Source organism: Sprattus sprattus (genome assembly GCF_963457725.1).
Source record: "Sprattus sprattus genome assembly, chromosome: 2".
NCBI lineage: Eukaryota > Metazoa > Chordata > Actinopteri > Clupeiformes > Clupeidae > Sprattus > Sprattus sprattus.
This window is the reverse complement of record NC_137921.1, coordinates 24,310,582-24,450,230: the sequence shown is the minus strand read 5'-3', so window position 1 is coordinate 24,450,230 and position 139,649 is coordinate 24,310,582. Positions and strand designations below refer to the sequence as shown.

The following is a 139,649-nucleotide window of genomic DNA, read 5'->3' as shown; positions in this document are numbered from 1 at the left end:
GACATCCACACATTTGCTAAACTGTTCACCTTAATCTATAACTCCTATGGGCTCTCATGATATTGTATGGCAGTTTTTGAAAGGAATGTTACTTGTTCTTGTTTTGATTTCATATTGCAAATTGTGAGCAGCACATGGGGTTGTAATACACCTGCTGTTTCTGCCGTCCTGCATTTAATAAATGGACAGATTGCCAAACCATCTTGAGCTTACAGAATGCAGGCACAAATGTAACTGTGACAGCTATTTTTGCTATCTCACTATCTCACCTAAAAATCACCACTGTGGGTTGAACGTAATATATAGGAGTCTAATTTCAGTATATCTGTTTTATTTCCAGGGCCTAAACAGGACTTCAGCCAAAGTAGAGATAATACATTGTGACAGAATGACGTTGGCAGGTAGGCAACAGACTCAAATGAATGTTCCCTTTTAACAGATTTGTTCCGCTCGATCAGCTGGTAGATGTGCCTCAGGGCGTGTTCCTGCTTTTGACCATGTTTGCTTGGCACTGTACCGACGATGCGCTCTCAGGGCCTGCCTTAGTCTCTGCATTGTTTCCCACAGCCTACAGAGACAAGGTGAAGGAACTCCCTCTGGTGTCACTTCTGTGTTCCTGTTTAAACTCACAAGTGATCGACAAGCCACAGTACAAGGCCGAGGGTAAGGGGAAACCTACACCCAGACACAAAGACATGTATGAAAATGAGTGAGATGAATTCTACCGTTTATCCCAAGAGTTTCAGAGTAGCTCATAAAACTGGACTTCACTTGGCTTTTCAGGCTCACGATTATTTCGGTATATGCTTTGAACAAAAAAGTTAATTATGTTTTTTTAATTTGTATTTAATGACTTCATTAGTTTTCTGTCAATCCCTATTACACTCAAGTTAAACAAAAATACAGGCATTCTCAGAGTATGGGGATTTAGGAAGGTGGTTATGGAGATTCCAAACCACAAGGCTTGGCTGGAGAGTGCCAAAGGCTGGTGTTGTTTAGACAGCTGTGTGAGTGTGTGTGTGTGTGTGTGTGTGTGTGTGTGTGTGTGTGTGTGTACGTGTGTGTGTGTGTACGTGTGTGTGTGTGTGTGTGTGTGTGTGTGTGTGTGTGTGTGTGTGTGTGTGTGTGTCTCCGCCTGGTTTGGCACAGATGCAGTGGACCTGAACTGGTGTGTGATCAAAGAGGTGGAAGTGATCGAGCTGAACAAGCGTGCGTCCGGCCAGGCCTTCGAGGTCATCCTTAAGCCGCCCTCGTTCGATGGCGTGCCGGAGTTCAAATCCTCCATGCCCCAGCACAAGGACCCCTCCCTGGAAGAGATCCAGAAGAAGCTGGAGGCGGCTGAGGAGAGGAGGAAGGTGAGGAGACTGACAGATAGAGACAAAGACAAAAGCTTGTCTGAATTGAATCTTTCGGCCCCTGACAAGAAAAGTTGCAATGCAGGAAATGAAACAAAAGAGACAATGCAGTACAAAAGGTTACAGTGGGGGAATCCGTTTATCCGATAGAGACACCAAGCAGATTTTACGAGCAAGTCTTACAATTGCAGATTGTAGAAGAAGCCATCATTTAAACTCACCAATACACAACAAAAGTGGATAAGCACACGCAGACGCCATGTCCTTGCTTACCCCCTCTCTTTTTCTTGACATGCATCTCTTTCTCCAGCCCTTGTCTCGTTTCTCTCTCTCTCTCCAGCCCACACCCTTTTCACCGTTTTCACTCTATGGTGTTTGTCGCCCTCTAGTGTCAAGAAGCGGAGCTACTGAAGCACCTAGCAGAGAAGCGCGAACACGAGCGTGAGGTCATCCAGAAGGCGTTCGAGGAGAACAACAACTTTATCAAGATGGCCAAAGAGAAGCTTGAGCAGAAGATGGAGACCAACAAGGAGAACCGCGAGGCCCTGCTGGCGGCCATGTTAGAGAGGCTGCAGGAGAAGGTGATGCCTGATATTTGTTTCACCAAAACATAGATAAGATCAATTGGAAATAATGAAAAGACATGTATGACCCACATCAAATAGAGCCTTTTTTAGGAGTTCTGATGTGATTAGGAACACATTATACTACGCTGTAAAGCTGTTTTTCTAGGTAACAAAATCCATTAAAAACTCAAAGTGTAAACCAAGGGTTTCATACCTGTCCACAAACATTGACTAATAACTCACGCATGAAGTGTGGAACTAACACTAAACTGCCTGTATAACGGCAGCCCAGGACAAAAGTGTTCGTTGACTGTTTATAGCACAGCGCTGATGTCCCGCTCTGCTTCATTAATGTTTCATGAGGGGGGGGGGGGGGGGGGGTATACCTCCCCTGACAGTGTTGTGGCTGCTTATATATGCACAAATCTAAAGCAATTTGTGTGTGTGTGTGTGTGTGTGTGTGTGTGTGTGTGTGTGTGTGGGTGTGTTTGTGTGTGTGTGTGTTTGTGCATATGTTTGTGTATGCGTGTTGGTGGTGCTTGTATTTATATGTGTATGTGTGTGTGTGTGTGTGTGTGTGTGTGTGTCAACCTCAGGACAAGCATGCAGAGGAGGTGCGGAAGAACAAGGAGATGAAGGAGGAGGCATGCCGGTAGACACACTGAACAACACCAAAAGACTGCTGTCACTGGTCAAGGAAGAGGAAAAAACAAATGGAGGGAGGAGTGGAGAATAACCAACAACAACACAACACAACACAAGAAAGCTCAAACAGCAACAACCACAGGCGGGGAGGTGATGACGTGAGGAAACTCAATTCTTCAACATCGACATTCATGAACTATGCCAACCTTGTCTAGAAAAACAGCAAACAAAAAAGAATATCTGTAAAAATGTATGTTAAGAGAAGCCAACATTTGTAACTGGGTGGCAGTCCCATTGTGCACCAGGGTTGGGTGGAGTGAGAGAGGGAGAGAGAGAGAGTGAGAGAGAGAGTGAGAGGGAGGGAGAGAGGGAGTGAGGGATGGGGAGCATGTGTCAGGTCTCTCTGAAGGACAACAGAAAAGAGGAAAGAAAAATAGACGAATAGTTATTTGCATTCCTCACGGCAAATTTGCCAACTTGCTCTAAATATGTGTTCAGAGTACATTTGCCCGTTTGCAACCAGTTTCACTATGCATGAAAACACACACAAACACATGTTTCTTCACCATCCATACACACACACACACACACACACACACACACACACACACACACACACACACACACACACGCACACCCCCACTTACACCCTTGTTTGTTTGTGTGTTTACCACTTACTATCTCACAACCATACACACGCATGGGAAGTCTCACAATCTGCTTGTTAATTATGTACATAAACAGCATTTCATGACAATGAAGAGTTGGTCCGGACTTAGTTACAATTTTTTTCTGGCTTAAGCAAACACTGCATGTGATGCACATGAACTACTGCTGTGTCCGTGTCTGTATTAAAATAGGAATTTAGCATACTATAATTAACGCTTCACAACATCATTTGGTAACAAACTGCATATTTCAAGGCTCAGTCAATTTGCTGTACTGTAGAATTCAAGCACAATACACTTTTTGTTTTTTCACTGCACCTAATATGCCAAGCACAATTTTGAGGCACATCTTCACAATGCCATACTCCCATTATCTGCTTGTAGTGAAACATGGACAGTAGATGAGCAAAGAGACAGTGGTTTCTTCCATTCGTGAGGGACCAGTTGAAGACAGAGAGACTTGGAATATTGGGGCAGGGTGTTTGATGGTCAGCAGGAGCATTGGGACACGTGTTTGTGTATTTTGCTTGAGTGTGTGTCTGATGTACTTTCAGGTTTTGCATATATGTGATGATTTAATTTTCTCTGTGAAAGAAGAAAAACATACAAGTCCCAGTGTGCACAGGGAGCCGATAGCCTTCTGAATACCTCTGGGTTGTGTTGGATACGCTGTGTATGTGAACCACTTGTGGCACCTGTGTGGGGCAACTTTCAAGTCTGTATGGCATCTACACAGTTGTGCTTGCTTGTTATGGTGCTTCAGGCCTAAAGTGCACAGAGTTGTGAACTATGAAAATGAAAAAAAAATGTTGCTATCACCTAGCTGCTCAGCTGAGGGGGAGCTGGTGGGTAATTGATGCTTAACGTACGCTAAGTGTAGTCATGCTTATGGTGTTCAGTGTGGGCCAAAAGAAAATTTCATGGAATGTTTTTTTTTCTTTCCCCATGCTGCCCTTCCATATGATGTGTATGCCATGTTTTGAGCTGCAGAGGTCAAGCAATGCATAAAGAAATATGGGACTTCTATTTGCTATCCATGTCTTTGATGTCCTGATGGCTAAAATTGTCTTTTTTCGGCATGGTCAGTTAAAGCTTCTCTTGACAGAAATAAACAAACAACGTTGCCTCTTGTCATGCATTGACTTTCCTGACATACATGTGATACAGTTGAAATGAAAGAGTAGGGTTATGTTTTAAAAAGAGAGAGATTATAAGATATCAAAAAGTGTGCTGATTTCATCCGACCTCCCACTCCCCGTTTGTTTTGAAAAGTGGAGCTGTGTAATGGTTCTATGTGTGATGCTGATTAACCCTAGCATACTGTCAAACTTTAACAAGCTTTATTGGCATGACTTACAGCATTGCCAAGGCCTTGCAATCGACTTATGATAGAAGAAATATATATATATATAATATATTTAAATAAAACTAATACTGTCTTATACACTATTGAAATGTACAGAAGACTTGTTTGAGGTCATTTGCCAGTGTATTTATTGGAAATTGATCAATCAATCATACATGCATCATGCAAGGCTAGAACAAAAAGCAATGCTGGTATATCATAAGGAATACTTGTCGGTTGCGTCTAGAATATACAAAATTACAAATAACGGGGGAGGGGGGCTGCCAAAGAGAAGGTTTAACATTTTCAAGAGTGAAGAGTAAAAATATACATAGTCCAATAAATCATACAGTTTCAAAACCTCTCAATCCCACTCAGAAAAGACCCTTTAATCCTAAAGCCACTGTATGATTCAAATTAGTTGGCCGCTTTTCTTAACTTTGAGTTTGAAATAAATATTGGCAGTGACACACTAAGCCTGAAGCTTACTGAAACAGTGAAGTACAGTTAAGTCACCGTGTAACATAAAGAATACATATCTTAAATATCTTACACAATATTTACAAACTAATGCAAAACACTCAACAATATTTTCAATTTCTCTAACAGCTTGGCGCCCAATATTTTTTTATGCCCAGTCCTGTGTAATAAGAGGGTTCTTTTTTTGGAGGAAGCCGAAAACGCAACGCAACTCAACTTCACTGCTGAATACCACTTCTTGATGTGTTGGCATTTCCCCCATGACCAGTTTCACTTAATCGTGTCTGACAACATTGGGCCGTATGCAGGTACAGCCCACGGTGATGACCTGAAAGCTGAGTTGGTAGAAGATTTCTCTCTTTCTCTTCCGTTGACCTCTGACCTTGCCATGGACCATCTTCAGAACCATCACCTCATGCTGGATAGGTGCTGACTCCAGGCTCAGGTCCTCCTCGCCGTCAGGCCCGACACAGCCTTTCTTTAGACACTGGGCCTCACTGATGAATTTGGGGACCCGACTGGAGTCCCTAGATATACTAGAGTGAGAGAAAAGGATGAAGGATGAGGAATGGAAAGAAGAGCAAGCGAGAAAAAGCAGAGGAAAAAAGGAAGAGAAAGGGGGGGTGGGGGTAGCAATTTCATATACATTGACACCAAGACTGCAGTGACAATTACACACACACACACACACACACACACACTTTTTCATTTTCATACATGCACATACATATTGTACATTTCCGACCAATTTAGACCAATACTAGCTATGACTCTTAACACCCATTTGTTATTCCAGTTTGTCGGTAAAAGACAGCGGAGTGTACTGGTGGACTGTACTAAAATTGATAATGTATGTTTTATGTTGTGAAAACGAATAATAAAGATCTGTAATTTAAATTGTATAAGACACAGACACCACTCACGTGATTTTCCATGGTGAAAGAGACTTGTTATGTATCGCTGAGATTTGAACAGGTAGTTTGGGAAGAGCACTGTTGAAGAGCAGCAACTTCTTATTCACTGAATACTTTGGATTCTGGCCCTTTTTACCCCCTTTCCCCGAGCAGACGCCATTCACCTCCAGCAACAGAAGAGCCAAAGCCAACACCACTGCAAGTTTAAGGATCTACGGGGGAGGAAATAAACAGGCAGAAACATGAGTAACTCCCACCAACAGAAAGGCAAAGTCTATCACACTCCAGTCGCTGACGCTACTCAGGACAGGCAAAGAAGAGCTTTTGGGTCTCACATCCGCGACAACAACTAACTGTGCTACCCTGTCAGTTGCTTTTAGCATCTATTTACAAAAAAAAAAAAAAACTCTATAAACTTGGTTTAATTTACCTGGTATCTGCTGCCAGCTTTTCATACAAATCCCTCATTCACAAAACAGAAAGATAAACAACAAACTATCAGAAATAAGTATTGTGTAGATCTCTTGCCTGTGAGGCCTGGGAATCCTGTGTTTTAGTCATGTTTCCACTCTGGTCTGAGAAAGACCCTCTGATGCTGCTGCTCGCTGTAGTTGCTGAGGATGGTGTCTGACTCTGTCTGAGTTATATACAGACAGCCGATACAGCCTACTTCCTGTGCATCTCTGCATCCTGTACAACAATGCTGATGAAAAGGTGATGCAGCACTACGTATATACACATGAATCAAATATTAACAGTGAATGCCATGCATTCACTAAATTAATGCCTGGCTGCCTGAACTTCTCATTGCATATCTTAGTGGGCCGATAAAAAACAATGCAGTTACTGTGTGCAGAAAATGCCTATAATGGAATGTGATTTATTGGCACACTGACATTCTCTCACTATATTCTGACTTATAATATTTTCTATTTCTTATATTTGTTGGTGTATAATGTTGTTACTGCTTTACCATAACATGGGAAATTGAGGATATTATACTATTACAGTTATTAATATCAATCAATTTGAATAATTCAGTATGATACTATATAATACTGAATACTATTTTGTGAATTCTAAATTAGAACATAAAACTTCACATTCTGTAGCAGCACCATGCTACGGCCAAGCTCAACTTTGTATTTATTGTAATCATTATTTGGGAATATATTGTGTCCTTTTTATATGATCACGATATGCAGTCAAATCATGTATAAAAGCAGTTAAATCATGGCCACAAGCTTCATATTCTGTTATATAACAACTGTCCTCCTTTTTCCCCAGCACAACTTATTCTAATAATGAGAGGCAGGGATGGTATTACTTAATTAATTTCAGCAATAAACACCTTCTTATACCTAGATCTAAATAACCTGACCCAGAAGGCCCTATCGAAAGACTGCTATTGTCACTGTGGACAGAAACCCAATCTGATGGTCGATGGTGCATGAAATCTGTAGTGGCTATGCATGAAGATTTTGTAAGTGTGATTAACTTCGCATTTCCAATAACACCGGAAGACCCCCCCCCCCCCCCTCCCCCCCCCCCCCCCCCCCCCACCTTGAGATCATTTCAGGCTGTTGACCCACAAACCCACAAATGTCAGTTCTCGGTTGTGTGGGATGTCACAGATTTGCTTCAATGATAACTCTGAGGCTAGCATCGGTACTTCTAGTTTAGCAAGTAGGCAATGACGATGCTTCCTAAGAGGCTAGCACCGATACTTCTAGTTTAGCAAGTTGTCAATGACGATGCTTCCTAAGAGGCTAGCACTGATACTTCTAGTTTAGCAAGTAGGCAATGACGATGCTTCTTAAGAGTGTGCCATGAGTCATATAACACCTGTGGCTTGTAGTGAGGTGTGTGAGCAACCAGAGAGGTGCTTCCCAAGAGTCAACTTTGTTGTGGTTTAATGATAAGACACCACAGACTAACAGGATGGCTTGCCTGGAACCCAGACCAGATAGGTCCTTGCTGAGGAGTGGAAGCAGGGTTTACAGCAGAAGATCTCCTCTTTGGGGAAGGGTTTAAAGTGAAATTAAAAAAATGTACAGAACGAGCAGCTGTACTAGAATGAATCTGATGTGACTTTTAGTTGTACACACTAATGATTCTATGGAAAAAATTGGTGGCTGGTAAAATTGCCATACCTTTACATCATCCTGTGATTTTGTCCCGTAAAGAGACACTCTTTGTAATATATTTACTGACTTATACTATTGAAATATCTTGTTCTATGGCCATAGATCATGTGGCATGATGATGCAGGAGTGATGTATGTGTGATTGCCTGTACTGCTCTGGGCCTCGTTTCCCGAACGCGCACTTAGCCTAAAAAGCACTTGAAATCGCTCGTAAGAGGATTCCTACGTTGCAGACGGGTTTCCCAACGCCACACTTAGCTTAAGTGTATCTTTCATTGAGAGGAATTCTACGTGTGGTCAGGACCAGTAGTAACTTCACACTTAGCGATTTAATCCACCAGGGGCGTCGTTCGACTGTCGTTCGGAAGAAACGGGAATTAAAAAAACAAAACATGGCTACTTGAAGCGAGGAATATTTTACATGAATAAAGCTATCTACACAACTTTTTATATGTTTATAATGACTCGGTTTGATCGGAAATGTGCTACGCGACCAATGCAGAGTATTTAGGTCTTGACTGAAGCTTTCAAACAGTAGTTTGATGGCACATTTAGCGCTTATGCCACCACTCCATTGGCTTATATGGTAGCTTCTAGCTAGATGGTTTTATATATTGTAGAAGAAATCCAAACGATGTTTCTGTGTTTAGCACATCATGAGAATGTCATTGTTTCACCTGCATATTCCCATCAAAATAGAAATAAAGAATATTGAGTATTTGAAAATAAAGATTAGGCTATACAAAACTAGTGCAGTGCCCGTAGGAATTATGCATTCTGTAGTGTTAGCAGACGTAGGGCTGTTGGGTAGTGTAATGGCAAGACATATTTGCACTCCACATAGGTACAGGTTACACTGAAGTATTATTGTGATGCATGTTTCCTTTTCATTAAGAAATGTGTTAATGGTAGCCTTTTTGGAGAGTTACCAACAAATACAGTTTGAGATTATGTAGTGGATGCAGTTGAATATACTGTAGATGTCAACGTTGCTGTCTAAACTATTAACTAAATGTCATAAAGAAAGACATTATTTAAAATGAAGTTATGGTTGAAATAGGATCACTTCTTTATTGTAAGGGTAAGTGTAGGGTAAGAATGGTCATGCAGTTGGACTCAAATGTAGGTTAATTTTATTGAATGTATGTAGCCTACTGTACTGTATGACTTCGATGATGCTAGCTTTGACAGCCCACTCTCAGACAGATCGTAATAAATGTCCTTACAGTAGCCCCTTATACATGCGTCAATGTAAAGCGGTTACATTGCGCCTACCACGATAGAAACTCGCGAGCGTGTTACAATTGCCTCATGTATAAGGGGTCTAGATGTAAACCGTTAGTTTTTCCGCCGATCGTCTGAGCCTTTCGAGAGAGGTGGTTTACCACGTTAATTCGTCTTACAAAAGGGCGTGTCAAATCAGGCCGATGTGTCATGGGGGAGGCCGTGCGTGACTGGGGGGAGACGGTGACAGGAGGCTAGAAAGTTCACTCCATCATCTCTTTGAAATTCCTTATTCCATGAGTGGTAGGCTACAATGACTGGCTGTTTTAAAATATAACTAATAGCCTAACGAAACAAAATAACCCAGGAAGTTTCATCTTCGACGTTAAGGCTTCTTCCAATACTGACAGCTGACTCATAGCTTGCAGGTTTGCGGGAGACGCGACATTTGAGGGATGTCACTTAATTTAAACCTTTTTTGCTTCCGTTAGTGTGTGTGTGTGTGTGTGTGTGTGTGTGATAGAGAGGACTCAGTAAAACATCAGAAAACACCGTGTCTCGTAAGCCTTAAACTATCAATCACCCCCACAATGAAATATGCCATTACAGTCGCGACAAACTTCTTGGCATTGTGGTGCGCCCAAAACGCAAGCTATAAACGTAGCCATCCTAATGTAACCAAAATATACCTCTGCTGATATGCCTAACCTTCGTTCTATTTAGAATTTGTCTTAGCACTATGCAGGAATAAAATAGCATCTACAGTGTCAGGATTCAGGCGCTCTCGCCTGGCTTCTATAACGCGCCCTGCTGCACTGAAGGAGCGCTCACTCGCAGCACCTGTTGCTGGAACGCATATAATTCGTTTTGCAAGGTGCTGTAGTCGTGGGAACGACTGGCCTGGTTTCTCCCAAAAGGAAAGTAGATTTTCCTCTGCTGATCCCGCGTCTGTATGGAAGTTTGTAGAGAGATTGCCGGGGAGTAAAATGCTCCCTTTCCGTTACGTCTGCTGCTGGCTAGTAATACAGACAGCCGGAAAGGTTAATAAACGGAATGAAATAGCTACACATTACACACGCTATGTTTTAATAAAAGCCACGTTACTCACATACTGGTTAACACTGTTTGTTACAGCACATAAATGTTTGTCGCTACATCCAAACTGCGTCACCGTTGTCCCTCCCTGTGCTCCAGCCGCACCATTTTGCTTGCAATGTGAATCATTTAATTGAAATATGCTTATTGGCATTTGTTGCACCTTAATCATTTTCTACAAACATGATATGCTATGTATGGTGTAGTAGACTGAGACTCTATTCACTACTGCACAAAAACTAGACACGTTTGAAAAACTAGACGTTTGCAATGAAGTAGGTTAACTTTCGCCAATATCTCCGTAAGGGAGATGGGTTATGTGCTCAAATTTCCTGGGATCAAAGAAGACGTTAGTATTCATGTGCAAACTAAAAATCACGTCTCAGGATTGCTGCGCATGCAAGTTATTTCGGGTGTCTCAACTGTAACTAATACCACTGTCATATAATTATGAGTCCAGTAAAAGACGGAGCAAACACAGTTTTCTACCGTTGTTGAAACACATCCACGCGTAGACTCGTTTTCTTTCCATCCGAGAGTGGTTATTCAAAGAAAATATTAAGCACTATATGCTGATAGAAAGAAGGGAACTTTAAGCCACTACACTGCCTGTGCCCGATGCGGATCCACGTTGATGTTGTTAGTAAACAAACCAGGTGGGAGCACATCTCCGTGGTCTTTGCGCATGCCCGAGGCAATGTAACCGCTTTACATTTTGCACATGTATACAGGTAACGACAAGAGCCGTTTCCCTTGAAAATCTTCACACCTACACGCGAATACGATACGATAAACTGATCTGATCTCAGTGGCACATGTATAAGGCCCTAATGGGAACACAGTTTAAATAGGCTACTCTGCTGGAGATGGCGTTACTATCCCCGCCCCGAATTCAGTGCACATTGCACGTTCGATGCACGCATAGGCTAGCTAATTTCACAGCAATTAACGTAAACAGGTTAACCTGACGTAAACAGCTCCTAAGAGCTACTTAAGAACTCGTGCACGTTGCGCTCGTGCACCTGACTTTAAGTTGATGGTTGGGAAACGCACTTACATAGAAAGTGTTACTAACGCCCGACTCACATTGTTGCGTTGGAAGCCGTTGATGCGTCAGGGTTAACGCATCCCCATTCACTTTGCATGGGGTGACGTCACCCTTTGCCGAACTGAATTGTGGCTCCGTTTGGTTCGCGTGCGTTGCGTTTCATGCTTTGCTCGCGACAAGAGTTGAAGAAGGTTCAACTTTTCGACAGGCAATGCATGCGTCAGCCAATCATATTGCCGTTCATGCATAACTGACAGCACAGGCACTAGCCAACAATAATGACTGGATGCAGCCTGCGGGACGGGGCGGGGACATCCACATCCATATCCATGTGCTACGTTCCATGTGTTCTGCGCATGTGCCGAACTTCTCGCAGGGCTTGTTTTGAGTGTATTTCAGTCAGAGAGCAGCGGTTCCCATGCTAGATCGGTTATGGCAAGCTTGTTTCTGGGAAATATGTGTATGTGAATAAAGGTTATCCATACGACTTTTTATATATCCAATCCACTTGGTTTGTTGTTTATTGTTCAGGTCAACCAGAATATTGTAGGCCTTATTTTAGGCTCTCTACCGGTTAGCTAACATAAAATCCAGTGGAGGACGTAGATAGTAACTAGCATAGCTATCAACGATAAATAATTGATTATTGTTAACTTTGCACATGAGCAATTCTAGCGATCTCAGTCACTACGCGGAGTTTGAGTATTCAACGATGACTTTCTTGATGACTGTATTGGCAGCACATCTGGGCGATTATAACACTGGCAGAACAGCGAGCGCAAAGCTGGACTTGGTAGTCTCTGATATGTGGTGTCCTGATGTAACTGGCCGATCGATATGAATTAGATGAAATAACTAAAATAAACGATTCAGAGCATTGTTGAGTGAATGTCTTTCCTGTTATGTAAAGCACATTGAGTTGCACAATTGCCTTGCCTTACTTTGCAAACTGCACATTTTATCTTATTATACGGTATTCATTCACTTATTCTTTATACAACTACCATTCAGAACTACATTTCAATAAGACAATCATTGACAGCCAACAAAATAAGTCTTACTCTTAAGGTTGAGATAGGGTGTGTAAATCACAACAGGGAGGATTTTATGAAAAGTTAAATATTTGACACCACAATCAGATCTTTGCCTCAGTGCTTACCGTCTTTTCTGTGATTTTCTCCAGATTGTGGTTTAGCCTATTGTTACTGGATTGTGTGTGTGTGTGTGTGTGTGTGTGTGTGTGTGTGTGTGTGTGTGTGTGTGTGTGTGTGTAAAAGGGTCAAATCAATAAGACTGTGCTGTACATTAACAAAACCACAAGAACTTTTAATAATTGTCCTAAGGGGATAAAAAAAAAAAAAACATAAAGGGGTCTTTATCCTCTTGGTAACCCTCTGGGTTATCATCTGTGTCATCGATGCCCTTTAAATTATTCAGTGCTTTCTCCTTGTCCTCCTCTGACATGTCCCTGTATTTTGGCAGATTAATAGTCCCCCTGAACAGTGACAGGTTGCCCTCCAGCCACTGCACAGCAGCTTCCATGTGTGCAACAATCTTTGGGGTCTGGGTTAGGACGGGAAATGTATTTAAAAAAAGAGTTTAGTAGATTTCACATTATCCCAGGGAACTCCCATATCCCACCATACCCTGACAGGTTACCTTACCTGCACACATGGTCGTTTGCAAGGAGGGGGGGACTCCTCCATCAGGGCCTCCACCCCCAGGCCCACAATCAGGCCCTCCAGCAAGCCCCACTGGCCCACCATCAGGCCCACCATCAGGCCCCCCAGCAAGCCCCACAGGCCCCCCAGCAGGCCCCCCAGCAGGCCCACCATCAGGCCCACCATCAGGCCCACCAACAGGCCCCCCAGCAAGCCCCACAGGCCCCCCAGCAGGCCCCCCAGCAGGCCCACCATCAGGCCCACCATCAGGCCCACCAACAGGCCCACCAACAGGCCCCCCAGCAAGCCCCACAGGCCCACCATCAGGCCCCCCAGCAAGCCCCACAGGCCCCCCAGCAGGCCCAACATCAGGCCCACCATCAGGCCCCCCAGCAGGCCCACCATCAGGCCCACCATCAGGCCCACCAGCAGGCCCACCATCAGGCCCACCATCAGGCCCACCAGCAGGCCCACCATCAGGCCCATCATCAGGCCCACCAGCAGGCCCACCATCAGGCCCACCATCAGGCCCACCAGCAGGCCCACCATCAGGCCCACCATCAGGCCCCCCAGCAAGCCCCACAGGCCCACCATCAGGCCCCCCATCAAAGGCGCAAGACAGCAGACACTACCTGCTCTCTGTGTGGCCTGCACCTGAAGAAGCGCAATCTGCGGGTGCACATGCAGCGCAAACACATGCCTGTCAGGGAGGATATTACCGCCACTCACTATCTCCCTGCACAGTGCATTGATGGTAAAAATGGTGTCTTCGCTGTGGCTAAATCATTCTGCACCCCGTGCCTGCCAGTCCATGTCCGCAAAAGGACTTGGGGGGCACAGCAGGGGTGCAGTTGTGAGGTTGATATCTGCCGACTCAACTCTGAGTGTGCTGACCGTTCAAACCTGATGGCCTTTGAATGCTACCACCTCAGGTCCCTGGCATACTGCCCTCCAGGACACGGTACAGCCACTTTGAGTGAAGGCAGCCTTGATGTCATGGTTCAGCAGAGGTGGTTTGGCATGGACAAAAAGAGGCTCTGTACTGCAAGGCAGGCAGAGGCAGCAGAGGCAGGAGTCCCACTGTCATGTATAGTAACTGTGTGTGGCCCTAGTCAGAAGAGGTTCGTGTCTGTGTATGAACCTCATATTTCATATTACAGCCGACTGGGTAGAGTCATGGTCACATATGACTGTAAACACTTAAGCTGGCACTGTCCGTGCGCAAAGGCACGAATGTCCTGTGTGCACAAATTTATAGCTAAATGGCACCTCTTCTCCACTGAACCCTCCCTGTTCAAAAAAACCCGGAGCACGGAGGAAAGCATATCCACCTCATGCCTTGATTCAGTGGACGAAGAAGAAGCTGGCAGCCTGGATGGTTGTTTGTACCCTCCAGAGGGGAAAGCTTTAAAACGTCTGCTGGAATACTTGCTGGAAAGGAAAAGAATTCCCAGCGAGGTTCCTTCAGATGTCCTGAAGGCCGGGGGCTTCCCACAAACACTTCTGCCAGGAGAGGCAGTTTGTGAGGAATGCAGAATACCTCTCAGTGAGCCAGTGCGCATCACATCTAAAGCAAAAATTCTCACCATCACCGATGTGTTTGAGGGTAAATATACACACACACAATCCAGTAACAATAGGCTAAACCACAATCTGGAGAAAATCACAGAAAAGACGGTAAGCACTGAGGCAAAGATCTGATTGTGGTGTCAAATATTTAACTTTTCATAAAATCCTCCCTGTTGTGATTTACACACCCTATCTCAACCTTAAGAGTAAGACTTATTTTGTTGGCTGTCAATGATTGTCTTATTGAAATGTAGTTCTGAATGGTAGTTGTATAAAGAATAAGTGAATGAATACCGTATAATAAGATAAAATGTGCAGTTTGCAAAGTAAGGCAAGGCAATTGTGCAACTCAATGTGCTTTACATAACAGGAAAGACATTCACTCAACAATGCTCTGAATCGTTTATTTTAGTTATTTCATCTAATTCATATCGATCGGCCAGTTACATCAGGACACCACATATCAGAGACTACCAAGTCCAGCTTTGCGCTCGCTGTTCTGCCAGTGTTATAATCGCCCAGATGTGCTGCCAATACAGTCATCAAGAAAGTCATCGTTGAATACTCAAACTCCGCGTAGTGACTGAGATCGCAAGAATTGATCATGTGCAAAGTTAACAATAATCAACTATTTATCGTTGATAGCTATGCTAGTTACTATCTACGTCCTCCACTGGATTTTATGTTAGCTAACCGGAGCCTAAAATAAGGCCTACAGTATTCTGGTTGACCTGAACAATAAACAACAAACCAAGTGGATTGGATATATAAAAAGTCGTATGGATAACCTTTATTCACATACACATATTTCCCACAAACAAGCTTGCCGTAACCGATCTAGCATGGGAACCGCTGCTCTCTGACTCAAAAGCGCTGCGAGAAGTCCGGCACATGCGCAGAACTGCGAGAAGTTCAGCACATGCGCATAACACATGGAACGTAGCACATGGATATGGATGTGGATGTCCCCGCCCCGTCCCGCAGGCTGCATCCAGAGCCCCCTCCTAGCCAATCATATCCCGTATATGCTCACGTCTACAGAGCGGCAAACTCAAAAAAAAAAAACATGGCTGCCAAACTCCGTAGATGGTCGTATTTGTACCTTCAAGTTGGTTGTTTGACTTTTTTTTGGTAAGATTTTTTAAAAGTTACCGAGAAATAGACACTGTACAATGTAAAAACCCCTTTATTGTAACTGAGAAATACGTATCATAGGATTTGCGAGGTGTCTGAGCACACTGTCTAATGATGGGTTAGGGTTAGCATGCTACTACTCACAGGGTAAAAGCTTACTAATGACGTGATTGGTTTGTTGACCTGTCAATCTCACTATAACGTCTCCGTTATCAACAGAACCCCATGCGCCAAACTCCTCCTCCACCGTCCGTTGCATCAACGCAACAATGTGAGTCGGGCGTTAGTGTACGATGTCGCGAAAATCCACGTAGGCCGTTAAGATACGTCGTTATCGGGAAACGAGGCCCTGTTGTGTTTGTTATTTGATGGGTTTGTAGTGTAGAATGTTTGTGCTTGTAAATTTGGTTTTAGTGTTCTAGTTTCAAACGTTTCTTGTTTCCTCTGTGTTAATGTTGATGTTTGGCGTTAATGTAGAGAAACGTTGGTACACTTGTTCGTTGGTAGGCTACTAGTAACTAGTAAACTTGATTTTTCATGTGATATTTCTTTTGCTTGTCTGCTAAAAAAGATATGATCAATTATATCTAAGTAGTTCATAATGTCCACAATTAGATCATAAACACAAAGGTTACTTTTCTTCTGCCTAACCAATTTATTCAAGTTACCATTCAACAAAAACATCTAATTTCAGTTCTTATTTTTATCCTGAGCCTGGAAAACAACTGTTACAATGGATAATTGGTAATTCACACAAACACACAAAAAACACCTCTTCTAAAGATACCTAGTAACTTTATATCCTTTATCTTAGAAGTATTCAAATTATTGGCAGTGAGATCAAATTTTACAAATATACACATGTGTTTTAATTTGTCTTCACAAATATTATATGCATATGACGATTTTGAAGTATGACTGTCTAATTTGTAATCTTGGCCAAACACCATTTGAGACAATGCGATTTTACTGCGTGGGTACAGCTGGTTATATGTTTGTCTAGATACCACAATAACATTAAAAGCCACCAAGTCTTAAAATGTGTCATTTGTTAGAGCGTTGTTTAAAGATAATGACATAAATTACGTGTCTTAACCATGCAAAACGATTTAGGCAGATTAGCTTCAGACTGGAGAGGCGCACAGGTTGTAAAATGTCCTCGACTACGTGAGATCCCTAAACTATTTAGTATGTATCAGTTGCGATGCATAGGCGTACTGTATGCTCGAAGGCTTCCGATGTAATGCTCATATTGTGGACGTTATTCAATGTCTATGCCCCTGCTTGAACAAAAACGGGGTCAAAGACATGCTGATGCGATTTCCTGTACGATGACAGCAAATCTGAAACCACCTCAATGGAAAGGTTAAAAATCCCTCCAAGTCTGAATCACCAAGCCATCACCACTTATGGGCAATCCCTGTGCATTTGGCATTAAGGTTTTGCTTTTAGGTAGAAAGAGAAATATGAGAAGAATTGTTCAGAAAGGTCAGGGTCTTTGGTACCATATAAACAACTGTTAAGCGGTTAAGGGGTTGTGATAACTTTCAAATTGAGATGCAACACTGGGAATTTACTGTTGCTATATTCCAGAGTTTAAGAAGATGTTTCTCAACACTGAGAAGACTTGCAAAATTACACCAGTTGACCTGGTCGGCTCGGCTGCAGTCGACCTTCGCTGGTTGAGGACTGTGCGCCATTTCGAGATACGCTTTTTGCCAAACGCCTACTCGAGATATGACTAGTGAAAAACTCAACACGGCTAAAACTGCTACGGTTTGCTGCTGTACACCAAGCAACGCGAAGCTTTGCATTCAAGAACACGCTGATGGTTATCAACTACTGTGCACTCTCCTTTGAAAACAGTCATAGTTACGAACATCGAGGAACATCCTCCCACGTTGACCTACTCGGTGCCTTAAGTCTACCTCCGCAGACCAACGCCAAATAAGATGGGGTTCAAAAATCGTTGCTTTTCACAAACCAGTTCCCGCGTATGCCTGATGCGCGTGAGAAGCTGTTGAGACTCAAGTAGCTATTTCTGCAGACCGCCAGCAGTTGGGCCTACCAAGCCAGAAGTTGTCTGCAATGTGCGCGCCTGATTTGAAGTCAAGGTCGTACTAGCGGTTAAAGTGATCTTCAAATCCCGAAGCCATGTTAAAAACCTATCAAGAATCATTATGAGCAGAGATTACTATAACCTAATGTAAAATAGCTGTTCAGAATAAACAAGTCACATTCCACAAAGAAAAGACATCTGCCTTCCACATCAAGAAAAGAAGACACCTCACCCTTAGTGAATACAACATATTATTTATTTGTCCTTCCAGCAAAACAGCCAATTGCTGCTCTCTTTTTAAAAAGGACTTTAAGAATGAAATCAAAAATAAAGTATTTACAAGACAACCATCCTTCCTTGAAAGAAATCATGTAAAAACAGACCAGAATCCTACATGATGCAGCCTTGCTGTTTCCCTGTAGCAGATTTCTAATCAGAACATGAGTTGTGGAATGGAAACATACCATATGGATTCATGATGCCTAATCTGAGCTCAATTCAGATGCTGTTTAACCTAAAATAGAAACCACCAGAGCAAGTCATAACAGCTATAAAAGGTCTTCAAACATAAAATACAGGTTAAAAAGTTTAAAAAGTAAAACTGAAGAGTCAAATGTGGCAGCTTTTCTTTCGGCATAGGTTAAACTGTGACAAACTCAGATTAGACCAAATGAGGCCTGCGGAGCTAAAGAGAGCTCTTTCCTCTCCACAATCGTCTTCGCCTCCTCCTCCTCTCGTAGGTCTTAGATGAGGAAGATAATGTCATCAGTGACCATGACCTGGTTGTCATCCTGCATGCGGGAGAGGCTGGCGCGCACCTCACCGGGGGTGAATGGCCCTGCAGGGCTCTTAGCAATGCCCTCCAGCATGGAATTCATGCCAACCGACTGGGCGTGGCCCACACGGAACACCTCCAGCAGAGCCGCCTTAAACGCCTTCAGCCTGGAGACACACATCACATAAATATTGATCTGAATGTATTACATTACCAAAGCTTTATCTGCCACTTGCAGTAGTTATGCCAACACTTGCCAGTGACAAATAGTGTCATCCTGAATTTAGAATCCATCGTCTTACCTGTCCGGTGAGACCTCAGTCTGGCCGTTCTCTGGTGGCGTCTCCATTGGCTCCTCGGCTGGCCTGGGAGCAGGGGAGTGGACTACCAGAGATAAACATGAGAAAATAGGCATTTAGAATGACTTTATATTCAAGACATCATACCATATCTCACGTATATCTCTTTTTACAGCTATTCACTCTGCTCATGGATCCAGTTTCTACTCTAAGAATACTGAAATACATTTAATTATTTATCATATTATAGATGTTGGTTTGCTTATTTCAAGAAGTCACCTATAACGCTATACAAAGACCAGTCTGCCTTGTTCTACAGGCATGGCTGGTAAAGGAATTGAGGAGCGGTAGCTGAGGCTTGGAGAAGTGCGCTGCTGTGTCACGTACTTTGTGGAACTTGTCCCTCTGTGGTGAAGTCATAGGGGTCATAAGGCTCACTGCCCTGAGAGGGCCTGCGCTCCTCAGAACGACGACCCCTGGTGGCCAATGGAGGAAGGAGAACAGCAAGACATGAGCGCACACATTCACACAGGAAAATAAAGTAGCATGAGTAATCACACACACACACACACACACACACAAACACAATGGATGACAGGCCTTACCTCTTGTGTGGTGGCCGTGGCGTATCCTCCACATCTTCATCCTCCTCCTCATCCTCAGTACCAGTGTCATGTCCCTCGGCCCTTGAACGCTTCTTCTCCTTCTCCAGGACCTGAAGACAAGAACAGGTCATTCAACCTTCACATGCCAACAAATACGAAATAGGGAGAGAACAAAGAGATTCACAAACAAGCCCTCAAGTCCTCCATAGGCCAACAGAGAGGGGTGATGAGGCTGCCCACCTTCTTGAAGTAGGCGAACTGGACCAGCTCCACGGCCACTTCTGTGTCCTCCAGCTCCACAAGTTTGCTCATGCGGCACTTGGCGTGAGCCGTTGACAGACGGATCAGAGTCTCCAGCGATCGGGCCGTCACTGGGGACGTCTGAGAGAGGGGACAAGAGGACAGTTACACTCGGTCTCTAGGCATGTACAGTATGTCAGGATAAAAAAAAAACATCTATTCATTCACACATACCATAGATCTGAGCCCAAAGAGTACCATAAAGAAAGTTTCTATTCATAGATCTGTACAAGTGCATTATATTTTAGATGCACATGTGAGGCTGTGTGTGTGTGTGTATGTGTGTGTGTCCAGATGGCATCTGCTTACCCTGGCGATGTCTGAGCCCATCTGCTCTTGGCTGCGGAGCCTGGAATACTCCTCCGCGATGTGACTGGCTGCCTCAGTGGTCAGCACTGGGGTGATCGCCTTGGCAACGTGAATGTACTTCTTCATGAACTCCTTGCTCACTATCCTGTCCCTGGGCCAACACAAAGGAGAACAGTACGTTTGTAGTCAACTTGGTTAGAATGTGACCAGCTCACAAACACACTCTTATAGAGGAGCAAAGCTTTTCTATGCTCAGTGGAAATATATATTTTTTATGTATGTATGAATACTAAACAGAAATATCTTTGCGTTGGGATAGCCTAGGGCTAAGCCAAACATCTGTGTGTATTTGCCGGTGTATGAGTTTTTCGAGACAGCAAGCCGGTGTGCTCAAATGAGTTATACTACATATGCAAAAATAAAGATGTTTTTGGAGAAAGAGTTTTGTGACACATATCGCTTACCTGCGTCTCTTGCCGTGCAGCAGGTTGTTGTGCTTCTCGTAGATCTGCATTTCCTCCTGCTCCTCCTGAGCTATGTCTGGGTCCTCCGTGGCCAGCACGTCCACAGAGCCACCGAATGGCATCACTGCAACATGCACAACAACAAAGTCATGCAACATACAGATGTATGTATACACTTACGGTATATCCATATGAAGGTAAACAAACATGCACAATACACTGACAACTAATCATACACATAAATGTGGCACGTGCATTCCCTCCCTATCAGCAGTCACACAGCAATGCTATCAGGAAAGATGTCACACTCAAACACACACAAACACACACACAAATCCCATTGTAGCACAGAGTCCGACGTACCGCCTCCGTCCTGTTCTTTGGGGTCTCGGTAGCGGTGCATGCGCAGCACATGCTCGGAGATAACACGGTCCTGCTCCGCGTCCATCGTGTCCAGCATGATGAAGAGCAGGTCGAATCGGGAGAGCAGAGAGTCCTGCAGACCAATGTTCTCCATAGGAGTCTTATACTGATCATACTGCAAGAGGGCACCAATAGAGAAAAGATGTTAACCGCAACACAAAACTTGCTTTTGACTGTGGTAAGTGTATTACCCTGACATGCACTTATAGCCGGCAAAGCCATGGGTAGTGGTAAATGCTTGGATCTAGATCTGGCAAGGGTTGTTCATAGACTTATGTGGGCAAAGAGGGTCTTCTATGGTTTTGAGATTACCAATCTAGATGAAGTGCAGGAGGCGATGAGTGTCGCTTACCCTGCCGTAGACGGGGTTGGCAGCTGCCAGCACGCTACAGCGGGCATTCAGCCTAGCGTGAATGCCAGCCTTAGCGATCGTGACTCGACCCTGCTCCATGACCTCATGGATGGCCGTTCGATCCATGTCGGACATCTTGTCAAACTCGTCGATGCAGACCACTCCCCTGTCCGCCAGCACCATGGCGCCCGCTTCTAGGACACGCTCACCTGAGGGAGGAAGAGGAGAGGAACCCAGGGAACTCAGATCACTTCACCTCTCCTTTCATTCTACACTGCCATGACAGACCACATATCCCTAGAGGCTGCAGGTACTATAACCAAATAAAACTGTACCTAAAACTGTACCTGAACTGAGTTTGGTAATCACCTAAGTATGTAAATGAAGTGAGTGTAAGTAAAGTACATGCTAAGTAAATGTAAGTATAGCTTCGGTGAATTCAAATATAGCATGTGTCAAGATGGCCATTAGTGAGACGTATAGTTCACTAAAGCAGAAAAAGTAGCTCTGCTGCTTGTGCAGAGCTGTGAGTCTGTGGTCTCAGCATCACAATCCTGTAATCTAACGATTATTCAACGGACTGCACCCATGTCTCTCCAAAACGTTTCATCTGACAACCAAGCCACTGATTATGGGGGGCAGTACCCGTTTCCTGGTCGGTGGTGACGGCTGCGGTGAGCCCCACGCCGGATGAGCCTCGGCCCGTGGTGGGGATGGCCCGCGGTGCGGTGTGCAGAACGTAACGCAGCAGCTGGGACTTGGCCACTGACGGGTCACCTTGAGAGACCAGAGAGAAGCAGAGAGGGAAAGATTAGGAAGGTCACTACAAACACAAACAGGCCAAAGAAGTAGAAGCCAACTGAAGTTGGGTCTCAACCGTGGCAATAAATTATTTAATTTCTGCAAAGAGTGTTCCACGCAAATAGAATCGTCGAAAATTAAATGGATACTGAGCAAATCCCAAACATGTAAATCCTTATCTTGCTGGACATACCGATGAGCAGGACATTGATGTCTCCGCGAAGACGTGAGCCGTTTTCCAGAACCTTCTCCACCCCACCCAACAGCATGCACAAGATGGCTTTCTTGATGAAGTCGTGGCCATGGATACTGGGAGCCAACGAACGAGCCAGTTGATCAAACACATTCTGCAGAAAGGACAGTGTGCAGAAAAAAGAGTAAAGGGAGGAGAACAGACAAAAACAGAGACAGAAAGTATTGAATTAGTAAAAAATTCAATACATTTCTTTAATACAGTTAGTAACTTCTTAGACCTCTTTGATCTCACTCAGTCAGTTATGGGCAATCATTCGGCTCACAATTTCACTCTGAAAAGAACAGACTCGTATTGTTGTAAGTGACAGTAAACACTGCTGCTCTTCACCTTAGAGCGGGACTTGCTGAAGGACTTGATCTTCAACACGTCATCGGCGGAGAAGTATGGCACGGCCTCTTTGCTTAGCTGCTTCACCTGGCTCGCAATCATGATGGTCCTGATTCAAGAAGAGAAAAAAAGTCACTCAAGTTAAGACACATTGTGCCAAAATGTCTACACAGATCCTTCACATGACCAAATGAAACGCTGAATGCCAGCATAACAAAAAAAAAATCCCTTTCTTGTTTATTTTTTCCTACAGCCTCTGAAGGATATGCATTGAGAATTATGAAATGAACAGTACCTTATCAGGTTGGAAAGCTAGAAGAGAATGCTTTTGCTTACCTGAAGGTACCGGAGGTGAAGCCACCGTGCTTGCCAGGCAGGCAGCGGTAGGTACCGATGATCTGCACTCGGTCCCCGGGCTTCACCATGTCCACCAGGTCGTTGTCCAGGATGATGTCCACAGAGCGGGGCAGCTGGCCGGCTGGAGCCTTCTCTGGCATCTCCTGCACTGTGACTGTCTGATGGTCCTTATAGATGGACAGACCAAACTCTGTTTCCAGAGGGTTGTTCTCCTCGTCCTGTGGATGGGTGGAAGCGGTGGGAGGAAGGCAGGGTTAGGGCTGTGTATGGGAGGGTAGGGATCAAGGTACTGGATGAGGATAGTCAGACAGTCAAAACACATAGCATAAAGAAACAGACAGAGAATCTGATTAAGAGATGGCTTGAGAAAGATAGCAAAGAGAACATGCACACGTCTGATTGTATTTGGAACTTGTAAGGCAAGCTAATGTTTTGGCTTCTTGTGTCAGAGCCTACAGTGCTGGTTTAAGGCAAAATGCCTCTTTAATAGACACCTTATTACAATGCATACCTTAGTAGGGTAGATGGCACTTGAGGGAAAAGCATCTAGTGAAGTCATGTCGGTGTATTTGCGCTCTATCGTTTTCTTGGTCGTGGGGCAGTAGTGCACGCTGCGGACCACCTTGGGGCGCACCAGGGAACCTACAGAGACGGAAAGCAGACAACTCTTGGATCAAAAAGAACCAAAGAAATTACACATTTTCCATTCTGTACAACATTTGACGTACTTCACTACTTTGGTTGGGTACAGGGGCATTGAAGTACACCTTGTATTAAACACCTGGATCTGACGGTTAGGGTACCACTCCTATTACAATGTCGCAACCGCTTAATAGTATTTGTGCCTTGAGGCCTAGAACTTTTAGGGCTACATGGTGAGCAAGCGGTGGAACACGGGACTCACATTTGGTGAGGATGCCCTCCACACACACCATGCTGCCCAGCAGGCGGGAGGTGAGGGTGCGAGGAGTCACGTGCTTGCTGCCAAAACTGCCCTCGAGGCCCACAAAGAACTCCTCATGCTGTTTGGCGTAGGTGGCATCCACAGACGCCACCAGGTCCTTCAGCGCACGCTGGAAGGCAAGGAGCTCCTCGAAGGCGTTGTTCATCAGCCTGCAAAGGATCAGAACATTAGCGAAGTCCCTTGTGTGCAAAACTCAATTCCTTCTGAGTAATCAGTCTTTTAAGATTATAATTCTTTCACGGTTTGTGCTTGCCAACTAGAAAGAACTGAACTGGACTTTTTTACTGTGCTATAAATCCCATGAACCTTTTGTCATCGATGTAAACTGAATATGTCTATTATCAATTAGAAAATGGACAGAGTTTAAAAGCATAGTCGTGAATTCAACATTTTAAAGTATTGCCCATGCATTCATTGACCAACCTCTAATACAATTCAGCATAGGAAGTAGTGACGCCCATCTCAAACAAGAAAAGCCGCCTCACTCACCTGGCAGCACGCGCCTCGTTACGCCGCCGGAGGTCGTTGATGTTCACGATAAGGCGAAACTTGTTTTCGCTGATCATGTCCCGCACCTTGCTCTGGTAGATGCCCTGATCTTGCTAGATTAATTGACGTTAAGAAAATACATTAAACTAGCCAATATCAACGTTCAGTCACATGCGAACATCAAACTGAACTGGCCTAAAATAACTAACGTCAGTTGTTTATGAAGTAACGTGAAACGGCATTTAGTTATTTCGACATAATCATGCTCCAACCGCTGTTATTAACACGCTATAAGTAGTCAAGTAACATTATAGACACAACAACGTTACTTAGAATAAACATAACGACAAATAGCAACTTCACTAACGACTTTACACAGGCTACCGTTAACCCATTGTTCTGTTCTAGCTAACTTGTGCTAGTTGGCTAATACTGCCTGCTGCACAGTCGCCACAATACAAATTCACACAAAAGTTATGGTTTGCTGGATAAGTCATGATAAAATAAGCAGATTGTTATAACGAAACGTGTCTGGTTAGCACAGCTTGTGTATTTTGGTTAGTTTAGCACGCTGGTTCAAACCAATCCATGAATGATAGTGTACTAGTTTACTTGGACAATACTCCTTCTGAACAGCAACATCAAATAATGAATACTTACATCATCATCAAGAAAATCGAGATAGTCCCTTTGAGCTTCCCTCATCGCTTGGTCGTCGACTACTTCAGCAGCCATTTTGTTAAAGTTAATGAAAAATGTGGTTGTTTAAAAGCAAAATAGATCCTGTTGTCCCTGAATCTACTCCGAAAGCATTTCTTTCTAAAATGTGCTAAACTTTTCGCGCCACACAGCACCCACGTGGTTGGTATATGTCGTTTAATTGGTTAGTACGCTGAATGCAATTAGCATATTCGGCGCGTTCTTTTTTGTGACCAATAGAAAATCACAGCATAGAAGTTCCCCCGCCTCTTTTCAATAATTCCCGCGAAAATGCATGCGCTGAAGCGAAGGTAAAGGGCTGCTCTGCAATAAATGTTAGCACACTCTTGGAAGAAAGTATGCAGAGCCCGTGTGATAAATTCTATGGTATGATAGCTTGAGTGTTTTGTTTTTTTTAACTTCTGCTAGGGAATACCATAGACATGTATAGAACCCTATACCCTAACCCTATACATGTGAATACTACGAATGTTTAGATACTATAGCATTTATATTAGGCCGAAGACAAACAGGCTAACAAACCGGAAGTGTTCAGGCTGTGACTGGCTTTGCTGTAGTATTTCAGTATTCCACACAACCACTGTGGTTCTGAACCAGCCGGAACAGATACATTATGTTATGGTATATTATGAAAGTGAAGTGAAAGTCCTCTCTATGGCAGAGGTGGTGTAGACACACACACACTCTGAAATTAGCCTCTGCATTTAACCCATCCAGGGAGGTGACACACACACACCCAGTGGACCTGAGCTGCCAACTCTCCCGTTTTTCCCGGGTTTCTCCCGTTTTCTGATCCATCTCCCGCCGCCCTCCCGTTTTGTCCTATCACCCCGTAATCTCCCGTATTTCACGAGTTACAAATGTATTTTATTAATAATCAAATCAAAATGTGTGTCAATGTTCTAAAGTTGCCAGATCATGTATGAAACGCAAGCATGAGAGGCATAGCAAGCGTCAGCCAATCAAATTGCCTTTAACGCAAAGACAACACAGGCTCTAGCCAATCAGATCACGTTTATGGTCACGTCTCAAAAAGCTAAAAGAAAGCTGGCGGATCAAACTCCGTAGATGGTCGAATTTGTACCTAAAAGTAGTTTGTTTTACTTATATTTTTATAAAGTTACCGAGAAATAAACACTGTACAATGTAAAAACCCATTATTGTAACTGAAAAATACGTCTCAGAGGATTTGCGAGGTGTCTGGGTTTGCTATCACTCACTTTGAATGGGGATCCGTCAACCTTTACACAATAGCCTACCATTTTCAACCAATTTGTCAATCTTGCAAACCTAGATTCTATTGCGCAGTTGATCTTTCTGCGCAGGCCATTGCTTTTAAGTCACCTAACTGAGCGAAGATGTTTATAAGAATTAAGTACATTGTAGTTATCCTACTAATAAGATGTTTGCATAATAATAAATACAAAAAAAAAATTTGTTAATAAATACAGTTATTGTGTATTTATTTATATACTGAAGACTACAGCATATATAATAAATAAGTTGTCTATATACACTTATATGCACAACATCCCATAAAACCAACATTTGCCCCCCGGCCCTGCCCCTCCCGCCGCCGTCGCCGAAATCTCCCGGATTTTGCAACTCAAATGTTGGCAGGTATGCAGTGGACACTAACCCGGAGCAGTGGGCTGCCATTGGATAAAGACAGTTGTAAATGTTGTATTAGATGCCTTTTATAATCTTTATTCCCGGGGAGCAGTGATCGGGGTTAGGTGCCCTGCTCAAGGGCACTTCAGCCGTGGATGTGGGCATGGGAGAGCAGTGTCTACCACTTCCCCCGCCCACATTTTTCCTACTGGTCGGGGATCGAACCGGCCACGGTTTCCGGCCTGAAACCCTAACCAGTAGGCCACGGCTGCCCGTATCCCGTTATCCTTTCTTACCACACCTAAGGTATTGCAGGGATCTCTTTATTCAAATCATCTGCGAGATTTGTAATGTTGTGTTTCAGGTTGGTCAGATGTCTTTAGCAATTATAAAAGGCATCTAATACAACATTTACAACTGTCTTTATTCAATTTATATTACAGCCACGAGCAACAGTTTGCTTGCCAGCACATACTTCAAGTGTCCTGCTTGTTGTGGAATGTTGAATATTCGGTTGGCATACATGCAAATGAGATGAAGATCAGAATAATTTGTAATTAAGGGTACTCACGAGCTGAAATGAAAGTAATTAGAACTTTAAAATGGGGCTTATGTGGATGACAGGACATTACAGTATAGCTGTTTAAATGGTCATTTGTATCAGAGCCAACTGGAAAATGTTGTTATGTAGCAGGCATGCCATTCAGCCTACTCCAGAACCTGAAGTCTCATAGGGGGGCTGATTACTGTGAAGTAAAACAAATGATGTTCATAAAAGGCTCCATTGCTCTGTGTTTCTGCAGGAGGCACAGCTGCATCACATCTATGTAATTTCTCATTCTTACCTTCTCCTTCTTTTCACAAGGCCTAGATAAATCACCGCAGGCAGAATAAGCAAAATGAAGAAGACAGCAAGTCTAAAGATGTCCTCTATAATGGTAGTTAGTGATACACAGGGAAGAGGTATAGCCTACCCTCTTCCACAAAACACACTTTATTTAAATGATCCATAGTACACAGCAGATATAAAATGAAACAGAAATACAACAAATCAGAGACAGCTAAGGTTTTTACTTTTCTTTAATTATTAGCAGCCAGTCACGAAACATGTTATTACATTGTTGCTACAAATATCCTTTACATGAAACAATCATTTAGATTGTTCTGAGATATCAAGGATGGGTAGAGCAAAGATGTTTTTTAAATCACTGGTGCCAGAACTTGCAAGGTAAGCCACGTGGCATGTTGAGTTTCTCTGTTTGGTAATAGGAGCCGCTTAAACAACAAGGGTTTTATGCCAAAATGGATTTGTTTTATTAGCTGTTTGATGAGAATATTTGTAATAGTACACTTTACTTTTTATGGGAAAGGGTTTCCATCTCTCTATCTTATATCTATCTTCTATTTATCTTTTATCTATCTATCTTATATGTATCTATCCTATATGTATCTATCATATCTTTCTATCTTATATCTATCTGTTTTATATCTATCAATCTTATATCTATCTATCTTATCTATCTTTATATCTTATATCTATCTTATGGCCAGCAGTGTTTTCATTGTGGACGGATAAACAGTAGACAGTGCATGTCTGGTGTTCGTGTTATAATACAACCAAATTGAGGTAATTTCTTATTGGACTTAGAAGTGTTCTGTTGTTTTACCCTTTACCTTTATCTTCAGTTGAAAGTAAGGAGCATATGTTGCCAAAAGCCTTGCAACGGCCTATAGTGGGTTAACATTCATGTTTTTATTTGCAGGAAAAAAGCTAATGCAGAAAAAAGGCAAGTGAGAAGATTGTTGATACATTGAGGTTTTTATGCAGTTTTTGACAATAAGAAGGACTGGACATGCAAACAAATGAATACAAAATGAGCAAAAATGTAGAAGCAGTAGATGAAGTACACAGTAATGTTGTGAGACACCGAAACAATACATTGTAAGTCCAGAAGCATATCAATTGTAACAAAATACTACTTAGTGGTCCTTTAAATACAACAATCTGCATAATAAAGACTGGTGAAAATGTGTTGAAGAAAAACATAATCATAGGAAGTCACAAAACAAACACTACAAGTGTGGTGTGGTCAGGGCCGCTGACAGGTTTGGCTGGGCCCGGGACAAAATGCTCTCAATGCCCCCCCCCCCCCCCCCCCCAAAAAAAATCTAAAAATCTAAGTTTTTTTTTTTTGTTCCCAAAATTTTCAAACGCCGAAACACAACCACAGAATTCCCTTGTGCAGCTCCCAAACACATGACGTCGGGATAACAAGCCCATTTATTACGGATAAACCAAAAGGATTATTTACAACTTTAATTGGATAGGCTATGGATATGGACTGAGTGAAGTTATGGCTTTCAGAATCATACCACAATAAAACTCACGCTATTGTATTCACTTAGAGCTCATTAACTGCACATTTCATCGACCATTTTTCACTTGACCAAGGGGAATCATGTCAAGGGTACTTTTATTTATCGCCAGGCCCGCTGAACTAGAATGTTTGGGGAACAAGGCGGAGCCCATTCATCTGGCGAGTTTCAAGTTAACGGCAATCAGAAACTAAGTTACAGGCTACCCCAAAACGTCACGTTTATAACCCATTCGTTACATCCAACTCTATCTAAATGGCAATTTCACATGTTGCCATGCCACTGGCTTATTTTAAACCATGAGCCGCGTTACACTGGCTGTAATTCAGCTGACGGGATGATTCTCAAATCAATTCAGCCTGATTGGAGTGTGCAGCGCGTGCCTGCCTGAAACATTTGATTTGGACATGGGCCTATTTGCGGGGTAATGTGCATATTCTAAGATTCAATTATATATAGGCGTATGAAACACAGTGTGATAAAACCGTTGTGGTTATCAAATTATTCAATGCCCCCTGTCTGTCTGATATTGATCTCCGTGTGACTTGCTCATGTGGTGCTGCGCTTATATGTTTGACACGCCGCCTGTGCCTGTGTTACTTGACAACGGGACTAAGTTTGCCTGTCTTACCTGGCTCTGCTGCACAGCTGCCTTTACTGGTACCTGCAGCATCACCTGAGTCTTTTCTGAAATATTTATAAAGAGATCCCCTCAGGCTTTCGGCTTCTTCCTCTCTTTTTCGCCTTTCTTTCTTTTTCAGGGCTCCTGACTTGTGCATGTTGAATCGACTCGCTCACTGACCACTAATGGAATGATGTCGTCTTGTTTCTTCTCCAAAGACCAAACCATTTTGGCATAGGGGTGATAGGGGGTTATTGGCCGTTTTTTCAAGGGCAATGAAGGCAAACAATCTAGGAGTCATTAATTGAATGCAAATAAAGCACTTTTCTTCTCTAAATCAACACATTTTGAAGTATACATACAATAATTAATCCCAACTTCATGGGGGTCCAGTTATGGGCCCCCCCCCATTGCAGGGCCAGTCCAGGGCCCGGGACAACGTACCCGTTTGTCCCCCCTGTCGGCGGGCCTGGGTGTGGTATCCTACTTACTGTGTAGGACAGAGAGATAAACTGCTCCACCACCCGGTCCACAATCATAAAGCCCACCATCCTCAGTGGTGACATTAGAAATGTGCAGCGAACAGCCAATGTCTGGACTTATTTTCCCAGCTCTCTCTGTGTTGTCAGTTCTGACCTTCCCATAAGTCATCACATCAAATAGATTCCTCACTTGTGGGCTGCTGTAGGTCCATATAATTGAGGAGCAGTCTAGAAAATACATATCAGAACATGACAGGCTCACGTTCCTTCCTGTAGCGGTGTAAAAATGGAGGTCAGAGAACCCCCTCACACCTAAGAGAACAGAAGAGTTTATTTTAATGTTACAGAAACCTTTAATAAAGCCCATAAGTCCATATTTTATTGAATTTCATGCATTATTTATTCATTTTCTATTTTAAAAATGCCATGAGGTTGATGTCAACTGTTCATTTTTTTCACTTTAGTATTGCATTCAGCTCGGCATTTAAAAAGGTATGTCTTCTTTCTGTTGTTAGCATCTCTTACCAGTGAGGAAGGTAGCGGTGATGAAGAAAACCTGTGATATGAATTTTTCTTCATCCATAGCCATGACAATGTTTCTGCCGATTAAACAAACACAACATCCTTAAACTCTTTTGAACACCCAACTCCCCATACCCGTTCATTTAATGAGAACTTCCTCTTTGGGCTATACTCACCTAAAAAATGATGTAGATTTGTAGAGCATATGAACAAAGATAATTTTATTGGCAGTTCTCAAACAAAGAATAGCCTACATTTACAACACTATGAAAGAAAGTACAAATCCTGCAGGCACTACCTGTAGAGAGGTTTCCTTGGCTGCAGTGGTGGTGATGGTGTGATTATATACTTTTGCTGTGCAGCAAGGTGATAGAAATAAGTCAGTGTTCCTCTTCCTAATAACATATTGTTTCTTCCTCTTTTGAGAAAAAAGTTGAAGAAGTGGAAACGAAACAAAAATCACAAAAATAAAAATACAAACAGCAATGAAAGTAAAGTAAAGAAGTCTTAAGTGCAGCGCTGTAGATGATAAATTGCTATGGAATCCTGGATTCATGGCCCTGATGTTGCTTTATGCTTGATCTTCTCAAGAAGAACGCTTCTGTGACACATACACACTGTAGAGAGAGACAGACATTGCTAGAGCATCACATAACACAACTTGAATTTAAGTCAAACTGAAAATTGTTTCTAACTAGCTTTTCCTGTTCAGTCCTTTCAGATAGGGAAGTGCTCAGTGCCAACAGTTTGTCTTGAGGCTGCTGTCTTGCTCCTTCCTTATATCAGGAGATGAAGACGTTTTAAGACTTAAGAATATATAGTTGAATACACATCATTTCTGCTAAAGCTTTTGGAACTAATAATTTCTCTCTAAAATTATTGATATGCAGGTGCAGGGATGCCATTGTTTTTCTAAAGTTCTGGAGGATATGCCATTCTTTCACTGGATGTAAAGGTCAAGTAGACGCTCAGATCAAGCCCAAAGCAGAGACTGTGTCTGAACTCTGGCTGTTTTTAGCATATTGTTAATGTTAGCAGAGACGGTGCAGGAATATACTGTATATGAGAGACAGCCTACGTAAAGATAAGATGACTACAATAAGTATAGTCACATGAAGCTCACTTCTTTGAGCTAAAGTCATTTTCTGCTTTCCAGAATTGGTCACTCATTCTCCAGATCATGATGTGAAGTGAAGTGAACCTTCATACAGAACATGTATCTAGATCCCTAATGTTGGACTGTGCTTTCTGTCTTTCTGCTTCTTATTCTGATCATACTGCTGATCAGACAGAGAGCTATGTCAGACAATTTCAGCTCAATACAAAATACTCAGCTTCTAAGTGAAGTCATACACTCTACCAGGTCTTCAAACGTTATCTTTCTTAGAACTTGTGGTTTCTGCTGCTCTGATGGAGGAAGTGCTATGAATATTAGTTTTAACAGTCTGACCGTGGTGATAAACTGAAACTGGGCGACAACACTAATTATTTCCCATAAGTGTGATCAGTAATCAGCTAAACCATGGACACATTGTTTTGTTGTTTGCATATGGTAATCTATCAATAGAGCCCAGTAATAAGAAAATAATTGAACATGTATTATTTTAATATTTTACTGTGTAACAGAGTAAGAAGTATCAAAACTTAGTCGCAATCACAATACATTTTATATGGATGGCATGATCGTATATAACCTGGCCTTAGGTTCACAAGTATATTACGATATTTGTATGTTTATATGTGCATTTAGACCTGTATGAGGTAAATATTCCATCAGCTACTGTTACAAAAGTTAAATTTGAGGCAAAAGAATGGAGTTTTATGGTGGGCATTTGTTTGTGAGGAAGGTGTAATGTGCAGGCTTTGCCATGTTTGTGAGGAAGGTCTAATGTGCAGGCTTTTCCATGTTGGTCTAATGTGCCATGTTGGTCTAATGTGCAGGCTTTGCCATGTTGGTCTATAATGTGCAGGCTTTGCCATGTTGGTCTAATGTTCCATGTTGGTCTAATGTGCAGGCTTTGCCATGTTGGTCTGATGTGCAGGCTTTGGCATGTTGGTCGAATGCGCAGGCTTTGGTATGTTTCTTTGGTTGTATTGTTGTGCTCAGGGTGTTTTTTAAATCACATTCTTGTTGTTTCATGTGGTCATTTAAGGGTTCATCTATATTTGACTATATAAAACAGCAAGCCCAAGGGGTGTGTTTTTTCACTGCTGTTGTATGTTCTCTTGTTTTAGTTTTGTAACAACAGAGACATTTGAGTATGAAGCCTGAAGACTTTGTGTCTTTGCTAAGTAATAGCAAAGATTTGATAAATAATATATGTTTTTATTTATTACTGCAATAATTGATATTCTTTCAGCTTTTTTAACACCACACCAATGCTTACAACACTTTCTGCTCATGACCAGCACTGCCCTTTAGCGTATTTCATTCTTCACTGAAGAGACGGTGGATTGGTAAAGCATGTAACATAGCCCAAACAACCAAATTTCATGTTTTGTTTTTTGTTATATGTTTTGTTTTGCCTCTAGGCGCTACCCTGGTACTCGGCATACTAGTTAACCAGGGTACTGTTCTAGCTCGCTAAGCGGTTTAGCGAGCTAGATTCAAGGCTAAAAAAAAGGACGCCCCTTTATCGAGTTCGGCGAAGCAACTTCTGCTAAATTACCATAGTAACATATCGCTTAGCACTAACCTGCTCCAGGGCAGGCTAACCAAAGTTTAGCTGGCTAAACTTGCCACACCCACGCCAAAAGGAGGGATCCCATTGACAAGGAGTCATATTATAGTTTGATTAGCGTAGGAAGAGTTCTTTGCGATCGCCAAGAAGCTCAGTTTTTCCATCATGATGAGTTCTTGTATGAGCGCTACCGAACCACCCGACAAGGAATAATTCATTTTGAAGACCTTCTTGAGTCATTTATTGCATACACCACCGTCGAACATTGAATGTCTTCACTTTCTTGCGAGTGGTAGCCTTCATTTTTGTAATGTCGGCGATGCGCAGAACAAAGCACTCATAATTATATGACAGTGGTAGCCTATTAGTACAGTTGAGACATTGGTACAGTTGATAAACCCGAAATAACTTTCATGCGCAGCCTGAGACGTGATTTTTAGTTTGCACATGAATACTAACAATTTCTTTGATCCCAGGAAATTTTAGCACATAACCCATCTCCATTACGGAGATACTGGCGAAAGTTGTTTAAGATCTTGATTTTATGTCCCTTCTACAATCACGATGTTATTACAGTAACCATACGTCATCCACAAATGCAACTTACATTATTGCAAACGTATAGTTTTGCAAACGTGTCTAGTTTTTGTGCAGTAGTGAATAAAGTCTACCTCAGTCTACTTCACAGCATATCATTTTTGTAGAGAAGGTGGATGCATGATAAGAAGAGAGAAATAATACACACAATATATTTTCATTGCTTCAATTTATTGAATTTCTTATTAATACATTTACATTTAGTCATTTCGCAGACAGTTTTATTCAAAGCTATTTACAAGGAGATGTAAAACTACAATTACTAGGGAGGCGAAAGGGTTCGAACAAGCAATCTGTTGCATGCAATCCATGAGCTCTAACCGCTGCACCAGAGAGCGGCAGTGTTGAATTTTGACATGATTATGGTCTTGAATTCTTCATAACGTGTTCATGGTCATATCCTGCCTTAGCGGAGAAAAAAATTAGTCTTTTTCTTTGAGTTTAGACTATTGTATCGGGGGAAAAAATCATGGTTTTGGTGATCGACCTTTCGTGCCTTTTGAAGCAGGACGTGCACGCGCAATTTTTAGCTTGGGACAACTTAACTCGACGATTAAGTATTTTAGCGCACGTCTCCAGACCCGCTTGGCCTGTTCTCATTTAGCGAGCTATATTATCTCATGTCGCGAGCTAAATTAATTATCTTAGCTTCAGTTGTACGCCAAACAGGGCCCAAGCGGTAGACAGAATGGAAACATTTTACAACCTTAGGCCACAGTCGCGCAACCCTATGTGTTGCCGGTATTTTGGTCTCATTTTCTGACGTAGTAGGCTACTGCTGCTGGGAGGGAGGATATAGGATAGCCTACTACACCAGTTATGGTGGCCCAATGCACAGATTGAAAGCCTTGACAATCTGTGTACTCTTCTAGAGATGGTATTGGTTCAACTACTAGTACATTGAAGAACAGTTAGTTTTGCTGCAGTGGCTTTGAAGAGAATTACTTGGAACATTACCAGAAAAGGCACCAAGTCATAAATTGAGCTCATTATCAGAAAGCTCAAGTTCAAGATACATGCTCAACACTGAGAAAATGTATTAAAAAATTTACAAAACAAAAGAAATGCTCAGAGAACAGAGATGAGTCGGCTAAATCCTCCAGTCAACCATCTCAAATTCGTCAAAAATATTCTGTGCATTATCCTTGTAATGCATTGTAATTCATATTAAAGGTGTCTGAAATAACCAATCTGACAATTATTAGCAATTGTTATGTTCACCATCACACAGTAATCGCTATGAATTGACCATTATGTATACATGTTGAGTCACTGAAATAACTAATCTGACAATTATTAGCAATTGTTATGTTCACCATCACTCAATAATCGCTGAATTGACCATTTTGTAAACATGTTGAGTCACTAAATATAGGCTGTACCAGTTTAGTTTCTCTGTTACATCAGAGCAGGTAAATGTAACACTTAGCCTATGCTAATAGTACATCCCAACAAAGCTGTGATAATGTTTTTGTTCAGTAAAACACAGTACAGAGGGTGTTTATTTTTGTTTTAAACCTTTGACTTTCACTATAACACTCTGTCTTTTGCCAGCATTTGGTGCTTTGGCCTGCTTTGACTTGCTCCTCAGACTTGACTTATCATCTCAGACATGCCTCTCAAATGGACCGCCCACCCAGATCTACATTGTCAAGACTGTCCCTGAATTCAGCATATTAGGTCATCAGAGTCATAGACTGCATGCTGTAAAGTTTGCTGGGAGCTGATTGTTGTGAACATGGCTGGCAACATTAAGAAGTTTTACGACCTTTCTGGGAAACTGTTGTCAGGGGAACCCTTCAAATTTTCCTCTCTCAAAGGGAAAGTTGTTCTCATTGAGAACGTGGCGTCTCTTTGAGGGACAACTATCAGGGACTACACTCAGATGAATGACCTCCACTCACGGTACGCCGCTGAGGGTCTTATTGTTCTGGGGGTTCCCTGCAATCAGTTTGGGCATCAGGTGCGTAGAACTCTCACCTTCAGTTAAATAAGTAATTAGTTAAATCTTTATGCGTAGGTATGAATGTAACTTGTATTGGAGTATTTGTTTCTTCTCTATTTTTCTATCAGTAAAATAAACTACAATTTTTTCTGCAATAGTTAAGTATATTAACATGTACAGTAAAAAATGCGTAGTTTTATATTTATTGTTATTATTATGTTAAAGTGTTAATGTGGTTAAATGCCTTATCTCTCCAAAACCAGGAGAATGGCAACAATGACGAGATCCTGAATTGTCTGAAGTACGTCCGGCCAGGCAAAGGCTTCGAGCCCAAAATCACCCTCCTGGAGAAGACTGATGTCAACGGCCAGGACGCCCACCCTCTATTCACTTTCCTGAGGGAGAGGCACCCAGTCCCTCTTGACGACCCCACCCCCCTCATGACAGACCCAAAGTACATCCTCTGGAGTCCCGTCTCCCGCACTGACGTGTCTTGGAACTTTGAGAAGTTCCTGGTCGGCCGTGACGGAGAGCCCTTCCGGCGCTACAGCCGCAGGTTCCTCACCAAAGACCTCGAGGCAGACATCAAGGAGCTCCTCAGCAGGGCCAGTTAATCCACACCCTGTCATAAGGCTCACCGCCCGCCAACGGGTGGGTGGTGAGTGGCAGATAGTGAGCCCAGCCCCCTGGAGGAGGTGATAGGGCTGGATCGCTTGTGTATCCCTGATTAACCTCCCTCCCCACCACACCCAGCAGTCTATCTTTCCTTGACATATCTGCCTGTCTGAGCTGCCAACAGAATGCCTGTGCAGTATTATATCTAACCTCCACAGAAATGGGTACTGACATAGAGGGGGCATGTTTACTGAATGATGGCACTCCTCGAAATCATTGTGAGAGGTGTGCTGGATGTGATTGAATTGTAATGGCCTCCTTTCTGCCACAGCGGCTTGTTTATGTGGAGTTGGTTGCATTTTTTGTTGTTGCACTACACTTTTCATTTTCCAATAAATGTGAGTGCTTCGTATTATTTTATGTAAAAATGTATATTTCTGGAAATCTTTATTAGCAAATTTATGAGAGCACAAGTAGTCAGTAATTTGTAAACTGAAGTCTGGATGTCCAATCTCATTGGTTACTTGTGTTTAAATTCTCAGTACCTAAATAACTATTAAGAATAATATTGAGAATATTTATTCAGGTGCTCATCAAGAATGTTTTTATGAATATTGGAGTAATTTCGCTGAATGTACCGTACCTCATGACTATAAATCTACTAGATCTAAACTAGATCTCATAACCCCAAACCTAAAGCCCTCAGACTCCAAACCTAAAGAGTTTAAGGGTGTGCTTTTCCAGAGCTCTTCTCCGGGTGATGACGTGGGAAGGAACAGTTAGCACCAAAGTAGAGGAGAAAAACATCAAAAAGTCATGTTGCAAAAATCATTTTTAATTACATCATATAATACAAAAACCAGAAACCTTCCATGTTTCTCACATGAAAGTGTCGCCAGAACAGCTAAAAGTTGACTGGAATTTTAAAATTCATTGACCCATATCACTTGCTGAAACATAAATGTCTCATATGGTTTATAATCATAGAACAGGAGCATTAGTCGCGTAACTCCAGAGTCTGTTCTCTTCTACGTGTGCAAAACCACTATGAGACTTGGTCATGACCAACCACACCACTAATTCCAGGATAGCTCTGAATTGTCTCAACGGCCACCACATAGTAGAATTACATCAATGACATTTTGTACTCCTGATGCTTGTTCGAGTGGAATGGAGGCAGAAGATACACCCAGTGTGATGGACCATCGCGACTGTGTTGAAATGCACAGATTATGCCTTTTACAAAGACATTACCATGTGTGAGAAACCCCAGCGATTAATCAAAAATACAGTTTGTAGTAAACAAATGTAAAATGAAACACAGGACAGTAACAGGCCATATTGTACACTACAGATAGAATCATCATTGCTGTGAACATTACTGTTTTGAAGTTCACATGTTAATAAAATCCTTTTGGCTGAGGAGAAGAAAAGAGAAAAGACACAATGCTGATCCCCCACAAAATCTAGCTGACATTTGATTCACAACCAGTTCAGTCCCTCATGTTTACCTCTGTGTGGACGGATTCAGACTAACCACAACATTGGTAGAAACTTTGAACAACTATACTCAGCAGAACCAGGTGGAGACCTACAAGCACCTCAACCCCCAACCTCCTCTTCACATTACACACACAGACTTACACACATACTTACACACACATACACACACAAACACTCATCATTACCATCTCGATAGTAATATGTATATACGTATTATCAGACACCATATAGCCAACCTAACATGTTAAATGTCCTCAAATACACTCATGGTTTTTGTCAGCCTTCTGTAAGTTGGTGAAATTTGACAATCCACACACCATGTAATTCTGACTAGAACCAAAAACTTGTTGACACACTAAGGGACCTCAAGGCAGCTTTGCAAAATGCTGTACACTGGCGATATTTTTATGGCACTGACGATAGTCCAAGCTTATATCCCTCAGGTATCTGGACAGTCAATAGAAAAGTTTTTCCCCCCCAGGCAATCAAAGTCAAACAAGACCTTACTCAGGAAAGTAAAATGAAATAGTCCAAAAAAGTGTTTACATTAGCTGTGAGTTTGTATGTGTGCATGTGTGTGAGTTCAGCATTAGCATCAGTCAAGAAGTCCAAACTCCATCCCTCTCTCTATGTCTCTCTCTTTCTCTCTCTCTTCCCCCCATCTCTGTTTCAAGGAGAGTACAGCACAAGAGGGCATATGAGGGAAATAGTCTATGTGTTTGTCCCAAAGTAATTTTCATGATGTTTTGTCTTTCTGGATGCAGTTGCTGTCAGCGGCCAGTGAGGGGTACTGCTGTTGCTGATGGTGATTATCGTGGTGGTGGTGGTTGTGTTGGTGGTGGTGGTCCTGGCGGCTGCTCATCCCATGCTGCCGAGGTTGCGTCTGCCTGCCTGAAGTCTGTTGCTCCTTCATCCTCAGGTGTCGAGGTTTAACCGGCAGCGCCAGGGCTATTAGTACACAGGCAATGTGGACGGAAAAGTACCAGGACCTGTGGACGCCGAGACAGAAGCACAGTGAGAGAAAGCGAGGGTGACACAGAGGATGTGCTGAGAAGTGAGGAACAGTTGTGTGCCAGAGGTTAGGGAAGGGGAAGCCGTGAAGGAGGACAAGGATAGCTGCTTTAAGACTCGGCTGCAAAAAGCAACAAAAAAAGCGTCCAGGTTTGCATGTTTGTAGGCTCTCGCCCCTTTGTTAGGTGACCTGTAGTTTGTGCCATGTTTGACTTTGACTTGTAGATGTCAAATGTATGTGTGTTACTTTAAGACAGTGAGGTGATTGTGGCTGTGGTCTCTCACCTGTCGTCAAGTGAAAGGTGAATTGCCTTGGTGTGTGTGTGGTGAGTGTGTATTTTACTGTCACCTGACAGGTAGTGTGTTTGAGTGTGTGTCCCTCACCTGTAAAACTTGAGGGAAGGCCCCACTGACAGCAGAATGAAGGGCACCACTGTGTAGCAGATGGCGATCTGAGTCCCTGCCCATGTGATGATGTCATACACCAGCTTGTCTGAAGGTGTACTCAAGAAGTGAGGCCGTATGTTGTGCCTTACCTGTGAAAGAGCAAACATCAGGAGGACTTCTGATATCATTCTGATCATTGGTCATTACTGATATTACTTCTAAGAGGTACATTTTATGACATTTATAACTTTATACGCCATATATGACATTATATGACATGTTTGACATATGACAAATGTAACAATTAATTATGCCAATGAAACACATAGCATGTGCGTGTGTGTGTTGTGCTTTTATGGACTTACTGCCCGGGCTGCAAGTGTGACCACTATGCCGGTGAGGAAGGTGAGGTAGTATCCTGGATAGGCTCCGTGCCACATGGCTGACAGCAGGAAAGTGGCGGCGGTGGGATTGTAGGGACAGCGCTCATAACACACCCTAAAAACAGCACAAGAGTCTGGTGATCACTCCCTTATGTCCCCTCTCTCTCTCTCTCTCTCTCTCTCTCTCTCTCTCTCTCTCGCTCTCAAAACACACCTTAAACAGCACAACAGTCTGGTGATCTCTCCCTTATGCTCTTACTCTCTCACTCTCTCTTTTAAAATACACCCTAAAACCAGCACAACAGTCTGGTGATCTGTCCCTTATGCCCTCTCTCTCTCTCAAAACACACCCTTAAAACAGCACAATAGTCCGGTGATCTCTCTCTGTCTCTCCTGCCCTTTCTTTCTCTCTCTCTCTCGTACTTTCTCTCTCTCTCTCTATCTCTCTCATAACACCCCCTAAAACAGCACTGGTCAGGTGATCTCTCCCTTATGCTCTTTCTCTCTCTCTTTCTCTTCATCTCAAATCATCTCCCCACACACACACTTACTCTCTCTCAAAAATGGAAATCAAACACAAACGCATGCTCAACAGCTGAGTTACAGTAATAGGCCTAAATTGCCTGCACAGTTGCTGAGTTGCGATGTGTTCACCCCACCCCTAGATGGCACAAGGTTCCACAGAGGAATCCAGACCACCCATGGCATTTCTACTGAGGCGTATCTGCATATTATTTGGGTCACGCTCGCTATAAAGTAAGCATGGACTCTTGGTAATTACACTTGTTATGTTATTTTCAACAGTTATATTCACAGACATGTCAATATGCAGCGTCGTCTTCACCACTACCTTACCTTTTAAGCCAGTGTGCTGTCTGGATGTTCCAGTTGTCCAAGAACATTTTGAAACTTGTGGCAAGCTGAAGAAAAAAGTTAATAGGATTTTGAAAGCCACACTTCACTGAAATTATATTATTAACATGTTCAGGTTTGCTTTTACAGTTTCACATTCACTACATGCATTATCTTTGTCCGTGTGGTTTTGTAATTGTAATCCTATGGCCTGACCAGCTACAATTAAACTGAAACTACACTTCAAAATACTGCAATTGATCTGTGTAACAGTATAAATCTCATCAAATAAATGAATTCAGCATGATTTAAACAATATAATAGTTGTGTAATGATGTGCTGTTCATGTGAAGAGACTGACTGACCTCAATGTTGGGTATCCTCAGGTTGGAGATGAGGTCCCAGCGGGCCGAGCCGTCACTTCTGTAGCCATTGAAGCCGAAGCCAGCAGCATTGTTGATGGCATCAGCTGGACAAAAAAATGTAACAGGGACGTCAACAGTAAAGCATGCCTTTTTTCTCAGACATGTCTTCGGTAATACATTTGTCTGGCACAGGGTCTGTCAAAGTCAAAGTCAAAGTGTGTTTATTGTTGCATGTACCAAATTGCTTCGGCACAGCAAAATTCTTACGACTTGGCCAGCATCATTCATCTACGTAGTAGACGTCATACATATAACATATACCAAAAAATAACATAAAACTCTATAACACTATGACAATAAAACATATAAAATGTAACATTAACATACAACAATTTAAAGAACAACATATAGTAAATGAAGTAAATGCCTCATCTTTGCTGTAATACTTTTAGTGCGAAGTGCCAGCTTTGAGGTTTATTTTGAGGAGAAGTTTAGAATAGTTTCAGCTGCAAAGCTGTTCCGGCTCAACGTCTTTTTCCGTTTGCCTGACCTTTCCCTTTTTATTGAGTTTATAAACAGAGAGAATTCTAGCTCTTCAAGGCAGCTTTGTCCTAAGAAAGCATGGTATGATTGAATGTGTAACATGCTCTCTATACAAATACTATAAGAACTGCTATCATATTGCTGTGACTGATCTTGATGCTTGTCAGTGGCAGTACCCTTTTTCTCCAGGTAAGACCAGCAAAGCATTATTCCATTTCACAGGTATTGTCATTATATATGCATATATGAGAAAAAGAGGGATAAAGACAGGAAGGAGGAGTGACACGGAGAGAGTGAGACAGGCAAAGTGTCAGAGAAGAGAGACAGAAAGAGAGGGAGAGAGACAGAGAGAGAGACGCACCCAGAGTCCACACAAAGTAGTACTTGGGCCGGGTGGTCAGCATGGACAGGTAGAGGTAGACCACCTGCGCGTAGAAGGGCGTGTTGGCAATAAAGTGGTCGTCGATGTTTCGCTCCACGGGGAACACTTTACACACGGACAGGAAGACCAGCAGGGAGATGCAGCTTGTGGCCAGCTTACGAGCCACCACCATCTGCAGATGCAGAGGGCAGAGGGTGCAAGGTATGACAGGGCTGGAGGAATAAACTGACGTTTGCCCTTGGAGTGACAAAAGTGTGTTTGACACTTGTAGAAATGTTACATGCAGGAGGGCATTGTTTGTCGATCTACTGTGAGCACTAAGCACTAAAAAAAACAAAGCCCCCCCACATACACAGACAGACATACTTAAATGTGCATTAATTTTTTATAGCAGGTTCGTTAAATCCGCCTTACATTTGGTGAAGGGTCTGCCTGCCTGCTTTTCTCGTGGTTTGTTTTTCGGCTGCCTGCCAGCTCTCGGTGTCGGTAGGGTGTGCCCTCAATGAAGGCGATGTAGTCATTGTAGGAGCAGGTGGGGCCAGCCAGGATCCCCATGAAGTTACAGCTGTAGCTGAAGTACTCCAGCAGGCTGGGCATTCTCCTGCAGAGAGGCAGAAAGCAACACACACACTCCTTCAGTAGTAAGCTAATGGGGACCAACTGAGCCCAGGCGATCGGGAATGTTCTGGGAATGTTCTGGGAACAATGCCTAAGCACCCAGTGAAAGTTTGGGATGGAACATTTCCAGATGGAACATTGGGCTGCACTTTCCCAGAAGTGTTACAGATTTAGATGACAGCATTCTGATATCACTACAATAAAGTACATTGCTCTGATTAGGACTGAATGTTTCTATTGTACACAAAAGAAAATACAAACATAATGGTATAGCTCTGTGTTCGGATAATACATCCTGATCAGGCAAGCATCTTCATAAAACACCACAAGTGTTAGAACAGCTTTAAGAAATTAGACATTCGGAACACTAAGGAACATTCTGAAACCTATTAGAATACATCATGACAATGCCCACACAACCCAATTTAATTTACTCTGACAGCACACTAGTGACAACTTCTTTTATCTCTACCTGATAGCCAGCACTTTCTGACTTGGGGTGAGCTGCTCCTCTTTGCGTGCCATCCCTATGGACAGATAAGGAAGAGAAGACAGACAGGGGAAGGTGTCATTCAGGCTTCCAAAAAATTCAAAGACTATTCTTCACACTACGGTCTCGGGAAGCGGGTGGAGATGCATGAAAGACTCTGTATTTATGACACCGAAAAACAGAAGGAGGCAGGTGGTGTTAATGTGTCTGTGGTGCCCAAGGCTTTTCGAGGTTTTTACTAAAACCCAATCCAGCAGTCTATTTGTATATCATAACTAGGGCTGGGCAACGATTACAAATTTGAATCGCGATTAATCGCATGATTTCCCTGATTAATCAGTACCAAATGTCCCTGTTAGAGTGAGAAACCAGAAAACACTTTCAGTGCAGTTTGTCAATTCCTAGAACTTGACACTGTTATTTTAAATGTACTGCCATATGAACTAAAGTGCCATTGCATTTGTTGTGCAAACACTTAACATCAGCATTTGTATGTAGCCTAGTAGCAGTTACTACTACATAATTATTACTTGTTTAAACTAGACATGTAATAATTCAAATGATTTTATTATATTAGCAATATTTCTATTTTAAAAGTATACATATATCTCATGTTGCCATTCTGTATGCTGAGTATAATGATTTAACATAAATTACATAAATAGGCTACCTTGTGCATGTGTGTATTCATTGCACCTATCTGTTCTGTTTAATGTTATTTTCATATGAAAAACCATGGCTATAATTATAATTGTTCATAAGTTAGCAGTGTCATAACTACATTTCTGACGAGTATAACAAACCAAACCGCTTAAAAATCGGTTGAAAATTGAGCAAGTGATCAGAAGTGCACCACTACCAACACAATGTTATGTGAGCGAGCTGACTGTGGCAAGATGGCCGCCAAGTGCGGACGTTCAACTCCATAGATATCTATAATAAAGGCTAGATATCCTGCCTGCGTTTCTGGCCGACGGAGTCGAATGTCCGCACATTTCGGCCATTTTGAGGACAGTATAGCTCACTCCCCCTTAACATTGTGTTGGTAGTGGTACTTTTTAAATAACCAGAACTTGCTCAATTTTCAACCGATTTTCAAACGGGTTGGTTTGTAATAAACGTAAGATATTTCTTATGGCACTACATACTTACATACTTATGAAGAATTATAAACATGGGTTTTCATATGAAAATAACATTGACAGGTCTCTGACAGGTGACAGGTCTCGTTTCAAGGGAGTGTTCAAGAGCAGATTGCACAAAATTCTGGCATCTTCATTGGCAATAAAGTCAGCAATTTCCTGTCGAAATCATAATGTAAGATGTTTAACAAACCAACCCGATTAGAAATCATGTGCAACTTCAGTTTTATTATGTGCAACTTAAGTTATATTGAAAAGAAAGAACAATTACTCGCCAATTGATGTAAAATGACTGATACACAATAGCCGTGATACACAATTAAGCTGCACATTTCAACATGTTCAAGCATCCAGAATTATTACCAAGGTAATGACGATTGTAAATCAAGTCATTTGTAAATCCGTCAAAATTTCCGCGAGATAAGAGTGTAAACGATTGTGAAGATCACTGACGTTACCTAACGTACCACTGATCCCTACCGGAAGCTATACTGTCCTCAAAATGGCCTCCTGTGCGGACATTCAAGAGTCCGCCATAATCCATCTAGCCTTTATCTAAGATATCTATGTTCAACTCCGTTGGCCGGCAACGTGACAACTCAGCGACGAGATATATATATATATCTATGGTTTATCCGTTTCCGGTTTTGCGGCAGACTTTTACAAAATAAAAGCCTTTGAGCAAAATAAGAAAACCTGCGTTAACGCGCGATAAAATAATTGTCAGAGTTAAATAATTGATTAATTAATGCAAGATTAACGCGTTAACTTGCCCAGCCCTAATCATAGCCTAAGTAAGAAAGACAGCATTATGTTTTTTAACAAGGTTAGAGAGCTTAACTGTGGGAAATATTGCTCCCATATATTTAGGGTGGTTGTTCTGGCACTAAACATAATAACTAAAATTCTCAGTGCAAAACTCTCATTTGGCATAAAAACTTCAGTTTTTTATTAAAGGCACCCAGTGCAACTTTCGAGGCTTACAAATAAACATTCAATTTCTAGTCTTTTTTACATGTAGTAAGTTTCAATAACTCCATACCATTACATATCGATATACAGCCGCGGAAAAAATTAAGAGACCACTTTGAAAAAAGTATCAGTTTTTCTTTTTTTACTATTTATTGGTATGTGTTTGAGTAAAATTAACACTTTTGTTTCATTCTATAAGCTACTGACAACATTTCTACTGAATTTAAAAAAAAAATACTGTCATTTAGAGCATTTTTTGCAGAAAAATGACAATTGGTCAAAATAAAAAAAAAGATGCGGTTTTTCCAGATATTAATTTCTGATCTCTTCCTAAGTTATAGCATTAGTGTTGTGTAGTTTAAGAATCTATATGAACTTGTTTTCTTTGCATTATTCGAGATCTGAAAACATTCCATTTATTTTGCTATTTTGACCAATTGTCATTTTCTGCAAATAAATGCTCTAAATGACAATATTTACAGTGCATGAAATGCCCTGTATTGTTATTCCTAGGCTTCTTCTTCTTCTTCTTCTTCTTCTTCTTCTTCTTCTTCTTCTTGTTACCTTTTTCTGCAATTAATTCAGCCCGAACCGCTTAACGTAGAAACTTCATTCAAACTTTGTCGCGTAGGTCTTGTAAAGGACACTTATGCTATGTATTTTTCACTTTTCTAAACTTTATACTTTTTAAGATATTAAATAAAAACGAATCAAATTTTTCCCATTGACTTACATTGGGCCATTATGACATCATAATAGGGTCTTTAAACTGGCTTGCACCTGTGCTTCACTGACACCTGCGCCAAATCCAAGGGACCTCTTCTCTGTCCCTCTCAATTTAACTGTAACTAGGAACATTAAGACACCTTCCATTCTCCACTTTTTTTTCTCTCCATCTCTCCATCTTTCTCTCTATCCCTCTCAGTCTACTTTCTCTCACACTCAATCTCTCTTCTTCACTCCATTTTTATCTCCTTTTTTCAATATTTTCACTCTCTTTTTCTCTTTATCCAGAGCCACTCTTGTTCACTCTTCTTTCCTTCTTCCACTCTTCTTTCCTTTCTTCTTCCACTCTTCTTTCATTCTTTCACTTTTCTTTCCTTTCTTCACTCTCCTTTCTTCTTTCCTTCTTTCACTCTTCTTTCCTTTCTTCTTTCCTTCTTTCACGCTTCTTTCTTTTCTTCTTTCCTTCTTCAACTATTCTTTCCTTCTTTCACTCTTCTTTCCTTTCTTCACTCTTCTTCCCTTTCTTCACTCTTCTTTCTTTTCTTCTTTCCTTCTTCCACTCTTCTTTCCATCTTCCACTCTTCTTTCCTTCTTTCACTCTTCTTTCCTTTCTTCTTTCCTTCTTTCACTCTTCTTTCTTTTCTTCTTCCTTTCTTAACTTTTGCATTTCATGCACTGGTATTTCCTTCAGGAAATGCATTTTCTAGTTTTATTTGAAATTTGCTAGAAATGTTGTCAGTAATTTATAGAATAAAACTAAAATGTTAACTTTACTTTTACTCATACCAATAAATAGTAAAACCAGAGAAACTGATAATTTTTAAGTGGTCTCTTAATTTTTTCCGTGGCTGTATATACATTCAAGGACAAAAGATGAGACGTCGTTGTGTGGTGAGAACTGATAGAAAATCGTAAACAACAACAATCGCCGCCATTTTCTTTCTTTATTGGTGCCACCAATAAATAAAGGAGGATTCCAGTCAATGGAAAAATGGCCTCTCCCCACCGGCGATTGTTGTTGTTTACGATTTTCTATCAGTTCTCACCACACAACGACGTCTCATCTTTGCTCCTTGAATGTCGATATCTAATAAAATGGAGTTATTGAAACTTACTACGTGTAAAAATGACTAGAAATTGAATGTTTATTTTTCGAGTCTCAAGCCTCGAAAGCTGCACTGGGTGCCTTTAAGCTTTCACTATACAGGTAGTGCAACCTGGACAGTGACACAGCCATAAACCAAAGACATTCATGAACCCTCAGCCAAGGTGACAAATCTGAAGGGACGATAGGGCACAAAAAGATGTCCTCTATGGATATTCACATCCAACCACTGCATGATACAGCCTTTCATTCCACACCCTTAAAGAGCACGTCTAATTATATGTGCATCCTTGAATGTGTGTGAATGTGCTTATGTGTGTGCATGCATGTCTCCCTGTGTGTCTGTGAGTGTCTGTGAGTGAGTATGCTGAAAGAGTTTACTACTTTTGAATTCATGAATGTGTGTATCAAAGCACTGTATCCAAGTCTATATCTTATGTAATGCAAGTTGGCATGTTGTGCATTTGTGTTTTTTCGTGCATGTGTGTATGGATGTGTGTGTGTGGGGTGGGGCTTGCGTGTGTCTGTGTGTCTGTGTGTGTGTGTGTGTGTGTGTGTAAGTGTGCTTGTGTGTGCGTCTGTGTGTGTTCGGTGTGTTTGTGTGTGTGTGTGTGTGTGTGTGTGTGTGTGTGTGTGTGAATGGGTTGGAAGGGATAAATGAGTGAAATAATTCCTTAATGTTTATGGAGGCCATTATGCTGATAGTGAGATTAGGATCGTAATCATCTCACGTTTCACTTAATGCTCTTGGAGAAGGGCTGTCAAGCTAAGAAGGCACCGGATGCCTAAAAGAGCCCGGGTGACGTAATGTTGACTCTTGAGTGACAGTTTCTATGCCAATGTTAGCATTACGTAACCCGGTCACCGCGTACCCCGCATCTATATTGCTAATAGCAATTCCTCCTTTTGTGCGACAATATTAAGCGACTAAAAAGTAGCTGATGGCTTTCGAACAACTCTTGAGACTCTCTGACTGATAGCCAAAAAGTGTCGGGGTACAAAGTGTCCGTTTAGGCACAATATTAAGCGACTAAAAAGTTTTAGCTACACCTGCCTGATGGTATTCTATAAGTTAGCAATGTCCGCTAGCATATCAAAGCTAGCAATCCCCCGTTGTTCTTTAGTAAAATGTTGTGCAAAACAATGCCCTGTTTTGTTCAAATGTAATTGTGGGTGCCGTCAGATATGTCTAAAAATCACAACACATTAAGGAGTGTCTTAATTTAAGCACAACAACAGATGAATAGCTTCAAGCTAACAAGACACTAGCACGAGCTAGCTAGCTGATGGAATGTGCTTACTTTGATACATACATTTGATTTATATAAACTAGCGAATCAACAACTTTCCTACCAAAGTCAAACATCAAGTACATGGTTGTTTTGGTTGGTTTATTGTAGGTCAAATACAAGCAAGCCGGTCTCAGGTAGCGAAGTTCAATGCAATATGCTCTGAAGTAAATCGCGTTATGAGCGATAAAGACCCGGGTGACGTATTGGCGTTGGCATAGCAACTGTCACTCAAGAGTCGTTCGAAAGTCAACATTACATCACCCGGGCTCTTTTAGGCATCCGGTGCCTTTTTTAGCTTGACAGGGCCATGCCAGACCGGCAGTGTTATAATGACCCACACCCAAACAACCAACAAACACAGTCAAACAGCACAACACACTGCTAGGATTACTAGCCTGACTAGTTTGTGATTTGATTCTTGCTACAGGGAAGTAAGTACTGCAATGATATGAAGTTATCTTAGCTAATGCAGATAACAATTGAAAGTCATTTCCAATTCGGATGTTCAGACTGTTGCCAGTAAATTACCAGTTAATCATTATACGAAATCACTTGAATTGTGTGGTTTTGGCCTCGCTGTTCAGTGGATTGGCTTGGACATCTCAACAGCTTTTGACAGGCTAACAAGCATGGTATCGAAATGATAATTAGCCACTTAAAAGCCCAATAACTTAACTTCTGGTAAAACGATAGCTTCAGAGTTGCATGCATACTTGGCGTGAGAGTTGGTGAGCTTGACCAAACCAGTTGTGAGATGTATTGAAGTGAATGTATTTTTCTTTTTCATGCTAGCATGAGACAGGCCATTTAAGCATGTCTCATGCCAAAAGCATTAGAGTTGGCAACCTTGGTCATTTGTTTCATTGCTATCTTGTTAGCTAGTCAGATTGCATGGCGGCTGCACGGAAGCGGAGTATATCCCTAGAGGAAGGGAAGAAGTGAGATTCTTTGAAAGATCAGCCTTAAGGAACCTCAATTAAGCAGCCAACCGAGGACAACACTCCTCCACTCAATCTGACAAGTATGGATGTGATTCCAGCTTACCATCATGGATCTCAAATGCCAGACTTGTGATCTTCTGGGTGATGACCATCATGGGTCTGAGATAGAGAGCAAGAAGGCAGGTAAAGGGATAAGCAGGTAAGAATGTTGGTTTATAATAACAAGGGTATGATAACAGGCAGACACAACCAACATGCCCATTCAGTTATCCCCATATTACAAGCACAAGCATATGAACACACAATGCTCTCCCCTACTGACACACACACACAAGTGCAAAAAAGTCCTACCCTGTGAAGTCTGCCGAGTACATCCCATAATCAAAGACGTAAACACGTGTGATCTGGCAGAAGCTGAGGTAGCCCAGGGCAACCACCAAACAGTATCTGAGAACACAGAGTTTAGGTATTGTTAGTGTGGTTTCATTCACCTGTCATCCAAAACAGACACAAACTCCAAAAATGAGGTTGAGAACCCAAACAGCATGTAAGTTAGAAACATTCCTGTTCATAGGTAACAGGTATCTGTTAATAGCAGTAGCAGTAGCAACACAATTCATTATCGTTGACATTTATCAGATGACTTTAATTTAAATCCACTTCCATCGAAAGCATTTAGATACTCTTAATAAGAATATACTGCCCCACAACTGAATCCATGACTTATCTGGCATTGCTGAAACAAGGTTCTGAATGTGACACTGATTTAGGATAAAAGATCATCTATCTACGTTTATGCTTCATCCAATGTGGTTTATCTGACCACAGCTAGTCCACACTATCGCTTCCCCTCGTGAGAGGTAATTAGCATACACACACTGATCTCCACCACAATAAGTCACATATCCCATTCACTAGGGTCACATATCCCATTCACTAGGGCCTAAGCCACACATCCCATTCACTAGGGCCACATATCCCATTTACTTGGGCCACATATCCCATTCACTAGGGCCACATATTCAATTTACTTGGGCCACATATCCCATTCAATAGGGCCACATATTCAATTCACTAGGGCCACATATTCCATTCATTAGGGCCACATATCCCATTCACTAGGGCCTAAGCCACATATTCCATTCACAAGGGCCACATATCCCATTCACTAGGGCCTAAGCCACATATCCCATTTCCTTGGGCCACATATCCCATTCACTAGGACCACATATTCCTTTCACTAGGGCCACATATCCCATTAACTTGGGCCACATATCACATTCACTAGGGCCACATATCCCATTTACTAGGGCCTAAGTCACATATCCCATTCACTAGGGCCTAAGCTGCCACCCCTGGGTAAACCCTATACACAAGATGCAGAGCCCTCAAAGTGGACGACCAGAGGTGTATGGTGATAGGCCACACTAAGAGCCATTACTGGGCTTTACACTCATCCCTCGCTATAGCATCCACACCGCTTCATGAGGTTAGTGATTGAATTGACACGCTTGGATAGAAGCTTGCGGGAACTGTTGTGGGTATTTGGGTTTTGAATCTTCCATGCAGTCAGCAGTGAACACACCGACTGTTGAATTCAGGCATTTTGTGGCTGACGTCAACCGCCGTGAGCTCCTGAATAATTTGTTGGTCGGGTCTTGTGAGGAAACTCCGGAGATTTAGCTTCTTCAGATCTTCTGATGTGTATTTGACTTCCAGTCTACTTAATCAGTATTTAATCCATCAACACATCCTCAAGGATTGTCACCACATCAATATTAATAACGTGGTGACCTTTGTCTGTACATTTGCGTCTGAAGTCACGCTATGGTTTTACTTTGCCAATCATGTATTTAATCACATACGTCTGGGCTCGCATATGGAAACTGTCTAATGCTGTCTTGGTATAAACCCTTAGTTTCTCATATTTTGGGTGTCTGCATACATTTAGCTGACCCTGTGCATAATTCTACTGGTTTACAGAGCTCTGTTGTCCCTGCGTGGGATGACTCTCCTTGACTTCAGCGGTGTGACTGTAAATTAGAGAACAGACAGGAGATGTTGACCTTGAGTGAGAGTGAGAGACAGACAGAGATGGAGAGCGTGTCCCTATGAAGAAAAAGCAACCAGTGGGATTTACAAACTTATGAAAGCAATTTACAACATTAGTCAAAATAGAAAAGCCTGGATGTACCTCGAAAAGCACTAATTACCAGCAAACTAGCATCATGTCTCTTTGAATTACCTGGCATTTTAAGTATTTATTTTGTGCTTATATTTCCATTTTCAGCTGAAAAAGGCACTGATGTACTACATACACTAACACAAGTAAGTTTTTAGGTTAATCCCAAACGTCTCCTACAACACCATATATTTCTATATCTACTTCCAGAGATAGTAATATTTTGACCTAATTCAGGAAAACTCTTCACAGGCCATAAATACTGAAATTGATTTCACAAGCTAGAATATATTTTCATTCCGGTATCTACCCATCATGCTACAATACCATTATGATAGGCCTATGGATACATGTCCTTTGAAGAGGACAGGAAATAAAAACTCATTTGACAATACATTTGAATTTGGTTAACAGGGGAGGGGGGGTTATTTACAGTCCCCATCATAATGATCCCAGAACAGTCTAATTTACTGTTCAAGACCCTGTGAGCACTAATTGCAAGCCAAAGTCACAGTCAGGCAGAAACTTCATACTGGGTTAACATCAGTCAGCAGCCTCAACAAAGGTCCCACTCGGGTCTAACTCTAGCCAGACATGGGTCCAGTTGCACCCGTGGAAGACCAGACACAAGTAGTGCTTTGAAGCCAAACTGCATCTTACATCCTCCGCTGCTGTGCTTTTACACCTAATTTTAAAATCAGTCTCGGTGACAAGGCTAGGTTGCAATCTACGGAAGGGTAACGCATTCACTTGAAAAAAAAATGTTTTGCTCTGTATTTCTGAATTAACTAACTATATTATCTTGTAAATTCAGAAAAACAGAAATTCAGAAAAACTACTCTGCCCTCAACTACTTGAGAGGTCGATGGAATCAAACATGTTCCGGCTGTTTAGTTTCATTCAGTTTTATTCTTTTTTTGGATCTAAGACATTAGGAGATATTCATGTCTTTAAGTAATATAGATGGGATTGTAATCAGTTTGTCGGCTTCACAAAGGCACATCAGGGCCCTGCGGTTGTTCAGACCGAAAGTTCATTCTGATCTGCTGGACATTCAAAAACACTTAACAGGAAACGGCTTAATGTTGCAAAGCAGCGATCAATGACCTACACATTTCTTTAGACATCCCTAACAATTACACCTGTCAACAAATTTAAAACAAAATCCTCTGATATGGAAAATATCTTATTGATCGTTTTCATTTGATGCTTGTTAGGCGTAACTTATTCCAAAAAAATGATCAGTGATCAAAAAACATCTCTTCTTAGAAAAAGAAAACTGAAATACAAGGGATTGTTAGGTTAATATTAATCTCTGTCCTCTTCCTTACTCAATTCCAGATGTCAATTTCTGAGAGCGGACAGCGCATTCAATGGTACCTATGCCAACGGTGGGTTATAGAATACAAATCTCTACACCACTACAGCATGACAGCACATACTTATTTATTTGACCAGATTGCAAAGCATTTGTCAATTTCATGCAAATATACAACCGTAGGCCTTTGTTGATCAAAATGTGGGGCTGCTGATATAAGGCCCAGGTTGTCAATTACTGTAAAAAAAAATACTGTTCCTGCAGTTCCTGTTCCTTCTGTAGTTCAAGTTTCTGTTTCTGTGACAGTCATGTTCTACAGTTTCTTTACAGTTATTGAGTTAAACAGACACAGGTCTGTGTCTGTTGGGATCCTTTCCATGTAGTCAGAAACTTTGACAATATGAGCCTGTTTGTGGCAGAAAAAAGTGGTTTACTTTGCATGCCCCAGGGGGTTGTTGTATAGCTGTTTTGTCGATGAAGTTATAGCGTTCTAACTCAATAGGCTACTGGACCAATTCCGATCGTTAATTGTCCTTGTTTGGACCCCAAATTATCTCAAATTTGCCCCTACGCATCTTGAGACATAGTTGTTTTATTAACTTTGGCTAATTGTATGTGCCTGTGTCACACGCACAGCATGTAGCCCCTCACACTGGCAAATTCATTTCTTTCCCACCATTTAATTAGAAAATGTTAAATTCAATGCAAAGCTGTGTCGGCAAACGCCATACCATGAAATATACCTCTTTTATAACACGGGTAGATGAAATCAACCATTCTGAGAGTGAGTTCCGGGGTGTGCCTTAATCAGCGATATAGTAACTGTACGACCTGTTTTCATCTACCTGAGCGTTCCATATCAGTGCGCACTCAAAAAAAAACCTGAACCAAGATGGCGGCGTGTTGTGGGGAATGCGATACACAATGTTTGGTGACTAGAACTTTTTGGTGCTGAAAGGCAGCTTACTGCTTATAATTTAATTTTACTTAATATTTATAAAGTCGCTGGCAACCGTGTTATAAAAGCAATAAGGAACTCGAATCAGTACGGTATCGTCAATAATGTACTTGTTCGAGGGTTTGCCTAACAACACCCTCGAACAAGTACATTATTGACGATACCGTACTGCCTCTCGAACCTTATTGCTTAAATATACACTCAAATACACTCATTGTTCTGTCCTCTAAGTTCATCAGATGGCCTAAGATACTGCAGCATTCAGGTGAAAGCTTGAACAGGAGCCACATAGTATAGAGTATGAATCGGCATCAAGGCTTGTGTTAGTCTAAGTCTTAAAAACGTAGGATGTAGTAGTAGTTTGCAATGGATTTCCTAGTTTCTACAAATGTTAGGAAGTCGGGGTCTTGATGTTACAACCAGTAACCCTGTTTTGTCTGTCCAGTTATGACATGATTTAGTCTACTGACTTTGCATGAGAATCATTGGGATTGTGAATATGTGTATGTGCATGCATGTATGTGTGTATGTGTGTTTGCACATGTGTTCAGTGAGGACTGAGTTGTCAATGCTTAGGATGCCAACACACCTGACACTTCTAAAACTGTCCACAGAATTTTACAAAAGACATTGATATGCAATAATGTTAATGGTCAAATAACTCCGTGGCAGTTGTGGGAGAGCAATCTTGGGTCACACTTTATTTGCTATATTTTGCTTTATTTACTTTAGACTATGTACAATGCTTAAACTATAAACAAATTATCTGTTGAAAAAAACCTACAATTTATCCATAAGGTAAGGGTAAGGGGTTGGGTGATGATGATGCTTAGCGAACAATTAGAAAGGCTGAACAAACCACCTGTAAAGTGTCTGTAGGCGGACTATCCAAATAAAGTGTAACCCAATCTTGTAATAGTGACAAAGTACCTTAAGTAATGCCAAAAAGCAAAACTTCAGCCTGAAGTTGTTCACACAACCCCTGGGGGCCTCAAAACTGGTCTGCGGGGCCTCTAGTGTTTCTCATCAAGGGTGCATCCATGGAGGGCGAGAGGGGAGAGGCCATACTGCATCACCCTCCTTGCCCCATGCTATGATAATTACTGCAGCTTTGGTTTCCATCTTCCATCAGCATCTCTGTCTGTTACTTTCTCACCCTGTCTACCTCCATTCTTCTCCCTTTTTCTTATTCATCTCTACTCTCTCTCACTCTCTTATTACAGTTGGGCTGATTATCTCCTCTGGACAACAGACAGACAAAGAGGCTCCACTTCTGAGTGAGTAACACCACCTGGCTCAGACAGAAGAGCACTCTGACTCCCAAAGCAGGTTAACTGGTGCGACACTTTGCCCTCTGTCTATCTCCCTACCTGTTTCACTCTTAATTTAACACATTTTTAAAGTCAGATATCAAAACCAAGTCTTTATCAAATCTCTTGTTAAATGAAACTTATTACAGTTTTTCACTGTTGCTAAAACCCGTTTTTCAAAACAGTAACGTCTTTCTCAAAACTGCACACAGAAAATTGAAAACCTCACACACAAAATGCTAAACCTGACACTCCCTTTGCAAGATGACTCTTTGCTATCAAATCTCTTAACTGTTCACAAAATGGAACTCGTGTTTTCATTTGGTACACACAGCCATATTTTCAAAACACACACACATACATTCATTTAGTACACACAACTAAGCATTAGCTGCACACTACCAAGCATTTACAGCACACAGAAGTGCAAAATTGAAAACACAATCATCGAAACACACCATATGAATGACAATGACTCATTGAGCCCTTTCTCCTTTTGTAAAATGTATCAGTGTAGGCCTACATTTTTCATAGTCAAACATAAAACAGCAATACCGTTGTTCTCACAAACCATATTTACAATTTTAGTCTCCTGTTCCACCAGATTGTATTGACATAAAATTGTATACAAAATGCTTATAGTTTTTCTCAATTGCTTACACACATTTTTTGAATGCATGCCTCGTTCTCAAAACTCTACACACAAATTGCAAAGCAACTAACTGAAAATGCAAAACCCTTTATATCTCCTGGAAAATGCTACTTTGCTTTCAAAAAATATTGAAAGTGTGTTTTCTTCCTCCACAGTGTGGTTCTCTTTCAGTCCTGCAAAATACAAATACTGTGAGCACACTACGTATATTATATTGATATGCAGTATTACAGTACACAAGGCAAACAGATTTCGTACTTGTTCTCCATCCTGAAGGTTCTAATGAAAAACCATGAAAACATGGTCTACCACAGCGGCCCAAATCTCATTAGAGATGACCATTCTCCTTCTTCTTTCTCCTGATCCTCCTCCTTCTTCACCTTGTCCTCATTCTGTTCCTCCTCCTTGTCCTCCTCTTCCTTCTCTCTGTCCTCCTACTCTTCAACCTCCTACTCCTCCTCCTTCTTGTCCTCCTCTTCTTCCTCCTCTCACTCTTACCCCTCTCCTTCTCTGGTTGTGGATCTTTTCAAAGTCTTCAATAGTTTATCCAACAAAACAGAGGCTCAAGACACTTTAATGGTGCAGTCCTCACTGCAAATTGGTCAAAAGACCTGAAAGTTTAGAGATTTGACTATTTGTGGTTTGCAGGTTGATACTTTGAGATTTTACTTGAAAATTGTGTGCAACAACAGAACTTTGTGTACACTGTTTTGACAACAACGTGACGTGTAATTGACATCAGTGTGTTCACAAGGAAAATCGGACTCTAATGTAGATAAGGGAATCTTAAGTATTTCCCACTTGGGGCGAGCGATTGATACATGACGTGAAGGTTGTGCAGATTGTGCCGAATTTTCGCTTTATACTTTTTAACAATAGTGAAAAACTGTAAGCACACACTTATAACTTGTTAAAAATAACTATTTGCATCAACAGTTCACTTTTCACCACATCACATTTCCACCAGAGGATTCAGAATTCAGTATGTATTTGTGAATGGATATAACTGGTGGTGAACAGAAAGCAGGAACTGGCTCTGCTTTTGCAAGGCTCACTTGTGTATGCGCTCCACTCCAGCGAGGATCATGATGCCATAGGTGATCCCACTCTGAACCAAGAAGTGCAAGGCATACCTGGAGATGTAGAAAGAAGCAAAACATAAAAATAAATAGAAAGGCAGAAAGACATACACATAGACAGACAAACAGGAAGAGAGACAGATATCAGTGTTCCTTTTAGAAACACAAACTGTGGTACCCCAAACTGCTCTTGGGGTTCCACTAGGTGTAAAGTTAGTGAAACGTCTTAGCAGGCCTATACTGGGCAGGCTGTAGGACCCTTGGGAGGTGCTCTGGGGACTATAGAGGCTGAGCCATACAGTGATTGCAAGCTCAGGTGCAAATTGTTAGACTAGTTTGGCACCTGAGCAGCAGCTCATTTGTTAGAATAGTTTAGAGTGAGAGTGAAGCAGGACTGCGAGAGGGGAAAGGTGCCAGTAATGCTTGGTGGAAGCCATTGGGTTTACCTGTTTTCAGTTATGTTTGAGTTCCTAAGTTTAATCCTTAATAAAGAACCTGCATTGCCTTTTCTTGTCCTTCCGAACGCTGGGAGTTCACAAAACACACACACACACACACACACACACACACACACACACACACACACACACAAACTAATGAACGACACACATGAAACACTTTGAGGACCATGACACAAACAACCCAAGGATGAAATTAAAAATATGCAAAAGCACATGTGTATGCACGCACCCACACACACACACACACACACGCATATACGCACAAGCACACACAAACACACACACACACACAGACAAACTAATGAACGACACACATGAAACACTTTGAGGACCATGACACAAACAACCCAAGGATGAAATTCAAAATATGCAAAAGCACATGTGTATGCACGCACCCACACACGCACATACACACACCCACACGCATATACGCACAAGATGCCAATTAAATGATGACCATATTTAAGTATGCACAAACACACCCACACACAGGACACAGGAGTCTTGACAAAAGGAAATGTGAGGGCGTAGATATAATTATCCATGAAGGGTACAAACCCTGCCTGTGGGCAGACATGTTGCTCAGAAGCCTCCTCACAATCACATAAGTTTAGCAGTGTTGGTCAGGAAACTGACCCTTGATAAAGAGTGAGGAACAGCAGCCAACTCTTTCTCTTCATGGAAATTCTGGGCCTAATGCTAGCAGCTCAGATGGAAGTGTATTATTGTCAGTTCCAAACATTAACATATGTGCTAGTGAAACAAAACAATGTCCTCAAGAGCGGCTTTATCTACATGTTTTATCAGTGTTTTTATTTTTTTCATGCACTTTAGGAAATGGTAGACTCGTCTCCCAGTCCCCTTGCATAAACACAGGCATTGTTCCAGCTGAACACGGTCCAGGAGAGAAACAGGTAGAGGTGTCTGGAGAGTGGACAGTCAGTGGATCAGGGCCTCTTCTGCCCCTCAGTCAACAGCGATTAGGGAGGGAGGCTGGTGATATTTGTCATTAGGTCAGTTTATGATCTTATCTGTCTGGGATTGGAGCCAGGAGGAAGTACTGGCTTCTCCTCAGAGCGATATGACAGCGAAGACAGAGTGATTGAACACGTTCAGCAGCTCCGTCTCCACTCTTTTAACTGGTAGACCATGGACTGCTGGAGAGGTGAGCACTGCTGTATCCAACTGAACAAAACTGTGTGTTTGCGAAATAAACGTGCATGCGTGCAATTAACAAAGACATTTACAATCACACTACAGTAAATACATACATTCCCCAAACACACACACTGCAATGGCCACATCCAATTAGCTGCAAACTTAAGATTGCCATCGCTAATTAATCGATTGCCATAATTTAGACCTGGACCCATTAGCAAGCCAAGCCTTATGAGTACAGTTGCTCCATTGATTCCAACTTGAGAAGACTAGCGAGCAGATCACCCTGCAATGCATCTATCACTTCATAAATATCGGCATGTCCTCACTGCTGTCATAAACAAACGCTGTGTTACACTCCGCAGACCTGTTCGACGGTTGCCGTGGCGTGCCATTAATTCCACTCTTGAGCAGCTGACGGCACTGCTGACTAGCTCTCTTCGCTCTGGCAACAAACTGCGTGTCCTGGGGCCATAAATGTTATGGGGTGGTGGGTACATCATTTTCTGGGTGAGAGCTATTTCCGGGTATGAACTGTGAATTAAAATGTGGGACTAATGTATAGATTTTATTTTTAAAGAGGAAGGCTTAGCTTTGTACAGCTATTAATTATATAACTGGCATTACAGGAACTGCAGGTTTAGTTTTTTTTTTTTTTTTTAGAGTAATGCACCTAAACAGTACTAAATATCCTCAAACCCAGAACAACTTACTGCAGGCTACTGTAAAGTCTTGGAAGGCTGTTACTGAACGTCCATCAATAACACTGCACCACTACTTGTGAAAATGCCAGATTTAGTAAAAATGCTTTAAGTTCACCATGTAATAATGAAAAGCACACTGAGGGCATCATTTACTAACAGGATTGCGCCCATTTCAGGCATAATGTCTGAGGGTAAAGACATAAAACCGTATTTCCAAAGGCGGCGCACTTGAGTAAAAGCGCAGATTACCGCTGCCAGGAGAGTATAAGGGAAAGTGGGTGTTCGCGGGAAGAGATGGGCATGACATATTAGCTGCTAAATGAAAACTATTTGTGCGCGAGAAATTTGAAAAATGCCAACATCAGAAATGTAATTTTTTTAAATGTTTATATTTGATATATCATTTGATACAGGCATATACAAAATGTTCCCACCAGCTAGCTGTTCAGCCATGTCTTACCCCGAATCGGTGCTCATTGTATGGTTTAAACCAGACCTGGGCAAAGTGCAGCCCCAGGGCCCTTTGTGGCCCCTTGGCTGTCCCTGACCGGCCCGCGGCGGTCAATGGTAAATTAGGAATCAAACATTAAACGATAAAAAATGATATTATTATTAATTTGTATACTTATACTATTTCATTGCAAGCTTGCTCTTGTGTGTTTGTGTGTGCCATGTATATTGGTCGTCTAAGCACACCTTTAATACTGCAAAAACTTTTCATGCTGAATTGAATTCAGCCTATTGGTCCGGCCCTCCACAACAGTCCCAGTCCCACTATCTCATGTTGATTGTATCAATCATGACAGTTGTTGTTTACAAACAGCTCAAATGACAGAGAGCCAAAACAGGATTGTTCACAAGAGACAATGATACTACTGGACTGCATATTAATATCAGGGGCCTTATCGACCTGCTTGCCTCCTCCTGGCTGTGGTTTCCCCTAACTGTGTGTGTCTGTGTGTGTGGGGGGGTATATATGCAAATGTATGTATTTTTGGGAATGTGTGTATACAAGAGAGACCGTGTCTTTGTGTCTTCGTGTGTGTGTATGTGTGTGTGTGTGTGTGTGTGTGTGTGTGTATATGTGTGTGATGTGTGTGTGTGTGTGTGTGTGTGTGTGTGTGTGTGTGTGTGTGTGAGTGTGTGTGAGTGTGTCTGTCTGTGTGTGTATTGCTGTGAATGTGTGTGTGTGTGTGTGTGTGTGTGTGTGTGTGTGTGTGAGTGTGTCTGTCTGTGTGTGTATTGCTGTGAATGTGTGTGTGTGTGTGTGTGTGTGTGTGTGTGTGTGTGTGTGTGTGTGTGTGTGTGTGTGTGTGTGTGTGTGTGTGTGTGTGTGTGTGTGTGTGTGTGTGTGTGTGTGTGTGTGTGTGCGCGCGAGTGCTTACCAGCCAAAGCAGAAAAGAGCGAAGTACAGTCCCAGCAGAGTGGCCACCACATGCCGGACGAAGGGGCTGGTCTTTCTCGGGTGCAGGTAGAGACGGAACCAGAAGGCTGTGAGCAGGGCACACAGCTGACACACCACAAAGTTCACCTGAAGAGCGAGGAAAATTAGAGTAAGGGGGACTGTGAGGGTAATAGTTAGAGAGATTAAAAGGAGAGAGTTAAAAAGAGGATAAGGAAATACACAGTGAAGGAGTGGGAAAGACAGAGGAACTGTACAAGACAGGAGACAGAGAATGAGAGATAGTACATTTAAATTTCATCATGTGTTCACATGATGGTATTGGGCTTTTGTTATTGATATTTGTCTGCTTAGATTACTTTTTGTTTCCTTTACAAGACATACTTTGATAGATGTACATTATACGTATTTTCATGACCTGCACTTTTGTAATACAGTATAGTGGCATGGCCATAGTAATACAGCTTAATTGAACTGAATCAATCTTAATTTAATTGAAATTGGTGAATTAAAGGATGGGACTACGACAGAGAGAGAGTAACTGAAACCATAAATGTACAAGCGAGGTGCTTAGGAATACGAACACTATCATAAAAGGAACTTCATAAATGAAGTGCAAAAACACTTCAAACATCAACATTTTCATCACCATCAAAAATAATGACCAAATGTGTTACATCTGCTGCTCACATTCGTTTCAGTAGACGGGTAACTTTGTGAAAAAAGACAAGGACAGAGATGTTGTCAAACATATCAAGGCTATGAATATACAGCCGCGGAAAAAATTAAGAGACCACTTCAAAATTATCAGTTTCTCTGGTTTTACTATTTATTGGTATGTGTTAAAGTAAAATGTACATTTTTGTTTTATTCTATAACCTACTGGCAACATTCCTACCAAATTTCAAATAAAAATATTGTCATTTAGATCATTTATTTGCAGAAAAATGACAATTGGTCAAAATAGCAAAAAAGATGCAGTGTCTTCAGATCTCGAATAATGCAAAGAAAACAAGCTCATATTCATTTTTAAACTACACAATACTAATGCTTTAACTTAGGAAGAGTTCAGAAATCAATATTTGGTGGAATAACCTTGATTTAAAATCACAACTTTCATGTGTCTTGGCATGCTCTCCACCAATCTTTCACATTACCGTCGGGTGACTTTATGCTACTCCTGGCGCAAGAATTCAAGCAGCTCGGCTTCTTTTCATGGCTTGTGACCATCCATCTTCCTCTTGATCACATTTCAGAGTTTTTTTAATGGGATTCAGGTCTCGAAATTGGGCTGGCAATGACAGGGTCCTGATCTGGTGATACTCCATCCACACCTTTACTGGCCTGGCTGTGTGGCATGGAGCATTGCCCTGCTGGAAAAAACACTTCTCAGAGTTGGGGAACATTGTCAGAGCAAAAGGAAGCAAGTTTTTCTTCTGGGACAACGTTGTACTTTGCCTGGCTGAGGTTTGTAAAAGACCATAAGGATTGAACCAAAGCCGACTGGAGGGTCTCCTAGTTCGTCTTCTTTGATGAGTCCAATTTTCAGCTTTGCCCAACACATGGTCGTCTGATGGTTAGACTGAGACCTGGAGAGGCCTACAAGCCACAGAGTCTTGCACCTACTGTGAAATTGGACTCATCAGAGAAGACGAACTTAGGGACCTCCAGTCAGCTTTGGTTCAATCCTTATGGTCTTTTACAAACCTCAGCCAGGCAAAGTACAACGTTGTCCCGGCAGAAAAACTTGCTTCCTTTTGCTCTGACAATGTTCCCCAACTCTGAGAAGTGTTTTTTCCAGCAGGGCAATGCTCCATGCCACACAGCCAGGCCAGTAAAGGTGTGGATGGAGTACCACCAGATCAGGACCCTGTCATTGCCAGCCCAATTTCGAGACCTGAATCCCATTAAAAAAACTCTGAAATGTGATCAAGAGGAAGATGGATGGTCACAAGCCATGAAAAGAAGCCGAGCTGCTTGAATTCTTGCGCCAGGAGTAGCATAAAGTCACCCGACGGCAATGTGAAAGACTGGTGGAGAGCATGCCAAGACACATGAAAGTTGTGATTTTAAATCAAGGTTATTCCACCAAATATTGATTTCTGAACTCTTCCTAAGTTAAAGCATTAGTATTGTGTAGTTTAAAAATGAATATGAGCTTGTTTTCTTTGCATTATTCGAGATCTGAAGACACTGCATCTTTTTTGCTATTTTGACCAATTGTCATTTTTCTGCAAATAAATGATCTAAATGACAATATTTTTATTTGAAATTTGGTAGGAATGTTGCCAGTAGGTTATAGAATAAAACAGAAATGTACATTTTACTTTAACACATACCAATAAATAGTAAAACCAGAGAAACTGATAATTTTGAAGTGGTCTCTTAATTTTTTCCGCGGCTGTATATCGCCAAAACATAATTCATGACAAAAATATAATTTAGAGGTTCTAGTAGGAGGCATATTACAAGCCCTCCTAGAAAAGACAGTCCAGTCTAAATGCCAAGGCAGTGGGAAGAATTTCTAGGTAGTGCGTAGTGTGATAGAATGCATCCTTTCCATTCAAGCAAGCCCACCTGGCAAAACCGAAAAGGAAAGATAATACCTTCTTGCTCCTGTTGAGGTAAATAATGTTCTAAAGAAATTGAACACTGAAAATCTTCAATTGAAATAATTGAATGTAGTGCTTGGCTATTATAAATTATCTGGACAGACACGCAATACCTGGATAGAGTGACGTCACACCTGCCTCACAGATAGCCTGGAATAATCACACAGACACACACACACACACACACAGACAGACACACAAACACACACACGCACAGGAAGAAATGATTCTGCACTTTCTTCTTCCCCAGACAGGGATAAAGCATGGCAGGAAGAGAGCCAGGGCTGTGACAGTGACTGTGACTCACTGCCTGCATCTGTCTGCTCCTGCCCCTGCTCCAGCCCCGCACGCCCTGTGACCTACATACAGGAACCCCTCCCCTGCAGTGCGGCCTCCTGCACACCGCCATATCACCATTTGGACCTCAGGAGGCAGCATTAGACCAAAAGGAGTGGTATGGAACTATACAGCATTACCCATAACCCCATGCTATCTGATATCTAATCAAAGAGGGAAGAGATCTTAGGGTTCATGGGGTGAAGAGCTGTTACACCGTACCTCCGAAAGCAACACTGCCAGTATATGGAGGAGCTGCAAATTACATGGGTGCAAAGCTCTAGTTTACATGCTGATGATAGGAAGCAAGGGAAAATGACATCAGCATGCATTTTCCTCTGTTCAAGATCAACTGAATGATATTGGTGTTATTGGAGGTCGGTTCAATGGTGATATCATGAAAGTCTCTGAGATTTAGCTCCATAAATGTACCTGAATAGTGCGTCAAGCCAACTGATTTAATTCATTACTTTCAATTTCCCAGTTTAAGAATACTGTGACTGGCAGATAGTAGTCGGACCATCTCTGCTTTTGCACACATGGATGCTATCTAACGGCTATGGACAGTAGAGCGAGTGTGTTCAGTAGTTGTCAGTGTTTTTCATGTCTTAAATGACAGACGCTTACACCCAGTGTCTCTCATTGTTGAATAGACGAGGGGTGGGACTTCTGTCCATTGAGTATGACCAGCAAATGACAACCGTCGTGACTGAGAAGACTATGAGTGTGGTCTTTTCATGGACCAGTCCAACAGAAAGAAAAGCGGGATTGCAAGAAAAATAGCCCTGAGCAGCATAGTAAAGGCTGGCAGGGGTGTGATGTAAGGGAGGCCCTGAGGCTAAGATCAGTACAGTGTTGCTGTTGTCAGAAGAAGAACTTGCTGACCCTTCCAACCAAAAGGGCACCAACCCATTCAGTTCAAGACAACAGAATACAAAGGTTTAACACTCACCATCTCTACCTGATGTATTGGCTCTTCTCAACCTCAGAGTTTCTCCACACCACTTAATCTCACTGACAAGTGTAGCAAAACTGCTGAGGTATGTTCTTTCAGTGAACAGAGGGTTTTGGCATGAAATTTGTATTTGTGGTCAAAGCCTCCCAAGGTTGAAATGATTTCTCACATTGGCTTGTAGAAGTCATGCAGTTGTCTTACATGTGCTGGTCAGTGCTCCGGTGATACAACATTTGGGAGAAATATGTCCAGAGTTTCTCCAAGGGACTTTATGGATTTGGTTTTAGGCTTATGGTCATATGGGCTCATAGGCATGTTTCAGCATATAGACCCTCTCCTGGCATTGACTTAACCCTAAAATCCCATCTTTGTTCATAAAAATGACATAGTTATAATTTTTGTTGTTGGAGAAAAAAAAACCTTCATAGCGTTTTAAACGGCTTGGATATAGCTCTAGACCTTTGCCTCATTTTGTATTCGCGGATCTATGAATATGCAAACTAACCCCACCTCTATATATCTGCCTTCAGCTGGGCTACGTTATCAAACAGCTAATAATGTGTTGCTAATGTTAGACAAAAATCTGTTAAGCTAGATTGAAATGATGAAAATGAAATGATGGAGATGGAGAAATGTTTTGAACATACTCAGAAAATGTAGCCATGGTGTTGACTGCTTATTTTGTTCATGGTATATCATGTATGATATATAAAAAAAAAAACATATGGACATGTAAACCAGGTTAAAAAGCTTGATTTTCTTCTTTATTAGACTACAGTAGATGAATTACCAACTAACTCCCTGACTTCTAGTACATTTCATAGGATGCTGTATACTGAGAGATACTCAAAGCCCACCAGCCGACTCTACTGATGAGGAAAAACTCTTAAGAACATCTGTCTGTGGCAATGCTATAAATAACAACTAAGAAATGTATGGGGTTCATTCATCTAAACCTGGTGCCCAATAGCTGAAGGTTTGTGTGAAGTGAAGTTTGTGGAGCGGTGTGTCAGCATGCCCTAGTTATTCCACACACACACCACTGTACCGATTTACTGGTCCTCTGAAAGTGAAATCAGTAACACACTGAACTGAAGAGGAAGAAGTCTTTATAAACACGTCATATAAACTAACACTTTTATAGCATGCATCTCCATTACTGAGATTAATTCCTCTGAAAATATCAAAAAAATTAGTGCTATTGAGAGCGAGATCAAAATCAAAGATTTGTGCATGCATAATCCATTGCAGATTACAAAGTATAACTGACAAGAAAAACACCCCCCAACACACCCCATCTCGACCCCTCCCAGCATTCAGTTCAACAGACATGACGTCAAGCCAACATCCAACTCCCCAGATACTCATTTCCATGTGTTGGTGCATTCCTACTAGTACAGCCATAATCAATCCCAACTGGCTCCAGTGCATAGTTGATAGTTGATGCAAGGGTAGTTGATAAGGGTGCTTCATTCTGCCTCGTCAGCACCCATGTTGCCTTGATTAATCTGTTTTCCATTAATTTGTAATGTATTTATTCATCGACTGAGTTGAATTCGGTAACATCTCAAACATAAAACATTAACATTTTACTTTATTTCATGCTTCCCGTCATCTAACCGTGGGGGCTAGCAGCCGTGGCCTAAAGGTAAGAGACGCGACCTTGTGACTGTTAGGTCACCGATTTGATCCCTTGAACTGGCAGAGAAAAAGGAGGACGGTGGGAATAAATGACCAGCGATTACCCTCCCACAACATCCATGGCTGAAGTGTCCCTGAGTAAGGCACCCAACCCTCAACTGCTCCCCAGATGCTGCAGCTGAAGTGGCTGCCCACTGCTCCAGATGTGTGTGTGTACACTACTCATAGGGTGTGTGTGCTAATTGCTCACTGCTCCTAGTGTATGTATGTGTTCACTGCTCCAGATGTGTGTGTGTGTGCTCACTACTCATAGGGTGTGTGTGCTAATTGCTCACTGCTCCTAGTGTATGTATGTGTTCACTGCTCCAGATGTGTGTGTGTGTGCTCACTACTCATAGGGTGTGTGTGCTAATTGCTCACTGCTCCTAGTGTATGTATGTGTTCACTGCTCCAGATGTGTGTGTGTGTGCTCACTACTCATAGGGTGTGTGTGCTAATTGCTCACTGCTCCTCCTGGAGGTGTCGTGGGCCTAATTCCACAAAACGCAACGTATTGGCACGATGGTCATAGTGCACCCTGTTGGTATAATACTTAGGCTAGGTTGTTGGGTATGAGTACTTGCATGTGACAATGAGATGTTTGACCACTGTGGGAAGTCCCCAACCAAAGACATGAGGAATTTAACATATTTTATGGCAGAAATGTCTATTTAAGGAATCTAAACAAATGAAACTCCATCAATTCTAAGGAGACCTCTCATGTTTTCAGCTCATAGAATTCTTTGTTTTTCAATGTTTGGAGAAGACCCTTACTCCTTACAAGAGTAGAGTGGAGCTCTTTAAAAAAGTCTTTCTATCAAAGAGCTGGGTAGGGAGTGCTTTCCCCCTCTCTCTCGCTCTCACTCTCTCGCGCCCTTTCTCACTCTCCTGCATGCAATGTGTCACTCTGCCGAACCCCAGGGAGGTTAGGATGGAAACAAACAGACAAGACGTAAAGTGCTACAGTTTTAAAAAGCCAAGGCCTGTCTGCCGCCTCTTTTACTCACACTAATTTTAATTTAACACAGACTTACAACACGCTGCAGTGCAAATCAACCGGCACTGTTTATTTTACCTGAAAGCACTTTGTAGACTTCCATTCTCAACAATGGCTATGGTCTTTCCTAACCTGCTTGCACAGATTACACTGTAGCTAAAATGGCCCCAGCATGATGAGTATAAAATGCATCTTTGTGACCTCATATACCCTACACAGTACATACACAACTTTGTGGTGAACACCAGCCTGGCTTTACTTATCGAGGGCCGATCAGGTAACATCATCGGTAAGAGACGGGTACGTTTGGTCTTTCTTTCCCATTAACCTAAAGACTTCTGGGAAGGGTACATGCACTTCATCCGTCTGCTCCCCACCCCCTAAAGCCAAGCATTTCCCCACTGTAATTTTAGACAGGAGGGGGAGATGCTGGGTGGGGCTTAGAGGGTGGAGAGCTGGCCAGCACAACTGCTGCATGGAGGGCCTTAAGCATGCCTGAGGAAACACAGGGCTGCGGCTCATTGCTGCTCCATCCTGACCCAAACCACTATGTCAAGTTACGCCAGATCAAATCAATACAACCAGAAACGACAAACAGGCCAAACTGGCCGCAATGTGTTCCTGTGCATAGTTAATTTACCGTCAGTCATTTTCACTTTCTCAGGCCCAGTTCAACACTAATGTTGTTCAGGAGATTAAAGTTCTTTTGCAGCTAGAGTGAGAAGGAGATGGAGTGAGAGATAGAGAGAGAGAATAAACATTAGATAGATATTTAAAGATGGACAGAGAAAGCGAGAGAGAGAGAGAGAGAGAGAGAGAGAGAGAGCCTCAGACATGTTCATCACACAAGGATTGAATCTTCAGGTGCTTTTTATGTAACCGGTCCATCTGCTGTCATTCCACTGTGCCTTAAACTAGAGCAGCATATCACAAGGCTTTACTGGGTTCATCAAATGCTGGCCAGTGTAAGGAAGCACAGAAACAACTCATTCTTGGACACAGTATTCTGATCATTCAGTGTTCATCCAGCAATTCACTGCTACAGAAAAGACAAGAACACAACAAGAAAATTGCAGAAAAGACCCCCCCAAAAAGGAGAAATGATGTTACCATGATATGTTGGTGCTTTAATGTTGCCTAATGATTCCTACACACGCCATTTCGATTATCCCTCAAGGATTCCTGCACATGTCTGACTGGAATATGTTAGAATCTATTGACAGCCAAGTAAGCGAAATGATGGACACAGTGTGATGGACCTCCTGATGAGGCTCCAGTCGGAGGAATGAAAGACATCCAGGCTTGACTGCTGGGCACATATATATACACACACACACACACACACACACACACACACACACAATGCACATCATCTGCAGTAGGTGCTTTTGAGGGGGGTCCACCATTCTAACACAACTCCTCTTCATCTCCTCAGCAATCTCATTTCAGCTCCAGATCCCAGTAAATGTATCCTTTTCACAGTGGTAACATGATTAGGAATACAAAAAAGTGAATCTCTTTGCACAATGACATTTTTGCAGCAATGCTTAGTGGGGGTGTTAGGAAGAACTTACAAAATACACACAGTGGTTATGGTTTACAAATAGTGGGATTTTATGAGAGACTGTATCACATTATATACCAACAGTCATTTCATTTTGAAAAAAGGTTATTGTTTAGAGTCTGAAAACACATTCAGAATTGGAATAGTTAAACTAAACTACGTAATAGCATTTATTATTATCCTATCATTTATTATTAGTAGCCTCTTGTGGCTACTAAATTATTTGCTAGAAGGGGACAAGCTGCCTTTTGATGCTTCCCTGATGCTTCCCTATCTAGCTGTGTTGGGTGACATAGAGCTACTGAAGGCTGCTTGTAAAAATGGTAACGCCTTAAAATGGGACCAGACTTTTGACTTCTTACCATGAAGATTTATTTCTGTCCTTCAGTAATGTGATTAAAACTGTAGGTCAGTCACTGACACATGAATATAATCTCATCCCAGATGATATGTAGGCTATACCTTCATTAGACTGCAGGAAGCCAGCCTCTGATTGCCAACAGGAGGGAAGACTGACTGCTGGGATGGGACCTTCACCACAGTGAGTATAGAGCTGAGACTACGTCATGTCAGACAGGACAACTCCTGGGACGTATTAAGATATCTTAATGGTTATGACAAGCGCAGAATGTAAGCCCATGGCTGGACCTGCTTTAAGATACTGCTGCAATGATAAGGAAACGAAGTGTGCTCCTGCTGCACATAGCAGACAAGAAATACATACTGTGATGCATACTTTTAGTCAGAATGAGCATCAGGCGTATCATATGGACTGGTACACATCCATGATGGCTAAAATCATATAGGAACCATAGGCTAGTGCATAACGTAAGACCATGAAAATGGTTAAGGAAAAGGGTGGAGAATATAGACTTGATAGAGGGAGAGAAAGAGTGACAGACAACCAGAATGAGAGCATTAAATTAATGCACATGAAATCAATATTTTCCCCAATGTATGGGATTTCACTGGCGATGCCTCAGTACCCCTTAGCGTTTGTCCGAAGTGCTTGTGAAGCTCTGTGCAGGAGCCTGGGCCAAGTCTCTGGGTCAGGAGCTGCAGTTTAGCAGGATTTGGTGAGGTGACAATTTGGCTAACCCCCAGCTTCTGGGTTTTCCAAGTCATGACTAAATACCTAGCCCTGGCCTGGCCTTTGTGCAGGCTGCTGACAGCCATATGTTAGTAGAACAGTGAAGGCTGTAGCAAACCTACTTAAATAACCTCTCTCACACATACACACACACACGCACGTACGTAAATACACACCCTTTCCCTACCTCTACCCATAACGCTCTTCTTTAATTCATAACCCGTCCATGTTTCCCTTGGCAGTTTTGTGTGTCGTCCTCAAGCCTGCTGTGACTACAGTCTTTTGGCGAACCTGAGCTCTGATCTCTCCACAGTGCCGTCACGCGCTGCGTCTGCTGCTGCCATGACCAGACACCAGGCTGGATGGACGCCAACCGCAAACGCCAGCTGCCTGTGCCCAAAATACGGTGGGTAACTACATCTCAGACCGTGATGGGCGACAGATAGATGTGATTTTCCGCCTGAGTGAACAAGCGGGAGTTTATTTTCTGGAGCAGAGCAAGGGGAAGTAGAGAGGTATGTGTGTGAGTGTGTGTGTGTGTGGTGAGGTTATGTACAGTATGCATGGTGAACTAAAAATGTCTGAAGGAAGAAGGCAGTTTGAGCTGAAATGCAGTCAGGGGCACCGCAGGTAGCTGGCATAGGTGGAACATAAAACAGCTGGTGGGCAAGACACTAGGTAGTTTGTAAAGGAGCACAGACTGACGGTGAGTCTTAAATATAGATGTCCACAAACAAATAATACACATATAGGGTTTAAGTGTGGAATTTGATGTTCATTTCCCCATTGTGGAAAGACACACCGACAGTATTAATACTGGACATTATGTTTCAAATAATAATAATATAGAGCTACAGATGATTACCACCCAAAAGTCCCTTAACTAAAAAAGCAAATCTTGAAATGAGGGCTGTTTACTGTATGTAATTCCAGATCATTTAAAAACACAAAAACACATACTGCTTTGAGGTCAAATCGATAGGGCCAGTGATATATACACACACACACACAAACACACACACACACACACACACACACACACACACACACACACATACTTCATTATGAGAGGAAGTTGTTAAAGCATTTTGGCCTCTGTATCAGAGGCAATGCTTGAGTAGCCTTGTTGCTAAGAGACTGTCCGTCATGTTAAACAGCAGCCAGGCTTTCAGAGAGGATTGAAGGGGGCGAGTTCAGCCCACCCATTAGTCCCCCCGTCAGCCCAAACACCTTCTCCCGAATAAATTACCTTTCTTTTGGTAGGCCTTGTCTGTCTATCTCCTCCAGCATCCACTTGTGTTGTTTCACTGTCATTCATCAAGACACCAGAGACAAGGACCTTGTATAGCAGCATACTGTAGAACTGATCCTACTGTACACTCTACTGTAAATCTGTCAAACTGACTGTCAATGAGATTTCCACAGCACATTTTTTGCATGTTATCCTGAACTACACAAGCAAAATATGGGATACCATGTAGTCTGGTAGTAGTACTAATATAGTCTTTAACCATCCCCTCCCAAGAAAAGTCTTTTTTTGTAGGTTTTTGAGTTATGAGGTTACCTCTAAAAGGTAAAAGTTGAAAGTTGATAGTTGATCTGCTCTCCATCTCTTCTGTAATGCTTTATTGACTCAGGGACTGGGGATTTTTGTTTTTGTTTCAAAATATTGCTCCAGCACTCCATCTTCCATGCTGGGAACAATAGCTATAGGCTTCATAAGCAACGTACTACTGGAGAAAACATAAAGCGAACCATCAACTGAAAAAAGTTTGGAATTGTATCACTCTTTTGACAGCGCAGATGGGAAAAGAAGAAAGACAGGAAAAGGCCCTTCAATTTATGGGGCTCCTGTTCTCTGTAAGACACTCTGCTGGCACAAGAACTTCTCTTGGCTTCGGGGACAAGCGGAATCTATCAGTTGCACTGCAGAGTCACCGGGTTCACGGCTGGCTCTGATCCTCCAGGGACTGTATGGTAGTGGCACTTCCTGCCTATATGGCACCCATTGTGCATGGCTGTCAATTCAGCCATTACGGCTCTCCACTGTAGGAGTCCTCCCACTTACATGTCTGCTGATTTGAACAGCAAAGGAAGTGGCTTGAATGCATACAATTTTGAGTGCTGGTGTTCTCGGGTATTAAAACCAGTGACCATACACAATAGATGAACCTTCTGTAACAGCTTGGAAGAATCAATCACATCTATCCACCATGTGGCAACTGCAGGTCAAGGAAGGGTGGTTGATAGAGATTATTTCCAAACACTGTTAATGACTTAAGAATGTAATAATCAAGTGCCTTGTATTAATATATTCCTTGTATGAATCATGTGCTTATGAAAGCAGGAGCATGGCTTTTCTCTTTGTGTGTGTAACTAGAATATTAGGTGCCACTAAGTCTGCATTATGAACACGAGCATGTTTAGACCAGAGGAGATAAGAAGGGAACTGTGCTTCTTCCGACCTTGTGAAAAACTGCCATCCTTGCAAGACAGGGAGCCTCGGACGTGAGAAATCCACCACGTGGTTATCCCTGCTGAGAGCTAAACTTCTGTCTATATAAACCTTGTGCGAAGGGTTTATCATGGCCTTCACTTTCAGCCGTTTGCTGGGAGGGGAGCCTGATTGCAATTGTATGTGTTTGTTTGTCTAATAAATATACTTTCATGCAGCTCCGGAGTCCTGAGGTAACTAGGGTGAATTTTCACCTATCAGTGGTAGTCCAGTCGGACAATCAAAAGAGACTCACACAGATATCTTTTCAGCCTTCAAGCCAATAACTCCATTTTAAGTTTGTTGTTGTTGCATTGGAACAATTTGGGGATATTTCTACCCATGTAAGTTCCAGAACCTAATGACTACCAACACATTGAGCTTGCCTGCACATTCACTTTTCATCTATAATATGGAGCTCAGTGAAAATGCTCTCAGCCAATAAATCTTGAGGTCCAAATGAAACATCTGGTAGCGTTGGGAGGACTTGTTTGACGTATAAGCAGACTTATGGAGTGGCCATCTCAGGGGATGATTAAATTGCTCGCAGACACTAAGTGCTCTCTACCAGCAATACATTACACACTTAATTATTTATCCTGGGAGAGAGAGTGAGAGGGGACAAACAGAGACTGAGCTTGTGCCTTGCACTCACAAAGCCACACCACTGCAGAACTGTCTAGAGGTTCTGCAGAGGAGTAAACCAAGACTGATTCTGTATCCATGAGCATACAATTTCAGTGGGATTATATGATGTTTCAGTCCCTAAAAGTCTAAATCTGAGGGTGGGTGAATTGATTTAGTGTTTATTATCATGAAATCAGTTGGAAATACTTCTCAGTAATTTCTATCCAAGAAGGTTTAAAACCATTTCATCTCTCCAACTTTAGGGCCTAAAGGGACTTTAGAGCATTTAGCCTGATCATAAACCATTGAGGCTAAAACTCTGCCATGATCTTAATACACTAGATTATAATCAGCACAGTCCAATACTGAAAAATGTTGCTCTGTGAAATATGCCACAGTTTCATTTTATAAAGAGGCAGCCTCCTTCCTCCTATCTTTTTGTTGTCTCTAATTACAAACACTGAAAAACGTCTCAACAAATAAAACACCAATCAACTAAATGAGGTTTGGGTAGTTGCACAGGTGGATAGGTGCATTCGATTTTCTCTTTTAAATTAGAACAATGGACCAATCAATGGGGGCAATGGGGGTGTTCTGTGAGGCTAATCAGTGGATTTGTATGGATTACACAGACCTTCCAGGCCCCTATTTAAATGTTTGCAAACCGAACCTGATCTGAGTGCATCTGAGGTTTTCACAGCAGATGCAAAAGAGAAGGGAAAGCTCCCTTCTCTTTATCACCAGCACTGATCTAGAAGTCCTCTATATATAGTGCAGGCTGTAATGAAAAAGGCACACATTGGGTCAATCCCTCTCTTCGGGGTATACTCTCTATACAACAGGGGAAACAAACCCCACAGGGGGCCAGTTAAAATAATTTGCATCTTCTCGCGAAAGACTCCGGCCAGCAAAACGGCAGCTGTTCCACATTACTTCACAACAACAAGGAATGAACTAGCAAAATTAACTCTCCACAATGAACTCGGTATAGCCTTCATGGTAATGAGAGAAAGAAAAACATTCATTAGAAACTGTAATTAGAACTGGTAAACTGAAATGGCAGGATTGTTTAGAGCGTTGGACTGAAAACTGGTCGTGAAACTGGTCATTTACAATGAAAACTGGGAGAACTAATTTTTGTTTTACCTGTCAAGTAAATAAAACCACATCGCTCATACCCGACACACAGACTTGAGCTTGTTGTAATCACTGTCTGCAGGTCCACCCTTGGGAGCAACACAGTAAGTGATTACTCCTACTGCGCTGGGACTGGCAGGGCACCGGCAGCCCTTCCCCTACCCTCCCCGTCCCCCTGTGGCTCTTTCTATTCCAGCAGCAGGACCCATCTGCTTCCAGCACGCCATAGGCAGCACAGGCGGGCTAGCACAGCAGATCACAGCAAAACCGCTGCAACATTTCTCACTGTTACTTTAATCTTTAAGATTGGATTCGGAAGAATTTAGATTAAGCAATTCTTTAGGTATTATTACAATAATATTAACCTGCTTTTAATCTCTTTTTTCAATGTTTAGATATGACCACATAAACTGAGGTGACTGATTATTCTTGTTCTGACCATTATCGAAAAATGAAACATGTAGGTTTTCAGCTATTTTCAGCTATTATGTTAAAGAAAGAAACCAAAAATGAAGCAGAATGCATAGCAACACTTTTAACTGAGATAGTGTTGTAATTAGTGTCAGTCATGGTGTTTCTATAGTGGGTAGAGGGATAATCTCCCAACATTCTGGCTTTTGATCTCTATCCCCGGTCTTCTTTGCCCACCAATCTGTTCTTATGACCAAAACAAACTAGGCAATAATGAGCTGAGCATGAGCAGACACTTAATGTAGCAATGACACAAAAGAATGCTCAGTGAGCACTGAACAGATTCCAGGTCAGCACAGTCAGCGCAGTAACTGTAGAAACGCATCTGTTTCACAGACAGGTCAGGGCAAACATTCACAGACAAATTAAACTGATGAACACACAGCTTATGGGTCAAATAAGTCATTAGTCTTACACAGACAAGCAACGGGTCATATGTTAGCGAATGCATCAGTTCAAGATAAATATGGACATGTCTGTAGTCATATAGTAATCTAGGTTGCAAGGTACATTTTGCTCATCTGACCCTCAATTTCTACAATACTGGCTTGTCTTTTACTAACTGTTACTCTGGATACATCACCATGCCAGCAGTATGACTTCCACAGGCTTGATGATCGTGATGGTGATAAATAAAAAAGGTCCAAGGTCAGAAAACAAAACAATCAAATGGAAAACTGTCCATGCAGGAATGTATATCCTACCAGTACTGCAGCAATCCTTCTGTCTTGGTTAAGAGTTTTGGTTTACTTAAGCCTGGTTTACACGGAGTCAAGTTTGTCTGCGTCCGAGCTGAAAATAATACAGATAGCACCCTATCATTCAGATGAACACTCTCTATCCGCACCCGGTATCTGCAACGATTCGAATCTGGGGTAGAAAGTGAGTAGATTTGAATCGGTACGGGGGCTGGTGTTCGTGTGCACGGATTCACGCAACCTGATGACGTCATTGTTCCACCTGATCACATCGCGATCTCCAACCAATATGTAATACATTTGTTGTCTCTCTACATCTCACTCATGGTGTGTCTCGAACTCTCTCTCAATAATCCAGCCTACTGATTTGTGTTAGCCTCCTATCTTTATCTTATTCTTTTTATTCAGACGTTACATAACTTTCATGACCACAAATATAAATTGGCCAGCGATTTAATTAGCTTTTTTGTTCATAAATTAATGTAGAATGGTCGGAGCAAAGCCTCATGGGAAATGGGATGAAGGCAATGCGGTTAGGCTAAACGTTGCTAATTGTAGCTTGTCTACTGGCTGTTCTCAATCGGATGGGTTCGTGTCTACGCAAATCTCTCGTTACCAGGCTCCGTCCTTACCAGCGTTTCCGTTGTCCGGTAATTGCCGGCCTTTGTCCGGAAAAAAATTGAAGAGTCCGAAAATATTAGAGCTCACCGGTCAAATTGTCTGATTGGAATTTCTTAAAAATCCCGTCTCGCAAACACAATCTGAATTTGACAACAATCCTAATATTAAGGCCTATAAAGCAATTGTGCACTGCCCTTATTATGTTTTAAAGAAACAGGCTAATCTGCCGTTAGAAAGTTATTAAACAACACGCATAGGCTGCATTTTAAATAAAGCGCAAACCGTCGGGTACAAAGGAGCGAACTGAGTGAGAAGGATCAAACATGGCCAAGCAGACTAGCCTTAAAAGCTTTTTTCATAGGCCAAACGCAACTGATGAGGGTAAACCGTCTGACGAGGATGAACCTGTAATACCTGCAGTGTTGCGTCTGAACACATTTCATTATACTGTCTATGCCCGTGCGTGAGCGCGCCGAAGTTGCGTAGGAGCCGAGAGCGGTATTGCAGACAGATAGAGGTTTTGAAAAATTATAGCTCAGAGCATATTGAAAAAACGAACTGAACAAGTTATTTTTTTGGAGCAGTGAACTTAGTTCAAAATTTTGAATTATGAACTATGAACTGGACTAGTTTATGTAGAAAGTGAACTTTCCAAACACTAAATACCTGAAGCCCTAGATGTTCGAACAGCTTCACCAGAGAAAAAGCCGAAATGTCGGGCGTTTATGTCGTTATGGAGTGACAAGTTCCGAGGTAATTGATAGTCACAGTAAATAATTCTGTTAGCACTGCGAAAAGGCAGGACGACGCAACAGATTCACAAGAGGGTTTAATCATTTTAGAATCTCTGCTCTCATTGAACATAGTCAGAGCAATGACCATGTTGCTGCGCTCAATTTAACGCCACAGCAGGTTGCGATTAAAGGCCACTTATTGACGCGCATCAGACATTAATGTTTTTTTCCATTGTATAATTAGGCAAATAAACATGTTGCATTCTAAACTACCCGATTATGTTATTATTTAAGCTACACATGCCGTCAGTTTTCTTCAATAGGCTAATTTAGAAGCCGAAATAGATATTTGGCCGGCTTATCATTAAAATGTCCGGCAAATGAAAACTCTGCCGGTCATTTTGACCGGCAACATTTTTCTCTAGCAGAACCTCTGGTCCTTACGCAATTAAAAGATTTGATTTGTGTGAAAAATGAACCCGATTCAGTGAATCTAGGCTCCGTGTAAACTTGGATATAGTTTCATGGTTTTTGGTGTTAGTGTACTTCCTTGGCTGCCATGTGATTTTGTTTACTTAGAGTTACTTACTTACCCATGTGCTGTTTTGTGTACATTGCCATGTGCTTCTGTTCCTTGAGTCACTCTCACGACCCCTCACCAGATTCAGTTTATCTCGTTTATTAGCCTGGTTATTGTCTGCTTTGACTTCACCTGCCCCTTGTTGTATTTAACTAATTACATCCTTATCCTGCTTTTTCTGTTAGTACCTGTGTGTTTGCTTTTTGTTATAAAAATTGTCCTTTTGTTATATTCACTTGCTTCATGTCGTGCACTTGGGTCCAGCTCTACTCCTGCAGCGTTGCACCTACACAGACAAGTGTCGGTAGTCCTACAAAAGACTTCATTACCCACAATTCCCTTATCACCTAAAGTCTTATCTGCAAGAGAAAGCATTGGCTGCAAACAAGGTGTTAAAATCGTGACGTACTTTTGCCTATAAACTGCGTTGAAATGATATATTCTATCTCTCTTTGCGCTCTTTCTACTCTGGCGTTGGCCAGCTCACATCTCTCTACCTCCTGGCGTCGGCCAAGGATCGTCTCCGTCCTTCTACCATCAACTGGTGAAGGCCTACTCTTTTGTTCTCAACAAAGATAATCTCTCGTTAGCCAAACACTGCCCGCTAACTGAGACCAAGTAAGATTAGCAAAGCAGCTAACAATAAGACCTGCTAACTATCTCTGCAACGGGAACAACGAAGCACAAGAGACCTCGCGTTTCTGCAAACATTCCGAGCGATCAAATCCTCCGATCTAAACTGCAGTGTAATACCGACGATATCACAGTAAGGACAACTTTCTCCATCTCCGGACAGCATCATCTCTTCTCTGCCTCCTCAGCGTCGGATACGCCAGCACAACACTTTTCCAAAGGACTGGTAAAAACATCGACTGGGCAGCTAGCTATCATTTAGCTATTCACAACCTGGCTTAGCATAGGACTGTTTACATATGCCATTGTTCATGTATTGTATCTGTTTTGTTTACCGAACATAACTGTTATACACTTTCATTGTTAATTGGTAGTTGGCTTCGCCACACCATCCAAGGGAAATCGTTAGGATAGCTTATCAGACACACGAGTCTTGCATGCATTACTAACCATCTCTTTATTCTAACATGGCATCTTAAATCACATACGATTACAAATACATTGGCCTTCATATAGCCACACACGCGAAGCACAATCTCGAATTTCGCGGTGCATAGGCTCGTCCCTTACATACCACACTTGTATGTTCACGAACGTGCATACACATGCACGCGGAACTACGGTAGTCAGGACAAAGGGACACACGCACATACTTTCAGGCGCGCTCCTAAAAGCGCAACACCGAGTTTACAAGCTCGCTCACACACACACTCCCTCCCTCTCCCTTACACATACATATACTTCTTTAATTAATTAGTTAGGTACATTTAGCTAGATTACATATTGTGTGTTATTTCTTTATCATTGTGTAATAAATACTTTGATTTATATACGCTGGTTTATTTAATGTTACACAAGAATGGACGTTGTCAACCTCTTCTATTCAGAACTCCAATGACCTTCAACCATACTATTAATAAGGTAACTTTGTTTGTAGTTATTAATTTAATTATTAATCAGAGTTCCAAATTGATAGTATAATATATTTTATGAGACTGATATATTTAATGAGACTGATTTGTGGATTATCAACTTAATTGATCTGCCTTTGTGTTGAATGGTTGATCCCTGTCCAATCGGGTGAGATTACCAACATATTGTTGCTGTTGCAAGGACAGCACCAGTGTGTCTTGGTGGCCCTCGTGAAGTCAATATCACAATTCATACACAATTGCACCCACATTCACCCGGCGCCTGCTCACTGGGTAAGATACCTACCTAATCTGGTACTCCCAAATGAGAATGGTACCCATTTTACCTACATAATATGGCGCCCCTGCGTGAGGATAGTACTGTTGGCAATCATTCATTATTCGTGTAATATTAATGGCCGCTTAATTTCAGGCCAAATTCAGAATTTGATATTCTAGTGTTAGACCAGTCTAAAATTCGTAACACTCACCGCCACTAGTCTGTCATAGGACTAAGCACTAGCTGTACTTACAAATAAGTGCAAAGCTTTATATATCAAATTGAGCTTAAAAGCTATTTGATATTTAAATAGTGAATTATCACTTTTTCCAACCTTGGAAATCTTAGAACTTGCTATTGCTGCTAGCCATTCAGGTTAAACCTACTCTGTAGGAATTGTGAATTTCTGTCCAGCATTTGAATACCACATATTCAATGCAACATTGTCAAGCTGTCAGCTGTAACTGTGCTTAATCAAACTGTTTCCCTTATTTTTAATTAATTCACAGCGTGCCACCGGCCCTGTGAAAGAGAGCTTGTACCTGACTGTTACTGCCACGCATTCCAGCCAGTGATCGGAATAGAGACTGAGAGAGAGCAACAGCGAGCTACCGGCCCTGTGAAACACTTGTGTACCTAGCTGTTACCACCACGTGTTCCAGCTTGAATTTAGGTAACTGTGACTGACCCTGACTGTAATTGCCCTGCAAACAGTTAGTGTGCCCAAACTTTTATGCCCACTAGACCCACTAGATGGTGCTGTAGCTACACCTCACTCACAGGAAGCTACTCCTCATAGCGTAGGTAACTATACTTCTAGGTTAGGCTAGTGTACTGCCCAAGTTACACTGCAAGGTGTCTGCCATTGCAACACCATAGCCAAGCGCCTAAGTAATTTCATAACCTACCCTATTTTACATTACTTTAGCTTACCCCTCTAGCTAAACATAACAATGGATAACCCCTGTGTAGATCAGTTTATCTCTTCCGTAGCACAAAGCCTAAAACCCGGTTACCCTGAACTCATTAACAGTTTGAGTTTCAGTGAATGCAGGAAGGAGATAGACTCTCTACTAAACAACAGGTATGATGTGCAGACTGCATCCAAAGACCCATTGTTAATATGCTTGCTACTGAACTTTCACAGGCAAACCAGCCTTGCCTTTCAGAGCAATGCAGCATTAGAAGCGCAGAATGCTAGTCTCCTCCAAGAGGTACAGACAGCTAACAAGAAAGCTATGCGCTACCTAGGAGACCTACACTCAGCAGAGTTAGAACTCTGTTCACACAAGGAGGAGCTACTGAAGGTTAGGACAGAACACCCTGCCCCACCACAGTCGTTCAGCCGATGTGAGTCTGGTTACTCTGATTCACAATCCTCCCTTGGTGAAAGGTCTACCCCTCCTTCATTCAGATGGGAACACTTCCCAACTGACCATCAGTCCTTGGGAATGAAGTCAGCTCCTCAACCTCCACTGAGAGACAGAGTTAACAGCCTGACTTCCCATTTGCCCCTAACAGATACAGAAGAAACAGGTAGTTTATTCCCCAGTAGATATACTGCCCATCCTTCTTCTCAGCCTCTGTTAAATAACACTTTCTTCCGTGCCCTTCCCTCCGAAGGCAGGACTAGGTCATGTCCAGACTGTTCAGCCTCCTCTCCATACATCCACGAGAGTGAGAACCGCTGTCCAGCATCTGCCTCTCACCCAGAGAGAAGCGCGTTAGAATGTGATAGACATGTCCGTTCCCATGCTAGATTAGTCTCGCCTTCTTCAGAAAAGACCTTACAGACTCCCCGTCTAGAAGTGCTTGAGCTTATAGCTAAGGACATTAAAATGTTTGACCCAGACCACCGTGATCAACACATTGACGATTACTTTAGGGAGCTAGACCTTAACATGACTGACCTACCCAATGCAAACCAAAGGGAGAAAATTAAACTCATGTGGAAAACCAGCTCTAAAGCAGTCCACAAGTTTATTCAGGCACAACCTCCCCGTATCAGAAATGATTACGCCAAGCTCTGTCAGGCTTTAAAAGAAGAATAATCTTCTCCTGCTGACGAGATCACATCATTGGTTGCTGCCTCCCAAGTCAAACACACCCGTCGAGAACACCCTAGGGATTTCTATAAACGTTTGAGACATGCATACTTCCAGGGCAAGAATGCACCAGGCTTAGAAGAGTTCCACCTTCAAGTCTCTGTTCTTGCGCAACCTGCACCCATGTGTGCGCACTCACGTTTCCCTCATGACGCATGAAGGTAACCCCTCAATGATTGAGATCAGGAAGATGACACAGATGGCTTGGGAAACTGTTGTCAATTCCAAAGAAAAGGGGAAAACAACTGAGCCTACCTGCTCAGATACTAAAGCGTCTCACAAATTCACGGCCTCACAAGTTCACCCTCACAACAGACCAAAGGGGGGTGACAAACGGCCTCATAGGGACATTGAGCGTAACCGCCATGTCCATCATCAGCGTCGTAATGGAAATACATCCCCTAGAAGCAGCAGAAGGCCATATTCCGAAATCATGGCCCAGAAACATGACCTGCCCCTAGATTCGACGGACGATGACTGCCGGTACACTGACCGACACTCAGACCATGGCCGCAAGGCTACAGACAGTGATAGTGCCTCTGACTGTCCCTCTGACTATGGTTACCCCGAGCGTAACAGCCCTGAGCCAAGAGTCAGACGACACTCCAAGCGCATGAACTCCAGAGTTCATCACTAACTGTCTGTTGAGCCAAGCAACACAAGCCCACTACTCTGACAGTAAGACAACTGCTTGCTCAGGGATCTCACTTTTCTTGTAGTTGTATAGGCCAAACTTGGATTTGTTAGCAACAGCAGCAACTTCCATTATTCTGAACTGGTATTTCATTTAAACTACCGCAGTAGGACACTAGCTTCATACATCGCAGACAAAGCTAGTCAGGCACATGTCCACAACAAACACAAGTTTAGGACAGTACCATACTGCCACACAAAACCTTGATACAGCCATTTGAGCTTTAAGATTTTGAGATCAAGATGACACCCTTCCGCTGCAGAACATGCCTGAAGGACAAAAACAGCAAAGGCTGCCAAGACTAGTCAGTCACTAGTCATCTACTAGTCAGTATTGTCATCCAATCTATTGAGTGATTCAACAAACACACTCTTGGATTCTCAAGAAATGGTTTTATCATTGTATCAGGTGCCACTATCTCTGCGTCTCAGCCTAACAAGTTGACATCACTAACTTTTCCTATTCTCACTAACCCTGACGAGTAGATGACCCACTGGTTTATTTGTTGTATGCAGGGCCGGAGTGGGGCCACTTTTTAGCCCGGGAATTTCAGGCCCATGACCGGCCCACTTTTTCCATGGTAGCGGAAATTGGATAAATGAAGCAACAGTTCAGCTCTTACTATTCTGAGTTTTTTTTTTATTAATACCATGGTTCAACAAATAATGTAAAGGTTAAATAATAATCCACTTAAACTGAGAAGTCAACAAAAAATATTCCGCTATTCCACAAGGATAGGTTGATAATTAACAAAAGTAGCAATAAATAAATAAAACATTTGAAACCTATCCCAATCTTCAGCAACAAGGATATTGATCTAATGTTTACAGTTCAACTCACAGTACAGTAAACAGTTACATTGGGAATAGCACCAACAGCATCTACAGCATCAGTAACCGCCTAAGCATTGCACTGGTTTCAGCCACTTTATCTATAACTGTGTCACTGCTTCTAGACATGAGGATTTCCTTTTCTGTGCACATTAACATGAAATCCTCCAAGTTCTCCTGACTCAATGAGCTTCGAAGCCTATTCTTCACAAATGTTAGGGTTTGGAAAGCTTCTCTCACATGCAACCTGTGTGATGGACAAAGTCAACCCAAACTTATATGCTTACCTAATGACATGATAAGCATCTGTGAGGAGGTTGTACAGTGAGAGTATTAAATGGGCACAAATGGCACAGTTTTTGCAGGAGGAACAGGTCCTGCTTTCAAGCTCCATCTCTGGTTCTTCCATATAGTCCGCCACTATCCTCCTGACCTTCCTGTGCCATCTCACTAGCCTACATGCCCTGACAGTACAACCTTCAAGAGAGGACTTTTTTCAGTCTCTCCCACTGGTATGCCAGGCTAGACAGCTCAGTTTGTAATGTGCTAACAGTAGCTCTGTAATCAAACGTAAGCAGACATTTGCTGATTTCCTGGAGTGCTGAGTTAGGGAGCCCATCTTTATTTCAGGAATGTTTTTAGGGTCAAGACAAGCTAAATCTGAGGCAAGTTTTGCATTTGCTGAAAACCTCCTATCCATGCTACCTGCCACAGTGTCGAGAATAACATTATGGACATTCACTTCAAAAGCAACATCAGATGAGACATCTGGTTCATCATCTAAAATCTCCCCTGGCATTCTTTTCTTTCATCAAGCACGGTCATATACTGCTCTTTCTTACATTAAATAACTTTAATTCATATTGTTTATTTGATTAACCTCTCTACCTGTCCCTGTAGTCATGGCCTCCTCATTGCACATTTCGTGCTCATCATTTTCAGCAGGAATCATTTTACCATATATTGGGTGATATAAAAAGGCTAATATTTCAATAAAATGTAATATTTTGCTTGCGAATAGGTTTACAACGCTACAACGATATTAACCAACGCTAATGCTAGCCGAATATTTACGTTGCTTATCATTAGGCCTATGTCTCTTTACCAGTTGCCACTTGTGTTTTTACCTCTTGAAAATAAATCGGTAAACTTGGCACATTTGGCAGCATCCTCCTCCAATGCCTTTCTTTATTTCAAACTGGCTTTTTCAGCCCCTTCTGGCCTTTTCCTCTCATCCATCCTCCCTGCCTCGTATCGTTGCGTTTGGGCCGGCCCAGCAGCAGTCTAATGAGAAAACTTTTTGGAAAAGACGGGCTGTGGACCCAACCAACTCTATTTGGGAGGGGGGAACTTCCTCTTATGGTATAACCCATGCAGAGGCTGCGGTGTCAGAATGTGAAATGTGTTTAGCCTACTTAAGAGAAGATGAACGAACGTGACAAATGTCAAAAAATTAAATTCTCGACCAGCCCAGAAGTGAAGCAGCCCATCGGGAAAGCTCCCGATTCTCCCGATTACCCACCCCGGGCCTGGTTGTATGCTATGTCATTGTCATTACTGTTTATTTTGATTTTGTCTTTGTAACTTGATGACTTTGTACCTGCTAAGCCAGAATAGATAGTATCAACAAATGCCCAGTACTGATGTTACAACTTTGACTGTCTCACCAATGAACTCTTTCCACACATGGACTATGCATAGTTGTGCTCACTGGATCACACATCCGGTGCAATCAAGTGACCACAGGGGGGATGTCGGTAGTCCTACAAAAGACTTCATTACCCACAATTCCCTTATCACCTAAAGTCTTATCTGCAAGAGAAAGAATTGGCTGCAAACAAGGTATTAAAATCGTGACGTACTTTTGCCTATAAACTGCGTTGAAATGATACATTCTATCTCTCTTTGCGCTCTTTCTACTCTGGCGTTGGCCAGCTCACATCTCTCTACCTCCTGGCGTCGGCCAAGGAGCGTCTCCGTCCTTCTACCATCAACTGGTGAAGGCCTACTCTTTTGTTCTCAACAAAGATAATCTCTCGTTAGCCAAACACTGCCCGCTAACTGAGACCAAGTAAGATTAGCAAAGCAGCTAACAATAAGACCTGCTTACTATCTCTGCAACGGGAACAACGAAGCACAAGAGACCTCGCGTTTCTGCAAACATTCCGAGCGATCAAATCCTCCGATCTAAACTGCAGTGTAATACCGACGATACCACAGTAAGGACAACTTTCTCCATCTCCGGACAGCATCATCTCTTCTCTGCCTCCTCAGCGTCGGATACGCCAGCACAACACTTTTCCAAAGGACTGGTAAAAACATCGACTGGGCAGCTAGCTATCATTTAGCTATTCACAACCTGGCTTAGCATAGGACTGTTTACATATGCCATTGTTCATGTATTGTATCTGTTTTGTTTACCGAACATAACTGTTATATACTTTCATTGTTAATTGGTAGTTGGCTTCGCCACACCATCCAAGGGAAATCGTTAGGATAGCTTATCAGACACACGAGTCTTGCATGCATTACTAACCATCTCTTTATTCTAACATGGCATCTTAAATCACATACGATTACAAATACATTGGCCTTCATATAGCCACACACGCGAAGCACAATCTCGAATTTCGCGGTGCATAGGCTCGTCCCTTACATACCACACTTGTATGTTCACGAACGTGCATACACATGCACGCGGAACTACGGTAGTCAGGACAAAGGGACACACGCACATACTTTCAGGCGCGCTCCTAAAAGCGCAACACCGAGTTTACAAGCTCGCTCACACACACACTCCCTCCCTCTCCCTTACACATACATATACTTCTTTAATTAATTAGTTAGGTACATTTCGCTAGATTACATATTGTGTGTTATTTCTTTATCATTGTGTAATAAATACTTTGATTTATATACGCTGGTTTATTTAATGTTACACAAGAATGGACGTTGTCAACCTCTTCTATTCAGAACTCCAATGACCTTCAACCATACTATTAATAAGGTAACTTTGTTTGTAGTTATTAATTTAATTATTAATCAGAGTTCCAAATTGATAGTATAATATATTTTATGAGACTGATATATTTAATGAGACTGATTTGTGGATTATCAACTTAATTGATCTGCCTTTGTGTTGAATGGTTGATCCCTGTCCAATCGGGTGAGATTACCAACATATTGTTGCTGTTGCAAGGACAGCACCAGTGTGTCTTGGTGGCCCTCGTGAAGTCAATATCACAATTCATACACAATTGCACCCACATTCACCCGGCGCCTGCTCACTGGGTAAGATACCTACCTAATCTGGTACTCCCAAATGAGAATGGTACCCATTTTACCTACACAAGCAAGGGCCCATTATGATCCTCTTCTGGTTTGCCTCCTGATGGGCAACTTGGATAACAAATGGTATCCTCCCCCGAGGGCTAAAAACTACTCATTCTGCGTGGCAGAGTAGCATTATTAAATATTTGGAAGGACCAGAGTATCACGCCCTTTGCTTGTGTATCCCCTAGGAAGTGGTATAAGTCAGGCTGGAGACAACCTTTTTACCTTTAAACAAATGCCAACACTTTAATCTGAAAACTTGACAACAAGGCTTCACTTCAAAGAGGCACAGCAGAAACACCATTGGAAGAGTTAAGATCCCAAGCCAGCTGTGTCTTTGTCTCTTCTTAACTATATCTCTCCTTTTATGTGGTCCTATATATAGACATTTAAGTGACTATTTTTGTTTTCCTAGTGGAATGGTGTCATTTCCACACACACACACACACACACATTTTATGTACTTTATTTGATTCCACATTACAAGTTAATATCATTTTTTTAGGAACCAAATGTGATGAATTATCCAACAACTATTTGACCAACAAACATCTTGTTATGGGAATACATCATTAAGGGTACAGGAAACATCTCCTTTTCCAGATGAACATGCTCCCTATAACAGTTGATATTGAGCAGTACTTAGCTAGCTGTCTGGCCCTTCTTTTACTTAGTCCACTGATGTTAAGTCCACTGACCACAAGCCTATGCACATGGCCTAGACTACCAAAGACAAGAACAATGAGGACACATTTGTAGCCACAGCTTTCAATGGCAGATGTTAGAGGATGGTATTTCAGTTTTTTTGTACAATAGGATTCCTCCATGAACAGGTCAAAGGCACAGGCTACTTCAAAGAGTCTGACTATTATTTCCTCTTGTGATATGCAAATGGTGTGTTGGGAATTCCTGAAAAGCAGTTTGTGGATGAGTTAAACCAGTGGGACTTGACAGAGGTATGCTTGTATAGTTGTTCCTGAGGAGCACAGGGGATCTGGGCAGCGATGAGGTCCACCAGTCTGTCATGTCTGGCAGTATACAGTCCTTTGTAGGAAGGGCAACTGTTCATGATGTGGGCTACTGACTCCAGATGTTGTGGTGGGTCATGTAGCATGCATAAGGGAGAATTAATAGATGGAAACCAGAGGGAGAGACTGTATTTTGTGGGGAGAACCTGTAGGCGTGCCTTCACACAGAAGATGAGTATCTCATCACTGATGGTGGCATTATTGTAAATGGCATGTGATGTGGAGTGATCTGCACAGGTGAGTTTGGCTAATTTTCCTTGAAGTTTAAGGCTGGACCAGTACTCCATATTGTGGCCCCTTTGGATGGTAAGAAGGGTTTGCCTGGATGTTGATGGTAACAGGAGATGGGTGATGTTAGTCACACACACACACACACACACACACTGGCCTCATGACTGGTTCACACAACAGTGCAGAATTTTCCATGTCAATATCAAACCATTTCTCAGAGCCAGTGACCCCCTGAATATATAGTAGACAAGACTGCTATGGATCTCCTTATGAAACAGGCTCAGGTGTTGTTTGATTTTGGGTATGCTTTATAAATCCTGTTGCCAGAGATGTCTTGTTTGTCCTACCCTATGTTGAGAGATGCCCTACATTCCACCTCACTCTTTCTTTTAGAAAAAGCCTACTTTTCAGTCATTTATTTCAGCATGACTGTTTCCTTCTAGATTTCTGGTGAGATCGTTTAGTTGGATTGAACCAGCCAGGCCAAATTCACAGTCACCCTAAAACGACAAGGCTGTGGAAAGACACCCAGCTTTGCCACAACGTTCAGCATGGCAAGAAGATGGAAATTGAAGGCCCAGTCCTTCTAAATCACTGCCATCAGATGACAGCTGGTGAACCGAACAAGGCCAACCAGGTCAGCAAACACTGAATAAGTTAATTCACCGCAGCTAAACATTAAAAAGCCACCAATTCTGTACACTTTCCCTTTTTCTCTTTCTCTCTGTCTCCTACACAGACAGAGAATGAAAGAACCTGAGGAATGAGACCTGTAACTAGAACCCAGTGGCTCAGACAGAGACAGTAGCACTAAGCTCAAGCCGCAGGCTCAAGTTACAGCACTCTGTCCAGCCTACCTGTCATATTCATCCAGGCATTGGCTGCCATGCCTGTCTGAGACTCTCAGCAACACTGTGTATCAGTTGTAGCCGGTATCGTGTGGCACTTAATGGGATGTATGTCATGGGACAATTATATTACAGCTAATGCATTTTTGCAAAGGAGATTACAATGAAAACTGAGATGCAGACAGTGTTTCTATAAATCAGGTGTAACACACAATGTTTTACACAAGCTATGCTTTACAAAAGACTTCATCAGGTAGTTATCTTGGTGTTCATTCAAATAAAGACAGGTCAATATCATATCTCACATAAATATTCAGCTTGCTTTAACTTGCTATAAAAGGAAGCATTCTGTGCCTCCAGAGCAATACCCACTGAAGCAGCAATCTCTGGTCCTGGTCTCACACCCCACTTGGACACATCCGTGACTGGGGGCAACACAACAATTACCAGTTACCTGCACGGGATGGATGTAGTTGCAACTGGTAATGCATTTTCCATTCTGAACCCTAATTCTCTAATTTATCACCCCCAAGAGGCAAAGAGGTGAAATCTTGACCAAACATCAATTCGGCACAGAACTATGACCGTCACCAACCATAGACTTACACCAATCAAAAGATGCACACAGGGCTGTTCCACTTAAGACGTCGGACTTAAAGTGAAGACTATGGTGGTTTCAGGAGTGAGGTGTCTCCGCTGATAGCATTCCCCATTTCCATAGATTTATGACTGGGAGGCAATCAGGAGGAGGCCGATGGGTCTTGCCAGTAATGGGCAGCCTTCCAATTCCTGAGACGGACTGTGACGTGACCCTCACCCTACTTAAGGGAGCGCCTCCATCCCTCACGTTGTTCCTTATGGCAGTTAAAGTCAAGGTTGTTGAGTCTCTACAAGGTTTTATGCATTAGTACAATGAAGACTAAAGACGTGGAAGCTGTTCAAAGTGGTAAAATTGAGCTTAGCCTCATTACTATATTATTTTTTTGTAAATGACTGCCATGAATACCACGTCACTTACTCAGAGGGGGCGTTTTTCTAGGAAAGAAAATAGGTAAGCATCTCACAACGAAAAAGAAAGCGAATGTTTTCTTTGCTTTTCAAAGACACTCAAATGTGTACACGCAGCCAATATCGTTACATGAACCCGAATAGCCAGAACGCCAAAAGCAGTTGTCTATTTCATCGGAAACATTAAAACATTGTTGTTCTGCTTTTGCAATTGTGTTAGCCTTGTATTTCTAATGGGCAGGGGTTCCTTTGGTTTATGTTCCTGCTATTCACGCTTTTTGCTACACTGGAAGAGATTACATCATGAAGAGTGATCTGCATGCCTGTCGATTGCACAATCGTATAGTGTGCCTGGTATGTTCCGGTTGCGCTCCAGCATTTTAGAACAGTGTAGCCCACACTAGCATACACGCCCCGTACCAAAAATGGGATTGAATGATTACATTTAACTTTATGTCCATCGGCACAATGTTTCCATCGTAACAATAGCAAAAATGGGCAATTCGGTTACGTGTGTATAGGCTACCACCCTGTATGAATAACAAATTGTTTTACGCTACACATAGATGATATCCACAGTTTCTGAAAGGACAATGGGAAATGGCATTTATGAGCAAAACATGAAATGATAGAGCTGGATTGTCGCTTTGTTGCAAATTACGCTGTTTGTCAAACAGTTCTATCTTGAACATGATGTCCTTATGCGAACCGCCTATATTCAGGCATTCTAATACTGATCAGCACCGCCAAAGCTATTTTTGCTACTTGTACTGTTACTCGTTTGCCAGTGATTAAGCATGATGAATAAGACAATCTTGAACAGTGTGTAGTGGAGAAATCGGACAGTGTCCAGTGGGGGGAAAGCGCTAAAACCTTACATTTATCTTTTGTTTAAGCATTTGTAGCCTGTTGAAAAAACAGTTCACCATGGACTTGGTTTCAGCCAGCCCTACGTGTGGCATAACGATAGCCTTACATGGCAAAATTATGAATTCAACTGTATATCCTAAACAGCAATTTCATTAAAAAAATTAAATTTCGTCTTCCTTGTCGTTAGCCTACCTGGTCTAATGGAAGGTCGATAATTTCGCTTATGGGCTGCAGCAGACTGGATCCAGTGCATGCAGATATGGTTTCAGTAGCCATGGTTCTGCCAGTGTTGGGTTGATCCTTGTGCAACCCCCTCCAATGTCTTTCTGTCAAAGCGAAGGCTCCTGCCTTCTCATAAAACGCGTCCTTCTCATCCACCGCCGCTGTGTCTGTGATGCCAGAGCGTCACCGGGCGGCTTTTCAAGCTGCGCCTCTAGCCTAACCCGGCTGTCCCCCAGTGTGTTGGCTACTGTGTGTCCTACAATATTTGTCTGTGAGATTTGCTCTCTGTGTCAAGTAGCCTATTCTGACTATTATTTGGAAATATACAGTTATTTAGGTTTATGTAATCTGTAGGCTAAATAATTGTGTGCACTCTGCCTTACAGCCTTGTCATAGTCCAAAAATGTCATTGTGTAAAAATTATGGCAGTTAAGACGTAACATCACAATTCGGCCTATAGCTTAAGAATTTTTGTCATAGAAATATTGAAATGCCTAAAGATTACGGATATGACCATGAATGAGAAAAAAAATGAAGAACACTCTGATTTGAACATACAGATACATTTTGGCAGATGTCCCATATAGGCCTACTAAGTGTGACATAGGCTGTAGAAAGATTAATTATGGTTATTTTATTTGCAGATTGGTTAGAGTAGTTGAGTAGACTAGTTGACCATAGTTGTTCGGACAAGTTGACCATGCAACTCCTACACAGGTGTTTAATGCCTACTGGAAACCCTCAGGGCCCGTCCACACGGAACCTGGATTGCCTAAATCTGGAAAGAAATGTTGTGGGATCTGGCTTCCATCCACACGGAACCTGTATGGCCTGAATCCGAAAATAAATGTTGTTGGATCTGCCTGCCGTCCACACGAACCTGGCGGATTGGGTCCCTGAATCCGCAACCACCGCTGGACTGGGCATAGGGCATGGCGGGCATTTGCCCGGTGGCCTGAAGCCTTTTATTATTTTTTTTATTCATGCCAAACTCGCGTCTAACGTAGCAGGCCACGTTAACTTCAATGCAGGCCACATTAACGTCAATTCAAGTTAAACAGGCGGATCTGCCTGCGGGCCCTGGCCTTCAGGTACTGTAGCTTAAGTTTTCAGCGCTAACCTCTTTAGTTAAGAAGTTAGGTGTATCAACAACTATTTATAATCCTATAATACCGTACGTATCTTCGTCATGGTGGGTATTATTTTTGCAAAAAAAATAGTAGCAATTTAGAACAACGGCACATGATTAACCTACATACACTGAAGAAACAATAAAGAAAAACGATTCAATGAAACGAATACGTTATTTTCTTTGGTATTTTGTCATTCAGAATTTCAGATTTGCAATGGGGATTTCTGGGTAACACTGTTAGTTTAACACTGTTAATGGACCAGATCATTTAAATATTCGTCTCGCGAGAAAGGTAACAGAGTGACATTAAGGCTGCTAACTGTCAATAGCAAAGGAGCAAGACTGCTATACCCTATTGTGAAGGCTACACGAGTCTGTTGACAATGTCTTATAAACACAAAAGTGGCAGTAAGAAAAGGCAAGAGAGAAAAGAGCTGCAGGAGAAGGTGGCAAAGCTACCTAAATTAGATTATTTTTATTTTTCAACAAACGTTCGCCAGTCCGTGGAGTCTGCTAGTGCTACGACCCTCCTGCTAGCACACAAGGCTCGTCGAATGCCATTCAAATAGGTGAGTAGTACAACTTGTACTGTACAAGGGTATTTGATGGGCTGCCATGCCCCCTTTAACAAGTCGCAGTGGAGCACCCGTTTTATTATGTGTTTTTCAGATGTGGGTAAAGCAGGTGTGTCGCTTGTCATCCGTGTTTTAAGAACGCTTTAGCACACTTTGACCCTGTGTTTACGTTACCGCGAGTCGGAGCGCGTCGCTATCCATGTTTCTAATACATTTGTCACTGTCCTGTCTACTTTCAAAGAGCAAGAGGCCTTTGAGTGTGAGAGGTGTCGGGCCATCCGTGACCGCACCATGGCCAGGAGGATGGAAAACAGAACGTGTGTGTCTGTGTTTAATAATTTAGTTAGTTTCATCGTGTCTGCGTTTCTTGTATACACAATTTAAATATCCTATTGAAACTTCTTCTTGTAAATATTGTTAATATATGTTTGCTGTTCCTCTTAATAAATTAGTTAATTACGTTATGTGGGACGTCTGTCATTTTTAAGATCAGGGCTATCGCAAACAGTGCTATCTAGGCTACTTTCTGACCATTTCTAACGAGTTAAACAAGATTTCGTTCTTTGTGTACACACCTGTCACAATCATATCGATTACAAACACCTTTATTTAGCGTAATAGCGAACGCCAAAGTAACTATAGGGCCGTCAAAATACCGTGCACCGGGGCCCGTCGTAACCACGTTACGCCACTGTACAGATGTCATCATTGACAGGGTAGCCGAGAAGAGCGATCTGATGAAAAGGCTGCTTTTGTGATGAGGTAAAATAATACGCTGACTTGAAACAATCATAGTGGATCAGATTAAGTTAATTAATATTTTTTAATATAATTCCTTTACTTAAATTTAAGTAACAAGGTTGAAAGAAATGACATGTCTAAAAAGTAATGTGACCTACGGTCAATAGATCATACTTTTGATAAGCCTACATAACAGTATTTTGGGAGAACTTTTCATAATGCTTCTCATAGTGTTAAAATGTTTGTGTCTCCTAGTGCACATTGATCCTTTAAGGCAGTGATTCCCAACAAGGGGTAAGTGGTACATACCACCTGAGGTGCGCAAGCAAACTGCAGGGGGTATGTGGATAAATTAACGAATGTGTGCAGCATAGTCACTGCATGAGTGAAGGGGTACTCATGGTGTGACAAAAAGGCTTAAGGGGTACGCATGTCAAAAGCAGTTGTGGAAAAAACCCACGCTGTCACACAGCGCGCTTACATTTTTCCCCGTCAATACTTGGTGGTGGCCTGCTCTTGCCCGGCCTGAAAAATTTCCCCAGTCCAGCCCTGTCCGCAACCTTTTGAATCAGGTCTCTGGAGTGGAAAGATTCGAACCGCCAGGGGATCCGTGTTTGTGTGGACGCCGGATCCGAACTTTTTTAAACCCGATGACTCAATTGCCCCACATGAACGGCCATGCCCCGCCTCGCAACCTCAGCCTGAACCCTTATTAAACCGGCCTGTTTGATTACTCTGTTAACAGTGATTTCAGGTGGTAGAGAAGTCGCTCAGCATTCATGATTGCTAGTTGGATCTCGACTTCTAACTTTATGCGGGATTAACTGGGATTTCTATATATAATAATAATATCCCTGTCATAATCTATTTAAAATATCAGCCGTTAAACAGAATAAGTTTATGGTACTAGAAGGCCCTCAAGGTGACAAATGTCAATTAACCTCTTAAACTCTGTTGGCCCGTCGGCGGGCCGAGATTCTATTTAAATCTTTATGGTTTTCCTGTCAAGCTAGCTTAATATCAATGTTCAACTATATGTCAAACGAACGACAAGACCACTGGCTTTACGATCGTGCATGTCAAAATGATGTATAATGAACCTAAATCGACTAAACGTGGACACAAGCAGATAAAAAAAAAAAAAAAAAAAACATAATTATCCACATTTATCCATTTTTATTCATAATTTCCATGATAAACCCACACAACTAAAAAGAGTACAGATACATTTACGATTAAATGGAAACTACTTCCGGTTCAGGCAAGTCTTGTGTTGTACACTTTTAAAAGCAAATATGTATATCTATGGTTGAAAGGCCATCATCTAAGCTCTTCAATGACCCCTTGCTTATCAGGATAACCCAATCAGCCAGCAAGATACGCGAACCTGTTACAAATATCATAGGTTGACTGACCTGTCAGTCTGACACAACGCGCGCACCCTTTTCAGTTGTTATCATATGCCTATGGTTGCTAGGGTAAACTATGCTAAGTCTGTACGTGGAAAACATAAACTAATACTTTCATTGACTGGTCCACACGTGTGTCAATCATGACTGTAGACCAATGAGATGCAAAGATATCCGAGTGCACACAGAGAAGGTGGGATGTAATCAGTAATTCACGTGCATTTGTTTTGCCGTTTAGCCTCGCAAGTTTTAGACAGTTCTCTAACGAATTGCAGTTCTACAACGAAACACATTTATTCTACATCATCATGGCTTCTAAAAATAAAACATAGAAACAGCCCCAAAAAAGATTGTTTGTATGGGGTAACAGCAGTATTGGAAGAGCTTCAACGGTTGGATGACGAGAAAGATTGAAATAGAGAGTCTGGTAGAATCAGAAGGCAGCAAAAGTCACGGAAGATAACATATAGATAACATATATGGTACTCTAAAGGTATTTTATCATAGCTTGAGGGGTACTCTGTAACATCAAATTGAAATGTGCCACCATACTATGCCTAAGACTCAAAATTGGCCTTTAAATTTGGGCATGGAATTTTAGAGAGAATTTCCCCAAAAACATCGAGGTTCTAACAGAGTTTAAGAGGCTAAAAACGTATGTTACATACTGGTAGATAATATCTTTCAAAATGTTAAGAGTTGGTGAAAAGAAATGTAGACGTATAAATAAAGAAAGAAAAAAAAAGTTTTTAAAGCAAGTGACAAAACAGTAGGCCGGTGGACCAATAAGCAAAAGACTAGAGGGCCACATATATTTGTATCTTCACATATAAAACAAGTCAATAAAGCCCAAAAGTATAAATTAAGCTTAAGTCGTGGTGATTGTTTTCCCCTCAACCCCTCAAGTTGCGTTTGGATTTCAAGATGACATGAATATGGAAGTTTATTAGACTCTTTATTCAAATGGAAATGCATTTGTCAAATGGCAATTCAATGCGCAAAGTGACAATGCAATCCGCAATTCAAATGGCAAACCAGTTGTCAAATGGCAATTCAATGTGCAAATGACAATGCAATCCGCCATTCAGTTTGTTTTATTTTGAATAACAATTTGAATGAACGCTTACTGCATTGCATTTCATATTGACACGTTTTTTTCGACTCTTTATTCAAATGGCAATGCATTTGTCAAATGGCAATTCAATGCGCAAAGTGATAATGCAATCCGCAATTCAAATGGAAAAGCAGTTGTCAAATGGCAATTAAATGTGCAAATGACAATGCAATCCGCAATTCAGTTTGTATTATTTTGAATAAAAATTTGAATGAACGCTTATTGCATTGCATTTCATAAACACAGCGCCGGGAGAATTGGGGCTTCGATCGCTAAACAGGACAGTTCTTCAAAACCTGCCCAGCCTTCACAGTCCCTTATCAGAAATATGTGTAACCCAAAGCTTTTCAACTTCACCTCACCTGCCACTGAACATGGAGGCACACATGAAAAACATGCAGTTAATGAATTCTTACATGCTACTCCGGATTTCGTTTGTAGTTGTGACTGCTGTGGTCAAGGTTGCGGGGAAGTTAAGTGTCACTGTGCTTACACATATTCCTCAAAATATACAACATAACACAAAACAATACAACAGTGCAAAACAATATAATACAACAGTGCAAAACAATAAGTTGTTCTTTAGAAAAATGTATCGTAGAGGAACTGCCGAAGACCGTACAAGCTGGGTGCTAACGCTTTAATTGAAGATCAATGTAGAAGATAGCTGCTAATCCTCTCGGGAGTCTGTTAAAACTGGAAATATTTGTATGTGAATTAAGGTGTTTACACAACTTTTATAAGTCTACATCAGAGCATGTGAGCGGAGCGGAGCGCCTCGCAATTCCGCTCCCTGCTCAGGAGGATGTCCGCTCATTCGCTCTGCCGCTCAACGTTGTGCCAGGGCGATCCGCTCAAAACCGCTCCGCGCTCATCTTAAATTTCCTGCCGCTACGGCGAAATCGCTCCACGCTCCGCTCAAATTTTTAGGAGAAATTATTTTCTGACATTTTCCCTTCATGTAATTATGCCAGGGCCCTGGGACAAATGGCGTTTGATTTAATGATGTCACCGATACATGTGTCAAGTCTCATTCAGTTACTCGAAGTGATGCAGACAAACGGACGGTCATATCACCTAACCTGCTGATAATAATGGGCCTAAACCAGTATGACTGTCAAGTTTTTGACCGAAAAGTGTCACGTTTATCTTGCTGTACCAATAAAAGTGTAAACAAATCTGAGTTATCGTCAGACCCATCGCTTTGCAGGAACGTTTTGTGTGCTAATCGCCTACAACTGCAGGATTACCCAAAGCTACAACTGACAAAGTTTACACTTAGATAAATACCCGTTAACTCATTCCAATATCGTAAAAAGGTACTAGAAGATGTGATAACAGTACAAGGACAGTTAACAAGTCATCTTTGAGTCATCAATTACGACCAGGTATGATAAACAGCTATCTAGCCCACTCCATACAGCCCTGCCTGAAACGTAGCTACGTTATAAAGATAGACTAGCACAAATAGCTAAAATGATCAACTATCGTTGGTAACAGGCACTGATGAAAACTGCGATGTAGAGTGGTGTATTTATTACAAATGATTAGGGAAAGTGAGTAAAATGTAATAAATGAATCGCTGGTGTTTAAAAGAATTAGCTGGGACAGGTAACTTTTACTGGGTATAGGTAGATGTAAGATAACCACTGACTTCAGGAGAACTCCGCTCCCTCTGATGCAGACACTGATGTAACTCATAAAAAACGAAATTATCCCAAATTAGTTCAATACTTGTATATGGTTATAATCATGAATATATGTTGACAAGAGTCAAATATATGTATTAGGCTTGTAAGTAACATTCAGAAATAACACTCTAGCTTGTATGGTCACTAACATTGGCGATTCCGTGGTGAAGTTGAAACACAGACTATAACCGATTATAGGCACAGACTACAGCATAGGCATTGACTTAGGTTTTAAGTCAAACATGAATTTAAGTAAAGTCTATTCCATTGCGCAAAGAAAGGCCAACAACCAGAGAAACAGTTTATTTCAAACCAGCAAGAACGACTTTATTTTTTCACCTAGCTTTTCGAAGTACTTCCCAAACTCCATCTTGCTACTCTCGCGGGCACACAAGCCAGTGTTGCAGGGGGGGGGGGGGGGGGTGGGGGGGGTCTCACATGACGCATTTTATCCAATCAGGTTGCTTGGATGCTCCCATTGAAACCCATTCTATTCTACGTGAACCACCTATAAAGGGCCTTATATAGTACACAAAACGGTCGTGTCGGATGGTTGGACAGTGGGCGGGCGGCCGGATAGTACGTACTAGTTAGCATTTGTGTCCCTTTATAGTACTCCAACGGCTGTGGGTGCTGAAAACAATTCTCTTCCACAACAGTAGGGGGAGTAACGGTTTAAGTCCCGAAAGACAAGCTACCCCATGACGTCTTTGTGCGATGGAAATCGTTAGTTGGCTTTACCTCTCCTCCACAACAGTCAATTTCTACTCTCCCACCAGCTGCCACTACTCAAATGCAACAGGTGTCAGATACACAATATTGTGACTGTGTCTAATGCTATATAGACACCTGATAGGGCAAACTTATCTTTATCATGGGAGAATGCGGGGGAGTAAAATGCTCCCGAAGTAGATTACATGTTTTTAACTTCGGGGTTAATTCCCTTTCGTCTACTGCTGGCTAGTTAATACATAGCCTACAGACAGCCGGAAAGGTTAATAAACAGAATGAATTAGCTACACATTACACACTATGTTTTAATAAAACCCACGTTACTCACATACTGGTTAACACTGTTTGTTACAGCACATAAACGTTTGTCGCTACATCCAAACTGCGTCACCGTTGTCCCTCCCTGTATCTGCTCCAGCCGCACCATTTTACTTGCAATGTGAATCATTGCCATTTGTTGCACCTTAATCATTGCCATTTGTTGCACCTTAATCATTTTCTACAAACATGATATGCGGTGTAGTAAACTGAGACTCTATTCACTACTGCACAAAAACTAGACACGTTTGCAACGTTTGAAATGAAGTAGGTAAAACAACGTTCGCCAATATCTCCGTAAGGGAGATGGGTTGTGTGCTCAAATTTCCTGGGATCAAAGAAATTCATGTATTCATGTGCAGACTAAAAATCACGTCTCAGGATTTCTGCGCAAGCACGTTATTTCGGGTGTCTCAACTGTAACTAATACCACTGTCATATAATTATGAGTTCAGTAAAATACGGAGCAAACACAGTTTTCTACCGTTGTTGAAACACATCTTTAATTGCCGTCGCTCATGCTGGTTCTCTGGCAGTAGGCTACTTGGGCCGGCTCATGTATTGTGATATACAGGGAATAGTTTTCAAGGAAAGGATCTGCGCCTTTGACAGTGGCTGTTATGCATATATGGATATAAAGGTAATGAAACAGGAAACGCTAGGTCCAGAAATGTTAGTTTCCGGAGTTGATGTCGTATGGAAATGAGGTTGTAGTGTGCCAATCACGGCCAAGGAGTATCCGTCGCCATGAGCGGACCGACAGTAATTTTTGCGGGGACACGGAGAGCTGTCCGACGTCTCTGGAGAGCACGGAGAGGGCGTTTCAGCTACCGGAGAAGGCGTTTCACTTACCTGAAGGCGTTCCTATGTGCCCAAAAACGTGTCGTACGGAGTAGCATAAAAATGCCTTAAGCCGCTAGAAGCAGTTAAAATCGGAGCGGACTGGAGCAGAGTGAAATCACCGCTCCGGCCTTTGAATTTAAAACCGCTCTGCGCTCCAACCCGCTCCAACCTATTTCTTCCGCTCCGCTCCACCACCCGCTCCACGCTCCGCTCCGCTCACATGCTCTGGTCTACATCGACTCGGTTTGTTGTTAATATACTATACGAACACTGTCAGGGCAAACAGAATATTGTAGGTCTTAAATTAAGCTCTCGACCGTTATGGTTAGCTTGCTGCTAAAACTTTAATTGAAGATCAATGTAGAAGATAGCTGCTAAAATGCTATAAGCGCTGCACACTGCAGGCGAGCTTGCTACTTGACACTCGCTACATGACAGCCAAACATGTTTTTTTTCTGACCACGACCCCTAGGCGAAATACCGCCTGCCGATAATTCGTCCCAATGGAAATGTGGAGTTAGACTTGAAGAGAAGAGAAGAGAAAATAAGAGCTTCTTGAGAATAGCGGTATAAAACACTGCAAAACAGTGCCGTACATGGACCCAAACATGGCCGCCAAAGGTTGTTGTTGTCATGGATATTGGTCACGTGACTGAATATGCCTAATAGGGGTAGGGACCCGCCTTGATGGGGCGACTGACAGATTGCATTTCCATTTGAATTTTGCAACAAAAAGAGCGTGATGACAAGTAAATGCTAATGCAATATACTGGGGGTGCTGTTTAGCTACTGCATTGAATTTCCATTTGAATAAAGAGTCGAAAAGACCGTGTCAATATGAAATGCAATGCAATAAGCGCTCATTCAAATTGTTATTCAAAATAATACAAACTGGATTGCGGATTGCATTGTCATTTGCACATTGAATTGCCATTTGACAACTGCTTTTCCATTTGAATTGCGGATTGCATTGTCACTTTGCGCATTGAATTGTCATTTGACAAATGCATTTTCATTTGAATAAAGAGTCGAAAAAGCCGTGTCAATATGAAATGCAATGCAGTAAGCGTTCATTCAAATTTGTATTCAAAATAATACAAACTGAATTGCGGATTGCATTGTCATTTGCGCATTGAATTGCAATTTGACAAATGCATTTTCATTTGAATAAAGAGTCTAATAAACTTCCATAACATGAAATCCGCTCTGACGCCCGACTCACATTGTTGCGTTGGAAGCCGTTGATGCGTCAGGGTTAACGCATCCCCATTCACTTTGCATGGGGTGACGTCATCCTTTGCCGAACTGAATTGTGGCTCCGTTTGGTTCGTGTGCGTTGCGTTTCATGCTTTGCTTGCGGCAAGAGTTGAAGAAGGTTGAACTTTTCGAGAGGCAATGCATGCGTCAGCCAATCATATTGCCTTTCATGCATAACGGACGGCACAGGCGCTAGCCAATCATATCCCGTATATGCTCACGTCTACAGAGCGGCAAACTCAAAAAAAAAAAGATGGCTGCCAAACTCCGTAGATGGTCGTATTTGTACCTACAAGTTGGTTGTTTGACTTTTTTTTGGTTAGATTTTTTTAAAGTTACCGAGAAATAGACACTGTACAATGTAAAAACCCCTTTATTGTAACTGAAAAATACGTATCATAGGATTTGCGAGGTCTCTGAGCACCCTGTCTAATGATAGCATGCAACTACTCAAAGGGGAAAAGCTTGCTAGTGACTTGATTGGTTTGATGACCTGTCAATCTCACTATAACGTCTCCGGTATCAACAGAACCCCATGCGCCAGACTCCTCCTCTGCCTTCCGTTGGATCAACGCATCAATGTGAGTCGGGCGTGAGCCCACTTGAAACATACTGTTGTCAGTGATACACCTCCCGTACTATAGGGAGCAGTGCTTAGCATACGCTTTGAGCGCTCCACTAAAACGAGGACAGAGAGAAAATATCCGCCTTCAACGACAAATGTCATTGGATAGCCAGTGTACACATGATCGTATTTTCTTGCGTGTGGTGGTCACGTTGGCTACATCATGAGTTTGAAGTAGCTAACGCTTTGATAAGTTTGTAAACAAATGCGTAGCGAAAATGGTAAAATGCGTGGTACAAGGCTGTCCGAACCGAAAGGACAAAGGGAAAGAGAGGGGAACAGCGAACAAAAGGTTTTTTAGTTTTCCTCAGGACCCAGGTAGGGTTAAAGTGTGGCTGGCTGCGCTCAGAGAAACAGACAGGGACCCATCTGAGTTAAATGAAATATGCGAGGACCATTTTCTGACAGACCATATAACGCCACAGGGCATAAGCGAAGATGCTATTCCACTGCCACCCTACTTGGTCGGACCTCTGGGGTCCAGCGAGTCGTCTGAAGGCGAGCTGGAGGAAGTACCTGATTCTTCGGCTGCACCGGTAACATTATTATAGACCTCGAGTCCCCCACTTGCAAATACGCTTACTACAGTCTCTCGAATGTACCATGTGGGTTAAGTTCGCAAGTGTAATGTTGATGGAAATGAGATATTAATTTAGGTTTGGGGTTGTCATCAGGTCGCAAATTCCTTCGGACACTCAAGAGAGTGGAGGGAGTTTGACGTAAATTAACGTTGGTTAATTTGGGATGTGTGAGTTCATCTGTCTCTGTTGTCCTCTGTTTGATTTAAAAGCTCTCCTCCCCTTTTATACACTTTTTTTTCATTTTGCAGATTGACTCGGATGATGATGGGGAAGAGGTTGAATATTATGAGGAGGAAGAGGAAGATGATAGTCTTACCCATGAGAATGAAGTGGATGATGTGCAGAAACCACACACGCCTCAGAAAAGGTTGATTGTCCAGAATTTCAACACATGGTCTTGAGCAGTTGATTTGTCCTTTCATCTTTTCAGTAGCTTGGTTTTAATCTAAAATTTGAATGCGAATGTGGACCTTTCGACCATTCTTTGAATTTGCATTAAATAAGTCCGAAATCGACTCGCTAGACGCACGCGCAAGTATAGGACAGAAAGCGCTTAACGGCATATCTACGTAGGCTACAGCTAGGCTTCAGAGCAGTGGTGACAAGTTGTTTTAAGGCAGTGAACTATGCCAACCGCCTAAAAGATGGATGGAAAATATTCAATATTCCAAGGGGATAACATGCAATCATAGCAATGATGTCTGAACTAAATAATATTAATTCGGTTTAGTAGGCCATAGCCTAACTAACTGGCCAACTACATTGTCTGTCTACTTGGTTAACGCTAACGTTGGCTATGGTAAATTCAGCTATGTTTGTAAGTGGTAACTGCATGACTAGGTAGGTTTCTTGGTTCAGACTGAAAATCATACGGAACAGCTAATATTCCAGGTTTTTCACATTTTTCGTTAACGCTGAATTCATATTAATGGTTGTTTTTGTGCTGTTGGTGCTCATTATGGCTGAGCGAGGACCTGGTTTGTATAATAATAAAACTTAAACAATTCGCCGGGTTTATCTTTTCGAATTCACATTCCCAAGTATTTATTGCCATTGGAAATAGGCAGTTGTATTGCCAAAGCAGTCTTTCTTTTATCAGGAAAACAGTCCCTGGACTGTCAGTCTTGATTGTGTTCCATCTGTTTTCTCCACCCCGAGACCCCATAGCAAAGATGGCTTGGTCTGTTTCTTGTCAATGGCCATTCAGTCATCATTTGTAATTCTGAAGCCTGCTGGGGTAGATTGTTTAGCGTAGTTAAATAAGCTCTATGGATAGGTGATTAACTAAAGTGAGTGAAATCATGATCTCATAGTATCGGATGTATGATACTTACCCTTCCATACATGTACATTTAGCTGTTGGGATGTACCCAAGATCTCTATGCATGTAAACCCGTCATAAGGTTTAGTGTTTAGGCCTTGTCTTGGGCTAGGTAGGACACCTGCCCTCAAAATGCAAAACTTTGATCCGGTGTCATAAAACTAAATTTTTTGCACATGTCCACAAGGTACTTAATTATATGCATCTAAGCTTTTGTATCTATGCAGATTTTAATTTGTATAAACACTGGTCTTCTCTATGGGAGAAATGTATCAGGCCATATGATTGCTGGCCACTTGGCTATATCTGAAATCCATTTGTGGTCTGGAATAGTGCAGGGATCTGGTAATTTCTCACCATAACTGAAAACTATTGCACTGATGTAATCCGACTACTAGCCGACTATCATCTGTGCGTCACGTCTTGTAAAGTTTGTTTACTGTAGCTGGCCTTTACATGTGTGTCACGTCTTGTTCAGTATGTTTACAGTAGCTGGCGTTTACATGTGCACGGCACGTCTGGTACAGTATGTTTAAAGTAGCTGGAGTTTATATAGCTTATTTATGGCCTGCCACATAAAAAAATAAATAAAATACTTTCACTTAGTTAGCTTAGTGTCGCACTTTACCAACATGCTCCTGATATTGTCAAATTAGAAGAGAATAGACAGGCTCAGCAACCAGACCTACAGTACCTGGCATTTAAACATGGAAGGCCCTTACGCAGCCTTGTCCTTGTCTTAAACGACTAATAACAAAACCGTCTACAGCAGTGGTGTCAAACATACGGCCCGCGGCCTGGATCCGGCCCACCAGGAGGTCCAGCTCTACCTGCCGGATACTTTGCTAAGTGTGAAAATTACAGAAAGACATAAATTGCATTTCTATAAAAGTAGCTTTTTTTAATACATTTCAAGGGTTGTGAATCAGAATGTCTCTTAAAGGAAATGGAGGTTTATGAGTACAAACGTTTTGTAATTTTTTTAATCGATCCAGAAAATTCTTCTAAAACTGCGTAAATGCGATGTCTGCTCCGGAGGCAGAAGTGCTCATTGCTACAGGCAGCAGCACTCGCTGCTCGCTTTGTGATGCGTTTGACGTTTGAGTTTTTGATCTTTATGTTTCTAGTTTATTGTAGAAAGACCTTCAAATAGGGTTTATCATCGAAAAACCTTCACCAATAATTTAAACAGAGAAATACAGTCGTTATGTATGCGCTATTATACTATAATTTTACTGGTCTGGGCCACTTGAAATCAAAATGGGCCGTATGTGGCCCCTTAACTCAAATTAGTTTGACACCCCTGGTCTATAGGGTAAAATGTGACTAAGGTTAATGGAAACGGTTTAATCAAATGGCTTTTGGTTCTTGCCCTGACAACCTCAGGTTTTGGACCCACAGCTGTTAAAAATCCTCCTTTGATAAGGACAGTGGCTTTTTCATTCACATAAGATGGTGAAAGGAAACGCACAAAGACTTCAGTTTTCATAAATCTGCTTAATGTAAATTAGTTGGAAGGAAACCCACCTGGTTGCATTCTTGCTAATGAAAAGTATTTTAATTACACTGATTTCAGTCAGGTGTACTTGCAGCAGGACAGTGTAAAGTGTTTGCCAAAATCAGGGACAGTCAGGTTGAGGTTGAGGTTCTTTTTCATCAGTAGACGGGTTTTCATAGTGAATTCTGATTTGACCATTCCAATAAAAAATCCTGAGTAGGAACACTGGAAATTTACTTAAAATCTTAAATGTTGAATAAGAAATGTATCTGCGGGAAAGGTGTGGATGAACTCCCAATCACGTAAGGTATTATGTGACTAAGGTTGATGGATATTAGTTTATTTACATACAATTGCATTTGTTTGTATTATATAGGTGTATCAGGTGAAGTTGCCTTGACAAGTTGTGTACTCAAAGCGGTTCAAATTGATGTTTTTAATGTACCTGTGTTTGTTTTGCATGGCATTAACACAGCAACGTCAAAGTCCAAAAGATAAATGCTGAGGTCCGACAAGGTGAGACATCTCTCCATAATTATGTAGTCACTCTGTTTGATATGAAACTACAGATACAGATTTGTTGTGTTGCATGTGGTTTTGAATAAAGATGCTGAGGATATTTTAAATATTCTTTACGCTGCTTTCTTTGGCCTGGCTATCAGCTAAGTGATAAGTAGTCTCCAGGCTGGTTCAAAAAGGTGAAATCTTAGAGTGCATGTATTTTTGAGTTGAGCTCTCTGCTGGTCTTGCACAAGATAAATTGCTTAACTTATTAGAATATTTGCTTTGCTGTACCTCTTATAAAATGCATAACAATGTTTGTTGTTGTTGTTGGCTAGAGGGGGAAACGGTGCGTTTTGATGTGTCGCTAGGGCGATTGACACACCTCTTCATGCGCCTGCTGAGCGCCGCCCCCGACGGAGTTCTCGACCTCAACGAGGTCGCGCTTAAACTTGGTACGCGCAAACGCAGGGTGTATGACGTCACCAATGTCCTCAATGGAATCCACATGATCCAGAAGAAGTCCACTAACAAGATCCAGTGGGTGTAAGTGTCATCCCGCATTGCACTCACACAAATATAAAGTTGCATGTGTGTTTTAGAGGTTATTGTTGTTGTTATACTCTGTGAGATTGTTGTGTCTTTTTTGGAGACAAAACTTGTTTTGTTTTGTATATACATTGTCTCCCTTTGAGCTACCTGTTCTGAAAAAACTCCACCTTCTTAGGCTGTGTTTACATTGCAGGTCTTGATACCCAGTGCCACTTGAAAGTATGTGAACCCCTTGAGCACTTAAGAGTTTTCTGTTGTTTTACCATGATTTTTCATTTTTTTCATCACCAATTTTCCATCAGGAAGAATGTTCTGACAGCCCATCAGTCTTGGGAAAGCTATAAGACCATCTCCAAACGATTCCAGCTACATCCATCCATCCAAGACGAATAATTTAGAAATGGAGGGCATTCAACATATCCGCATCTCTGCCTAGAAGTGGTCGCCCATCAAGACCATCACCAAGAAGCACCAGAAGAAGAATAAATCAGCTAATAGTCAACCCACACATCACCTCTAAAGAGTTTCACACCTCTCTGGCAGCATCTGAGGTAAATGTACATGATTGAAAAGACCTGACATTCATAATCGGGTTGCTAGAAGGAAGCCTCTGCTCTCAAGAAAGAACAAAACTGTCCGTTTCAACTTTGCCAGAGAGCACTTGGATAAACCAAAGGCCTTCTGGAAGTCCCTTCTTTGGACAGATGAGTCGGAGATAGAATTATTTGGTCACGATCAAAACCAACAATTTGTCTGATTGTAGACCCATGTACATTTACCCCAGAACAATTTCTAAATGATTTGTCTTGGATGGATGGATGGAGCTGGAATCTTTTGGAGATGGTCTTATAGCTTTCCCAAGACTGATGGGCTGTCAGAACCTTCTTCCTAATGTTCTCGGATATCTCGTTTCCTCTCGGCATTGTTGATCTGTGTGGGTACACCTTGGCACTACAGTAGTTTGGTTGGTTTCCTCTCTCTTTTAATCTGTGCCCAACCCTTTTCCTAAGGATGTCTCAGTTCATTTGTTTGCTTAATTGATGAATTAAGCACCCAAATATGTTTCACCGAATCTGTTACCTGCTTGACTTTACCAATGCAGCTGAGGGTTCACTTACTTTTGAAAATACACTAATTCTATGTTTCATGTAGTTTTTTGGCTACTCAAACAATTCCCTCTAAACAAGTACATGCAAATGATAAACATAAACCTGACATTTCATCTATGGGAAATTGGTGATAAAAAAAATTCAAAATCATGGTAAAACAACAGAAAACGCTTAAGTGCTCAAGGGGTTCACATACTTTCAAGTGGCACTGTATATCAGATTTTTTTTGGCTGCCTGTTAACATCTTCTTTTAAAAGTGACCCATATCCGATACCTGTGTTTACACTTGTTTAACACCCCAAATTGACCCACATACGCAAGGTTTGGTTACCTAAAAAATAGTAAACAACCAGCCGGCACTGACTATGGACACAAACGAAATAGTACAAGCCATTGCTTTGCAAAGCATCTTTACAGGCCAACAAAACATAAGGCATATTTTAAGGCGGCCAAGAAAGAGGAGAGCCCTAATTGCAGCCTTGGCCTTTGCGGCAATGGTTCAGAGGGATGATTTACCAAAGATTTCGAAATTATATACCTGCCTCAATCCTCTCTGTATTCACCATTAACAGTTGAGAACGTGAAAGTAAAGATAGGTCATTAAATTGCAAAAGTGCATTTTCAAAAACGTGCTAATCAGAAAGACCCTCCAGGATTTCGCGATGTCGCAATCGCGCCAATTCACGCGAATTCAACGATTACCCACGAATTCAGCGCGACGTAGCAATTTTAACACATCACCGCAACTTTCCCGCAAATTGGACATCATTGTCGTCTCCCACAACTTTCTCCTGCCCTGCAGACACGGTGCAGACACTAGCAGAGTTCTAATCCGTTGTAAACAATGAGAATGGCTACACCAGGCATAGAAATTAAACGCAGTCTATGTGTAGGCTGATATATTCATAACATTTTATTCAGTCTTACTTGTGGTCCTTTTGTAATTCCAGCAGGTGCACTTCATTGTGGATAAGTAAATCCTATGAACTGTTCCCCCTACGTGTTTAGCATAACATAGCATAACTAGCTATGTTTCTAGATAACTGTCTAACAGCTGTTGCCATTCCCAGGAGATGAACATTTGAATGATTTCAAAGTAAAAGTCCTGTGTTCGTTTCCATAACAACAATACAAACAATATACATTTTCTGACCTAAATAAGCAGAGGGCAGAACAGCCTATTATGCTACATCTTTGTAGTACTGGTAATCTTTTGTTTGGCATGTTGGTAAGGATATTTAGAGGACCATTTCTCAACGGTTTGGTTCTTTAGAGAATGTTTGTTTATATATTATTTATTTTTCAAAAAATAACTCAATTATAATTACAAAGAGGGAAATAAGCAACTATTACTTGCTCCCGCAATTTAATCGCAACAAACACCTAAAAACACCACAATTTCCACCGCAACTTTTTGGAAAAGCCCCGCGAAATCAGTAATTTTAGGCCGCAACTATCACAAAAAAGGCCCGCAAAATCCTGGGGGGACTGAATGACGGAATCTCCAATCTGTCCATTTCATGAAAGTCACACTGGCAGGTAACTGATTAATGTTGGATTGATGAATGAATAAGGCCTGAAATGGATCTGATTCCATGTGCTTTTTTCCCGTTTACACGTTGATAATACGTATCCGATATTTAAAAAAGTCGAATTTGGGTCACTTTTACCAGGTAGTGTAAACGTAGCCTTAGGCCAGCAATATAAGTTGAGTCTTGATTGTTGAACTGCCTGTGGTGTTTATCCTGCAGGAGTAGCACCCCCATTAGCAGCTTCAGCAGTATGTTCCGGGCCACGCTAAAGGAGGAGGTGGTAAGCCTAAGGACCATGGAGGAGACGCTGGACAACCTCATAAAAGACTGCGCCAAACAGCTCTTTGCCCTGACTGATGACAAAGAGAACGCACAATATCCTCTCAGACGCCTGTGTGAAAATGTTAGTTTGACAAATGAATAGGTTGATTTAATAGATAGATTTTTATATGCATTTGATATGTGATCTTTGGAGTAGGGGTGGGCCATATATATCGTCTGCGATAATATCGTCATTGTTGTTCAAACGATGTGCAAAATTACATTATCGAGTATTTAAATGACTTCGCCAAAAATAATGACACGCACAAGGGAAACTGTTCACATCATGTTCTTAATATAGCCTACGGCGCAGCAGCGCTCCCCACAGCACGGCAATCACACGACTAGTGGGCCTACGTGATCACGTGACATGGCTTCTCGCATCCACTTTGCAACAGGTTAGCAGCGCATGGTGATGTCTGTTGTGCCTCCGTTGGTGTAGCATAAAACGTGAGTTTTATTAAAACATAGCGTGTGTAATCTGTAGCTATTTCATTCCGTTTGTTAACATTTCCTGCTGTCTGTCTCTGAACGTAGTTGAATATTGCAGGGGAGTCAAATGCTCCACGGCCGAAGTAGATTGCATGTTTTTAACTTCAGGGTTAATTCCCTTTCCTTTTACGTCTGCTGCTGGTTAGTAAATACAGACAGCAGGAAATGTTAGCAAACGGAATGAAATAGCTACACATTACACACGCTATGCTTTAATAAAACTCACGTTACTCACATACTTTCATAGCACATAAATGTTTGTTGCTACATCCACACTATGCGTCACCGTTGTCCCTCCCTGTACGTGCTCCTTAAAGGAGCCGCACCATTTTACTAAACGTTCTTGCAATGTGAATCATTTAATTTAAATATACTTATTGGCCTCATTGTGTACGCTTGTGAGTTTAACAACGCTTGTTTGTGAGCGAGAGCATTTAACTGTTGATGCCCCAGTTTAATAAAGCCAGGCTATTCATAAAAAAACGTACGTCAATGTGGCATTAGTACTATGAACAGTTGAGAAATTGATTCCGTTGGGCTGTCGGACTCGGTCTGGGCTCAGTTACTATTCTGTCGGACTGGGCCGGGCTCGTACAGAAAAATTCGCCCCGATCCATGCTCTAATGCTCATGTATTTGTATTTTTGTACAATCCTGGACAACATTTTAAGTTTAATAAGGCCATAAGAACTGCTGTTGATGTGCAATAATTCTCATGGATGCATGCACTTTATTACAAGAGTTCAATATTTCTGCATTGCAGTTCAATTAAGTTATTTTTGTTTAAAGACAAAGAAGTGTTTTCCTTAAACATTGTGCCCATTATTGTAATCTCCAAGAAGGTATAACTCTGAGAATTCCAATCAAATTTTTTTTAAATATCGTCTAATTATCGTTATCGTCAAAATGAAAAAAAATATCGAGATATTATTTTTTGCCCATATCGCCCACCCTACTTTGGAGTCAGATTCAGTTGTCAAAACTTTCCATGAGGTGAAAACCTTTGAAGTTCCACTCAAAGTTTATCTGATGCTGAGATTATGGGGAAGTGTGTACATAACACTAGGAAGCACATTACAGCAATACAAAAGAACAACCACAAATGCGTAGGTCATAAGAGGTCCATTGGTGTTAGTGTAAAATGCTGTGGGTGTGCCCATCTCCTTTGCATTGCTCTCTTTCTTAACTCCTGGCATCACAGTTGCCTATGTGACTCATGAGGACCTGTGCCACATAAAGGCCTTCCAGGAGCAGACCCTCATCGCCGTCAGAGCGCCCGAGGAGACCAAGCTGGACGTGCCCATGCCAAGAGAGGTGAGCTGTGGCTGGGCTTAGGAATCTGATGGTATGGGGTGATGGGGTATGAGGTGTAGAGGGAGGTGCTCTACTATAGGGCTTTCTTCACCCCAGAAAGCCCAATGCTACTCTGTTGTTATTTTCAGGTGTATGTTCAGATGAAGTTAATTCTGGAAATGGTGTATTTTGATAATTAGGGTTGTCTCACAACATTTAAATCAAGTTATGTTTACTATGGCCTTTTTAAGAACCATTATGACGTTTGATTCTGTTTTAACCTCTGACCTCTGCTCTTTGCAGGACGGCATCCACATGCACCTGAAGGGCACACAAGGCCCAATACATGTGCTGACATGCGAGATGGAAACGCGGGCCTTAGGCAACATCAACAATGAGAAGGCTGGAGGATTTCTGTCTCTGGGGGAGAGCCGCATACACACTGCTCCGCTCCAGACAGGTGCGATACAACCACACACACACACAAACACACACACACACACACACGTAATGCAATAATCATTAAAGTGTGCTTGAGGCCATTGAACTGCTAGACACCCTTTAAGTATATAGAATTTTATATATACACAAAACTTATTTTTCTCTTCCCCCTCACCCTCTTGTACTCTCCTCTTTCTCCACTGCACTAGAAGCTACATCTCCCCCAAGTCCAGTCCAGAGTGCCTAAAGACTGCATGTAGACTGCAGATGCAGTGCACTTGGAGACACACCTTAAGATCTCACTCAGGCCCCAGCAGTGAAATAAAGTAACGGGGTTGTTTTTTTTTTTTCTCTAGGTGCATTTACAGGGATTATAAGGAGATGACTCCCTTTCACTCTGCTAGAGACCAATACAAAGATAATACAAAGAGAGAGAAGTGAAACAGTGAGAGAAGTATGAAATGGCTACATTAGACAACACCAGTGCAAACTACTGGCTTTTACAAATGCAGAATACTTTGTTTACATGAAATATTTTTTTTCCTAGAGAACATCTTCTAGAATTTGTATTAAACCAACTGAAGGTATTCTTTGGGAAGGTAAAGTTGTGTCATAGAAAATCACTCATCTTCTTGAGACATATGTTTGCCATTTTCATTGATGAAAATATGTTTGTTGAGATGTCTGAACTGGCGTCAGACTTTATTGAGGAAGTGACCACATTGAGAAACACATGCACATATCTGATGTTCAGAATTATGCAGGTTTAATTTTATTTTAAATGACATTGAGCATTAATTAGATTAACAGATTATGAGTCATATATTTACTCACTGTTTCAGATTTGTTTGCAATCGGGCCCTTAAACGGTAAAACATTAACAGTGATAAATTATGACCTGTGATTTATGGATGTTTGTTTTGTACTTTGGCACATTCCTTGTCAGTGTCTCTTGTCCTTTGTCCTCATCATGTTTAATTTTCTTTTTCTCCACTCAATAAACTAAATAGTAATTATCGATATCTGCACTGAGTTGTGTTTGGCATTTAGTAATGAAACCTACATCTACAGCTGTGTCTCAGTGGGCAGTTACATGCTCTTAACGGCCAAGGAGCACAAGGACTAAGTTCACTGTGCATTATGGATGTCAGAGAAAGACCGCTGTGGAAGTGCAGAAATGTCAAATTATGTACATTCAAAGCACCAGGTCTGTCTCCAGGGACCGGCCATTCTGGGGTCCCCCAAGTAATCTTTAAAAAATGTACAGTACCAGCAGTGAACAGTCATACAGTAAACAGTATACTATAGTTCATTATATACTGGACAGTGACTTCAATAGCTTGTTCTGAACATGTGCTACCAAGGCAAGGGTTTTTTACTCCCCATCAAGGGAACCTGTGATCTTGCATCTACTGGTGTGTCTGGAGCTGCAGGGAAATATCCAGATGACATTCAGTCAGAGGCCATACTTACTTAAATGAATGAGTTTAATGATCCTGTTCCGATAGAAGAATACAGGTGATAAAAAAAAAAAAGAAAGAAACAACTTTTTTTAGGTACAGTTTCTAAGGCAACAATAATATACAAATACTATAGTTGCTCTGCAACTTTGGTCACAAATATCCACAAATTTATATTTAACAATTCTAAGATACATGATGCAAACAGAGAAACGCAATGTTAATATCAGTTAAAAATAAAATAATAAGCTAGACCTGTCACACATGTTAACCTGTGTTTGCTTGACAACAAGATTTCACTGCAGATTTTCATGGTCAGTCTACAGTGTCTACAATGCCTGTCTTCACTGATTTACTGATGCTGCCCTTGCTCATTATCTGATTCTCAGGAACTGATAGAAAATGTGTAGAAACATGACCATCTACAGAATGTAGTATTTACTGGTACCTTTTTAAGCAATAAGCCCCAAGAGGCCGTGCTTTGCGCTGATTTTAGAACAGGTAAGGGAGTTGTTAGGCACGACGCGAAGCGGAGTGCCGTTAAACCCCCTTACCTGTTCTAAAATCAGCGCAAAGCACGGACTCGCGGGGCTTATTGCTTTTCTAAACCTGTTACTACACATGTTTGATATGGTTTCATAAATAAAGACAATTCAATTTAAGAAACAATAGTTTAATGATAAACCGTCATTCTTCCGCCACTAAAAATTATAGTTCCTAAATAAATCGTTGCCACGCAACCCTTGAAGCAACGCAACAGCCAGATGGAACACTGGTATGAAATGCGCTATATGAATGCCTTGCCAATTGCTGCGCAGTAATATGGAATGTAATCAGGTCAAATTGTAAGGTAATGCTGGATTTTACAACGGCTTTTAGCCAATCACAATCAAGGATTTGAACAATCAGGTTTAGAAACAGTATTAATGCTCATGTTAATTTTGCATTAGTCTGCGTGTGTCAATAGGACATACATCTCTATCTCTCTTACTGTAACATGGTGATCGCCTCAACAAATGCAAACAGATAATAGACTTTCAAGAGAACAGGGCTGTGGTGGAATATTCTTTTTTTTTTAGGAAGGTTCCTAACTGAGTGAAATGCCCCGGAAGCAGGGACGGACTGGCCATCGGGAATACCGGGGATATCCCCGGTGGGCCGATGGCACAATACACCAGCCCATCATAATCATCGACCGGCCCACCGCCATCAGGCCCACTCGCAGCGCATATCAATATAATATACTTCATAGCTTCTGCAGACAACATGAATCTAGTTTTCTCTAAGACATCCATGAGACAAGGAGCACTGACTGACTTTATACTCCTACTTACAATCTGTCTTCACACCTATGGTGCCTATTTTTCGATTTTTTTTTTTTTTTTTTTTTTTTTTACGTTACTTCTTAAATGTGTTTTACGGACTTTGATATCTCTATGTTATTAATGAACACCTGAAAATTGGTTCTTACACAGCCGAAGTGTTCTCAGCTGTGCCGATTGAGGTAGGCCTAGAGGATTCTGGGATTCTTACAAGCCCAGCCAGGACACGCAACCGTATTGACGTGTGCAGTCAGCCCTAGCCCTTAACACGGATGAGGCACAGTTTGCTGCTGCCTCTGTCAATCTCTTCAGTCAGTCTGATTTAGTTTTAGGTGTTATTAAATGTCAACTCTAGCCTACATTTTATTTGGAAAACCACTGACTGGTGACAGTGATAAGGTAAGATGTGGCGTTGACCTTGACAAATGTTAGCTTGCTATTCACAGATGAGGTAACGTTCCCTACAGCAAGCCTAGCTAACGGTATGTCTTAAATTGAGACGGTTATGATCTGGTAAAATAAGCAAGCTGTTGTCAACATCGAGATTATCTATTTTAACATGTTAGCCGTAGTCACTTGCTTACAATCGATGAGCAAGCTATCCATGGTGGTAGTTGTAAATAGGGCAATCTTATCATTTCTAATACTGTAACTTGTGTCAAATAAGTTAACCAGCTAGTTTGTTATGCTAAAATCACTGTGTTACACCAACACTTACATTATAAACAATGTTAATATGTTATATAGATTGTGAATATGTTATCTAAAGGTGTTGAATTGGCCAAGTAAAGCTTGCGTTTCACAACACTTATGTTATCTAGATAGATGATTCTGGAATAAAACATGGATAAATGGATACAAAATAAATGAAGGGACATTTATAATGGACAAAAAATTGCGATTAAATATTGTAATAGTTTGACAGCACTAATTTCAAGTATATTTATCTAATACGCTTTGAGTGTACTAACCAATAGGCTTTGTAGTTATACGTATAACCATCTGATCTGATAACCATCTGATCTGATCTGATACTATTCATCTTGCAAACTATACCTACCTTGGAGTGTTACAATAGCCAGTATCATTTTATTCCATGTGTCCATCCAGGCAAATTGGTGGATCCAAATGTTATTAAAAAACAAGCATATATGATGTAATTTCTTTGTAATCAACCAAAATATGGTTAAGTCTATGGGTATTTTTCCCAGTAGGCCACTGACCGATACGTGCGATCCATTGAGTGGGCAATGCGGTGTGTACTGAGTGGGCAGCGCGCTGTGTACTTAGTGGGCCGCGCACCGTGTATTGAGTGGGCCGGTCTGACAGTAACTCCCGGGCCACTTTTTCCCCCCAGTCCGCCCCTGCCCGGAAGTATCTAATTGAGAGCCGTGATCAGAGCTGGTCAAATTCTCTAAATACTAAAGGTGCTTCAGTGCTTCCGTACTTATCGCCTTTAGCATAGGGTATACTGGAGCATCCTTTACGAAACGAAAGGGAAGGAGATAATGACGTCCCACAATTTCGTACAGAAGCAAAATCAAACTGTCAACAACAAGTCAATAATATCTGCTGTTGCATAATTGCGTAGCCTAGGGTAAGTCAATCGGATCATCTAAGAACCGCAGTGGTCTTCTCCCAAGTTCTTATGAATTCTCTTTAACATCTTTCCCTGACTTGATGATGTTGTCTGTCAAGGTCAATAAGAAGTGGTTAGGAGAGGACATAGGACTTAAAAAAAAACAAAATTCGACCACAGCCCAGGTTTTTACAGTAGAATGATCTCTGTAAGATGGCAATTCTTATTGTGAGTAGATGTCCATCTTTGCTCTGATAAAATAACGGTGACTTGCACATCCCTCTCTTTATCTTGTTTTCTGTCGCGTCCTCTTATTTTCCCTCTCTCTCGCTCTCATGCTTCACACCGACACATAGACTGCTTAGAATCCTATGATTCTCATTGGCCTACTGTGAGGTAATCACTCAGAGATAAAGTGGACGAACGTGATGGGGAAGGCTCCTGTGCGGCTCGGGTCTCCCTCGATATGGCCGACCTGTGGAAGGGGGACACACAGTCTCAGTTTCATAGAGGAGAGGGGCTCAGTGATCCTGGTGGATTCCCACATGAGTCAGCGTAATTGTAAGAGGTGTGTGCATGTACATGGGTGAGCCAATTAATTTCAAGCCCCTCTGAAGTGAGGCTGTCTACATTCTGTGGTCAGTGTTTCTGTCTACGATTACAAACAATGTATTATTCTCAGCTTTAAGATTTGCGATTATGTGTACATGGGGGAGACAAATACCACTGAACTCGGGTAGGGTATATACAATTTGTGTGTTTAAGAGAAGAAGAAAAATGCACTTAAAAGCAGGATTTTGTGTCTTGTGTGAGCAATTGGGGTGTATGCCTGTGGGTGAGCAATACTGTGCTTGTCTTGAGTATGAGCTCACTCACCCACCACTCCTGGTCCTCCTCTCCATCCACCAGTATCACCTCTCCCTCACTGAAGGTCAGCTCGTCAGGGTTATCGGCCTTACAGTTGTAGATGGCCTTCACTCTCCGCAGCTTTTGTTTCTGTACACACACACAGATAGGTACGTTTTTTTTTTTTTTAAATGGAATGGCGACATAAGAAGTAAATGTTTCATGCAAAAGTTTGACTGGTGCTAGTAGACTTAAGCAATATGCAATTTCTGCACAAACAGTGACTTGGAACATAAAATAATAAATACAAATGTCAAAAAAATGAAATCTGTAGAAGTCATACAAGAACTCTACGGAATGACAGCGTTGCACCCAGATACATTAACTGGATTCCAAAATTAGATGGGTAAAATTAGTGAGCCACGGTTTTCCTGATGAAAGTGTAAAACATGAAGCATGTATAGGCTGGTGTAGCAGATGTGGTAAAGACTAAAGACTGTCTGAAATGTGAAGGCAGGATATGTTGTCAAGGCCATCACTGGGCAAGTCGAGGACGCACCCCTGCTTCTGCCACACCTGGCAAGGTTCTCTCTTGGACTGCCTGCGGTAAGCAGTGTGCATCACATTAACAACTCCACAGAACTTACAGAAAACCGTGGCAGAAGTCTTCATTGGAATTAAGGATTACTTTAAGCAAGTGTACTCACTGTAAGGACTGTCCTGGGTTTTGGGGTGGGGGGAGAGGAAGGTACGGGCTCTGTACTGGGTGGAAGAGCAGGGATGTCCTTCGGGGGTTCCTTAGCTGGTCGCAACAAAAGGAAATCACATCAGCAATACAGATCACCATTGTAGCTTACAATGTTTTAACCTTCAATAATTTTAGTCTAACAAGTAATATCAGTCAGGGTTCAGACTTCACATTCACTTTGTGATTACTTATTACGCTAAAATATTTGTTTGTAAATACCTCGTTTGTCTAAAGGTAAGGGGCGCCTGGTTGACCCTTTGGTGACCCTGGCATCGAAATTGCTGCAAGTAAAACAAAAGCCATTTAAAACATTACAACGTAAGATCCAGTTTTCCAGGATAACACTGAAAAAAGTTTCCAAGTCTTTCCAACCTAATCTGTATCTGTAGCACCTGTAGCCTATGGTCCATGAACTTGGACAGTGATTCAAAATTGTGTCTTTGTAGGAATAGACAACCCATTGACTCAAATTAATATTAGGACGTTTTTCAAGTAGACAACAGCAAAAGAAAGACAAAAATAAAACCTTACCCTAACCCAGACACAAAATCAGATCAAACGGATGCACTGGTTTGCAATAAGCAAAAGCAATTGCGTATGGATACCAGAAAACCTTAGGAAAAGTGAAAGTAACACAATTTTTGTTTTTTTTGCTTTTGGAAAGACTGGATGAAAAAACAACAGAGTTGCTCGAGAGATGCTTTTATACATGTCTCACTCCATGACATGTACTGTCAAATTGCAAATATATGATTTTAAATATGGGATGCATAATAGTGTATTTGGAAGCTTTATGATTGGCCTCTTTCAAACTGGCTTTGTCACTGACAGTGCATTTGAGTCAAAGGGTTGGCTGTTCTTTTCGACATAGAGAGACACACTGCAAAGTGTTCCAAGTAATTAAGAGTGTTGCAGATGTGGCATTTTGACATTTGGTTGGGAATATCTGGAATTCATGCAAATTCACTGTTGGAAAATACAAGTAAATCAACTCATCTAAACACTATTATGACCAACTTTTAATACATGAAACAGGATGATGTAATGGCTTGCCACTTGGCTAATTTATAAATCCAAAACACTTCAAATCACACACAGTTAAGGAGTTTGACCTCACATACCCGCTGGGTGATTTGGGTGCTTTTGCTTTTGCCCGGTTGGTGTGGTGTGGAGGTGGAGGGGGTGGAGTGGGTTTGTATGGGGGAGCTGGGGGCAGAGTAGGCGCAGAGGGCAGTGGAAGTCTCGGAGCCCCATGGGGAAGAGGTGGGGGTATTGAAACAGGAGATACGGGGGCGGTTTTGCCCTTTGAGTCTAACGTAGCTGTTTTCTTAAAGACAGGAGGAGGTGGAGCAGGTACAGTAACAGCTGTGGGAGAGAGGACATGCTTACTTAATAATTCATATTCACATTTCCCCCCAAAAAATCCTACTTTCAACCTCTACCCCCAACAACCTCAGATTATCACTATCGCTGAGAAAGACCAGCCAGCCCTCACCATTCATGGGGATGTATGTCTCTGGGTTGTATGGATCAGATGAAGACCTCTGTCTTCCTGCGGTCTCCATGCTGGACTTCCAGCCTGTAGCTAATGCAGTGTAACAAGTAGCTCCTCAATCGAAATCAACCGACCAACCAACCATTCATTCAGCACGTACACATATGTACACATTAACAAAAAAACATCCAAAAACACCATCACACTTCAAATCTTCCTTGAAACCATGTTGAATTCATCAACTCTGCAGGGGCTGGTGTCATGCTGTAGTGGTTGTCCTAGAGAAGCCTCACCTTTACCAGGGTTGCGTGGTGGGAGTGGGGGCACTGGGGCTGGCAGACTAGGAGCTGCGGGCGGGGAAGAGGCCTGGTCCAGCATGGTGCCGTAGGTCTCGTTGGAGACCATGCTGGGGATGAAGCCTCGCTGGCGCTCCCTGCTGGCCACCAGGGAAGCGGCGTCTCGGGCCAGAGAAGCCATGTTGGGCTGCATGGGTCCGCTGCCAGGAACAAAACAGCTGACGGGCCGCTCCTCACGCCGGCCATGAGGGATGGGCTGCAGACAAAGGACAAGCACACAAACATACATGTGAGGTGTAACGCTAAAGCACTTATGGAACCACTGAACCAATTTCATCCATATCCATAATATAGATGTACGTGTTAATGAAAAGGAACTGTGTTGTCGTCTCACCTTCTCCTCCATCTCCTCATCGCTCTCATCCAGGTCGTTGTTGTGTAGCCTCCACTCGTACTCCACATGCACGTGGACGTTAAACTTGCCCGTCTGTACCTGTGTCAGCTGTCAATCGCAGCAGAGGGAAAAAACAGGGATGTCAGATGTAAGGCAGTGAAGGTATGCATGTTCAGGGTGACAGGAGTCAATGGTCTCTGCATCACTTTGCTGGTTGAGCAACTGATATACCCCTCACTGTATATGCAGTCAACATACCATAGATAAAACATGATATTCCACTTACTCTTACAATATAATAGACAAGCGCTTCGTAGCATTAACCCAATCAAACCAGTGGGGTTAAATAATCCTTCCTAATGTCCACCATTTTCACCCCTCAAGTCTCCCAGTGCCAGCATACAATGCTGCCAATCCTACAGTATTCAACTGAGGTGAAGCACCTACCAGCTCTTCACACTGAGTGTGGCTGAGACGTCTGGCAAGCTCCAGTGCAGTCTCCCCTGCTTCATTGGCTGAAAGGGGCAGAACAGATTTAATTCAATAATGATTTCAATCAGTAATGCTATTCTGCTTGCTTTCACAGCATTTCACCTGTGCGCCGATGTTTCTTCTTCTGTGTTTGTGCTGTATATATAGTCAACGACTGCTCAGTGCACACTCCTCTCTGCTTCTCTTTGTGTTGGAGTGTGTCACGCGTGTAATTTACTTCTCAATACTCTGATTCCTACCTGTAGTAACAGAAGCTTTCCCCCTTAGCAGCAGTTTTAGACATTCACTGTTGTCCGTCAGGCAGCAGTAGTGCAGAGCTGTGCTCCCTTTGGCCGTCTGCTTGTCCAGGTTCCCACTTCAGACGACACATACAAACATCCATATTAGGGATGCACGATATTGAATTTTAGCCGATATCCGATATGCCGATATTTACTAGCTCATTTTGGCCGATTGCCGATGCCGATACCGATATATATACACCTCAGCTTTTTAATTATTGAAAAGTCTCTCCTGTACTAGAATGAATCTGTTATTATGCTAGGGTATTGCTGTAAATACAGGACATTACAGACTTGATTTGTATCATTTTAGAAATAGACATTCACTCATGAAACTGAAATGGTTTAAAATATGGCAGATTTATTTATATTTTCACGTCACATTTTTCATACTTGAACAGTACCTCCTTGAACTTGAACAACTACACTCTGGAAATGCAGCTTGGCTTACTTGGCAAGCTAACGTTGGTTAACTGACTTACAGTTTAATAGCGTCCCTTCTAGGATTTCTAGACTAATCTATGTAACGTTATTGCCAAGTTAGCTGTATAAATTCCATAAATGCAAAAGTGAGCCATGTACAGATAGCGTGGGCTTGTGACATAACGTTTCACATCCCGTGAAATGAGGTATCATCAACTTCTCTGGTGTCAATTAGCATGCAAGCTAACAAGCTAGTGTTACTCCGTAACTTATTAACGTCTATTAGCGCGACAGGTAATGTTGTAAAGCGTGGCACGCGGGTGGTCTGCATCTATGCATGCAACCTACGTTATGGCCAAGCTGCATCTCCTCCTCCTTCTCCTGAAAAGTTTTCTGACAAATAGGCATTTTGTCATCATCCTCTGATACTGTGAAGTAGGCTACTGCCACACAGCCGACGCTCATAAACATTTGCTTCGTGTGCGCATCATTTACACGTCACCTTATCGGCCAGGTATATCGGCAGAAATGTTTCATATCTGCAGATACCGATAATTAAGTTTTGAAGCCGATATCTGCCGATACCGATGTCTTGCCGATATTATCGTGCATCCCTAATCCATATGAACACAGAACAGCACAGAGAGTACTTCATACACCGCACACTTTCACCATGAAACTCGAGAATCGTGTGTACAGTATGAAAATGTGTGTTCAAAGATCTGTTATCACTGCACTTCATATCAAGCTAAACTCATTTTCCATCATCCATCATCCATCCATTCCTTGTTAGAAGCGACACATACATGATCCTTCTGGGCTACTGTAGTTTACCTGTTTTGTGCTAGGAAGTCCACAATATGAAGGGAGTTCCTGTCCACCATCCTCACAGCCAGGTGCAGTGCTGTCTCCCCAGGCTCCTAGTGGTTCAAGAAGAAGTTGGAATGTGATGAGAAATTGGAGTATTCAATCGGCTTGAAATGTATTGTGGAGTGTAGTGTGTGTTTGTGTATGTGTGTGTGTGTGTGTGTGTGTGTGTGTGTGTGTGTGTATGTTATTGCAGCTGTAAAACAAATAACAACTCAAGCCTCAATACTTTCAACATATTAACTTACATCAGAGAAGATATCAGAAAATACACACTCTTCCTAATATGAGCTCTTTGTTACAGTTAAATAATATTTAAAACATTTAAAGAAAATCAACCCCCCCCCATAATTTCACCCGAAAGGACAGAGCTCAACATACATACTGTATGTAATCGGGATTATCTCCAGCACAGATCTGGAGTAATCTAGTGTCTGGGAAGCAGTCTTTACTCACATGTTCATGTTGGCCAGGAGGGATATACTCCATCAGGTCTACGCCCTCAGCGAAGACCTGCAGCAGGGTCAAGATGTCCCGGCACTTCACCGCCTCCCGCAGGGCGTGCTGTCTGGTGCTGGTGTCTCCGTATTTACGCTGTGCGAAACGCTTTTCTGTGTACTTGGCTGTGATGTAGTCTTTCCTTGTCTGCCTGCATAACAAAACAGAAGAGCAAATAATATTGCCATTAATATGATGCTCTCTATCACTCTTCATGAGGTCATGAGTTCATGAGGTCATATTATGCACATTATAAGGTGTAACAGTGCCCTATATTATTATACAGACATAAAATTAGTATAGTACAGTTCTTTATAACTAAACATAAGAAAATATGCTATCATACTTCCTTCACCTTTTATAAATAGGTAATATGGAATTTAATGCATTATTCCATGCATGCTCTCTACCTTCTACACCAGTAATTTGACTGTATACGTAATAATAAATATTGAGGTTTAGTTGTGACATAACTATACAAAGTATACACAATATGAATAGAGCAAAATAAATGCATTATGGAGTAGGCCTATTTCATGATTTGAGTTATAACACACAATGGGGAATTGATTCACGTGAAATGTCACTGCTTAGTCAGGTTGTGGCGTCACTCACATATCACTGGAGGGGTTTGGTTTAGACACATCCTCTGCTGACAGATTAGCCTCCATGACCTCATTGAAGACTGCATTCCCAATATTCTTAGCTAGCTGTGGGCGGTGAGGAGCAGTTTGTTACAATTGCTTTCATAGCAGTACTCAGTGTGGACTTCACAAATTGCATTCACACATTGAAATGACAATCCACACAAAGGTTCTACTACAAGACCCTACAAAGATTTTATAACCAAAATTCTAGTCTCACCAAGAGTTCTGAGGTTCCAAGGACATCTAATGTCAAAGACTGGATTCTGGAGTAATGGACCCCCATTTCCCGGTGGATTCCAGAACATTCAATGCAGATCAAAACTCCCAGGTTGGTGGAGAGCCAGGTGGGATCTTAGGAGAGAGTACAATACAATCAATCCTGAATAATTCATTTTTTTTTGTGTTTTGACACACAATGCAACAAAACAATGACATAGGTATCCAGGTTTCTACAAATACCATATCGCACAAGAACATTGTTACGAAGCACAAACACAAAACAAAAACAAAACGGACAATCACACAGACAAAACACAGCTGCACAGCGATACAGATCACAATACCTCCCCCTCCCATGACACATACCATGATATACAGTACATTAGGGCTATCTTAACATCATTCATACTTATCCCCATCCTTAATATATGTCAGGAAACTATCCTACATAGCAACATTTCTTAAGCCTTTCTTTAAGGCATCTATATGTTAAGAGACAGTCGAACAGTCAGATGGACAGACATCTTCCCCCACTTTTCTCATTCAGTTTCGGAGACTTCTGAGACACTCACAAAAAAAACAATCCAGGTTGGCAGCTGACCCAGGAAACATGACGATTCCTAAACAGTTTGATTTTCTCAATGGTAAACCCTGAAGCAGTTCTCACCAGGTGCTCCGCAGTCACAGCACTCATTGTTGCCGCTCATCCTTTTGACCTCCTCCACAATAGCGCGGGTCAGCTCTTGGACAATGTTGTTCTCGCCACTCTCCTCTGGGTTGCCTTTAAAGGCGTTGTTCAAAGCCTCCTCCTTACTGTTCTGAAGCACTGAGATCCAACTGGAGGCACATCATAATTATAATGTCAATCAATCAATCAATCAATCAATCCATCAATCAATCAACGGTCTGATCATTGTCCATTTTCATTGTCAATATCATTGTCAACATCTGTAACAGTGACACATATGCTTATGTCATAGTTTTTAATGTCTGTGCAAATGGTTAGAATAGTGTAGTCATTCATGGTCGTTCTAGAGAACCACCAGATCCCTGTATCCACCTAATTATAACATCATTAGACGTAAACATGCATCATGGCCACATACATCTGGCACTCTCCCTCATCCTCTGCCTGGAAGTGATACGTCCGGTCATCTGGGTGACAGAAGAGAGGACAGACCAGCAGAGTTAGTAGGAGACATAACACAGGAAATGATGGGGAACATCATGGTTATATATTTTCAATAGACTTCATGTGCTCCTTCTGCTTCTGGTAAGGTTCCATTCAAACGGAGATGGTGGTGGTGACTCATTTTGTTGGTGGAATGGCTTCAGTAATCTGATATTTTATTAGGGAAGAAGCTTTACTAAACTCTGAATGTGCCAGTGAGGAAGTGTCGGTAAGCTGTGTTTCTTTGGTGAAAAGTCTGTGTGAGATCTGTGTTTCTTTGGTGAAAAGTCTGTGTGAGATCTGTGTGCTTTTGGTGAAAATTCTGGGTGGGATCTGTGTTTGTTTGGTGAAAAGGCTGGGGGAGATCTGTTAAAAGGAGGGAATCTCACGTGAGATCAGGTCAAAGCTCCTCTTCTCATCTGGATTGTGCTTCACTTGACAGGTTAGCAGGTTCAGTTTAGCTGGTGGCCTATTTGCCTGCATTAGAACAATCGATAAATAATATGTGACTGATAAGATTAAGAAAGCTAGGTGGATAAAGGTGTGCGATGGTAGATTATAGATATAGATCAATAGATAGATAATTCAGGTGATAGGAGATTGATAATGCACAGTGCTCTTCACTGTGAGCGTGTTCTTACCGTTCCGTGAGATATGGTGAGGAAACCGTTTCGCACAGAACATTTCCTCTTCTGCCAGACCCTTCGCAGACTGGAAAACAAGGAGCCGCTGAATTAAAAAACTGACCAGTGTGTCAGCCTAAGTGGATGTGTTGTGTGTATCTGCTTATGTCAATACAATGTGTGTGTCAGAGAGGGAGTGAGCGAGGGAGTGAGTGAGTGAGTGAGTGAGTGAGTGAGTGAGTGAGTGAGTGAGTGAGTGAGTGAGTGAGTGAGTGAGTGTGTTATGTGTGTGTGTGTGTGTGTGTGTGTGTGTGTGTGTGTGTGTGTGTGTGTGTGTGTGTGTGTGTGTGTGTGTGTGTGTGTGTGTGTGTGTGTGTGTGTGTGTGTAAAGTGTCAACATATCCCCCCTTCCCGGCAATGGATATTGCAGTTACAACTGATGATTCTACAAAGGTCCACCTACCCTTCACTTCTCTTGGAGAGCATTCCACAACGTTCAGTCCCATGAGCCTTGTTCCCCTGGAGCTGATGAAGACTGTAGCCAGCATTTTGTTTGGATTGGGCATCCTGGTTAAATAACCAACTCAAAATCATAAGTGAACAATAAACATTTCTCAGAAATGCTAAATGCATACTAAAATTATATTCCATACACTTCAACATCCCCTGGAAACTGTACTCACCTCTTTTGGTTCTGCCTGTAAGGAGGACTTCAGTACATCCCGGAGCTGTGCCAACTGCTTCCTCTCACCATCTTGCGACTGCTTGATCTGTTAGAGAGCGTACATAGACAGACAGACAGACACACACACACACACACACAAACAGACACATATATAGAGGGGACGTTACTAGGGTGCATACTTTAGTAACCTTCAATGAGTTACTGTGTGTGTACAGTAGACAGTCAAGAATGACAATACATGTGCATACTATATTTGAACAGTGAGAAACCATGTAATTATTGGCACTAAGTAAGAAACCCTTATCCTAAGATTGTTGCTCTTCTCATCCTTGAACTATAGGATAACATGACTTACTGCTGCAAGGTCTGTTGACAGCTTCTCCATGGCAGGTTTGAGGTTCTCCACCACCTTCAGACCGTCCTGGAAGAAGCTGGAACATCAAGGGTAATTGGAAACAGGATACTTTCTCTTTATCATTCCACTGGTGAGGTGCAACCCTAAAGCATACATTACTAATATGCATTTACTAATGACATACAATGAAGAGGACATACATAAGCCATATGTTAGCCGGGAAAAGGAAGGAAAGGAACACCGTCGCTTACTTGCACTGAGCATGGAAATATTTGATGAGGTTCTGGAGAAGATCCACGCCTTTCTTGACTTTGATTTCATTGACTTTGAGAAGGTACTGAAATACAGACAAAAGAAATGTCCATCAGACAGTCATCATTTATGTGAGACATACTGTATATACAGGAATGTAAACCTCCTACATAATGAAAAGTATCAAGTGTGGTTTTATAGTTCTCTTTTTCACTTCAATACACAGTCCCAAATGAAAGCCTGGACAGTACCATACACTAGTGTTGCTAAAATTAGGATGCAAAAGTTCACAGTTACTAAATCAAGGGAAGGGAACCAGACGGCAGGGTAGCACTGCCCCATTACCTCACACATCTGCAACTGGAAAAGGCGTCTCTCCTTCTCCATCTCCTCGGCAATCTCTCCTCCACTGAACTCCGTACGGATCATCCCATGCTGCTTTGCATGCTCACGTTTTTCCTTTTCAATCTTGTTCCTAAGTGAGGGATCAAAGAGTTGGAAGCTCTAAGTTAAATAAATTAAATAAAGTTTGATGAAAGTTCACGTTGAGACCAGAAATGTTAAAAGTTTAGTACTACACAAAAGCTATGTTTCAAGGACCCTCTTTTGAATAATATCCAATTGCATGGTTTAAACCTCTCAGGATTACAGTTCTCAATATAAGTCAATAAAACATATACACATTGCTAAAACATTAAAGAGGACCTTTTATGCTCATTTATTTTTTTCATACTGTACATCTATTTACCCTCTGTCTAAAACGCTTTGTTAGAGCTTTGTTAGAGCTCCTGTGTCTTTAAGCTCCTGTGTCTTTAAGCTGTGACTTTTTGACTCACGGGCCACAATGGGTTCTAAAATTTGACAGAGGGGCCGGGCCAGGAACAGATGGATGGAGTGTTTGTGTGACCTAATATAAATGACATGTAAAAATCATCACATGAAAGGATTTGGCCTTTAACAGGTGGCAAAGCATTTATTTGCAAGGCAATTTAACAAATTTCACGAACATGAACAAGTCATGTCTTAACGTGACTGATCAAACATCATGAAAACCTCTGAAGCCTGCGCCCAAACCAATTTCCTCACTTGAACTCCTTTATTATTTACATTAACAGGTTAGAGCAGCCACGCAGGCTCTGCATAGAGCTGCAACGATAAGTCGACAAAATCGACGACGTTGATTGTGAAAGATGGTCGTTTTTATAGTCGACGCCTCATTTCATTAAAAAACGACTTTGTCCATGTCTGCTCTAGCATGTACTTCACGCTTTGTAACTTTGCAGACTGTTTACATGCACAAAAAGCTTTATAACACACTAAAGGAAAGGTAAAAACCGGAAAAACACTTGACGTCCTCTTTAGGTAATCACAGGCCATGCTGCTTTTCATTCCCCCAAAACTCGTCACACACATGAACGAAGTTTAAAATTGTAACCGCCCTTTGCTACCGCCTACTCCTTGTTTAGCCTGAGGATAACCCTCAGGAAAAAAGGGAAGTGAGAGATCGAAACAAAGCCCTCATTTAAACCCTGCTGGATGAATGCTTACACAAGGCTTGGCCTTCTGCCTGATAACCATGGATTTTTAAAGGTGCCACTGAGATCCGTGAGAGGATAAGTAAGGGTGTGAGTGAGTGTGGCTGGTCCATTTGGTTTAAACAGTTAACGTAAGCTTTTGCTCTGTGACAAAGTTATTTGTAATTCTTTCTACTACTACAATTAGAGTTCCAATTTAGTTGAGAATGGGCCACGCTGTCATTTGGTAACACGGTTTCCTCTGGGTTTTTGCCAGTGTTTGCATACAATATAAATCTAACTTCTACTAATTAAAATCTCCTGTGAAACATCTGCTTGTTATTGAGTTGTATTGTAATGTACTGAGTAATAAACACTAAATTGACGACTAGTCCATAACCTGGTGTGTAAACACTAGACACTGAACTAGACACTGAACTGAAACTGAAACAACCATATTCATGAGTTGAACCCATATTGCTTTTCTCACTGTACAAGGCAAGAAGAAAAAGAAGCATCAGGAATGTGTCTTACACTTTGGTATCATAGTCCTTCCAGGCTTTATCGAAAGGCTTTTTCAAGTCCTGTGTAAACCACAAATAAAAAGAGATAATAAATAATACATGTAACCAGAAGTGGAGTTACATTAATATGCAGGCAAGCACTGTTGCATAAAGATATCATTGTATACATGTATCAATTTTTCAAAAACTATATTAACCCATATCTAATCTAATCTAGTCTAGTATAAATAGTTTGTTTGTAGCCTACTATATTATTTATTTGTCCTAAAAATGATATGTGATGAGAGGAAAATGTGAACACAGCTACATCATACCCCCTTAACGCCTTTAAGATCTCCCTTAAGCAGACTGTCCAAGGGGAAGGTGATGATGTTGTTCATATTCTGCAACTGGAAACAGAGAAAGATATTCATGGTGAGTTTGCTTAAAGCATTTCAGCATGCATGTTACTTGCCGACAGGTAACAGGCTAGTATGAAGGCAAAAAATATTTGACTTTCTCACCACTGTGTCTCATTATATATATATATATATATATATACATATGTATATAATGGGATATGTATATAATGAGATACAGTGGTGAGGAAGTCGACAGTTATAGATATACACCACACACTCCCCTTGCCTCTATTCGCAAAAAGAGATGAAAATGACAAACTTTAAGCGGCATAGGTAATATAGGTCACGACCACAGGCCTGAAATGGTAACTTGTAACTAGTACAAAAGCCAACAAAGACAGAAAATGAGAACCAGAGGAAAAAAGAGAAGTGAACTACAGGCGGCGGTAACCCCATACCAGGTTTTTGAAGAGGGCAGTGAGTTCTTTTGTGAACACGGCGAACTTCAGAAAGGCCGACCCAACCTCTGGGTCGTCTCTGTACACGCAGTTTTCCCCAAATTTCTCAAGCGATTGGATGTACTGCTCCTCATTATCCACGTGTGCTGGAATGACGTACAGTAAAAAAAAAAAACAGGCTTTGTGTAAATTGGGATAGGCACTGGATCAAACACACTACCATAGACTTACAGGAAAGAGGAAGTAATATGCCCCTCCCTGAATTTGTTAGGCATCACACAGCTTAATCCATCCAAACAACTGCATCAGATTACCTGACTGCACTTTTACTCAGTTGGCTTTTACAGTGACAGCACAGTAGTGTGAATTTGCTGTCTGCATATGTATTCTAGTCTAGTCACAACCACAGTCACACCATAATCTTAAATACAGGATAGCATAAAGAATTGTTCTGCACGGTTTAATTAATTTCAAATTTTAGGTGTCAGTTTGTGTCTCTGGTGATGATGAATGTCTGGTCTAACGGGACAATCAACACTTTTTTAATTGGAATTCAAATTCTGTGTTAGTCAGACCATTGTTTACATATAGTCTACGATTGCTTGAACAAATTGGGATAGTCAGACCATTGTTTACATATAGTCTACAATTGCTTGAACAAGTCCACCAATGGCCACCAAACCATAAACCGTAACTGTCACATGTCACATTAACTATTGCTCCAGAGGGCTTTCTAATCTGTGGAATGTGTAAAGTGTACTGCTGGCACTACGTTGGTCAGGGTCAAAGATTCAGGGACCTTGACCTACTAACCCGCCCAGAAAACAAAGGGCCTGGCTGTGGAGAAACACAGGAAAACACCACAAGAGCTGAAGCTAAAACTAGAGCTCAATCATGCCAGAGCGGGATGGAAGTCACAAGATAAGCAAAAGCCTCCAGCATTGCAGGAATCTTGCATACAGTAGATACACTAAATATGGAACATTTGTTTCAGTTTAAGCATTTCCAAACATATAAGCTAACTAAGTCAACAAGAAAGCTTTGAACAATGTAGATACCAAGGCATACAGACACATTATGTTTCCCCAACACTTCCCACACAAAAACACTTTACGGTGGTGCATTATTAGCTTAGCAAGGGGTATTATTAATTGTGTGTCTTTAGCCAGTTGTTTTTATATGGTTGCATCATAGTGATTCTAGGTGGAGTGGTGTGCCTGGTCCCCCTGACAGTAACTTCTTGGAGTGTCTAGTGACCCCATCATTTCCAACAGATTTTCAAGTGTATAGGGGGTATAGTAACTTTATAGCAACCTTGTTCTGGAATACAGTGGGAGGCCCCTTGGGCTTTCGACAGACCACAGCAGATTAAGGAGGGAAGTTGAGAAAGAGGGCGAGAGAGTGTGAGAGAGAGAGAGAGAGAGAGAGAGAGAGAGAGAGACATTAATAAAGAGCTGATTGCTGGCAGAGTTGGGGGTTAATAGAGTCACCTGACTAGACAGTGAGAGGAGCAGAGATTTGAAGAGCCGAGGAGAGAGGCTTGTCCTGACAGGTCCTCTTGCAGCTGTGTAGTAGGAACGGAATGTGGTGTTGCACTCTTTTTCTCCATTTGCTCCTTCCCTTTCTCTGTGTTCTCTCTTTGTCTCGACATACCCCTTCTATTACTTTATTCTTCTCTACTTGTTATCCCTAGTATCACTTTGTTCTTTCATTTTTCATTTACCTTTTCTCAGCTTCTTTTAAATCCTTCTCCACTCCCACACCTTTTCTACATATCTTCTGAAATTGGTTGAAATCATACACAAATTCATTGGAGATTGCTGGCTCTCACTCAAAGGATCTTGAAAGGAGTTGCCTGAAGCTGCTGAAAAAGCGAGCCAGTGGTTGTGGTTGAGGCACTCGGACACGTATTGGGGTTGTGAGTTAACCCGACTGAAAACTAAGATGTGTGAAATGTTGTCGAGGTCTATCTGGAGGGGTAGCTGTAGTTGTCTATGGTGCCCATCATGAGTATGGAGGGGTGTGGCTCTCTGACCCCAGACACCACTGTTGAGCTTCTGGAGGTACCGTGGGCCTAATTCAAGGAAGCACTTATGATGGAAGTTGCCTGATTGAAACCCCCAGTGAATCGCTCACGGAGGCCGCTTAGTTTTTATTGTCAACTGCTGCCCAGGTTCAATGGTTGGGCAGTCATGTTGTTATGTTTAGCAGTTGTGGGCTACAGACACACGTGCATGTTGTACTGTGATGGCGGCCCACAGATCCTGGGCACAGCATGTGGCGTAGCTGTGACTCAAAATAGTGTATGCAGTATCCAAATGATGCTGTGCGTGTGTGTGCCTGTATGTATGTGTGTGTGTGTGTGTGTGTGTGTGTGTGTGTGTGTGTGTCACTCTGCACTTCCATCCTACAGTATTTCATCAAACTGTGTCTGGAAAGGATGAAGCTGAGTCACTTCCTGACACTTACCCAGGCCAGAGTTGCTTATGGACTTGACTGACTTCTTGATCTTATGCAGCACACCTCGGTCCACATCCAAAGCCTGACCAGTTGACAAACAAACAGAAAGAAAGCAAAGACACATCATCACTGAAGGGTAACAGAAAGAAAAATGAGGAGCTGACTTGGAAGACATGCCCCCCCACAACTGAAATACTCCCATAACAGTCACTTAAACTGAAATTTTACAAATGGGACAGGTTTATTTTAAAATCTTAACACGTAGGACTGGAAATATCTCTGTAAAATAACATTTGAACTTTTGAATTTATTTGTAGACTCATGGTTGTCTAGAGAGGGTGGCCGCCCCTTTTTACGGTGTTCTTCGTCCAGATACCCACCCACTCTCATACACACACACAAACATTCCTTTTCTATGCCTGTTTGGTTCTCCCACCCATATACACCCACTGGCTGTCAAAACACACTCTGTAATCTTCTCCTGTATACTGATTCACTGCATGGGAATTCGCTCCCCTAACATCATGGTATCTGGGGACTTTGCTTTCGGCCGCTAGCTCTGCCCTTCCCTTGCTGTTTCCACAGCAACAGGGCTGCTACACCACCAGGACAACTGTGATAGTGGCTATACCCACAGGCACTGGGGCACATGCCATGCTGCTCTCGGCCACTATCAAAACACGGCCAGGCGGGGTGGAGCGCCAAGTCAGTTACCACGGAAACAACTGCGTGGGAAAACCTCAGCTGTTGTTGCTTCTGATAAGTCCTCCGTGACTTCCCACACAGACACACGCACACTACAGTTAGCCTGTCAGATTCTCTCCAATTTACAACAAGGGGAAATGGAGAAGAACATGGTCAGTTTGATGAGTATATCATAGGCTACAAAGACACTTTAGCACTCCCATGAGTGGCACTTCCATCTTTGGTATCTTTGTGTAGCTGCATGTCAATTAACAGTGTATGAGCGATGTTTGAACATGCCTGTTTGTAAACAAATGCACCAAACTACGTCCATTTGACAAGCACAGAGGTGCCTAGTGACTGACAACACTCTTTCCATCTAATTGTCCTTGGATGGACGAGTGGGGAAAGTTCTCACCAACACACACCCAACAGCTGTGTTAACTCTCCAATCTATGTGTTCTGTTCTGTGAGGGACACTATCCTGTATGACACTGTTTTGCAGAAGAGCTGCTCAACAGGCAGTACTTTCCCCTATTGGCTTGATGATTGATGAGTAGATATCTTCCTCAGACACACAGCCCTTTGAGATAGATGTGACAGAGGGGATGGACAACTACAAAGTTCCACCCTTTCTGCTTATGTGGAGTATGTATTCATGAGTTTACACTCAGATCTGTCACCAGGCAACCTCATTCCTGTAAGACAGTTAAACAGACTGACTGTATTTCTGACTGAGCTTTGACTGAGCTCTGACTTCCACTTACCTTCTATTTGCTCAAGAGTAGATCCCTATGACTGATTGACTTAATTGACATTATTTCTGATTAAATGATTTAATGAGCGTGTGAAAGGCTGACTGATGACCTGATAAGGTCACATGCTATTGTTGATATATGCTGAGTTGTGTGCATAGAGAGAGCCATGACAGCACTGACACAGACATCAGAACAGCTCTAACAGTGCATGATGCATCTGCTGTAGTATCCATAATGACAAAGAATCAAATCAATGCAGAGACAAACAGAAGAGAAAGAGAGAGAAAAAGAGTGAGAGATGGAAAGCGAGTCGTACAGGTTGGGACAGGAACCCTGAAGTCAGTGAAGTGGTACAGGCTGAGACAAGACTGAATGAATGGCCCGCCAGAGAGCATGCTGGGAAACCTGCCGACCCTTGCCCTGAGGAGCTTTCCCACAATTCCTGTGTTCTGCTCATATTAAAGAGGGGGAGAGGAGATCTTCAAAGGCAGGCTTCAGCAGGAAGGCAGAGAGACAGTTGACCCCTGTGACTGGGAGTTAGAGTTCCCACTGTTTTAAGTGTCTTTAAGTATTTTTGTGTGTATACATCTGAGAGAAAGAGAGAGAGAGAGAGAGAAAGAGAGAGGGAAAGAGATAGAGAGAGAGAGAGCTTGCACATACATGTTTTATGCATTTCTGTGGTTGAAAAATGCATTGACTATGGAAAGCAGTAATGCTCCTCTTTCGCTGTAAATAAGTCAGTGTGGGAGAGAAAGAGTTTTTGTGTGATACTAGGCATCAGCTCGGCATGTGGCAAGGTTCAGAGCCACAAAACCTCCAGTAGCCGTGTCATGCATGTACACACGGCAGAGATATGCCTCTCTGTTTACACAGAGGGTGTGCTAGGCCAGAGAGCTCACAGCAGCCACTATCTAAATGGTCGTCTAGCCTGGGGTGAGCTGGGTGCACTTGGCTTAACTGTCAGGCCTGTCTGCATCCAGATCCATGACTGCATTCTATCCAAATTAGCACATTTGTTTATCATAATGTGACTTCTTGTATTTCTCTGTGTGTATGTGTGTTTGTGAGAGAGCGAGAGAGCGAGAGAGAGAGAGAGAGAGAGAGAGAGAGATCCTGTGTGATCTGGGCTAGTGTAATACCTCAGGCTGAGGCGTAAACAGTGAATCGTAAAAAAAAAAACAATGCCTAATGATTCCCCAGTCATCTGAAGTCAGCTGATACTAGTGGCCACTTCCTTTACCCCTCCACACTTCACACAAAGAGAATGTCAATTAATCCCAACAACCCCAGATGCCAAGATGCCTGTTTCACCAAACTCTACTGTGACTAACACTGACCATACTCCTGACTAATTTAAAGTTTTACAAACGTTTACAAAAGACTAGTGAATGCTAAGTTGCACTTTGGACTTCAATGTCCTAGGCAGTTTCCTTCACACAATAACTGGAAGTTGGAAGCTGACCTTTGCAGAAGTGAAACAAACCCGTTTTCTGTCTTGCGAATAAGAAAGTGGATGTACGGTTCTGAACACCTATAGGCCATCCACCTCTTTACCAACACAAAAGCCTATTCATTGCCATACATACCAGCTAAGCATATACCAATTTAACAGCTACTGTTAATGAATAACGATAAGGTGGATAATAAACAGTATATTCTTTTGAACTATGTAGGCCTATTTTTTATGGCGTCAGGACATGGCGCAGTGGTGTTCCATTAACGTTTCATACCCGTTGTTCAACATATTAAAACTGAAGATCAGCGCCAAGAGTAGGCTAATCCACTTTCAACAAACTTAGAAGAAAGTTTAAACTTTGTAAATTTCGACCACATTTTTTTTTTGCTCAATACTTGCGCAATTTTGCTCAACACTGTGTTCTGCAAAGAGAGAAACGGGTTGATTGAGCCGTCAGTGGTTTATCCAAAGAGTTTCGCTACGGGGCAAGGTAGGTTTCACCTCTGCATGCCTGGAGATTGGGGTGAGACCTTTGATTTCATAAGAGGGACGTTATTTTCCTCTCTTATGCAGTCGCTGCTGATCGAAAGCTATTCATAAAAAGGATCGCTTAAGACAGCTAAGTTAAAGACACACAGATAGATCTGCATGCCAGCTGTTGGACGCACCCAACCGCACCCCACTCTCCCCCATGAGTATCGTTGATATTCACATAGTACAATTAACCGACTAACCTCTTCTAAAACGGTCACAGTGTTCCGACAGTGTGTCATTCTTGTGGTGAAAATTGACGTTGTGGGGGCTTTATAATCCTCATTGGTTATGTCCATAAACTCCACGACGGAGACTTGGTCCGGCATGTTGAAGCGCTATCGGTCTGGGTCCGGTACCGAGACAGGATATTGGTGAGTGTATCCAACCGTAGCCAGCGGTGACCTGATAGCCAGACCCCGATGAGTTTTACACTGGTGTTATCTCAGGTTAGACATTCCAGTAGAGACGCATGACGCTCCAGCTGTGCTGAAAACAAAAAGAAGCTTCACTCCGCTTAATCGCCTCACATAAAAGTCCAAGTGAACGAAACTCACTCAAATTCCGCTTAAGCGACAGCCCCTCTGATAGAATACGCCAAAAACTTGCAGAATAGTTTCCGAATTCGGCCCAGGTGGCTGTGCTACCTGGATTGAGATGTAGCCTAGTCTACTTCTGCCACTGTCAACTGGTAAGGGCTGAATTGGATTTCACGAAACTAGATAGAGGAAAGCTAAGCCAATAGGAGGTCGTTGCGTTAAATTTACAACGCGGCCTTTACTATTGATTCGCGCACAGTAGGCTACTCAAAGACGGAAATGCAATTTATTTTTGTAATTGGCTTAACCCTTTATTTAACATTATCATAATTAAGGGATGAATAGGTTTCTCTGAAAAACTACACCCGATTTAACAGCACAAGATAGATACGTCAAAGGGCGGTCATTGGGAGGCAGAAGTTTATGACAAAAAGTAGGCTACCGCAATTGTGAGCATTTCTAATTTAAAAGTATTTTGGCATACAGTTTCTACAAACCTGTAGATGTATGCGCATTTCTAACACAAAATCAGTATACAGACATTTTTACATTAAGGTCTGTATTACATAAAGATGTATGATGTAAGCATTTTTGTATTTTTTTTTTTACGGTCACAGAAAATAAAAGGTTGGTTACTGATTCAGGATCGATGACGCAATATTGACATCTAGCGATGGTAAATGGAAACGTTGCCTACTAAATTTACAATAATCCATGGAGTTATACAAATATATAGCCTACTAAAAATATAACTAATAAGAGACATGCTAGAAGAAAAATGGCTCCAAGGAAGACAATTACAAGATCATCAGGTAATCCGTTTGCTAAGTGTCAAGTGCCATTCAAAATATTAAATTACAATTAGCCTATTCATTTTTTTTTTTTTACTAATTCAATTTTATTACATTGTTTATGTTAACTAACTGATAAATGAGCCTCTTTGATTGTGCTGGACCGAGTTTTTACGTTATTGATTTACTCATTTGGGTTTTCATGAACACACCAACAGCACTACAAATTCAGGTGCACAGAATACATCCATTCAAAAAGGTAACGTTGCAATAAAAACCAGAGGTACGTTTTCAGAACTTCAGAGACAGACAGGCCAAATTCATAACTTTTGAAAATGCGGTCTGTGCATTGTCAATGCAATACACAGCGTGTATTTTCATGTATTTGAGGGCTTCGACATCCATAAAGTCTCTTGAATTACAATGCCGGTGTTGCTGATGTACTTTCAATATGGTCAAAAATCTGTTGTTTCTGTGTAATCTCTTCTGCATCCCCACAACATTTTCATACACCATCACACCATGTTAATTTAAACGTGGCTTTCACGCTACAATATTGGAGTCAAAACTGGTGAGCGAGCATACTGACTATGCACCCATTACTTTCTTTACTCACAGACTTATAGACCTCGTGAATGAGGGGCGACACTAGAATAGTTTGGACATTGTGAAGCCGTTAAAAGAGTTTGACTTATTGGAAGCTTATTTACCTACCTTTGGAACAGAGGAGTCATTTGAGGCACTTGTCTTTTCACTGTCCCTCGCACATTCAGGTGCACACACACACACTCAGGCACACACTCAGGCACACACACACACACACACACACGAGCGAGCACATACACGCAGAAATAAAAAAAAACTCAAGGACGCACACCAAAAGTTTAGTGTTTTGACTGCCTGAAGCCGAAATTAAATAACAACTGGTTTTGCAACAACATTTAATGGGCTAAATTCACCTGAAACCAGAGGGCGATGATAAAAAGCACGCAAGCATGCATGCCAAACTGAGTGCTCTGATTGTTCTAGCCCTCATTCACTCTAGATAATGGGTGCTGGAACAGTCACAAAGAGGTACAGAGAAATCAAGCCACTGTTCACCATCAAAATAGATAATTCATTATCTCCTATAAACTGTGCCATTGGCCTATAAACCTTTGAGTTTGGCAAAAACAAGAAATCCGCAGCTCCCAACAAACACTTAAAGAAAGGTCAACAGCAATGCCTTTCTAAGGCCTTGATATCATGGTACTGAGTTCATGTTTAAGTATAAAATACCTTATGCACAAGTGAAGGTTGTGTTTCTGAACATCTGAAAATCATGATCTGATATAAATCACTTAAAAAAAAGAACCTCTCATCACTTACTGGCACAAAGACTTGGTATGAACACATGGTATAAACTCCAGCATTGATAAAACGTACCGACAAACAAACAAAAAGGTCATATTCCCTGTTAACTGAAATTAAACAAATTGTGGCATTTTTTTTCTTTTGTTATTTAACAGTTCCAGTGACATTTAAAAAAAATATATTTTCAAAACTATCGTCAGCTTAAATCACATGAGTTATTCCCAAGTATGGTCATCCTTTTATGTGTTACATCATGTCTCACAAGGAGGCAAGTAGTACATTCCTTCTCCTTTAAAGCTGTACAGGCAGTGGCAGACATCATTTTTAAACAAAAAAAAAAAACAATGTGTGTTTGTGCATCATCTGCGTGCTGTACACCCATGCCCTGTACAAAATCACCTTCTGACACATCCTGGTGAATGTGTGTGTGTTTTTATGTGTGTGTGTTTAGTGCAGTTTAGCGCTCCACTGAACTTGCAAAGCCACCAGCTCCCGTTTTACTTCCCTTTATTCCCCTGTTAGTGATAAACCGTTAGCAGTTAGTTCTCTGCCACCAGTGGCTCCCTCTCCCTATTGCTTCCCTCCTCTTCGCCTACGGCCAGGTGCGCGCAACACGGCATCCGTGCCAGCAGGGGGCGATGGAGGCCGTTGTAGAGTGAGGTCCCCAGCAGCAGCACCAGAAAGCCCAGGATCTGCAGGGCGTGGAACGACTCCCAGCCCAACGCCAGGCTCACCACCCAGATCACCACTGTCCGCAGGCTGTCCAGCACCATGCGTGTGGTGGCGCTGATCTCCTTGGTGACGCTCATGCCAGCGAAGTTGAAAAAGGCAATGCTGAACGTGTTGCCAAAGAGCGCCACCAAGATGAGAGGCTGCCGGCCGATCTGGCAGAAGGCGTCCAGCGCGTCCTCCAGCACGTGACGGGGGTTCGACCCAAAGCTGCCCGCGGGGATGAAGTACATGGGGATGAGCAGGAAGGAAAGGATGAAGAAGCCAAACAAGCCTGTCAGAGAAAGGAAGAGGGAGACAATTAGGATTTGAACTCTCCATCAAATCATCTTTATACATAGCTCCATATGACAAGACTTGAAATATCTCTACCATTGGAATGTAAATCGAAGTAGCATACAGTGCAAAAAATAATGTATCCTTTATGAAATATTAAAAATACTTGTGTATTTTCGTTTTCATTGTAATCATTTCAAAACTTGTCCCTGACCTTTAAAGAACATTCATGAAATGTTCGACCTTTCACAGCCTACACGAGTACTTTACTCAACAGGTTGGGCCTAATTATTGAATGGAATTTACACAACAACCACAACCGCACTGCAGAATTCTGGAGGACAAAACATTATCCATGGTAGTACAATAACAAAATTAATTTAAATCGACATTGAATTTAATTATTCAATTACATACAACATAATCAAATGTCATGACTTCCTGGTCTGGAAAATGAGACCGTAAAATTCTATGACTTTTTAAGGATTTCCATGACCGTGGGTACCCTGTGTAAAGTGTACATTCATCCCTGTTGATGCATACCTTCTGTGCCGACAGCTTTAAGGGGGTGCACATTGTGCTTGTAGACAAACTTCTCCTCCAGCACCATCTGCACAGCCACGATGATCTGAGCCATGATGATCAACAGGTCACCTAAAGAGGTCAGGGGGCAAAGATCACATATTACACCCCTCAACAGAAGATGTTTCATTCATCAGACATGACCACTGTGATTGAAGTCAAAAATAAAGTCAGGGTAGGAACTGTAAAAGGGCTCCCACTACTCTACATGGGGAAGCATGAACCATATATCCTCCATATGAACAGCAGCTGCATCCAAACAGACATGGACATTAAAAAAGGGATATTGAGCAGAAGAAAGCAACCAGAAACCACTCAATCACTAAGCCACAGTTCAACCTCCTGACACTGTGTGACGGGGCACGTGAGTGACCCGCCACTGCAGCCTGTAGGCTGCTGCCTTACTGGACTGGTGTAGTTGTTTTGGCGTGTGTGTGTTGCGTGTTCTATGTTCGTATACATGTACATGTATTCTATGTTCCTATACAGTTACATGTACATGTATTCTATGTTCGTATACAGTTACATGTTCCGTTAACAACGTCTTTCTGTTTAAATAACCACACAATTTCAATGTCTTGTCAATATGTTCCGTTTATTTAGTTTAAAATCATAACTCATATTCTCACATTGCATAACGTCTGTCTTACTGTTGTTTGAGTCTTGTCTTGCGTGCGACTGTTGGTATGTGAATATGGCGCAGTTAAGCGCGAGAGTTTTAAATCCGTAATCGTTTGTTTCTAGTGGCTGCTTTATCATGTGTGGCTATGTCGTCACCGAGCCTGTATACTACGTTAGTGTAGTCTCTTTTCCCAGCTGTTTGGGACCATATTTATTTAAGTATGGCTGCTATGAGCCACAGGTGTTGGTGCCTGGGCCGATGACACACCTGCCGTTCATTAATTGGCATGAGCCAATTGGAGGTGGTGTCTAGGCTACTTAAACTCGCCTTTTGCTTTTGTTCGAGAGAGTGGCCTGTTTAATAAGACGTAAGTCTTAGGTGCTCTCACTGGACTTGATCCATGGTCCTTTTACTTGTGTTTGTTGTTCTTTTGCTCGAGAGTGCTCGTGTTTAATAAGGTGCAAGCCTTACGAACTCTCATTGTCCGTTTAATATGGTCTTTTATGCATAGTCGACTGTGAATTGCTTATGTGTGTGTACCTTTGATGCTTATGCATTTATCCTTATTGAAAACCGTATTCTTTATATTAATTTAGTATTGTCATTGTTTTAACTGCTTTATGCCTTATTTGGGTAAAATAAAAACCCATCTTTTGAACATCTTCCTCCTGAGACCTCCTTGAGTTCAACAGCATGGCTCTAAGCGCGAAGGCTATCCCGACCTTTAACACACTGACACCTTATCCATACATGCCAACTGAGACTAAGGAGTTTATTTAGGCATGTATTCAGAACACATGGTAAAGCAACTTAAGTTAAAAGCATTCACATATTTACAGCATTTTTGCGGGTCTATTTGTTTGTAATTTTGAGGACGTAGAAACAGTGAAAAAGAGGTGAGTAACTGTCTCTAATGGTGGGGTGGCAGTTTACTCTTAACAGGTAACACACACACACACACCTGACTCCAGCAGA

The 139,649-nt window shown here is 41.9% G+C and overlaps 7 protein-coding genes across 9 annotated transcripts in view; 3 read left to right on the top strand and 4 right to left on the bottom strand.

Annotated features, from left to right (window-relative positions):
* Nucleotides 1-388: 388 nt before the first annotated feature.
* On the top strand, nt 389-2,577 carry stmn4 (stathmin-like 4; the record flags this gene model as incomplete). Its single annotated transcript, XM_080859344.1, has 5 exons — nt 389-401; nt 568-663; nt 1,150-1,355; nt 1,745-1,936; nt 2,518-2,577. 5 exons carry the CDS (start codon nt 389-391, stop codon nt 2,575-2,577), a joined length of 567 nt encoding a protein of 188 aa, XP_080715470.1.
* A 15,970-nt stretch (nt 2,578-18,547) lies between these two features.
* Nucleotides 18,548-25,365, bottom strand: mcm3 (minichromosome maintenance complex component 3; the record flags this gene model as incomplete). Its single annotated transcript, XM_080832689.1, has 17 exons — nt 18,548-18,851; nt 18,987-19,068; nt 19,371-19,459; nt 19,589-19,698; nt 19,829-19,969; nt 20,198-20,348; nt 20,662-20,785; nt 21,025-21,199; nt 21,437-21,645; nt 22,082-22,213; nt 22,431-22,584; nt 22,821-22,929; nt 23,157-23,395; nt 23,689-23,819; nt 24,082-24,290; nt 24,631-24,743; nt 25,291-25,365. 17 exons carry the CDS (start codon nt 25,363-25,365, stop codon nt 18,653-18,655), a joined length of 2,442 nt encoding a protein of 813 aa, XP_080688815.1. The 3' UTR covers nt 18,548-18,652.
* Nucleotides 25,366-35,979: 10,614 nt separating this feature from the next.
* Nucleotides 35,980-37,006, top strand: LOC308360406 (glutathione peroxidase 1-like; the record flags this gene model as incomplete). The annotated part of the gene is made up of 2 exons (XM_080832319.1): nt 35,980-36,204; nt 36,450-37,006. The coding sequence occupies 2 exons, from the start codon at nt 35,980-35,982 to the stop codon at nt 36,798-36,800; spliced, it is 576 nt and encodes a 191-aa protein (XP_080688445.1). The 3' UTR covers nt 36,801-37,006.
* Nucleotides 37,007-37,700: 694 nt separating this feature from the next.
* On the bottom strand, nt 37,701-90,425 carry LOC308382994 (lysophospholipid acyltransferase 2-like). 3 transcript variants are annotated; one of them, XM_080860554.1, is made up of 13 exons: nt 90,297-90,425; nt 60,721-60,866; nt 56,989-57,066; nt 49,865-49,960; nt 49,617-49,672; nt 43,318-43,372; nt 42,642-42,828; nt 42,207-42,399; nt 41,303-41,406; nt 40,941-41,005; nt 40,068-40,200; nt 39,700-39,851; nt 37,701-39,293 (listed from the first exon to the last, which is right to left on the bottom strand). In XM_080860554.1, exons 1-13 carry the CDS (start codon nt 90,378-90,380, stop codon nt 39,041-39,043), a joined length of 1,602 nt encoding a protein of 533 aa, XP_080716680.1. In that variant the 5' UTR covers nt 90,381-90,425; the 3' UTR covers nt 37,701-39,040. The 3 variants fall into 3 exon arrangements, with proteins under 3 accessions (XP_080716680.1, XP_080716678.1, XP_080716679.1); XM_080860552.1 differs by lacking the exons at nt 56,989-57,066; nt 60,721-60,866; nt 90,297-90,425 and adding an exon at nt 56,192-56,472; XM_080860553.1 differs by lacking the exons at nt 56,989-57,066; nt 60,721-60,866; nt 90,297-90,425 and adding an exon at nt 51,099-56,173.
* A 10,556-nt stretch (nt 90,426-100,981) lies between these two features.
* On the top strand, nt 100,982-111,386 carry e2f6 (E2F transcription factor 6; the record flags this gene model as incomplete). The annotated part of the gene is made up of 8 exons (XM_080859331.1): nt 100,982-101,299; nt 101,593-101,711; nt 104,639-104,679; nt 105,003-105,210; nt 108,077-108,252; nt 109,871-109,983; nt 110,266-110,422; nt 110,613-111,386. 8 exons carry the CDS (start codon nt 100,982-100,984, stop codon nt 110,648-110,650), a joined length of 1,170 nt encoding a protein of 389 aa, XP_080715457.1. The 3' UTR covers nt 110,651-111,386.
* Nucleotides 111,387-115,164: 3,778 nt separating this feature from the next.
* asap2b (ArfGAP with SH3 domain, ankyrin repeat and PH domain 2b) lies at nt 115,165-134,111 on the bottom strand (the record flags this gene model as incomplete). Its single annotated transcript, XM_080833455.1, has 29 exons — nt 115,165-115,239; nt 115,641-115,760; nt 116,170-116,211; nt 116,318-116,412; nt 116,578-116,639; nt 117,480-117,723; nt 117,854-117,943; nt 118,147-118,405; nt 118,544-118,651; nt 118,991-119,058; nt 119,275-119,390; nt 120,574-120,659; nt 121,063-121,255; nt 121,720-121,814; nt 121,969-122,102; nt 122,638-122,807; nt 123,077-123,125; nt 123,531-123,618; nt 123,783-123,852; nt 124,228-124,331; nt 124,448-124,534; nt 124,805-124,880; nt 125,056-125,141; nt 125,402-125,531; nt 127,105-127,154; nt 127,409-127,483; nt 127,894-128,039; nt 130,363-130,435; nt 133,986-134,111. 29 exons carry the CDS (start codon nt 134,109-134,111, stop codon nt 115,165-115,167), a joined length of 3,117 nt encoding a protein of 1,038 aa, XP_080689581.1.
* A 2,062-nt stretch (nt 134,112-136,173) lies between these two features.
* slc35f6 (solute carrier family 35 member F6) overlaps nt 136,174-139,649 on the bottom strand; it is a 7,988-nt gene continuing 4,512 nt past the window's right edge. The window contains exons 5-6 of the mRNA XM_080832320.1: nt 138,014-138,124; nt 136,174-137,468 (exon numbers count right to left, since the gene is read on the bottom strand). Of these exons, the coding sequence (XP_080688446.1) occupies nt 137,005-137,468; nt 138,014-138,124 (575 nt within the window). The 3' untranslated portion in view covers nt 136,174-137,004. The remainder of the gene's footprint in view (nt 137,469-138,013; nt 138,125-139,649) is intronic.

Bases quoted from the DNA above. Each gene is read 5' to 3' on its own strand.
- LOC308382994 (XM_080860554.1), bottom strand. From the start codon at position 90,380: ATGGCTACTGAAACCATATCTGCATGCACTGGATCCAGTCTGCTGCAG. The intron at 57,067-60,720 runs GTAAGCACTCGC...CTACATCTCCAG, and splicing joins GCTCTTTTCTGCTTTGGCTG to GTATGCCTTGCACTTCTTGG. The intron at 42,829-43,317 runs GTAGAGATAAAA...GCCTCTCTGCAG, and splicing joins CAGAAAGTGCTGGCTATCAG to GAGAATGCCCAGCCTGCTGG.